Raw genomic sequence first — 144,179 nt, 5'->3', positions numbered from 1 at the left:
CTTCGTCAAGGTAAACACAGATGAATTTGAAAGAAATCTCTCAAGACCCGATTCGCCACTCATTTCCATATAGAATACACAGATGTAACATTAATGATTTCTCGGGCCATGTTGATGAACTTTTGAGCCTTTATATAGTTTTAAATAGCTAGCTTCTTAGAAATCTTTCCTGGATTTTTCCGAAAGCACGTAAAAGCTGGCGATAACGTAGACGGTCGAGTTCGGGCAAAAAAAAAAGTTCACACTTTCGATGGGAGTTTGTCCCGTGAACACATTGCACTGTTGTTCGCTCAAATTTTCAAAGTGACCCGTCGTCTTAATGATTTTGCAGTTTTGTTTTAGAAGGAACTGGCATTCAGCTAATATTAGGAGTAGAGGACGAGGGTATCCACCGGGGCTCCCCCGAAAGCTTATCCGAATCCGAACGTTCTATCCTTTATCGTCTTACAAGGTGACTTTTACACGGTCACTAGTGATGCGGACGACGTCTGGACCGGCCACAAATCCGAGCATTTTTCACATTTGCATTGATCAGTTCCAGGACGCCTCCACATCGTCCGTCGTCAGCCCGGTACTTCCAGTTCAGCAGCGTGTATTTTTTAGGATTGACATGATGTACTTGGCAAGCAGCTTAAGATAGCTCGTACTAATAGATCACAGATCATTTATACACGATCGTAAAATACATTTAGGCAGTTTCCATCGAACGAGTGAGTCTTCTCGATCCTTTACGCTCAAGGACGTGTCGGTCCAGTGGTGGTACGTTCGATAAAAGGCCGTAACTACAGATGCGACGTTGATAGCGGCAGATCGCGCACACTTCATCGCAATTTTCGAAATCTCTATTTAATGATATAGAACAAAGCCGTATAGGTACTATTGTTAGCTACCACATTTGGGTTTTTACTATATTACATTGAAAATATGTATCCACATAGCTACAAATTAAAGTTATAGACTCTACCAACCATTCAGGTGCAAAACAAGATAAGAGAGGATCCACTCAGAAGTCAGAGATAATGAGTAGACGTATTTTGATTTACTGAATAAGCTGATATTTCGAGAGGTGCAGGTAGAGAATTTCAAACAAGGGCTAGTTGAGAATGAAACTAGTTATTGTATGGGTAGATGTCACTCTAACGAGCAAACGAATATTGTCAGACTATGCGCGGGAGAATCACATATCTAATGCCTTAATCCCATTGTTCTAGAAGGTACCTAGAAGGCATAACCACATGGTGTATAATTTAGCGCAACTATACGACAGTATACATTCGATAGGGGTGGTCGAACAAGCAAGGATAATCTTTTTACAAGCAAGGATAGTTGTATTGGAATTTCAGAGCAATTACAGACCTTAAAGCTTTAAGGAATGATGATCAAAAGGTTTCCAATACAACGATCGTAAGCCATTTGGCTTCCGATTTAAGAAGTCATACGATCTTTGATAGGTTCCCTTCGCACGCGTTCGCTGCCCAGTTGCAACCGGCCCCCTTATAATCTATTTCTTCTCTGTGTTGATCTCTGTGTGAAGCTGTTTGGCAACGTACGTCAGAAACTTCTGTTCAAGAAACGTAAGTACGATGTAACGGGCTTCCTGCTATAGAACGGAGCACCTCCTGAAGTGACGCTGAAGTACAGTAAATGTTCGGGGTTCCTTCGAGCGTTCTGCTTTAAGCTATCTTTTTTTCATTATAGATAGAATTGCTGCAGATGATTAATATACTATAGAAGAACACCTTTTCCAAACGTAGCATATGTCGACAATGCGGCTTTTTGCCTTAAAATAAAAGTAGCCTCCCTTGGACCATTTATCTACTGAAACGTTAGAGATTTGAACGGCCGATCCGGTCGACATGGTACAATCCGAAAATCCGAAAAGGTTACAATGAGGCTCTGTCTGAAGAAATTATTTCTTCGGGACGAATCGCACACTTTTAGAATTTACTTCGTAGGACACAACATTTTTTTACCTTCACTTTTCGGAGTTCTGCTAAGCAGTGAAGCGTCTACAACCTTAATTCGGTTTTTTAATTTCGGCTAAATAAATTTTTTTTTTCATTAATTATTCGTATTATATACCTGGACAGAATACCGTCGGCGACTCCAAAAACTCTGTATTAGAACCCTGGCGTTGTACTCGTGTTCAGCTTCTCTCTACAACGCTACCTTCTCGGATGTATCCATCAACAATTATTGCTACTACAACTTTAAGCATGGCCTATTAGGGTTAAGTTCTTCCGTTTTCTTCGGATTTTAAGCAATTTTTCTCCATCTGGACAGACATTAGAGCAGACGTCGATATATAACTCTATGCCACATAGGACCTGGGATTCGAGCTCAGAGGGTAAAAAAAATACACCCTGTACCGCAGAATTTTTGCGCTGTTTCAGCTGGTTAGCAACCACATCTGTTCCCACAGACCGTTCATTTGAACTATCATCCTAATAACGTACTAGTAAGCTTTTTAATCCCTTTTCAGAAAGTATGTGCGATAGATGGCTGCTAAGATAGTTCGAGACAGGACTTCCCGACGCTCCGTTTCCTCTACCCGAGGGCTGTTATGCTCATGATCCTGTAACTTGTCCTATCTATTTTTTATATAAACGATATACAACACATGAATAGTAAATGTGAAATAGATAGCTGAATTTATTTGAAAGAAAAAAAGGTACAGCTGTAACGGGACCGTACACACGCTTTGGCGGAACGAGATCTATTATTTGAGACAAGAAATACCACTAGTAGATGAATGGTGGCTTAATTACGTTCGAGCAGTTGAATGACTTTCAATAAATGTTAGGAATCTTGTTTTTTTAAGCTGATTTATTTAGAAAAGCTAGAGAATTAAAACTGGTCTAGTCAGTTGAAAAGGCCGAATCCCATAAAAAGAGAAACAGATTCACGATGACTATAACTTCGTTGGATGATATTATAAAATTGACAATTGACTGGTAGAAAACTCGTAGGTGTCAATCAATACTGGAAAAGTAATTTTCATAAATCTTTGTCATCTACAGTTTAGCCTACTTAAAATTTGCATAGTTTGTGATTGAGGTTAAAATGGTAAACGCAGACTTCATCTTTGTAAGTTAAGTAGCAGTGGTGAACTTCAACGATGTGCCGAGTATACTAACTTTATGCTGTGAGGGGAGCTAGCGGTTGTGAATTTTAGACGCAGTCGTAACATTATGTACTCACACGCTTTGATCTCAAAATGAAGAAGCTTCTGTTAACAATTAAAACAAAAAAAACCTGTAGTTTCCTTTGAAGTACGAATTTCACTATCGACCTGGAAAATTATTATTTGGAAACACAGCACACTGTAAGAGTATGCAATACATGTCTAGTTTACAAGTACAGTCACCTTTAAAATAAGAACATAGAATACGAAGGCTTATGACAAGCTATTATATGGTTATTTAGTAAGACTTCATAAGCTAAATGCGCATGTCCTTCCCCCGATATGTCCGTATCTCGCGGACATGGTCCTTAAAATAAATTCGAAGTTTACAGAGAGCGTACGTCATTGTCATCGTTAATAGCTTTCAGTAAAAAGGCTTTAAGGTCTCTAACTGGAGGACGAAGTCATTACGCCTTGGAAGTAGAATTGACCTCTAGGGTATACCAGGTGTACTAAACTTCAAGGTACATCAAAACTGAAGTTAATTAATTTTCGATTTCTTGCATTCCCGAAGCAACTTCATTGCGAAACGGGGTAATTGCCATTGATTTCCCCGCTAGTGGCAAACTAGGTAATTTTATTCAGATCAAAAAGAAGCATCACATAACAACGAAGCTAGGAACAAACTTGTCTCCTGCTCGCAGGCTTATATCTTAGTCTAACATAGGATACAAGTTAGCTTATAAAAATAGCCAAATTTTCCATTTGCTTTCACTATCATTGAAAACGCGAATGTTCCTAGCGCTTGGTAATCGTTGGACGCTTCATGCTTTAATCTAGCTACCTATGAACTTTTTGCAATAGGAACAATTTTTTCTCGTCCCATAGATGGTTCACCTCCGATGATATGAAGACGATTTTCAAACAAGTTGATGTCATTGCGAATGGATCTAAAGTTGAACGAAACCTCTCGAAAGGGTCTTACTTAGCTCGGCTTTCGTTCAGGTATTATATTTTACAAATTCTTAATGAGACCGCAGATCTTCTGTCGCGGCAAAGATGCGTAACGCTTCTACGTCTCCGCACTCCAACCTAAATATTGAAAGAAGAAACATTCGGTAAGGATGCCCGTCCCTATTTGCCTTATCGAAAGGCCTTCCTCTCCAGTAAAATATAAGACATTGTTTCCTAGAATACTATGCGTATACATACGAATTGCCGTTCACATGTATAGTAAGAGCAGGATGCCATATAATCAATATTTGGTCGACATTTAATTGGTTTTCGTTTTGAATTAGGGGTATCGATATATAGGAATAGTTTTTCTACTTCAATTGGGCTTTGCACAACAAAGGAAATAGCAGCTTTTTACCGATGATATTCAGCTTTGACTTTGACGATACCGTGAACTATGGAACCTTAGATAACTGTCGTAGCTAGCTATAACATTAAAAACAGAAGCATTTACATTGCCTGGTCCTTGGATCTATCGTTGCCTAGAAATGATTCATTTTAATGATCAGATGTTAACAGGAAGAAGAGACTGTGCTAAAGTTTACCCTTTGTCGAAGTTGCGCCACCTCGAAAGAAATACCGAAGTTCACTGCAGGAACTAAAAACCGCACAAGGAAAAAAATGAAATTACATGTTTTTTGTATCGTCATTGACGAAGCATCCTTTTAGGGGTCGCAAAGCCCCCTGGTGGATCTTTTGACGTTGACATGCATCAACATTTACTTATAAACCAAACGATACAAAGATCTACAAATGCTCTAAATGTCTCGGTATGTTACCTGGCTATTCGTAGATCGTCTACTATGAGTGATGGAAATCGCACGTTAAACCAAAGCCGTCCAAAGAATTTTTTAGAGCCTTGCAAGGGGACTAACACCACAATTTTGTTAAGCTCATGACCGATATGATTACGTATTAAAACATATCTAAAATTAGCTATTATATATATACACATCTGCTAGTCGTAGTGAAACCAAGTAGTTAGTAATGCCGTAGGGAAGAGTCTGGAATAGAAGTGTCTGACTATGATTTCGCAGATCGCGTACAAATTGATCAAGCGTAAACGTGTTACTAATGCAGGCTCGCAGACACCTACCTAAGCCTTCTGTAAAATTTAGCTTAACAATAAAAGAACATGTCACAGAGGAACATGACAGCTTATAGGTCGTGTACGCCCAAATAACAAAAATTGGATATTAAAGGGGTCAACGCGAATCGTGATTTTGTGCTTTCTTCAAAAATAAAGAAAAAAAAAATAGACAACTGTCAAAAGAAAGAGCTATCAGTATAAGATCAAGGCGCGTACTTAATAACCCGAATCTAACAATTACGAAGAACTGCCAAGTTACTATGGCGCTAGCAAAAGTCTGTACGCAACATCCTTCAAATGGCTTTTAAACTGTACAGCTGACGGCTTCATGATTTAAGGTCATACAACCCAGACTGCAAAATGAATATGATTGCACATCGTCCCTAAAATAAAAATACTCATTGACATCAAGCATTCGTCCTATCCCGGTCATAATAGTAAAGAGTTTTTTTATTCAGGAAGGATAAAACGACAAAATGATAGAAGACCCAGACTCTTGAGTTGCTAAAAACTATTATATAAACTGCTAATTCATTGCGTACAAGCAATAGAGGAACGCGCACAAAATCTTCTTTTGTGAAAAAAAAAAAGTTTAAGCCAAGGGTGACAATAGATTTCAAATTCAAAAACAATTGAAGTGTTTTTAACATACGATCTTTTGTTAATTACTCACGTGGTTTAACACATAACTTGGCTAGATGTTTACGCAGTTATTACGAGCGCCCTCTCGTGTGATAAATGAATTTTTGTCTGCGTGCGTGTATGTAAGCGAAGATTGGAAGCGGACTATGCGCCCGTTTATTTAGAAGATATTGGTCGTCTTTTATCCTGCTGAAATTTCCAGGGTAACTTACTACCACAGAAAGCTTTATGTATTTCTTAGAGAAAGCCTGTTACTACTAAGCAGCTTAACCCATTTGAGTCAGTGGAAAAGTCGAGTAGTACTCGATCGCCTACAAACAGTTAAATCAGTCTTAAATAAGCGCTTCAATTTACCCCTGCCTGCTAAAGAGAGCGTTTTGGCATTAAGAGTACAGTGCATACGCTCAGTTCCTAGCCTGATCATAAAATTCTACTGATACTTGTATTCCTATCTCATAACATTCAGACGCATGTATTCTATGAATACACGCGATAAGAGTACTGCGTAGTCTTCAAAAAGTAAGTTTAGTTGATTATAAATAGGAGCCTCCGCGGCGACCGTTCCTGCTCTTTGTCTCCGTTTTTTTTTTATACACGGGCGACCCATACTAGCTGTTTTATGGAGGGGAACGTCCAATACAAGCTGCCGCAAACGTTAAACACAACAAACATACATGACGGCTAAGTTAGTGGTGTCCGTAACTTACTGCATTACACAGTATATTGCTGCTTTTCGGAGAGGAGATATGGCAGACTTTAGTCATATGCTCTAAGCCGCGACCTGAATAAGCTATTCGGTACATAACCCAGAGCTTATTGGCGCATTATAAGACATAAAAAACAACTTGTCCCTGTGCACCGACACCCTCAGCAGAATTTCGTTCACAACCCATTTCCTTGTGCCTCTAAACCATCCTAATTTGTCATACAGGAAAATTTTCAAAAAAATTGCTCCCGCTATTGTTGTGGTCACCAGCGGACTATCGTCACTGGTACGCGTCTGCTTGCTGAACTTGTATGTTCAAAAACTCTGTATAATATGTTATCAGCGCAGGTCACATCTTAGGAAATTTCCTAACGGCAAAAATAGAAAGATTACAGGAGTTAGGGATTTCTCTGTAATGAAAGCACTGCCCAGCTCCAGAGCGGAACAGCAGACTAGACGACAAAAGTACTTCGACTATTGCAGTTGGTACTTTTTATTATTTGTACTTAATTTTTAATTAATATTTACGCTTATTAGTGGCAAATAAGCGGAGCGTATGGTACTAATGCTGTTTGAAAGCTGACTATACTACATACTTAAGGCTTAATACATATACATAGAATGGAACTCGTGCTATTACAAAACAACAAACCCGTCACGGCGGACAACAGGCGTCCTTTTCCGAGTCTAGCAAAAATCAACTTCTATGCATTGGAGGAGTCTATATGAACTTTTTAAATTAACTCAAATCAACAGTGCACCGCGTTACAAGTAAATATACGGGCGCAGAACAAGCCAGATAGGTTCAGCAGAGACAAGTAACGGTGATGAGTTAATTGCTGCCGTCGAAAACCTCATTTTTCATGATTTTTTCTGTTTCGACTATAATGCTAGTAAGGAAATTTATAAGTGAGCGTATGAGTATTACGGATTGTTCAAAGACCTCAGGTACAGGTTATATGTGACAAAAACAAAAGCAAGTTCCATCTTTATAGTAGTCAAATACTGCATATACGGAATGCAATAGCTTGATCGGAGTGAATACAAAAAAGAAAAACATTAAAACGTTGTAAGGTTTATGAAACTTATTTGAGAGATTTACCGGGTGTTCTAAAAATAATGTGAGCTATCTAATTATCTATCAGTTTCCCCGTATATGGAAAACTTACGTCTCGTTCAGCTGGCGAAAACCCGGTTCCCTGCATGTACGGTACAGTAACGACATGTCTGCTTAGCTGGTTCGTCTATCTCCACTCGTGATTCCTCGTCGCACTCGAAGCAAAGAAATCTACGGCAAATTTTTATTTTTAGTCTCTAGTGTTGATCCTACGACGAAAACCCCGTTGCTCAAGTCGACGACATAGCCTTTCGGATAGTCATGGTGAGTCGACTGGGAGACGTGATTTAGTTGTTCGAAGTTTGCCACCGTAAGATCTTCCCAAAAGACGTGTATCCCATAGGTTGCGATCGGAGCAGTGGTCAAATAAGCTGAGAGCGGTTGCAACAGGTAAGCGATAAAGTAGTTTGATCGATCATGCGGCTGACAGTCCCTTCCTGCACTTTTCGCTTTCAAGCGCGGTGACGCTTTTGTCGCTCGTAGAGAAGAGCAGCCGCTGGTACTGAAACCAGCTAACATAGGCAAGAGGCGACCTGGAGAGGCATAAGATGTCAGTAGCCGCTGTTTTGCCTTCCCTTCTGAGCTTCATCGCCTCCATCCTGGTCAGGTTTAAGGTTAGTCCGACATCTGATTGCTGCATGAAGCCGGGCTAGAGATTGATGCATTTGCCACCTTTGCGACCCGAATATTACTAGTCCGTCTTCATGTAAGACGTTTCAGCTAACTCTCTCGGTCTTCCTATTTAACGAGGGGCACCCTTCATGATAGAGAGTAGGAGCGTGCTCGGGTTACCCCCTGAGCTAGGCCACTTACCTGCATGAAAGGCGGGGGTTTGGCCACTCCGTTGTCAACGGTTACTCTGCCCTCCCGCGGCGAGAAGATTGAGCACATTCACGGAAACATCCATATCGGCCAGCGTAAGTATAAACTGCCCCGGGGTGCCAGGTCGAAGGCCGTTTTAAAACTGACAAACACCGCACGCAGATACTCTCTCGATGTCGGCGATCAAAATCCTGCACGCCGTTTCCCTGAAGCGTTATTAGCCAGCAAACTAGAGAGCACCTTATAACAGACGCTCTTCTGCGCTATGACGACGGCGCGATTGGATCGCCGTACCCTTAAAAACCACTAACAGAATAGCATCTTTCCACTGAACTGGGAGCGTACCAGTATGTAGTTATTCATTAAATAGTGCCATTTATCACGCTGCCAGAACGACGCCGCATTTAAGGGGCATATTGCCGACCCTATTGGGACTGATAGCTTTGTTGCATAGGCTCTCAAGGTTTTCATTATTAGCTACTTATATGGTCGACGTTTTATATCGGCTAGCAAACGGGTTTTTAGACATTCAACGAACAGTTGCCTTTGTGAGACCTGCGTTTTTCAATAGATCGTGGTAGAAACGCAAACTAAGACGTAAGAATTGGGCCGTAAGCCAAGACCACCTAAACAGGCAACACTGAAGTATAGTTAATCTAGATACTTCGCGTAAGTTTTGCTATTTAATTCGTCAAGTACAGGGAAAACTTTGTGGGCGCGTTCTAGAAGCTTGTCGATATCTAATAGTATCGGCAAAGCTTGACGTTTGATAGTGCATGCAGGTGCAATTTGAATAGCGGGTCTATCGCCATTACGTTCGTGGGCACGAATGCTTGCGCCTTCTTACAAGGAATAGTTATTAACCTGGAACTTATTCCTTCCTATTTCTGGTTATGTTCGTTGCAAATATATCAATAACGGAATTTTTTGTATGTTCTAGGAAAGTCGCGTTCAAGGGAATTACCTACCCAGCAACCGTAGTCCGCGAGCGTGTCTTAAAAATCTGTAGTGTGGCCCGGGTTCGATTTATTGAGCCGGACGTTCAAGTCTCCGGCAACCTACAAGGGAGAAGCAAAAGCAAAATGAAAGGGCAGCGCTTAAAGCCTAGTGACAAATTCCTCTATCAGTACGTCCGTTGATCCCAAATCAGCCGGCCTAAGGTAGGCTGTTACGGAACTCAACCGTGAGCTACGTAACGTAATGACGTTATTCTCCACCGAGCATGGTGTAAGGTTGTCTACTTTATAGTTGTGGAAAACCAGAATGCCTCCATTGAAGCAGCCTGGTCCGTTGATCTTCAATGCAGGGCATTGCGTAGAATGGATAGGTAGTTGTCCGTGTCTCCGTTAGCACCAGGACACAGTTTAGGACTTCCGCGGGAAGGAGCGCTAGAGTTGCAGTCCTTTCACAGTTCCATTGTATAATTCTGAACGTCTATTCAAGCTCCAAACTCTGTGACTGTTTTTAGGGGCAGCTCCGATAATTCGAAATTTTGTGTACCAGGGCTCTTATCATCAATGCTAGTAGAACCTGCTATATGAAATCCATGATCGTTGGTGTAGGTGAGAGTCGTTAGCCGTAGTCCTCCTGTTTAGCGTGGTACTGCTTTACCCATTGGAGGTTTTCTCAACGGTAGCTTCGCTTAGCAGTGGTTTGTTCTTGAAGCTGACGTGGCCTTCGGAATGTTCGGTTCCTGAACTCCAGTTGAGCTGACCGAGATTGCTGTTTAGGTTCTCTTATGCTGTTCAATAATGGCTTCTGGGTGAACATCCTTTGATCCCTACTAATTTCGGTTCTCAAAATGTTCATGCCTAAAAAAAACTATAATCATGGCAATGTTGTAGGCGATCTTTTCGGCCACTGCACCTTTCTACCTTTGTACTGTCTACCCTCAGCGGCCGATCGCTATGGTATGGATTGCGGAAGAACTCTCGACTTCCGTGCTTTCTTGACCACCTTTCCTTGCAATAACGCAGTTTTCCTCTTTGTAATTTTGGCACTCGTGCTAACCAATGTAATTAGCGTCTCCGAAGAACCTTGCCTTGCTGATATATTTGTTCTTATTAAAGTCAATGCACTCACGGTAACCAGCCTATGAAATCATCGTAACTGGTCCATGTTTTCAATATGTGACATATCGATGCAGTTATTATTGTGCTTTTCTGCTTCAGCCATTTTTGAGTCTTGTCAATCATACCGGGTTAACTGCAATGAGGTCATGTAATTAAACCCAGTATGTCCAGCCGTTGTTGCAACCCTGTGACGTCCGCTTTACTTAATTCAGCCCGAATTTTATACATATATATGCTTTAGCTATGGGTGACAATAGAGACGTAGATGTTCTGTTACGTAGGTATTTAACAGTTGCTACCCGTCAGGCAGTACCAGCGGCATTTGCAACATGAAATAGTAACAATTCAGTTAGTTAGTGCAAAGGGTGAAATAACGCGATATCATAGAACTGCAATACAAACTGCCTGCTTGTGTGTCGTGCTTATTACTATACGATTCTTTTGTCTCAATAGTTCTAACCAGGTGCTTTAATTTACCCTCTAGAGAATATGTGTTTATCAGGTAGACGAAATCGGCTGTTCGTTTAACAGAGCGGTGTTCGTCTTTCAACTGAGCAAACCTTCAATGAAGTTAGTTAATATTTGCTATTACAATTATTAGAAAAATACAAAAAAAAAAAAAAAAAAAAAAAATGAGGAAGGTATCAGTAACTTTGTGTCGTATTTTGTCTCTCGTTCTTATATGATCACTTCCGTCTACGAGTCTCAGTTCAAGTGATTTATTTGGATAAGAGACTAGCCCAAGACATTGTCTGGCCCGTCCATAGGTCTGCAGCGATTCCGTTCAACCAACCAGCCAATAATGTAATATTCGCAAATAAAGGTAGTTGTCGTTAAGGTGGACCATGTTATAACGACTGGCTGTCCTGTTGGCTCACTCAATTTTTTTTTTTTTTTTTTTTTTTTTATAATTTACACTGTTTTCACATAATTTCATGTTGTTCAACACTGATATTAGTATATAAGGTCTGTGCGCCCACGGCGGCTAACTGAATCCTTGTCGTCGCACTGAACTAAAATGGGTCCATAAACCTTTTGGTTCTTCTTCTCTGAGATTTGAGTTTGTTAACGAAGAGTGCTATAGCTCTAAGCTTTCCATGCAAATGAAAACTACTTCCTGCATGATCGTGAACTAACTTTGACTGGCTTTTGTGGGCAGTGTTGGGTCACGCTTATTAACTTCATACTCGGCCACCGTTGAAGTTCGTAGCTGAGCTACATGCGCCTATAACCTACCCAGTATACAACGAAATCGCTACATTGGATTGTTGCAAAGACATTGACTATTTTCAAGTTAAAATACAGCAAACTTTTTTATATTCCGAAACATGCGCCATTTTTCTAGCAACATTATAACTCCATAACTGTAGAACTTCTGTGCTTTCCAAGCGAGGAACTGTGACAAGTGATCTTTGCATTCTTCTAGTGAAATGATATTAACATCATTAAAGGAGTTCCGCAGGAACCGAACCAGATGATAATCGGATGGTGCAAGATCCGGGCTATGCGTTAAATTTTTCCATCCAAATTTCCTCAATTTTCGCCAGGTTGAAGACATATATGTAGTGTGAGACGACGCCTCTTCTGTTCACTAGTTTAGGTCCCTTTCGACGATGGCTGGCTATGATCTTGTTCGTTGTTAACCGTAAAGGCCCCTATAGTAGAAAATTCCTTTTCAGTAGCACGAAATACATGAAACCACCTTGTAATCTGGCCTTTGCCACATATTGAGGAGCGGATATATTATTTTGATTTTGCGCCCACCTGTTATGACTAGTGATCGGCAGTTTTCGTTGTAGATCTTCGCAGATGGAAACACGATCGACAAGATTCGTTTTCGTTAATTCGCGAAGTACCCAAACACCGAACCTTTTGTAGCCTGCTCTTTTCAAATAGTTTAAAACTTTTGTTGGTGGTTCTTCGGCGAAAGTATTGCTTGATGTTTGTGTTAGTTTATCAGCTTTTTTTCATAGACGGTCGACTACCATAGAGAGTGTGGTTCATATTGAAATCTACAAAAAAAAAAAGGGTATCTTTAAGCTTCTTTCGTTCCGATAGCACAGATTGGCCGTTTCTTTTTCTTTAGGTCTGGGCAGCACTTTTACCGCGATGTGACTGAATTTATATTCTATGCAACAATTTTGTAAAAATAATACTTCTTCGTTTAATTGTTTTTTTGCGCTTAATAAAACGTAACAGCAATAGTTCATTTTTTATTTGTATATTTTGTAAACCATACATAGTGTTCTTCATATCTGGATTAAAGAAGATTTCAAAGCGAAATTTAATAATTATTTAAGTTTTTCAATTATCTATTTTTTGTGTTTTATATTTAACGAAGATATTGGTATATTTATTAAGACTTTCGATTTATAATGAGTCAAAGTTTTACAAGTTTTGAAAAATGAATTTAAATTAAAATGATAAGGTGTATGACTTTAAAGTCATCTAACTAAAAAACGGTAGATATTTTTTTTTGAAACTCTAGTAATAATTTAAGCACCGTCTCAACACAAACGGCTCCTACTAGAACTCGACCTACCTGACCACTAATTGTTACGGCTTCGTCGTTACAAGGTGTGAGCCTTGTTGCGTGGACTTACTATAAGCATTCTCTGTCGTCTACGTCAAAGGTGGTCCTGATAACACAAAGTTGGCACGAGGCGCTGTTTAAAATGCGACTAAGATGCTATTGCGCATAGCTAGATAGAAGCGAAACGGCAAAAGCTCCCAAGTTCCTGTTAGCTCATCTGATTGCAGTGCGGGTGTAAATGATCTACAAGGTTTCTTAAATCGGCGACTGATTCTCGGTCGTTGTGTTTTTTAGACCATATTCACATGGCTAGAATAAGGAAAATACACTACAAAATGTCATCTAGCCGTGAGAGGATATCGCAAAAAGCAAACAGACTGCTCTGGATTACTTTAGGACCATTATGTTCTATACTGCTCTGTTAACGAAATAACAATAACTATTGATATTGTCATAAGGAGCTTAATCGCATAGTGCTTTCCTTAGAACATAAGGGGAGTGCACTTCATCGTTAACTTCAATTTAAGGCTGTCTCATTTAGCTTATTTCGATATACGCACGATACGTCATCGTGGATTAGGTGAGCCTTAAGCATGTGGTGGATACGCAGATCGAATTCACAGTATTACTGGCAAGCCGATGAAGGCAGCGCAAAATCCTTCATAATGGCCGCTGCGGTCCCATTCTGTCATTATCATCTGGTAGTTTGTAGATGTAGCACTCACAGATCTCATTCAAACTCAAAAATTTACCGTAAATTAATAATGATAATTAGTAACTACTTATTTACAATTGTGCGTATTTCTAGTCGTCTACTTTATATATGGTACCTACCTGCCTGCCTGACAATGAGCAATGTCCTTCATTTTACCTCGGTTCATTCAGCTTCGGCCATCGATCGACTCGAACCTCCACGGAGAGACCAATCTACATTCTGCCATTACAGCACCGGCGAGAGGCAGTAGATTATCAGAGAATGCCTTGCAGTCAGCAGAACGCATTGAGTGGCCAAAGTTACTAATAACGATTACTAAAAAAACCGCCGTCATCGTTGCAAAACCTCAGAGCAGTTAGTCAGAATGATCATTGTCAGTACTATTGCGGTTATGGTAGTTGCTAACGTCGTTGCTATCGTTTATAGTACGTATAGTATGGTAACAGGCGACAGGACAGAAATTCGATGGCCCACTTTAGATAGGATAGAGTAGAAGTATTAAGCATCTTAATGCGTCTCCTTGATGCGCTGATTCGCTGTCATGTATCCTACTTGCCTACAACCACAATTACGGCCGCGAATTGCAGTTCTCGTCAGTAGGCGCTATGCGCTGTTGTCAGGACCGACAAAACGAGATAAGGACGTTTTTGACCGAGAGGAATGCAAAAGCAGCAGCGACGACAAAGGGAATGACAATGGTGGGTCGGACGGTTCCGGCTTCCGATCCAGATGATCATAATAATGATGACAAATACTTAGGGGTGCTTGCTAGTCATTCAAACCATCCCGTATGCTCTGCAATGCAATACATTCCATCACCGTGACGTCATGGTTTGCCTTTCGGCATAACAACACACGAATATGGACATACTTTATTGTATACAAGTTTCTCCGTGTGGTTAACCATCCTCCCGAATTTATTTCTATAATGGCTGACAGGACAGCAAAGCTAGTATCGTAAACCAGTTCGTAGTAGAGTTGCGTTCAGACAACGCGGGAAACGTTTTTTCAACTTTTTCTTTTTATATAAATCTCACAAAGTGAGTATCTCGACAGTAAGGAGAAAACGAAACAAAGCTGGAGGTACACAGATGGAGCCTACGTAGCTCACGCACCTTACGGCCCCTGTAATAGCGTTTAGAAGAACTTAAGAGGCTTGTCTGGCTCCCTCCAGACGCTCGAAGGTTGCCCCAAAGGATCGACTCACTCTAGAGCATTGGCTGAACAAGAGATAGCGGACGATCAATGCTGTGAGACAAAACAAATTTTTTTCAGGAAAAAACCAGCGAGAGGTAATTGATGGACCAGCGATAAATTCGAGTAGTCGGAAGCAAACAGCGACAACGGCCACGATATCGGCGAAGACTTTTCAGATAAGAACGTCAACTTTTCAAGACAGCAAAATCAAAAGGAAGGCTTCTTCGCGCCAATGAGGCGCTGGCCTCGTTCTTTAAAGCGAAGCATAGCCACGTAGACGTTAAACGCTCCGTCAGGGCAACTGTCGTGCTTGTAGCAGCATAACAGTCGTATAAGTTAGGCTTGCAGCTTCATTTCACTAAACAAGTTATGTGTATTGTCGTTTTTGTTTCATCAAAATTCGTCACACAAAAAGAAAGCATGTATGTTTAACTAAATAGAGTTTTGAGCTCAGGTACAATTCTTACCCACAGGAGACAGAAGTTTCAGCCAAACATAAATTTAGGCTTATCATATCGACCCATCGTAGTCAGCAACACTGGTCAACGAAAAGCCGAATCTGGCGTTCCTTGCGTAAAGGCAACCCATAGCCTGAGACATATAACATTGGATCACGTCCTTTGTCGCGTTGTACTGCCCTCACCAGGGTGGCGATCATCAAGTTATACTCTTCATCCACCCGCTACTACTTCTATATAATACCTGTACAGAGTCTATCATCTATTTGAAGGAAGTGCAGCTTCGATTTCGAAGAAAACGTTACCATCATCATGGTGCTCTCTTTAGCCAATGCCAGCGCCGCTATTCACCGAACTGCGGCAGAGCCGCCAGCCACCCATCTTGCCATTCGTCGGTGCCGCCTCTTCTGGTGGCAGTGGCAGCAGAAGCAGTAACAGCTAGTCCTTGCTGGCTGACTAACCCCTGACCATGCCCCGGCAGCCCGCCTTCTTTTACCAGTCTAGGCTCGACCCAACTAGGCCGTGGCTTCTTGCCGAGCTTCGTTTGCTGCAGACGGCCCACCGATGGTAATCGGTTGGCTGAGCTTCCTGTAAGCCTCCCGTTTCCGCCACTGCGCGACGATATCCTTCCTGGTCCTTCACAGCAGTCGATGCCGATTGCTGGCCGCGGCTACCCCTTGCTGGTTTCGGACGACGACAGTGTACACGCAACAGTGAAATCGGCAGCTCACTCTAAGTAAGGGGTTTCCTTATCGAGCCTTCTCGCCATTAAGTCTGATTGTGGCTTTCCCAGTGGAAGCTTGTGGTTGCTGCCATTCGATGGTAAGGGCTGCAACAGGAACGGATATAGCATCAAAGAAAAATACAACGATACAGGAGCACACTTTGCCTGCTTGACGAATCACTATATTATATGTATTGTCCATGCGGATCAAGTCAAATCCTGCGACTGACACCACTGTCACCGTCAACTACGAGTTGTACATTACAGATTATGTACGTAATTCGGTGCATTTAGGACTAAATATTAACATCAGATGAAGGCTAAAGGCGCTTCCAGATGCAGACTACGCTTATAAGGGCGCACAGTTAAGGGTAAGTATAGCTTTGGAAATGTTTGCACCCAGTTAGCCAACGTTTGCTCGGCCCTGTGGGCAAAGCCTTTCATAGCGATCGGAATATTTTGCGAAGTCTAATAATCGGCTTAATATGCCCTTGAATGATATAATGGCATTGAAATGTTATATTTAGCTCTAATCTAAAGCGCTTGCGGTTTGTTGTTATTACCGGTTCGTATTGAAAAGTTGATATTTTAGAAGAATAGCGTCCATTTTCCATCGAGATTATCATCAGGCAGAACAAAACGGTATCTATGCGTACAACCTCATTAACTGAACGTTGTGTTTGATACGGCAAACTTGAAGAAAAATCCCACACAGATTGATTACAAAGTCAACTTTAGCCACGTGTGGGGCCAAAAAAAGCCATTCCCACACAAGCACGTTTTGCACTATTCGTGTTTCCATCGAATCCATGTAAATGTATCGTTCTTTCAAGCCTCATTTCACTATCACTTTAGACCTGACTGAAAATAAAAGATATCGGGGTTTGACTTGAAGCACAAAGGCAATGTATCTAAATGGCAATTTTTTATTAGAAAAAATTAATTTTACACCATTTACTTCCTAGAAATTTTAGAAACGCTCAAGTCGTTTTTTTTTTTTCTAGAATAATAGGATAAGAAATCTAGACGAATGTGGTAAACACAGGTATATGCGCCTTGTCGATTAATTTCAACACATATCATAGTCAATTGTACGAATCAATAACGATCTATAACGTATATCTGAATTCACTGGACAACAGTGCTAATAAAGCACTAAGTTAATAAATTTAAGATAAGTTTAATAAATTTATACACTATCGTTTGAAAGCTGTGATAGTGAAGGGAAAGGTTTGAATTTATTTTTGCAAGCAATACTAAGCAAAAAGCCTATTCAATCAAGATTTAGCTGAAATAACCAACTAGTTGTTTGACGTTCAAGGCTATCGATTTATCCAGCCTCTAGAGAAAACCAAAAAAAAAATTATATATATATATATATATATAAAATCATTGAACGATTATCATTTTATTGTTCCACTGCTAATATATAGTTGGGGTTATTATAATTCCATTTAAGGTCAGCATCGTTACTACCGTAGTGTGAGTTCCTCTTCCGATGGCTTCTTATAGACACAGTCATTCCATATGCTTGCAATAACTACGCCACAGGTATTCAGAAATCATTCACGATTGTGAAGACGAGCTTGAAGAATACGTTTAGAAACAACCTTTATAAAGACCTATAAGGCCACCATGTATCAAGGGCACAAAAGTTATACACAAGACATACTCCTTCCCAATTGTAGCGATTACGAAGAGAATCTTAGAAGAGAATTGCCGCTTATCAGCGACTTGTGTTTCCCATATATTCCATATATATAGAAATACTAGTTATTCGAATATCATTTCATAGGTCTATGAGCTTAAGTTCGGTAAAAGGTCATAAGTCACTATATCGTTGTGGTCAGTAGTTGCGCGCTATTACAGTATGAAATTCTTTAACATCCCCTCATCGTGAAATCCCCAGTTGATCATCCGTTCCCCATACGGCAACAGCAGAACGTTAGCCCTGTAGACCGGCCTAATTATTTTTTGTACACGTTCGCTGTTGTAACAACTATAGAAATGGAGTATTCAAAACGTCGTGGATGAAATCACTAAGTGCTGCACAAAATATGCATTGCCGGTGTCCTAACTCTGTCCTAGTAGCCAGCTTCTCTAATTAGACCGACTGAACGCCTATTGCCTGGCTGAATAAGCTGAATAACAATTATGCAGATGCCGCATCGTTGACTAAATAAGATAAAACTTCATTTGAGAAAGGAAACACACTCCTTTTCCATGTCGCCTATCGCAATTATAGCTCGTACCTTTCAGTAGAGTTCAGTCACAGGTATCATACCGTCGAAGGAATCGATCTGGACATCAGCAATATGTATTTGCTTAAATGCCATTTACGATGACGTCCAGAAAAAATTTAAGCATCACAGGAGTTTAGGTTAGCTGATCATCAATCATCGTAGGTCGGATAGTGAAACTGAGGATTCTTGCTGGCTACCCTTCGAGTGGCTTCACAAACACGTATTCGTTAGATCTCTGAACGCAGTTTATATTAAATCACCAACGCACAACGTTTCGCATGTCGACACCCTTTGAGGCTTTAGGAATTTTGAACTAAGTTACCCGCGATGCTTAGTTAAGGCGGGTTAAGCGACATCAGACCGCAAAGTCCACTGCCCTCGGAATTCGCCACTCAACCATTCATTTCCAGGATGTTCGCGTCCGAATACGTAATGTCATATCTATACCGCATCGTTCGTCAATAAGCTTAGGATACATATAGGTACACTGAACAAGTCTGTATACAGCTTTATGGTGTGGTCATAGCTCGTCCTAAAGGAAATAGGTACCCTTCCCTTCAACTGGCTGTACCACGTCGCTAGTTCAACCAGAAGACCTACCTTAGCAATCCTTTGCTGCAAATCTCTTTAGAACTAATCATATGGCTATTAAGCAGCTTTGTATCATCTAATTTTATTAAATTGATCATTTATATAAATAGTCGAAGTTCATAATTATTAGATAGCACGCATCCGATCCTGCTATTATAGCAAAAGTTAATAGGAGTAATAGTCTTCTAATACATTAATAATATGGTCAATCGCAGTTTTCAAATTTAAAATAATAAGTTTATTAAAAAATTATAATAAATATAAATATTTGAATTATATATATATATATATATATATAATAAACTTATTATTTTAAATTATGTATTCTATTAATTTACAACACAAGCGTTATCTGTATAAATAAGGAGCTTCATTAAATACATCATATACGGATAGATATAATCACATAAAATCATGGTACGTACCTATTGACTTAGGATCAAGGTTCTGGGTGAACGCTTGATACTAGAGGCAGTAAATGCTCCAGGCTTGCCCTGCTCGTCTACAAGCAGCTCACGAAGGAAGCGGAACGAGCCGAAATAGGCCTTTGTCAGAGGATAAATGACCGGAAGGGAACCAGCGTACGCGGGAAAGGTAAGGTCGTGCTCTATACTGCATGCTTGATCTGAATACCGGTATCTATTTGCTTCATCAGGCCAAACGCGCATAAGTTAAGCTACTCATGTATTCGTTGAGTATTTCATCACGATCATTCAATTGCTTTCGTTGAGAGCGAGGCAAGATTAAGGTCATATCTCACCTAAGAAACCCTCGTCCACGTGTGGTGGTCAGCCGAATCCAGGCTTTGGCACTTACGGTAACCGACCATAAACTTTACAGTCCGCCTTAACACGTGATCCAATTTTTTTTCTAGTTGTACCACTGTGGAGTTGTAGCTATAATTTCTGAGCTATTTTTTTTTCGTTTGGTCGTCGGTCGATAATTACCTACAAGCCAGTGTAATCCAATTATGTCAGTTGTCAAAAACAGAATATGGCCGATCGTCTTAAGGAGCGAAAAGCCAATAATTAACGCGCCGATCGCGTGTAATGGTTCCATACGGCTGATTACTTTGAGTGGCATATCAGTTAAGCATAATCGTCAAAAAATCGACAAGTGAAATTTATTTACGAAACAAATTTATAGAAGTAGAAACTGTGACAAACGACAAAAACTAAACAGCTAGCTCGGGCAGTTCTCATGTAATTAACTGTGTTTTTAAATGAATAGGATTGTGTTAGTCCGAGAGCTACCTTGTTTTTTACCTCATTCGAAACAGAGCTAAATTTTCGACACTTATTAACTGAAATAATCTATTCCATTTCCTCCATAGGTTGGACAGTACAGGGATCACTTGGCTAAACGAGAAGGCACTCGTGAGCGTTGTTATGGACAATTCCTCTTTGTGCCTCCTGCTTGTCTTTTCCTTTTGTTCTCATTTTTATTGAATCGCTCTCGCCTGCTAGGCCACTCTGCATAGATCTAAAGAGCTGGACAATGAGCTAGTATCTGTCAGCTGTCTCCTTGTTCCCAAATCTTTGTGAAGTCAAATGTTGTAATACTGATCAAACCGAAACGCCAGTACCGTGAACGTCACAGATCAACAAAATTACTTTGCTCCGATTCTGTATTCAGGCCGAATGGTGTCATGTGCTAGTTAGATTAGATATTCTAAGATATCTACATATATATATCTCAAGGGACAGAGGCAGAAACTCGAGGAGCGCTTTCAGGCGGCGCTGGTCTACGATCTCAGCTGTTGCACGGGGCCTTCTCGTTTTGTTCGACTAGAAAAAAGGTCAGACGTTCCCTACATTGATTTCTATAAGTTTCGTAAAAGGACGCGAATGTGGAATACGTTCCTGGCCGATACGAACAGTTTTCGGGCCGCAGGTCAAACGGAACACGAGACCGAAGAAGTTGTATGGTGCCATCTAGTGCAGTTGCGCGCCTTAGCACAATAATTGTGTAGAATAATTTCGTCATGCCCGTTTATCGCGAATGTTTTTACTTGCAATATATTTTTGTCACTTCGAAAATCGGCCGCGGAGCCGAGGTCGATTCGTGCGTCGGATATAGATGAAGTAACATATAAGACTTCCAGGACCTTCCTAACAAAGCACGCGATCACTGTCTTTTAGCCCGTATGAGCCTTACGCTAGGGATGCGAATCGCGGACGTTCATATCATCGATTGATTAGATATCAGAAAGTGCTCTATACTGATAAGTGAACCAAATGGGATAATCCGTAACAACACTAGTTTAAATACTCTGTTAGGCGTTTGTTTTGCTTAGCCAAAAAAAAAAAAAAAAACAAGAAAGTTAGAGCTCACATTCGCATTTCAATGTCCTTACGAAAAATTAAAGCAATTAATTTTGATTTTTCCAAGAATGTTCAAGCGATATAACCAATTCTATTCATTACATGAAGCGAAAAAACTTCTATCTTACGTAGATCTGCACGAACTTTCTACATCCAGTCCATGCATCGATATTTTCTAACGACTGTTTCGTACTGGCTACAGGACGATCGGTTTCTCTCGTACATCTTTTTGATGAGTGGCCTAAAAGCCTATTTGTCCTTTGGCAAAGGAATTTGCTGTGAAAATATTTACTTTCAATATCACATCTCAGCTGGCAGGTCATTCATTCTAACGACAAAAATATATGCCAACTCTTTTTCTCATACGATCGGAGAAACAGTCGTTTAAATTGGCTCACATCTGAAGCATTCGAGTTCTGAAATTTTTATTTTCTTAACGTTCCTGTGATTGGAAATCGGATTTACCGCTGGGCCTGGAGGCTACGTGGCACTCTTCTGGGTTCTTTTTTTCGGCATAATCAATCCGATCTGCTATTTACATAAGCCTTAGCGGCCGAATTATCGAACCTACCTTCTGATCGTTCTCGTTCTCAACATCTACAAAATTAAAAACGAAATTCTAGTAATTCAAAATCTGGCCGATCTGACAAATCTTTGGACTAACTCTGACTGCCAAAATAATTAAAGCTGCTTATGTTATTTATGGTTATTATTGTTCAGCAACGAATATGTTTAGTAGCAATATAGTACTAAATAGGTGTATGAAGTATATATATATATATATATAGCGAAACAACATTCTAGGTAATCTGTCGGTTGAGGGTTGAATATATCTGTAATTTAAAAAGGACTGCTGATTATGATTAACTAAAAAAATAAATGCAGAGTAATCGTAGACTATTTTTAAGTAGACGGACCTTGTGGAGCTCATCATCAAGCGCATTGATCGGTAAACATGCTTAGCTTAAACCAATATGATTTTATACAACAAGCGAAACCTGATGACAAAGCTGATTACGCTAGCAGGTGGCTTCAGGAGTAAGGTCGCACCTAAATGACTTTCCACCTGAGTAGAACAGAAGTAGTGGTTTGCTGACTTTCAAAACGAGCTTTATAAGTTCTAGCGCCCAAACGGGATAAAAATTCTACTGAGCATTGTTAATACTTTATAGATTCGTCAGTGAAAAGTATGTCCGGAAAGCCCACTGATCGTAAAATCATTAAAAAGAGCGATTCATCTAACACTTAATTAATGTTTAAATGTAATAAATAATCTTTTAATTTGTGCTATTGCTGTTTATAGACTGAAAATGAGGCCGAATTCTGCGGCGCAGGCAGAGCAATAGAGCGGCCTATCGGTAGGTTAGGTATGGCCGCAATACTACGGAAACTGCCGTCATAGCAGTATAATGGATAAGTGAAGTCTTGGCGTACGCGTTGACTTCTGCCGTGCTTCATTTGGAACAGTTACTGCGTGACGACGCAACCTGATTACTTAGTGACCTATCATCGCTCAGATAAACAGACAGAGAAAATCATTCCCGTCAAGCGCGTTTCGTGGTCAATCTGCTCTTGGCGTCTGAAAGTTAGAAGCTCTGCTTTAGTAAAAGTTTGGCATCCCATAGTTGGCCGTAGATAGCAAATTCCCCCTGGGCCTGCCTGCCTACCTACCTCTCGGTCTTAAGAGAAGCAGCAGAAAGACACGAAAGCAACAAAATGTTTTTATTTGTGTGCAGTATCCTTTCTCTCCTGTGGATATGCTAATGCTAGGACAGATGTAATTTCTAATCACATGAGGATGGTATGCCCTCACTAAGAGTGCGATAATCGCAACGTTTTACTAAGGTTACGCAAGTGCCAACCTGATACCTAAGCGTAGACGGTGCCCTCTACATTATTATCTTAGAGGAAATAACTGGTCTATTCGTATATAAAAGACATTTACAAAACAGAGAATTTCGAAATTGGTCAAGAATATCTTTACATTGTTTGACCAAAGCGTACCGGCCATGAGGAGTGATGAATCTACATCAACAAATACCTCATTTTTGGAGACATTTCTGGTTAGTGGTTAAAGAAAGAGGTCGGGCGCGTTTCCGTTCGGAATGTTTATGTTATTCGACCTTATGGCATAAGATAAAGTGAAATGTATTTTTAAGTTAGTTACCCACAACAATACACTCAATGAGACATCAACGATAACTTCACTTCGATTTATGGCGGCAGATAGCACGAAAACGTATGTTTAAATAAGTGAAGTTAAAGTTCATTGTAACAGTAGTAGTAACAACATGATCGTGATTCACAGTGAAGCGTGCATGGTCAGTTGAAAGAAATTATTTAAAAAAATTAGCTACCTCGTAGTATCGAACGAATACGACACTTCATTCTAGATACAAGCTAGTGTGTATGAAAGGAATTATTAGTGCTGAACGACGTTTCCTTCAACAATTCCTTAGTCCGCGTAACAACTATAGGATAGTTGAGCAATGGCGTCTCTGAAAATTTCTGAGAACATATTCGCTTCAGACGGAGCACCATCTATCATAGAACACAACGAGCTGAAAATTTCGTATTCGTTCGATCGTATGAGGTATATTAGTGCATTTTTTGTTCCTGTTTATATTCTGTGATTGTTACTAGAGATTTACAATAATAAACCACACATGATTCCACATAAAGCTCGTATAAATCGCACATTTATTATTATTTTAAAGTTGAACCCGTACAGCGTGGATTGGTTAAAATCGTTTTACGACTGTCGGTGATCACGAACGACAGTTGCGAAGTTTGGATATAACCTCGCTCATAACGAGATTTTTACTCAGAGGTCCCGAACAAGGCTAAATGACTTTTTCCGCGACTTGACGTCTGCTACCCGAGTCGGTAAACGATCGCGCAGAGTTTCGAAAAAACGTACTACTATCACGTAAGCTTAAAACCTATGTCTAGTCTGTATGTCTAGTTCCGTACACGAGTTCCTCTGCGTACGAGGTAGCGTTCTGTTTTTTGTAAACAAAGCAACTCGCGAAACATCCAATGCAAACAGATAATCCTGGTAAAATTTACATCACTAAAAATAACACACAAATTAGGAATGCCCCATTGTCCTGTGCAGTCCACCCACATTTAGTACGAATACAGCGCTGTTTAGGTAAACGGATAGAGACCAAGCGTTGCTTTCGCCATGGGGCAAAACTCGGGCCTTCGGTAAATACCGGTTGTCAAGGAAACGCGAATTTTTATCGAAGCAATTGTACCGAAGAACTGTCGAAGCAATATCACACTTTGTAGCAGCTAGTACCATTGTTGTTGTAAACAGGAGGCCAAATTCTCGCCGCTAACCCTTGAAATTAATCCACTTTTGTTTCCATTTGTTGGCTAAACCGTGTTAGAGTTACATGTACTTCATCTACCGTTCTTTGGTCACAGTTCTTAGGATAAACTAAGTGGATTTGTCAACGACACCATCCTGAAGCTCTTGTCAACGTACTTACGTGCATAGAACACGGCTGCAAGCATGAATAGTAGTATATAGGTTACACGATTTCCGTATATGAAAGAGATATACCAACATGCTTACTTGTACAATTAATTTGTTTCATTCGCATTTAATGTTTCGAATCGAGGAACTCAAAGGAGATAGATGACGACGATGATTGGCTAGAAATAGAATAACTGGAAAAAAATAAAAGACGGCAAAATTGAAAGAAATTGCATTTGGTAATACGAACTTGATAAAATACGTTCGTGGATTTTTTGTTGCTTGATAAAGATACTGAAAGGGCGCAGTCGATTCGAAGTCCGTGGCCATATTTCTAACGACCTACAAGAGCTGCACGCCGTAGACAAATTGACTAACTACTATAGACAGAGCGTAAGCGCACCGATGAAACAATGACGAAATAAATATCCGTAATGGCTGAGTTGCTGTTAACTACTGATCCTAATTATTGTATATAGTTGACTTGTCGTCGGCTCTAGGTTGCCTGCAGAGTTTACAGTCTGAAGCTTTGGCATAATAACTTGAAGTGGCCGTATATTCTGAGTGAGATATAAGTATTCTGGACACCCTGACTTGTTGTGATCAAAAAGATATCGCTTCCTGAACAGCGTCAGACACGGCAGACGGCTGATCGCCAACACGAAACAAACGCTTTTACTCCTCGATTCTTATGTCGTTTCTAACTGGAGTGAGAACACACGTTAAGATCGCAGTTCTACGGAATTATAGCGCGTAAGTTGCAGCTATATTCCTTTACCGTTGCTGGCATATCGGTAAAGTTTCCCGCCTGTCCCGTCTGCAAGTTCATGTTGTCTCCTTGTACAGTTGATGCGATTGCACGTTAACAGATCTGTAACTTGCATGCAAATTCCTTTCTGGCTGTGGAAATATTCAGCTATACGCTGCTTCGTATCCTCATCCGTATCATTAATCGCGTCTGCACCTTTACCAGACTCAGACTAGTCGGCTGTTTGTGGCGTTTTTCGTCCCCCTGGCGTTCTCGAGGAGAATCGGCACGCCGCCAGACTTGTAACTTTTACCTGAATTCCTCGCAGAAAAATCTCTATGACAAATCCTTTAGGCATCTGTTCGGATTCGCGGACACGCGACACGGGTTTTATGCAAAACTGGCTTATGATGATACCAGTCTCGCTAGCGCCTCCGCCATCGTTTGGAACAAGTTAGATCCTTTAATCTAACGAAACACCTCAGAGTTAAATCGCACGATCAAAAAGCGTCACTCTCAACATACCTAAGTTTATATATTTGCCTCAGGCTAAAATTTAGTATATACATGCAGGTGTCGATGTTGCAAACGAGTTGCTTCACACAATTTGTTCTTTAGACATTGCTTCATGTTCAAGTTAGCCTACGAAGGTTACCCGATAAGGTGTGTAAATGACAATGTCAATAGATCTGCCTCACGATGTCTATAGAGTATTTTCAGAAAAAAAAACAGAACAATTACTAACTTTGTAATCACCAAAGTTACAATATGTTACGGGGCCAATCATCAATGTTAGCCACTAGTCCTAGTGATTAAAACACACTTTATGCGACGCTAGCACTGGTCGTAAAGTATCATTTCGTAACGAGACGCTTTCCGTTCGTAGGTTGGTCAGCTGACGTTCCCTAATTGTCCGTCGGTTAAAAGTATTGTCATAATAAAAACTTTTTGAAACTATCATAAATCAATATGAGACCCTTTTGTGCTCAGCGCGCTAGTCGTGGCTGGCTTCCATATGGCCATGTTAGACACATAAACATAGTAGCGAAGTAACAGTCGGCAGATATCACACATCGTAACTCACTCCACGAACGAGGAGCCTTCATGTTGGATTCGACTTGCTACTATATCTAGTATCCTCTCCTTTCGTTAATGGGGCGACGATCTTACGGGCTTCACGAGTACGGGCACACAAATCCACGAGTCACATTAATCCTCCGTTTCAAAGTCTAACCAGCCTCGAAGTACTCTATATTCATTGCCGCCGGAAACAGAAAGCCGTGTTACTGTATACAAAATCATCCAGACATGAATCGGTTTGGTGGTTTAAAGCAGCCTGACAACTCTATGGAATAACTAACTAGACACGATCAAGACGTTTTCCCCGTAACAACAACCAAGAGTTAAGAGAGTTTATTGGAAGGCTTTTGTAGGCCGTATTGCTTGCTTGGGATATGGAGAAGTGTTAATATTTTGTGAAGTGTGCATCAGTCGTAGTCTGTTTACGTCATTTAGTGGCAAGCAGGCTCTTGGTGATATTTTTTTTTCAATGAGAACTTTCGAAATTTGTCTGGGGTTCGGGAAAAAAAACCCAATCAAATCGAACAACATCTATCCCATAGATGAACAATATCATTGTACAGTACCTGAATTTCCAGTCAGTAACGAAACATACATTTCTAAGGTCATTCCTCTTATTTACGACATATACTAATGGATTCTTGTGCGGATGGGCAGCCAGTCTTATTAATGTTCCGTTATGATTTCTGTGCAGGTACATATGTGCATGAATCACATGACAAATGGTTTATTTCTTTGAAACGAAAAAAAAAAACCTGCTCAAAGATAAAGCAATAAAGCAAAGCCTAGATTTGTACCTGCTCTATCGAGACATTCGAAAGATGAATAGATGGACCGCAACGGTGTTCGCCGTGACAAATGATGAAAATTCCGCGTCGAGTAAACACTAAAAACCGCGGCCCATCTGTCTAGGCTTCTGGGAAAATAGTCGCGGTAGAGTTAAATGTACCGCGCACATTTAATATGGTAACGACAATGCCCACTTTGTAACTGGAACAATAAGAGGAACCGCCCCCTATTGGATCATTGTCACCCACTGCTGCTCTTGCTGTCTCTGTTCGAGGCAAGCTATGTCCAATAGAGATAACCTATTCACACATCTATCGTCTCTATAAGCTCGAAATAAAGATGATCTATCTGGATATAGTGATAGTTAATATGTATATAATCTAATTTCTGTCTAATAATAGCCACCAGATTTCAAGCGGTAGCGTCAAAGTCATTTGTTTAATCTACTACGCACTGAGGTGTCGGCGATAGTAATACCCTGACGCCGTAGTGAGTCTCAAATGTACTCTGACAATGGGCTGAAGCAAAACAAATTATCTACGTATACATTGATAGGTTCCCTGTTCGAAGTTACGTCAAGTAAAATTTCACCGTACAGTCATAATATCTTCAACTTTAAAGTTGTGTGCACGACTACATTAACTTGCAATAAAGATGGTTTTAATAGATATCTATAGAACAGCAACATATAGATTATATTAGAGGAATATTTCAAAGTTTTCGAATCTATTCAAGTTCGCAGTTATCACAAGTTATTACTAACAAGCTACTTTCCGTTGTTATAATGTTAACACGCACGAAGAGCGGATAGTATCCCATATGGAAGAATCATAGACTAGGATGCAAGCCTAAATCAGACTGCTTCGCTCGGGCTAGCCTTGAATAAGCCTTTCACCGACTGTAACTACAGAAAAAGTTACGAAGGCCTACAAAAAAACGAGCAAAATAATGACTACATAAATGCTAGGTATAAACTAAGCGGTAAAAAAGATATGAAAATGTTACTGCGCCCCATGGGCACACGCTGTTCCGCGTGTTAATTAAAGGACAATGCACTAGTTCAACGAAATTGACAGGTGAGGCCCTATTATTTCGAGCCTGAACAAAGCGGATTTTGACGAATATCTTGAGTGTGAACGGCCTGCGCAAATCTAGGAATTGTAAAAATTCCTTTACGTTTCTAATGTCTGATCTACTCGAAGTGCGGTTGATTTTTCTTAAAACATCAGTTTAGGCGGTCCCAATGCTACCTAATACTTTTCTGATCCGAACAAAATCAAAGGATATTATTTTTTGCCAACAAATGCTCTGCGAAAGCAGGTATGCTACAAGCATTGTATTCTCTTTCTCTTCTAATCCATTTTTGTGCACTATTAATTTTGGTACTGGTTCCTCGCAAGCTTTTTACTGAGGTGTCCTTAGTTAAGCAGGCGTCTGAACGTTCACCGATTGTTCTCGATCTTCATTGTGACCAACGTACGTTACGGTTTTTGTCGTAAGTTGTGAAAATACTGTCTCGCCTAACGTTGCCGGTGCCTCTTCCGATAGCCTCGGTAAAATTTTTACATATGCTGTTCGCTAAACTATAAATTATGGATAGTCGTATTTGATAAGGTACTCTCAAATGTTTTATACCTTTTCTTTGAAATAGAGTTTGCGTTATTAGGTGCTATCGATCTCGATGGTTTGTGCCTATAAACCAGTTCCAATAAATAATCCCTTTACATGTTGAAGACGCTAGAGCGTCTGGCTACCATTTGTCTGGATTACAGACAGACGCCACAAAACAGGGCTTGGATGTAGAAATATAGACACTGAATTAAGGTAGCAGACGAGTATGGCACCCGATCGAAGTACTCATCGAAAGATTCATCTTCTTTATGATGACCTTCTTGGCAATTCACGTTGAAAGTATTCGTCTTTTTTTTTTCTTTTTTTTTTTTACTTTCTCTAATAGTTATATACAGTTCAAAAACGTACAAAAAGATTATTTATACTATTATTATGTGTATAAATTACGATATTGTTTACAGTATAGCTAACGCAGTGACACTGCTCATATATTAATGTATAGAGCCCCAAAGACGTGTACAGCTTGATCAAAAGCTAAGCACGATCTGTGCTCGCAATAAAAAAAAGGCTTACGTCATAGGCAACAGGACTATTTTTATAAATCACGGTAGGAGCTGAACTGAAGTAGAATCCGATATGACACATAAAATTCTAGCCAGTTTAATATGCTTTGAATATCACCGACTGTATAGTACCTCATTAATATTTGATCTGACACAATGCTATTGAAGTTTAGACGTAATTTCATCTCTTATTCCAGCATCATTGTTACAACAGACACAAACGGATTTAGGGAACGCCTACCTGATGATAACTACCTGCCTGATATCCTAAAGGCTAGTCCACCAATAAGAGTAAATGAACGACGATTAGTACAATAAGGACTCGAAGGCCCTGCGATACCTGCGGGTTATCGATGACTGAAGTGGTGTGATCGTTTCGTTTTACCTTGGAAGCTTAGCGATGTACTCGTCTACCTACTACCAACAATATATCTTAAATAGATAGAAATTTACCCGGTCAATTTTCACTTTGCATACAGGCTGCATACTTCGATAGCAGTTCGTAGAAGGCCCCTGCTGTTTGCGATATTTTGTATCGAAATGTTGTTAACAGGCCAAGAAATAAATAGCCACCACTGCCGTGCGCGCTGAAATTACAAATGAACTATTTTTATTAGAGTAACGCTATCTCGTTGCTATAAAGTTTGGCGGCAAGACATATCGTCAGGTTACTGTTTGTAGACACCTAGTTTTTTGTTTCCTATGCTCGTAACAACTGTTGAACAGAGGTGCTGTTTTCGGGACAGAATACAACCTAGGTTTCGAATCCAACTTTGGGATTGATTGAACGACGCTATTGCCAGCGGCGTATCCAGGTGGTATGCCAAACTACCTAATGCAAATGAATGGTAATTAATTCGTTTAATTAATAGCGCTACTCGATCAAGGGCTTTGCGAAGAAATATGGTCACTGTCGACGCTTTTCTCCACAGAAAGGTCGTGGCAACAGCCGCGGGATTTAGAAAAAAAACACATCTAAAAATCTGTCATATGCATATATATATATATATATATGAATGTTTCCCTCGTTAAATATACCTGTGAATGTCAAAGGCATTAACTTACGAAACAAGTTTGTCAATGGCTAAATCACTTAATTTCTTGCTTTATCTTTATTAAAATTGAAGAAGGACAATTCAGGGCAGGGGAACGTGTTATACAGATAACCACAACAGGAAAACTTAACTAGAAGCAAAAACTAATTGGTAAAGTTAAATATGCGCCAGCTAGAGTACTCGCCGTATACGCACAAGCACGAGTATTAGCCGCGTGATCATCGCTAACAGTTGAAAATAATAGGTCCAACAAGGTCCACATATCTATAATAACTTGCGAGAACTTGATATAAATGAAATAACAATAATGCTATCATATACGACAGATTTGACATTTATTCATAGTGTTTTAGAAACAGTCAAATAATAAGTTTATTGAGAAGAAGCCATTTTAGGGTGAGGCTAAGCGACGAGAGAGAGCTGATTGTACGGGCGTTGAAGAATACGCGAGCGACTCGAACTAGATACATTCTTGAAAAGCTCGTCAATGGCCTTGTAAATAAAAAGTACACTATCTGTTAGTTGAATGTGAAGAACGAAGTAAAGATTACATTATTTGAAGTAAATACTGATGCTAGCTCAACTTAGTAAAAACACGGTTGAAAAATGTATCTTCTTAGAACAACGTTTTTGATAGCGGTGCTATAGCAGTATTCCCCGGTCAGCATCAATGTTTCGATCGACTGTGAGCATTCTGAAGTTGCAGTGTCCTGCAGTGACTGGTTTTCTTCGTGTATAAAAACGTGTTTATGTTTTTAAGCATAGTCTAAGGAGCGTCTAGGGTCAGGCTATGTCAGTATGATCTAATCGAGATCTACATTCGAATCTATAGGACAACCTATAACTATATATACACGATGCAGGCCTAAGGGACCACCCAAATTCACAAATACCCATGATACCTCCGGTATGTCTTGCCGTAAGCCTACAATGTGTGGCTCATTATTCAACCTATTATCAATGATTACGTCCAGGAAACGAGCCCTGGCCGATTCATAATAATCGTGGGTTCATCACAAGTATAGAAAGCGTCAGTTCTAATAGAAGCAGAATTGGTAATGAAGAGAAGAGGCAGATAAGTTGACTTTGATTTATAAATTGGAGGACAATTAAGGTAAAGCCAGTCAGAAATTAAGATAAGGTTCGCGTGCTTCTTATTGGATAACCCACCGAAGATTGGCGTGGCTTACATAGCGATAGGCGTCGCCGGCGTAAATAATTTTTTAGTGGTAACAAACGTCAATGATATCACTATAAACACAGAAAACAGGCTTGGTCCCAGCAAGCCATAGGTCACAGACGGTTTACAAAAAAAAACAATAGACGTTACGTTTCTGTGGGGTGTACGTAGACGGCATAAACTAATTAAACTTTATTGGAAGGTCTAGTGAAGTTTCAAAAGGGCATTAATCAACGTCAGTAGGGATGCGTGGAGCATCAGACGATTGCTTAATAGATAACGTTGTTATAAAGTACGTTGATTTCTAATTAAGATATGAAATTTGGCGAACTTTTTTAACAACTCTACCAACTTGGGAAAATGATCATTATAGAACGCCAGCTACCACAAGCTTGATTGCTATTTTTCCTCAGAATAATTATTACTTTGAGGGTGTCAGGAAACACTGTGTGCTTAATACAATGGTTAATTAGGGCAGACCTTGAGATAGAAAGAAGGTGAACGACAGTGCGCACCGCAGAGGCCTCTATCTAATCGTTAGAAAGGGTAGCTGATTTTCTCTATCTAGATATTATAAAGTCTGTCTTTTTGAAGATACAAGACAAGAACGAAGAGTTCAGTGATGGTAGAATAAGCCTTATAGTAAAGTTATGTCATGTGGATTGCTGCCGACAAACATGTTTGTCAAGGAAGACGCACTATATACATATATACTAGAGATCTATTAGATTGGATCGAACCTTCTATTCATCCAAACTTGTACAGATAGTGTTTGCGAATCGTTGGATAAACGTTTTGTAATGCCAGCAATAACCTTAAACTCAAGCTAAGATACACTTTAGGTTATAAAGTGATGCGATCACTCTATCTTGGCCCAAATCAGCGCAGAGTTTTTATAGACTGTTGCATTTAAGCGAGTGACTAAGCCGCTTTTCGCTTTGAATTTCCTTAGCTACAACGAGTATGCAAGATAGAAGGTCATGACAATCAGGCCGACTGAATTGTGGCATTTTCGTATATTTCGTAGGACAATAAGCGCAGACTCACATAATTTGTACGCGTAACTCGTCATTAAGTTGCGTCCGGTAAATTTTGATTCGGCACTACGAAAAGTCAACTGTATACCACCAGTGAGAGAAAAGGCAAACGAGGAAGTCGAAAGGGTGTGAGCACCATTCCTCCATAGAGTTTACTACAGATCGACTTGTCTGCCCATTGTTTTGCATGCGTTTACCCTCGCCCCGGAACGAGGCCAGTCCCGCAACGGGAAATGTCCGACAAGAAAGACTCAAATAACAATACACTCCTAAAGACTTATATTTGTTTTTCGTTCTGTCATCGTCTATTACCGTGCCCAGTTAAGGGCGGAGCACGTCAGCTTTAAAGAGATACACAGCGTGTTGGAAAAACCATGGAACTCTGTGCGATCATTATCTTGGCAGCAACGTCTCGGTCCAATACAGACGATGCGAAACATGAAATGTATTAGTAACAAAGATGTATGGATCTACATGCTTCATGGAAGGGTTAGATACTATAGAACGTTTCTATATATATAGGGTTCTTTGGGTCTTTGCTCTCCAGCATATGTATGCGTCCGCACTATTTGAATACGATGTGTTTAATAAATACATTGTCTTGGTAGAAATGTTCCGCATGTCTCCTGGAGTGCTTAAGATTTTCTCGCTAGTGCTTTTCTTCAGGATGCTATTCCTTTGTGCATGCTTACGGCACTGTGAACTAGTGAAAGCCCGTGTTTATGTTTTTTTTTTTTGCTGTCCATAAACTTCACAGATATGGAATAAGATACATAAGATGGATTTAAGAAGATGCCTTTTCACTTGTCTTCGACGTTGTACCTTGATTTGATGACCACCCGAAGTTATACCTGTTTTGTGGTTTATATCGTAAGCGGGACTTCAAGTAGCGATCCTCGGCTTTTTTAATCATACGTCCACGCGAATTGCTCGCTAGTCGCTATTAAAATGTCCGCAACAATTTGTACTAGGTCGCAATGGGGATTGTTTTACTGGTGTTCCAGCGTGGCTGAAGCTACTCGACTTTAACGCGTTAACTTGAGCCAGGCGTTAACTTAGATATGTGCAACATATTAGCTCAGGATTAGTTATCGAATTTTAACTGTTTTGTAAGGATTTTTTGACCTAATTAGTTAGAAAACGGTCAAGTTTTTATAATCTTAAAATATGTGGTCTAGATGGTTTATTAATTAGACATGCGTAGAGTTCATTTCAAATAATTTATTTGTATAATTTCCACTATTCCGAGATTGAATTTGGATATATTGCCACCGACACTTAAATGAACACAAGAAATATGCTACAGGAACTTACTTTGTCGAAACGTTGCAAGCCTAAAACCGGTCCAGGTTATTAAGATTTGAATAATTAATAAGATATTCAATGTTATTTATATTATCAACCTCTTTCTACGAATTCAAAGTGAACAAATATCAAGATGCATTTGCTAATTCTACTGATAGCCCTACTACTTTTGCCCCCCAGCCTGTACGTACTACGTTGATGTACATAGTAGCTGCTAGTTCAAAATACTGCATTGGTACCCGTACTAAAAATCTATCAGTAGCTGGCGCACTTTGTCTATCGGCTGTAATAATGCAAGCAACGTACTATAAACCTGCATTGCCTATTATTAATAGAATCACCCGATACATTTTAAAACCGAAATATTTTAAGAACATACATTGTGCCTGTCCACTTCGAAAGATAATGGCTAATGTATTTTACAGACCCAACGTTCTAGACTTTGTCTAGAACTACTATAGGGCTATCACTCACTAAGTGCCGGATCTCGGACTTTTAATTCGTGCTCCCGAACATCACTTCGACCAAACAGCCATCTTTACTAGAGGATGAAAGTAGTCCGCTTAGAAAAGGCATACTGTGGTAGATCCGTCTTATTAGATAGTTTGATATAGGATTTTTTAAGAAAACTAAAGTAAAATATACCAAAACGACAAGCAAATATGGTTTTTATAGACAATTCTAAATGCAGCGTCACCTGAAACACTTTCCCTGTTTGTCTGCTTGTACCGAAATCTCTTGTGTGCGCGAATCAAGTTAACTAGGCAGTCAACTTGAGAAAAAGACATTCACTTCGATCAAGTTAGCTGATTTTTTTTTGTATAATTCGTTAGGTACTGTATATGTTAGTATTGACGACGATTTAAAAACGATATAGATATCAGCTACAGATAACAAACGTATGTTCTAGCTTCTCAGTTTCATAGAGACATAAACAACGCTTTGCCTCTCTCTTTACAACCGATCTTCACAGCAAAAATTTTAGCGTTCTTCCGCACAGAAACCAACATTTATCTTCTCGATAAGATAGGCTTCATGCCGATACGTCTGCACATGGTTTAGTAAACAATCAAGAGTTCCATTAGTGCAAAGTATTCCTTTCTTACCCGATGGCAATTTCCCCGCAGCACATCAATGACAGTAAGAACAGTCGAAGTTAGTCTAGAAACCAGCTATTGTAATTATGGTCAGGGCATAACCGATGCTATATCTCCACCTTGAGAACTTTCTGCTAGTTTGTACATTATATTTAAAGAGAACCTTTAGAAAAACCTACATTAGGTCCTTATACTCATCGGCCTCAAGTAGTCTAGCTATGATTTGTTATAATAAAACCGTCATGAGAAAGTACGAACCATTTCAGAAGGAGCAGCTGATGCACTTAAATAGTCGAACAATGTTAACTGGCATACTTTATGATATCGACACCTGCAGCCATCCACCGGAAGTCCAAACCCTCAAAACACCTCATGAAATTTTCAGAATGCAGATAATTTACTCAAAAAAAGGTAAAGCATATATTCTGTGTCAAAAAGGGTAGTTTCATTGACTCAGATTCGTCTGAACACAGCACTTGACGAGCTTTACCCATTAGCTGCTGCCCAGTTACATAATAGTAAGAATAATGACCCCGTGCAATCCTAATACATGGGTTCCCTCCAGCCCAGTTAAACGACCCTCCCTAGAGAGCAAGCGCTAGTTTCACTCCCATTTCTTTCATAATAAACAACAACGATTTACAATTTTTTTATAAAGCAACCCACGAGATGTTTCAATTTCGGATTGTAGATGACTACAGATAGTTGTATAAGGTCAGCTTATCATGCAACAATCATGCGCTGTACAGTATCAATTCGACGTTTTCGATAAAACTCAGTAATACATAATAAACAAATCGTTGGGTGCATTACGGGCAGAAATACAAATAGGTACGGTAACTTGTTATAGAGGAAGGCTTTTTCAAACCGACGAACCGGTAAGTATTATATCATTTTATTCCAATTATCTCTGATTATCTAGAGTGAGACAGAATTAGCAGCTGCTCATCATCTGTGTTGGCAGTGACAGTCTTGTATAGCAACGGGAGCATGAAACGAATTTTGAGATGACGTCACCGAGGTCCTCTTTCAGCCCTCGACATGTCTCGATGGTAGATAGACAAGTGTAATTTCTCGATGGTTAACTAGTCACAATAAGTCCTACGGTATTTTTGTTCAATCGAACTATTTGCCATAGCAATAGCTATTGCTTGACCCATATAAGCCCATTCTTGTTGAACAACTTTTCTAGGTAACATATAAGCTGTTTGACGTGTTCAACGACGTCCACCTGAAGTATTAACGGTGGCCATTTTAACCTTTCAGGAAGGTCAAGTACAGCCAAGCAGCAGACAGAGGGCCTATCACAGCTTTTTATAGGTCTAGTCAGCGATAGAAGTCAAAAAAAATGGTTACCACATCAGCTTTCAGATTGACACTGTATTGAATGAACACGATCGACCTTTTTTTGGCCGTTTAAGGACGTACTTCCTCTTTCCAAAGGCGACAATCAGATCGAGTCTGGTGCTACTGCTGCCACTGCTGACAAATCGACTTAGTAGCGGCCACTCATTATCATACGTCGCAAGAGGGCGAATCGATTTTAATTTACTCTCTTAGGGTATCAACTATGAATACTGAAATAGTAAGATTTCGCGTCATTCCAAGTGTGCGTATCACTGTTGCCATTAACGTATAATGGGTACGTCTAATTACGTGGATTAGCAGATGTGCACGTATTTAAAGCGCAATTGGAGTGCGTACACCCTAATGATAACAAGTTACCCAACTTACTTCGTTCTGTTATAATCCCACCGCAGTCTTATTTTTTTTTTTGCTATACATCCTATGTATACAAACCGATAATTTATTGAAGAGATGGCGTAACGATGATGTGATGAAGTCTGTGTCATATAATGTGCAGTCCCGGTAGGTGGTGAAGGGCGTGCGTCCATGTGACTTTATCTGCTCGCTGATCATTGGCCAAGTTCACGATACTGGTATATGTATATTTTCAAATATGTCGATTCAGTCTGGCTGAACGGGTATCGGTGAACACTGAACTGCTATGGCTACTACGGGAATAATATGATCTAAGTTCTACTTTCAAAACTTCCCTCCAGACACTGTATAGTCTTAAAGTTTTTGAGCAGTTCTAACTACCACGAACTCGTATCGAGCCACCTAAAGGGTCCTTACGATTGCTCGGCCGAGCGCATGAAGACGCTCACGCTAACATCATCATGTGTTCGAAAAGTCAAACAGAAGCATAGCTTTACCAATGCTACTTGACATTTTGCAGGCATTGAAGCAAAGCCTTGTCAACTCACCCAGCCATTTCTCCGTGCACTAACTCGCTGGCGTATTTATTTACTTTGAGAGGCTGTTGCGTTTAAGTGACCAAGCGGCTTGGCAACAGGTTTATGCCTTTACTATAACTGGCCCAAGGACAGCACAGGTAACGACGTTATGATCCGCGTCTCAACTAGCATAATATTCCTATACTCGTAGGTCGGCAGGCAAATCGTACGAAGAAAGCAACTGATGCATGTTTCATGATTCAGAGATTCGAGTATTCGAGAGCGTCCTTGATGATACGTAGGTATCTAAGCGACGATGTCCTAAACGACCAGCGACCTATAGCACAAGTGTTCATTGTGCCATGTTAGGTCGCCTAAAAATTATCGGCCGTCTGTCCAAGTAGATGGTTTTTCACGGTGCATTTGGATCGCGTTGGTGTCGTCTGATATCTGATAATAGTATAAGGGTTAAAAATCATTCTGTACAAATTTGTTATGTCTCTAAAGGCACAAGTGGAGTTTAGGCCCATTAAAAAAATGGTAATGGTTATGATCGCAAAACAGGTTGACGTCTGGTTGCGACGCGAACGCAAAATCACTTACACGATCCCATTTCCACCTACGAAACTCCGCAGGAACGCAACGAAATCGTGTTAATTTTAAAGCGTTCGCTTAATGGTAATGCAAACCAAATTATCATGCGAGAATAACGGGCAAATCAAGAAAATTCCCTGTAATCCATAGCAAAACCCAGACCGACATCAAGGAACGGGTTTGCTAAGATTGGCAAGGGATCGTACTGCTTGGTAAAATGACTGACCCGGATCTCTACTATCAACAGTCATGAAGATTCCGAGAAATTCTTGAAACAAATCGACCAGAACTACTCAATGAAAAACCGCCGTCCTTCGGCATGACAATGCCAGGCCATATGCGACTTTGGCTAACTGACAAATAGTCAGAGAATTCGTATAGGAGATCCTAGTGTATTGACCGTATAACCTTGGATCTTGCACCATCCGTCTATTTCAGTCCCCACATAGCTTCATTGTGTTAATTAGGTTTTACAACGACGGGATTATGGCTCTACCAGAAAGACGGCGGAAGGTCATCGACCAAGATGGCGTGTGTTTAGTTTAGATGTCCTATGATATAATATAAAAGACTTTTGTTTCAATTTTAGCTTTCAAACGGTCGACACTTTTTCTTGACATTCCGACCTATGACCACGCTATAAACAGTATTCAAAAGCTATCTCGGATAGCCTACTCGGAGCTGATAGGCTTTCTATCAATGGGCGACATTGTGTGTCAAATATTTCTTCAGAATAATAACAATGAAATCCCCGCCAAAGTCAATTTAAAGCGTTTTCTTTTTAGAGACCATAGCCTAACATATATGGTCCAGCAGGTAAGTTGGTCTTCACTGAGATCATTTTAGCGTCCAAGATGTACGTATTTGATCTTGTTATCTCACTATGGAAATACTGCTGGCTTATTCATGTAAAGGCGTAATTTCTTCGGCAATGGATTTTCGTAAGCAACAAAGAAATGTGTGAGCTGGTAAGCAATACGATTCAAATAAGGAAATATATAAAAATTGAGTTTGACATCTTTCAGAGCTGACTTTAGCAACGGAGCCATATAGCGCCATTCTATTACTAAATAGGTAAACTTAGACGATACATACTGCTAGAGCATTTGCCGATAATTGAGGTAATTATTCAGGTCAAGATTTTAAACTGATACGGAGGTTCATTTATGGCGCGTATAGAAATAGCACTTTCGAAGAACGTCGATGAGGTTTGTAGTCGTTCTGTTGAAGGCAAATTACCCTAGGTTTATTGAATATTGACACGGTCACTGTTTGTTTTTTTTTTCGCTACCGTTGCCGTTGTGTTTCAGCGAAAGCAATTTAGTAGGCTAAGCAAAGCTTCGCAGATATCCGACCAATATATATAAGCTTGCATAAATGTTATGCGCGCACCTCCTCCTTGACCTTCGAGACTTTGGCTAGAACCCGGCTAAAACCCCAAAGTGTGCACGTAGTGCCTAAGTAAGCCTGTCAAACCGAAAGAGGCTCAGTGACCTTTTTACGCTACGAGCTAAGACGTTTGGCATAGAAACATTCGCTAGCCTAACGCAATACTGTATGCACGTACATAAGACAACAATTGTTAATATACGCAGCACAAAAGGCACGTCGATGTATGCAGACCATTAAGCTGGTACGTATTCGGAATTTGTCTAACTCGACACTTAACTACAGCGCAACGGAATCGCAAAACAGTAAATGCAAATATAGAACTTGCCCAGCAGAAGCAACAAAGTAGGATTTTTTTTCATAAAAATTCTTACTAACGATATTATTTTCTCTATCAAAAAGACTAGTTCCAACCGAATATCGTACTTTTCAAAAAAATCTTTTTTCGGAAGATAAGGTTTATTATAGTTCTAAAGTTTTTGGGTCTGTTCGTCCGTTTATGTCTATAAATGTTAACTAAATAGATTTAACTTAGTATCGAAATCGAAAGTTCGGTCGATCGTGAAACTTCTTTAGTGTCTCTCGTATGGCCAAAAATATTTCACGTATATATACATATATGACGACAACGCGTGCGTTCTTTCCGCGTTTGAGATTTATCTATCTATACCTGCCCTCACGGGTTTAGATATAAGCTCCCAGCTTCTCTTTAGTGTTTTGTCTGCTTGATGGTAGGCCGCAAGAGGGCGAATTGTGTAATTTACTATTATTATATGTCTAACAGTCATTGTCGTTTGTTTAGTTAAATTTACCATCGAATTATCGAGTGAATGCGGAATTAGCAAGCAGCATGCGAACTAGTCGAATCTACGTAGCAGGTGACAGAACGGGTGGTGATCTGACAGCAGTTGATTATAAACTGTTTCCTTAACAGCAGCAGTTGAAATAAGCAATCCCAGCTAGAGCAATCTAAGCGCAGCCGTAGAGAGTAAGCAATCCTATATAAAAAAAAAAAAAAAAAAAAAAAAGAAAAAAAAGACTACGCCAAAGGTAGTAACATGTTGTCCGCTTTACTCTTCCGCTCCGTTGACTTGTTACAGCTGGCACAGGGCTAAGTTCAGCGGAAGTAACAGGGCCTCTTCCGGTAAAGTCCCTACTGACACAGCTTTTCTATCTGTGGCGCATCTTCGTGCTGCCGAGAGCTTGAAATAACGTGCTACCTAGGCACGTTGTTGAAATCTATGTGATCTATCTGTTTCCTATCTCTTCTGTCTGTCAATCCGTATGTTTGCCCTCTGCTCGTCCATGCCTCATCGTCGTTATCGGCAACAGCAACATTGCGGGCAATAACGCCGTCAGCAGTGGCACCATCATTATCAGCATCCAGTATCACCGCGACTATCGACACGATCATGATCATCACTGGCATCCTGTTTATACGTATCTGTGGCAAGAAAGCCGACGGGCTGCCGCCTGTGATCGTATAGCAGTGATACGAAGGCCAAGCTTGAAACAGGCGTATTTTCCGTCTGATGGTCACGGTCATCGTTTGGGACGACGGTCGGTCGCCGGCATTGCTGTGCATGCTTCTCATGATAACACACTGTTAAGGCCTGCAGCACGCGGGCCCACAGAACACAGCGAGGGATTACGGACGCATCCTCTGTCCATAGCAGCTGTCACTAGTAGTGCTAGCAGACGGTAGAAGAGGGCGTGACCTTGCAGCCAGAGAGAACCTAACAGGAGAATGAGTGGGAGGTCGGAGTAGAGAAATAACGGTTAAACGAGCCCGGCGGTCTCCAGCACTACCACACGACACTTGGTGGCGATTTCTTGAACTAGACCTCAAGGGCTCGTACTGCATTTAAATATACGAAGCACGATCATAACGCAAGGATCTATGCAGGAAGTTCTCCTCCTGGAAGCTTGTGTGCCCGTATATGTAGGGTATCCGAAAACCAACAGCTCCACACTATGTAAAGGGATGAAGAGGTTATACGGACTGCTGAAGGTTAAGACTGGGTTACGATCGGCTGTAATGTTCGGCTAGCCAATTTTTCGTGTCGAGGAGACGGCAAGAATATTTACTACACATATATAGATGATTCAATTCATCAGCGAGAGAAAACAAGTGAATTTGGGCTCGAGCAAGGAGATGTAACCAAACTGTATCTTATAGAAAGTGGAGGAAGATCCAGTGACAAATAGGACAGCACACAAGTCGGTATATATTCGCTTCTTGCATCGCCAAGCAAACCCATAGAAGGCCCTTTCTGGTGTGGAGGAGGAGGGAGCTGGGGCCGAAAGTAGGAGCAGGGTCGGAGCGAAAAAGTAATGAACAACAATGTTTTCTGGTGGGTTTTGCTCTTCTTCTTCTACTTCGCTCTCGTCTCATACGGATCCTTCGGGAAAGCTAGATGGAATGTCTTCTCAGAGTCCAAACCCTATGTTCGTCACAACCTCGAAGACGTAAACAACGAGACGAGCACTTCCCTATGCTGACGATTCCAGCTAGACGCAAAAAGCACACAGACGGAGGCCGCCCCATCATCTTCTTGCTTCTTTTGTCTCCCACGAACTTCTCTCCGCTTATGTGCGCTTGTGACAAGGGTTCTGGCCTAGGGTACTTGTTCGTTAAGCCAATGGACGTAAGCTACTGCGGAGAACTATCTCGTCTTCTGTCACTTTTCTACGTCGACTCAAGAACTCTTTCTGCTTTATCATCGATGAGATATTTATGCTTGAATGGCTGTTTCGATATCTGGCCGCTGCATCGCGTTCTGTAGCATCCTGTTGCGTTGTGCCGCTTTTACTAGTTTGTGCTGTTTGATATTCGCTGCTGGTAGCTATTTCGACAGCGTCCGGATCTGCATCTGTATATACCTGCGTCTGCTCGGTTCCTAGCTATCTGTAGGCAAGGCAGAATAAAAAAATTAACTGAAGGGCAGGCAGAAAGGCTTAAACCTAGATCTCTCTGCCTGTCGTCATTGTTTTACACATTTTTATGCGCATCGTATGAGATTTGCTGTTGCGCAACGCGCTGCGAGAAAAAGCACAAAGCCGCCGGTAAATGTCGGCGGTGACAGAATCGTCTGCCCATCGATGTTGACGCATATTACAAAAGTCAGTGACGACTGCTATAGAGCAACACTTGCCGTCACTTGTCATGAAACGACGATAAGAACTGCTTCCGCTGCGATAAGAAAACGTTTCTATTATCTTTGCAGCATAATAGTTGGTAGAATAAGCGTGTGTGATTGATAAAACAGAGCTGGTCCGGCATACAGGCAGGATGCTGTACAACTATTCAAGACCTAGTCCCTGAAAACTCTTAGGTGTGGCGACAAACGCGCTTCGTTTTTACAACAAGTAATAATCACAGTATCATCTTATTATTAATTACGTAACTAGTATTATTATTAATAACTCGTTTACGCACAGATATTACATTGTATATGTCGTAGCGAAGTACTTTGCAGTACGTCCAATTCGGATGAAATCGCGTTTAGCATGCCCACTTTGCATATGCAGATTCAAAGCAGATTAGACTAGAACGTTGCCAGCGTCCCGCTGGTACTGTTACCCAACGCTCTCGTACGCGAACGCATGCTTTCAGTAGCTGTAAACCATTGCGGGATCATCTGGATGAATGCTAGACATTTTGGGCCTGCCAAATCGAAGTCACTCGTCGAAAGGACTTAATAGCTACATTCTATGTAGACTTTTTTATGAGCATACAGCCGACACGCCAGGACGTATTAAGTGAAAGCTCAGCTAGGAAAAACCACCCGTCTACCATATTTTTATTATCCATATTCTTATTTTTAGCGCAACTGCAATGCTCTCTCCCCATCGTTCGTGCATGCTTTTAATAGTTATTTGCCCTCCGCCCCTATGCCCCCTCCTCTTCCTGATATGCACAAGAAGATTCGCGATTCAGGTTCTACAAAGTTGAGCATTTTCCTCAGCTAACCAGTCGGGCGTCATACGGCAATATTCTATTTTTCAATGCTGTGGGTAGCTTGAATGAATCGTTTATGATCCAAACAAGTGCCACACCCTCTGTTGTTTGATACTATCAGTAGGCGCGTCGTGTTCCAGTAAAGTAAGTGTTGCCACGTAAATAGAGCGGGCTCCAAACTGTTGCAACGGACGCCTCCCGAGGTACGAGACAATAGGCAAATTACCTTTCTGAAGAAAGATCTCAATGAAAGTTGGACTCCCGCCCTGCCACGGACGCCAGCGTTACGGTCGAGACCTAAGCCAAAATAGAATGTTCTGTTTACTTTCGTACTTCGATTTTGGGTCGCATTACAGAGTCATGTAGAAGCTCCACGCGGCAACCGGCCTTCCCAGATATTTTGTTTATTGGGCTAACTTCCTGTCTTTTAGGTATAGGGATTTCGTATATCTCGTTAGATCTGTGTACATAATAGACATTTAGACCATAGATTTAAAAAACTAATGATTCCCTTAAAGTCCTTAGCTGTTAAGATGCCAATGTTTCAGGAACCAGGTCTCAAATCCTGCCTAGTTAGCAACCTTCGTTGTGGTGATTAAATATTTTGAGTTTGAACAAAGGTCATTTCAAATGCTGCTCAGCGAAATTCGCATGTTACCTGCCTCATTAACCAAAAATACGTAACGGCATAATGCCAGCGACCCACTAAGCTAAAGTGCTCGTGCGTCGTGGTCCTTAAACACTACTTGACAATGGCGATTTGGAAACACGCCGAAAAGTTCAACGCCAGTCATTTGGCAGGAAGGTCCTGCGGGCCAACTTGTCCTTAGAAAAAGAAACTACTGTAGTAATAGTTCAGTGACACTTGGGTATTTCAAGTGTTTTTAAGACGTTCAAAATTCTATGGAGGAAATCAAGATCCGGAATTTTGGACATTCTAATGAGCAAGATGTATTTACGTCCACTTCCAACAGGACGTTCGCGTGCGCCGCAACAACACAGACGCGTTCAGGCGAGCAAGCTAATTTAGACAATTCACTAAAATTTTGGATTCGTTTTTAAGTCAAACTTGTATTGCTAGAACCTAGGTTTTTACAGCCAAAACTAAATGCGATAGTGACTGGCTACCTGAAAAAAGGGCAGACAGTTCAGTGTCAACAACGAATTCACGCAAACTATTTTCGGCCCCAACGTTGGTATCGAGCGTAGTTGGAAGACGTTACGGCCAATTAGGTCCATGCCTTTTACGCCACGAGTCCTTTATTCGCAAGAGCCTGTACATGCGTCGTAAATATACGAAAAATAAGATCTGGCTTTCATTCGTTCATTCATTCGATCGAAGGCGAGCACGACGGAATATCTTCACCGTTCAGAAAAAAGAAAACTCTTTGTTTGGACAAGCCTGTTTTCCCTAATGTGGTAAACATAATGGTAAATGTTTTCATAAGGAACAATTGTTCGAGGTAACGCGTCCGAGTCAATAACTCCATATATTAAAAGCAAAAAATTCGGCTACCTTACTGTCCAGTAGTAGATCTCAGGATTGTTTACTCCTAATATATTACACATCGAACACCAAGTTACGAATGGTGTACTTATCATCTTGGTGGGAAAAAAAGTGTTCCTTTTCCCGCTGTGAATGAAGTCCAGTTGGAGACAGGCAGTAGCAAGCTTCCACTTGTAAAAGGCTGAGAACGCGTGCGACAGTCAATAATTTTGGGCTGAGATTTAGTGACTTCGCATATAATCCGTAATGCGCATTCCGTGATGATAGGGTGCGTCATCGTGCCTCGGACAGCACAGAGCCATCGTCACTAACTGCAAGCATTTTTGGATGTTGCGAGTACGTTACTTTGATAAGAGCGAAACTCGTGGTTGTTTTATGCTGGGCAGGTTTGAAAGGACCTGCTGAAACAATCGAGATGTTTCTCCCCTTTGAAAAACTTTTCGTAGTTTAAGGTTCTTCAAGTCATTGGGTCGATTAGATGAGGGCCGCTCCGTGTCCGCTCGATAACTGGAAAGGGAGAGGGATTTCTAGACTGGTCTGCCCGCATGGGTTTTATTAGAGGAGTAATGTTCTTTACTTTGCTTGAAGACTCGAGCGCGTCACCATTTTTCCAGAATTACAGTGCTTTATTGCCCATCACGGCATCATTAAGGAAACAAGCTCAGATAATATTCGCTGAATCGCAAAACCGTCGGGTAGCTTTTTCTAAAAACAAAAGCAAACGGTGCAGGATACGTTCAGTTAAGGTAGCATCAAGTGACAGCTTAATGTTCCAAGAGTACCTTGGGGGGATTTTTTATAAGCTGTATTATCTGTATAATGTATTGAACACTTTGAAGTTGCCTTTTCATAAGCTTCTTATTGCCATTAATTCCAGACCGCTAGCATTTCTGGCTGTCACACCTTACGTGCCTCCAACGTCGATTTCTGCTCATTTTGTCAGCTGGTCGTCACCCGATAGCTCATTCACTGAATGAGACTTTCGAAGACGTCGAACGGGACTAGGCATTAATACAATTGCGATGAACGCGAGTGGGCTCTGTCTGATTTTTGAAGATAGATGCAAGAGCACTTGTTTCGCTAAAGTGGGTAATTCTCGGAAAAAGAAATCTTCGAGATTTCCTTCTCTCGTTGTTAAAAACATTGTCGTTGTTTAGGAGGACGGCGTAGATTGACAATCCCAAAAGTCGTTCTGTATGACTAAAGCCGTCAATGGACCAGACGGTGTTGCTTGAGTCCGAGCTGCGCCGAAACCCGCCGACAAACCTCTTGCTAAGATACTGATAGTGTGTATTGTTTATGTGCCTATTATATTTGCCTACATTTTTTATGGTTCATATACATGAACCACAAAAACATGAAACGCAACGTGGGTTCGTGGAGAACGTATTCGCGAAACCGTCTAAATAGAAGATTTCATTGTTTAAGTAATGACGATAGCAGCAGCATCTCGCCGTGCTGCTGTGCTAAGTAACGTATCTAATTGTTGTATTCTGGCTTATTTCTTCTTCTTATAACTGGCTTAATTCTTAAACCTAATTCGTAACAGTTCAAGCGCCCCCCTACAGGAAAATATTCGACTCAGGCAGACATGTTGCACCGTGTTATTCATGTTAATATGTGTATAAATGTGTGTTTGTGTTGCGTGATAAAAATTATATCTGCCACGTCAGACAAGTAGGTACACAAAGCAAATGTTCAGGATAAATTTAAACATACCTTGGCGGACTATTTGCCTTGGCAAACATGTGCGTATGCGCTGAACTTTTTACTGGAGCAAAACCGATTCAAAGTCATGATTGCAGAAGCAGAAGTTTCGTCGTTGACATATGAGCGGAGATCAGCTATTTTCCAATGTTTCCGAAGCTGACGACCTCCCCCCCCACCCCCACCTTGTCTATAAGTTCTCCTGATCACCTAAATTTGACGATCTATTCCGACTTGGTACGCGGTTACTGACGAACGAAAAATAGGCGCTATATACCATAACGTGTAAACGATAGGGAACCTGCTTCTAGGACTAATGAATAGTAGAGGAAATATAAAATACACTGTTGATTATCTTGGCGTTTCGGAGCGTGCCTTTCTATTCAGGTTCCAAGGAATGAATATGTACATACAAAGCAATATACGGCGCTTATTATGAGAATTTATTTGGGCAGAACAGTGGATTCGTCTGATTTACAAGTGTGCGTTTCGTGTGCGTATGAGCTACGATTGTAGAACAAATTATTCAGGTGTCAATTTATGACTACTATCCACTCTATTGCTATCGGTATTAGTAGTTCGATCTTTTTTCTCAAAAAAAAAAAAAAAAAAAAATCATAACGATTGCACAACCTCATAGAAAAATCATAGAATTACACTAAAAGATACCTAGTTATACATAAAACAGGCCAAAATGTTTTTGTCAAGGGGAAAAAAGGGTTTTTCCCTAAAAGGAGGGCAAAATTGTTCTGAGCTCAGGGCAGACTTTTCGATCGTTCTTGATTCACTTACGTATAATAGGCTCTTATCAGTATGATTCCGCGCTGTTCTATTGCATATTTCGGTAGAATCATTGCTTCAACCCAAGATAAACATTTTCTATTTAACTTTCTAAACCACCATCATTGGTTGGTTGGACTGTTTACAACAGTTTTTTTTACAAGTTATATATCTTCTGCTATATTCTTCTAAAATATCTACTACCGAATATCTAAACCTAATTATACAAGTTTAAGTGGAAATCGTATCGGTAGGCGGCGAAAAGTGGACGAAGTTACGATCATGGTTCAAGTTGGTCTCAAATCTTTCACAAATGTAGTAGCATTCGTTACTTCATCGTGCTTGAACACTAATATATACTATGTATTTTTGTATTCAGAGTGCATATGCAATGGTCATTTTTTTTTAAATTTCTGTTTTGCGCCTCTTCTCAAACTTATCGATCCTTGTCAATTAGGGTTGCGCCGTGTAATAAGAACGAAAAGATACCTGTGTTCTTTACCGTGATCTAACAGTCATATCTCAAATCTCTAATAAGGGTTCTCCATACCGTAACGATATAGCTTTAGTTTATACTTCTCGACACTTGGGATTATTCGCCGGTCGTCGTCATATTGGACATGACTGCCTTTTCCGATTTCAGGCATGCTAGTAGGCCGAGCCATGCGAAACAAACATGTGGCAAGATAGGTCACTACAGGACCTTCTTAGACACTACAGGGTCCTATGCAAATTCCCGGATCGCAATTTCCGGTTGTTCGTTCTAACTCTAGAACTGTAAATGGGCCATTTATTATCATGGATTATCGTTAACTATTTCCCTGTGCTATATTAATTAAATTAAGCGTTCGTTCAGGATCCGGCTAGTAAAAGCAGTCGCTTCATTCCATATATCATAGAAGCACCATCTAGACAACGTTACTGCCTTGCCACTATCTCTGTTACATACATACATAGGAACCGTCCCATATGTCTAAATAGACCAGGTTTCTAAGCTAAGTGTACCTTACAAATGCTTTGTATTCGAAGTTCTGTTCTGTGTCACTAGTAAGGTAAAGCAGTCGCGCGCCGTAATGATTTGCGAATATATTCTCATTTGCACTCGTACAGAGTCTTCCCATTAATTTACAACTTCAGCGACAACAGATCACAAAGAACGAGCGATTCGACAGTTTACCATGACATTTCCGCCATTTTTGCGAACGTCCAAGCAAACGTTTCTGAGATGTATCATGTAATGATACGTGCCGCTGGCGTACAGGAATCAATCGCATGTTTCACATTTACTTTAGCTATAAACAATAGTCATCCATGACAATTAAAAGGGTGGTATGATTTCGAACGAGTTTCACTATTTTTTCATGTACCTACGTGAGCGTGACGAGCGTAACGCAGGACGTCAACTTACCAGTGATATTTTTAGGCTAATTATATTTAGACCGCTACCGAAGGGCAGGCAGCAAAACAGCTATGCACCTTTTTGTGGCATTGCCCCTGTAGAATGGCACAATCAGTAGAGAAGAGAAGAAAACGATGACGCGTATTCGCGTCGCGTATATGTCAGATACGGGAACAAGAGCTTTCTTCTTTCTTATGCAGATTCGAAAAGCGGTCCATAAATCACTCTAAGGGCTATGGATGAGGTGCAGCGTTAGAACGACGGCCAGCTGAAGACGTTTTGATGGCTTGCTGCTTTCCTCATACCTCGTACAAATTCTCCTATGAGAACTTGTCCGGCTAGCTAACGTGTAGCCTAGAAAAACAATTAGCAGCAATCAATAGTAGCTTCCGGAGTCCCAGCAAATGAGGAAAGGGCGGTATTGTCCTGTTTGCATAAAAAGGCCATTATAAATCAGACACGCTATCAAGTTCTAGAGTCTAAACTAGGCCAGGTGCACAGTTCAGCGTCCGTGTAGATTGCAGCTAGCAAATTGGCGGTGAAAGCTCTGGCCGATCAACAGCTGACTTCAGCAAGAGGATTCTGCTCGATAGAAACAAGGCCGGCATCGAAAAAAGAATTATCGTACAAGAACTATGAGGTTCCACCTGCACCCCTCTAGTGCGTATCCTATTTTATTGCTTAGGCTCATCATCCCATAGGAATTAAGGACGCCAACTAAAAACGCTAGGAAACGGGTACATAGCTACAATTCAAACGTAAATCGATACGGTTATATGTATAGGAAAAAAAACATTCCGAAAACAACATTCGTCCAAAAAATTATCTTAGACCAATTTTTTCCTGTATTCCAGTCTATCTGCATGCACTGTCGTTCCTGAACATTTTTAACCACTAAATTCAAACCATTTGAATTTCGTCCACCTTGCTTGCTTGCTTGATGTTTCCTTGCGTATAGATTTGGCAGGAAATGACATAGTTGTCTGAACTGTAGCTCAGGATGCTTTACGAATCTTGTATAATAACAAGGTATATAGTCAAACGGAAACTTGTATTGTTCAAGGTTGATTTATACATTGACAGGAGTGTTTTGCTTCAGCAGTGTCTACTTTGGGACGCGGCAGTTTTTACAAAAGCGGTATTGCCCATACTATTTCGATTAGTCACAGATAGTCAGTACGTTGGAAAATACGATAGTACAATAATCATTGCCATTTGTGACATACGAGGGAGCCTCGTGTACGGACTGGGTACTATAGTAAACAAATGTAATACTTGTCGTAAAATCGCATGACATTTACTTGAAATGTTTAAGCTTCATTCTCCTAAAGGCTCAAAAGTCCGAGTCAGATCGAGAACTTCGCGGATTTTCCATTCTGAACGGAGGTCGATCGTTTTTTTTTGCCAGTGTACATGCCTTGACATCCCTAGTGTGCTTTGCAGCAGCTTATAGCGTCATCGATAGTACTGGCATAGCCTATCGGTTTTTTTACTATTAAACAAGATCATTGTTTAGTTTGATTGTCCTATAGATTTTTTTTGCTGAATGCATTAGTCTAGCTCAGAGCGATAGCCGAGCAGTGAAGTGTCCATGAGGGAAAAGAATCAATAGATAGGCTATGGCTAGCCGTCATAGCGACCGTGGCGTTATTGTTACCAGTAGTTGTAAGAATCTCCTAACTTGATGGACGAGACAGCTGCCACGTCAAAAGATAGATGAACGAACGCGATGCACAACCTAAAGCAACAGCGACTGCCTCTGCTCCCGCAGAAACCGAGCGGTAGGACGTAAAGCAACAAGTCACGAATGACGCGCACAAACTACAGCGGTGGATAGTAAAGGGTAGCAGGAAAAAGAACGGGACAAGAAGACGAGCGAGCGGGACTTGATTAGCTGCGGCTACGCTGCTCCAGGTTTGCTATTGTGATATTTTATAGACGTCTATGGCCTCGCTCGAGGCAGAGCACTAAAACTCATCAAAAAAAGCGGAAAATGGACAGTAATGGTTCAGCCACGACCCTCTAAACCCTTCTGTGCGCTTGAATAAAGAAAGGGTAACAGGACTCGGGCGGAACTCTAGCGACGTCGATACCAGCGCGCCTTCTCCAATGCTTCGGGCAGTCTGATCGTTTTCTTTTAGCTTTCGCGATACTTTCTTTTCGTGCGTAGTCTTTATATCTGATAATTCAAATCTGGAACTTTCCCCCATACTTGTCCTTACATCATTCGTCGAGTCTCCCATTCTGGGTTTTTTCTTGGCCATTAAGAGCTAGATGTACGGATTTTGGATGATGGAAGAGCCCAGAAAAGGCAGAAAAAGGCGGTCATGGGACGGCAGAGCTGGAGGATATGTCGGAAGCGGCGACGTTGAAGAAAACTTAGTGGCACGACCACGAGGACGTTTAGAGAGGTTGATTGGAACTCTCCAAACTCCAAATAGGGCAATGACGATAGAATATATATTTGGCTGTTCGTCCGCTCGGTGGGTGAGTGTTTGGTTAGGGAGTGGAATCGAAAAGGCAGAGGGGTACTGCGCGATATCGAGCGGCAGGAAAGGCAGATAGGCCGACCTTAAGAAGGGCAAGACTAAAGGCTTAAAGCAAACACTAGCCATTGTTATTCACTTCGAATTGTAAACTTTTGAGAGATTTCACGTGAGAGAGTGCAGTAGTAAAAGCGGTACTGGGAGTGCGGTTGCCGGAACGACGGGACCACCCGGTCGTTCAAAAGCCAACCGACTTCAGTCATCATCTCGACAAACCAAGAAGGTGAAGAAGAAGATGAAAAAGGAATGCAAGGATATCCAGTGCCGAAGATCGAGCTCTTTGGTCCCGGATGCCATCACCTGAAGAATTCAGAATGGTTTGGTTTTTCCGCCGCCCACGCCCTGCTGCTTTTGCATTTTAACTAAAAAGGCAGCCAGCCAGCTATCTCGCATTGATCCATACCCCAATTTGCCCCATCTATCCCATTTCTAAGCAATAGGTTGTGTGTCAATACGATCGAACCTCCAGTCAATACGCGCTTCGCCTTGTCTATTCCTGCTTGGCACCTCCGACCTTTCGTCAAATAACCGCTTACAATGCTTTGCGCGCTCAGACGAATGGGTTGGCCGCCAGCTACCGCCAGGCAGGTAGCCCGTAAGGCAAACGAACGAATTATGAGCCATACTGACACTTCTGTTTACAGGAAGACGCACTGACCCACTGGGGTAGGGCCACTGCTGACTCTGACTGTATATTGCTGGAAGCGGCGCTGGCGACCGTTCACTTTAAAAACGGCGTACTAGTAGTAGTAGCGGTAATTTGATAGAGATGTCGGCAGCAGATTTGGTCACATTTTTGACATTAAAGGGTAGGCTAGTAGGTAAGTAACTAAATGAACCTGATCAGCAGGTACCAATAAACATGTATAGGAACTGGGTATACCTCCTTTGACGGAACTTTCTGGGCAGCTCGGATGGAACCGGTTTGTGTGTACGAGGGCGGAAAAAGGTTCTTTTGATGGATAACGAAAACTCCATGTAATCAACAACTCCCTGTGATCAACCAGCATCTGCAAAGGTATCAGCAGCATTAGTAGCAGCAGTAGGTCGCGTCGATATAGTTAGGCTTGATTAGGGGCAAAAAGCGCTATGATTGTTCGGGCACATATACGTGGACAACGTTCATTATTGAACAACGAGGGTTTGACTACAGAGTGATTTATTTCTTCAAAGAGTGGGCTGCCGCACATGATTTAATTGTTACCAGGGGTGACCATGTTTTGACAAAATAATGGAAATTTTGCCAAGGACAACCGTTTTTATTTTTTCTAGAGGTCTATGAATGAACTGAACAGAAAGGGCAGGAACGATAAAATAGAGAGTATCAAAGAAAGATACAAACTGGCAATTTACACACAAATATTTTTCAATTTTTTTTCTGGATTTCATTCATTGAAAGCTGCGTTCTGTGATATGTGATATGCCATATCCGCAATGGGCTCAAATTAATAAATAAAGCGCGACTATATGTACGTACTCGCATAGTTCGATTAAGTGAATTGGCTATTTTAGGTCTATACGGACTGTTCAATGACTGCAAACAATGCATTGTGCCTAGTTTTAGCTCAGATTGTTTTGTCTGGTCATAAGTGGGAGCATCGTAACGGTTTGCGAGCTCAGGCCAATGAGCAACTTGGTCGATGGAAACTCTTGATCTCATGATCCGACCCGATCTGATTGATTACAGGGAGCCGCCATTGCAACAACGATCATTCAGGATAAATGTAGCGGACAAAAGACGCCAATCATACCATCAAATCAATAGCTATTGCAATACTTTTTTAGCAAACTAGACGAAAGGCAAAATAGTGCATCATTATTCGATGTTGTTCAACTATGAACTGCTATCTTGTTTATTATATTTAATGTTGTTATATATTCTGTTATAGCTTCCCATCATAGTTCACGTAAGCTTTCACCTATCGTTTACAACCCACTTTTTTAGATTGATATAGACCTGGAATAACTTATCTTGAGCCTGTGTCAGATGTAATAGGTCCTCTATATCTTAGCTTGGGCACAAAAAGTCTACTGAGGGCAATTCCATTTCCAAGACTTTTATGGTACACGATTGCAGGTCTACTTCCTGTTTGCGCTATCATCACAGATGGCTACAAAAACTAGCCGTTGCAACGACATAGATGTGAGGCTATAATCTAAATCATCTAAGCTAAAGAGGTAGATCTTAGTGCCATCGACACAAGGAATCGTGGCTATTTCACAGGGTTCTAGGCCATAAAAAGGTTATCGGTAAGATTCATTAGTACAAGATGATTTAGATAATGCCATGCAGCTGATTGTAACTGGCCGATGGCATCCTAGCTTCGATTGGCTCTCGTGTACTAATCATCTACATATGTAGATGTCGTTAGGTATCCGAACACACGTTCCTTCTCTTTGTCTCATTCCAATATTAATATCGTCATGCATACTAATGATAAATTGCAATTCCGTACTAAACTATAGACAATACATACTGATGTCGAAAAGAAGCTTTTCAGAAGAAATGTAAAGTTCGGTAACGATCCTTTTCCCAAAAAGTAGTTCTCATGTGTACAGAAATATTTACTGCCCCCCGCTTTGATAGGGTTGTTGTTTTCCTGATTTGTTTTGGCCAGGCCCTACTCCATTTTTTATGTGTGGGCGTCTTATCTCTACAAAATGGGCGTTAAAAGGTTGGCATATTGAAGGTAATAGCTGGACGCGAGTTTCCTTTCTTCCGCTCTCGTTCATAAGCCCATAAAGGATGCATCGACGTATTTTCCTCACATTATTGATTGACTGAACCCTAACTCCTTCAGCAGCAGTTAGGAACCTATCCTGGCCATCTTCCGCGCGCCAACCATACACCGGTCCGCGTGCAAACATGTCGTCCTGATCCTACTCCTTGCAGATTTCCCACCCTTCTCTTTCTCCCTTTCCCCTCTACTCTACTATTTCCTTTCCCGCGTAAGGCGCAGACTCAGATCCTTTGGACCTAGTCCCGGGCCTAGGAGATCGTTTCCTTCAGCAAAAGCAGAAGCAGCAGCAGCTGAAGCAAGAGCAGCAAGCTCAGCCGGGCAATCGTCATAGGGTGAGGGAAGAGCGCACAAGAGACATCCTTTTCGCGCTCCGTCAACTACTACTGCGGGCCATAGGCATCAGCCTTTAGAGCGATCCTCCGTACGGACACTTCTTCTTAACGACTAGAGACTATCGCAGGACTAACTAGAATGCCAGAGTTTATATATTGGCAAGCTCGTTTCGAAAAGACCGCGAAGAAACCTTCTAGTCCCCTAGCTCCTCTTTACCACCGCAAAGGCCCCGAAGGAGCACTCTTCGCTATCTCGCGTGCAACGAAGACTAACTAATATATCATTTCCCGGAAGGGCCTTCAGTTAAAATGCTATATTTGCAATGGGGAACTTACGTGTTAGCTGGCCCTGTCTACTGAAATTTTCTGCCCTGCAGAAGGACGCGTCTTCAACCAGACTTTGCATATCATCACCAAAACAGAAAACAGTTCATTCACAACGACAAGTCTACGACAAAAATCTCTAGTGGTAGAGACTGCGTACGATCTAAACGTTGTGACGTTGCCCTATTGAACAGGACTGCCTGAAATAAATGTAAGCTAAATAATGCTACATGGCCAATACCACGTTTTATACGTCATTGACCTAAAGAGACGTACACCTTGGCTGGTTGGGTTTTTGTAACTTGTCTATTTTAGAGCCAAATTCGACTGCCTTGGTTAGCAGTCTTATTGCTTGTTAGAGTACTATGATATATTTGAGGCCGTTTTTGAGGACAAAGATTCTGATGTCTTTAAGGAGACAACTGTTGCCCCATATATGTAAATGACAATTTTCTTTTAAGGGTTGATATATGACGTATCTATATAATAAGAACGACACAGCGTGACTACTAGTTGACACGAAACGTGCAACGTCCATATGGTGGCGATAATGCCAATGATGTACCCTACAAAAAAAAATAATAAGGTCAATGTACCAACACGACAACTTACAACAACGAAATACCTAGTTATATTTCATTGAAACAGTATATAATTATACATAATAAAAGGAATACGGCCATAAAGGAACACGGTTCGCCGTTGAAACGTTTATGGAGATACGAGAACAGTTACTAAAGAAATAATTTGTTTCGAATTGCCTAAAAGTAAGTTCGTGAAAGCGTAACTGTGAATAGAAATAGTTTGGGCATCAATATATTACACTGGAGGGTGTTAGGCCGAACCTTATTATATAGTGAGTTGTTAGCTTGAACGATATTGCTGGCTTAGATGCTTGATGAAGCTTAGACGATTGCCGTGCCTGTGGGACAGCTGCTGGCCAATTAAGCCGTCCTTCGCATACAAGAACACATTCGACTCGGGTTGCACTGTGGGCCGACAATGACCATAGACATTACATAGCCGCGTTAACGCGGCCCACTACCGGCGATACAAACAGCTCCGGTTTAGCGCCATTTCAGTTGGCCGGCATACGGTGCCTTCGCTTCTAGCCGACTTCTAAATACTATCACTAGTGAAACGAGCGACGACCCTCAATACAAAAGCTGACTGACTCATAGCTATTCTTCATTTCAGGAGGACATTTGAATGTTCTAAGCTACAATTGTACAAAAAACTTCGTGTTTTCATTGTCCGCCTGTCTCAGCGCCTAACGTAGCGCCCCTTTGGGCCTCAAAGAGCGGTCATCCACCGTACACCCTTGCTCCGTCTGATACATTAAACGACCTTCTTATAGGCTCCTTAAAAAATTATCAGGTCCTTCCTGTTGAATGGTGTGCAACACTACTGCTGATTAGTTCATTAATCCCTTTTTGCCCGATAATCAATGCGCGGTATCCTCAGCGTGATACGCTGCCAGGTTACCAATTCTGACTGCAGGTAAATCAATATACATATACAAAAACATTTTCTGCTTAACGACAAGCAACTCTTATAAATCATTAAGGACCCTTGAAATTGTTCGTTCTAGCCTTGCTTTGCACTTGGAAACATAGACACGTCAAATGGCTGAGAAAACAGCATTTTTCTTTAATGTGAACTGCGGAAATTGCCCGCTACATTTGCCCTGCGTACGCTAGAGACTTGATAGCTAGAAGGTGTAAGCCTATCTGACAATCGCTCTCCTTTTAAAAAAACGTTAAAGAGATCCTTGACGAATTTTAAAAAATCATGGGAAACACATAGTGTAGATCGAAATGCCATTTCTAAATTTAGTAGCACTTTTAAGTTTTACTTTCAATCATAGAGTTCTAGTCCTGCAAGCCACACCTGTCCCGCAATGTCTTGGCAGCTTGCTAACAAATGTTGACAATGCACGATGTTTCTTTGGTTGGATCAACTAGACGATCATTCTTGTTTACCTTTAGGCACATAGAATAAACATAAACAGATCACAATATGTTGTGGCCGTATCAGTTATGCAGAGATATGTATTACGCGTCAAACTGTACAACAAGCCAACAAAATGAAGCAGGCCGGCTTAGTGTTATCGTTGGCTGCCGGAAACGAGCGCCTTCTATATGTATATATTTGCTCTACGCCCATACAGCCGTATATGTGTATTTATCTATTAATATTATTATGTTTGAACTGTTTTTTTTTATGTATATAGAAGAAAGGATGGTGCAAGAGCTAGTTTTAAAAGCTTACATCCGTTCTATAGAGTCTACTAGAATTCTATTGTTCTTTATTTTCTAAGTGTTTTTGCAAAGTGTACTTCAAACAACATATTAAGGTATTGATGTGCTTGTACGTTATCACCACACTGATCAATATCATTTCACAAATCACAGATAAATGATTATGAAAGTCTGTAAACATCCTCGAACGAAAAACAATGCCTATAACAAACCCCGAACAAAGGCAACCATAGTAATAAGCTTTTCTCTTGTAATTCATCAATCAATCAATCAATCAATCAATCAACTCGTATGGAAGAAGTAGTCGCCAACGAATTCAGCGGGGTTTGCATTCGTACCCCTAAACGCCTTGAAGAGGTCCCGCGAACATTTTGTTACTTGAAAGAAGTCGTTCGCCCCCTATCAGAGATTCCACGTAAGGCGAGTATAAAAAACAGCCGCATCAAAAGGATTCATGTTATCAGCTGGTGTTGATAATGAACAAATGGCAGAACGGAAACGAGTGAAAGAAGCGGTAGATGCAATAAGCGATTCTGCTTCGTGCGTAGTACAAGTTGGTTAAGGCCAACAAGCCTCATGTAAACGCTGCAACAACTGTGGGTATGTAGACCGCCTTTATTTCGACAAATGCCACATGGGACAGATATACTTGTCTATCTATATGCAGGAAGTTGCCCAATATTTGTCATTACTGTGCATACGCTTTAATCAAGACCGGAGCAGATGCACGTTATGCCATAGTAAATATTAAACACAAAGTTCTAACCGGGTTTTACATAGTTTTTGAAGTTCTTATGCTCACCATATAATTTGCGATGCAGTCGGAGATAAAGTTTATCCTGTTTTTTGTACTATGGGCATAAAACTAAGTTTAGTTAAACACGCTTCCATCTAGTGCTGTCAACCCTTCACGTTCATTCAAACAACGGTAGACCGATTTCAAGCCTACCTATAATCACGTATACTTTCTGTTCGCAGAGCTATCCAGCTAGAGGCCTGCCTGTTAATCCGTCGGTTTGGAGCTTCCGCGAAAACGGCAATATGTCAGACCAAATACGGCGACAGCGGCCCGACTTGGTCCCTTCTCGCATCTTGAACGAACACATTTGTACCTCGCGACCGCTGTTTTACTTACGGAACGTCGCAATCGGCGTCTCTGGCCGCAATGGACACTCGCGCCAGTGTGTGTACGTATACACAAAATTATCGTCAACAAACAGAAGATTCTTGTTTGGACGGTTACGAGCAATAGGACAGCAGGCGCGGCAGAATCATCACGATTTTTCGAAATCGGCAGAAATGAACGCAATTCATAATTGCTACTTATGCAAACACAGAGCGCGCTATTGACCCTCTTTTAATTTCGTACATTTAAACCCGTCCGTTCAGTGATTTTATGTCATGGTCGAATCCACAATCGAAGCCAATATTATAAGTCCAGTGAGTTTTACAATTACAAGGCGTTGCGTTATGCCAGTTTTTTTTTTCTATTTTTTAATCTAGTAAAATGCTTAGGTTAGAAATAACGTATGTTTATTATAATAAACTAATCTAGAGGGAAACATAATAACAGCTTTCGGATAAAAACTAAATTAGTCCTGTTGATCTCTCACTTTAATCATCATCAACGTTCATAAGGCCTGCTACACCTGCCCGTTTTTACATATGGTAAATAGTAATGTTCTTATATATGTTAGTAAGTTGCCCTGCAATTCACTAAGGCCTTAAGATGTGTCAATAGGGAACTGGCTGTCACCGAACCAAAATAAGCAAAGCATTATTATTAATTTCTATTCACAAAAAGGAATGGGTGTAAGATATTATCATGTAATCAATTCTGATTTCCTGTCCTCCACATTCACAACAACGAAAGTTAAAAACTTCATCGGCATTTATTGAACCCTCTGTTTACCCACAACGGATACAGAAAATGGTCGTTCATCTTTGTTTTGTTTGACAAGTTTACTGCTAAGCCCCATCTAGTCCGTTTGGGAGCATCTTTTTGTCATGTTTCATACGCTTCAGTGCGCAGCGAAAAGAAATTGAAAATATGGCTTAGGTTTGAAAATGGAGAATGGTAAAAGACTCGCATAGTACCGCTCGATGTTGTAAAATTGTCCTGATAAGGACTCTCTCGCACACAAAAGTTTTCATCAAGACGCTTGCTAAAGCATCACTCTGACAAACTACGATCGCACGAAGTCAAGCCTAACTGCCCGAACTTAAATGGACTGCTCAGCGTCCGGGAACTCCACCTATCTAGAAGCCACTTGTAGCGTGAACGAGCCAGCGGCGCCTCTGTTTGCTACAAGCAAAGGGAGTTGACGAGGGAAGCGGCACAGATCAAGTATGGATAGGAAAGGAACCACCATGAGAAGAGAGCACCGCTGTTGGACAATGATCTATCGTGCATCACTCTACTGCTGCGGTTCTTTTGGAATATGCAGTCTCAGAGTATCCCTGGCGAAGTCATAGGCCAACAAAAGGAGCTCCTGACTTTAGTCTTCCTCAGAAATAAAGAGACGACGGCCATCAAGCAGGACTTCCACAATGAATGAGGTCGTTTCCTCACCGACCGCCCAACTAGCAGCCTCTACGCTTAGACGACGTCCGCAAAGACCCGCTGTCGTGTACTGCGGCGGCAAAACTACCGTCGATCAGCAAGTAGCTCTATCCCTTTCAATGCACACTCGTTCGGATCGGTTAACCATTAAGCGATGGGCAAATTGAGGACATTGAGATAAAGCGCATTGCACGGTTTAAAAAATATAAATGTAATGGTCTGTGGGCCATCAGTCGAGTGGTGTCCCACCCTAAATGAGTACCTTAATCAACCAACAAAAGGCAAAATTTTTTAGAGGAATATCAAGTAATATACACACAAATAAGGCAAATGAAGATAAGAAAAATAACCTGTTGAAATCAACGTTAAAGGCGTCATCTAAATGTTACATTCAGCATTACGTCTCTCGAATACAACAATGGAGTAAAAGCACATCATTTAGGGTATATGATGTTGGCGCACATATGCTATGGCTTTTTGAGCTTTCATCAGAGGCTTAAGCAATCGGTGGATGTTTTTTCAAAATGAATGTGTATTCATCCGTTTATGCCTTACGAAATAATCGAAGATTATTAGGTATCATTTCAGTTGAAACCTTGTATAATTTCTAAGTTATTCCTGTTCCTCAGTTGATTCACACGATAATTACATAGTATAGGGTTCGGCAATCTGTAATACAGCCATGGAATTCAACGAAAACCGTTGTTTACCTATATAGCCACTGTGTCATTCTTTTTAAAGCTTTAAACGCGCCCTTTATACGCAGTTCATTAACGTTTTGTGAGTTATTTTGCCTTTCTATAGACATGCAAACATATTTGTTTTGTCAAGCTCACACTTTACTTTCGACTGCAAAGGCAATGGATCCGTATTGAAGGCGGAGGGAAGAGGCGCTTGATCTGACGTGCTCAATAAGTCCTACTTGATGCCTTGCGCAGCATGATAATTATAGCAGGCTACGAAATGCTTTCTTCGTTAGATCAGGTCGTGCATTCTGATGACGAGCACGCAAGAAGAGAAGTCCTAGCCCACTAAGTTAGCATTTTTATTTCTTCTAGGGGTTCTCTATGATATTGCTAATCGAGGCGACTCAGGACGACAGAATGTGTCGGCCTGGGTGTGTCACCTAGATATATCGCTTAGTTAGCCTGTACTAGCAAATTCTAGAGCATTGTGACTTGAATTTAGATAACGGGATGACTGACTTGATCGCAGGGCTAGACCAATTGATGCTTCTTTATGGGCTTAATGACCCATATCAAGAAAGACGTACGTCCAATATTCTGTATGTATCTTTAGAGATTTTTCTCAGTGATTTGGCCTTGCTGATTGAGGCTCGAGGTTTAAAATATGGCCAAAGGCAACAGAAGATGGAACTGACATAACTTGACCCGGACAGTACGAAAAATACATATCCCGATCATTATGTTGCCTTAATTGTTATACTATCTAATAAAATCCGGCGGTACAATTTGGGCCATATTCGAAGGTGCCTTGAAGTGGGTCGTGACATTCACAACTATTAAAAATATCGACTCTGCGAGAAAAAGTGTTCGGCATACAATAGTAGAGTACAAACCTAGCGTCGACTGATATATTTATCCGATTCCATGCAACTGAAAAAAGGACGATATTTAGTCATATAGGCTTACCCACAACTGGCACTTTAGAAGAGTTTACATAAATAGAATTCAAAACCCGATCGTTCCTTGGAGGATGGGGAATCAATGTGTGTAGATAATTTTTTCGGCTTATTCACACATTTTTATTACAGTATTACCCTGAGTTAAAGCAGTGAATTCTGACCTTCTTCCACCGACACCTTATCTGTTTAAGTTACTACATCAATTAGTAGATAGATAATTACTTAGAGCTATTTGCAGATTTTACCTTCTCATAAAAAAGATTAACTACGAACATCAACAACAGAATTTGTCGTTCGATTTTTTTATTCATTTCTTATTTATTCCCTCTTCTTTCGTCTTATAGTACCAAACCAGCTAGTTGATTTACTGTGATATATATGTATATATTAGGGTTCCTTCATATTTTACGGACCCTTCAAATATGGCGTAGTCGAACCACATAGGGAATAGTAAGTGAATTTTTATACTTACAAACACGAAAGGTAACTCATTTTATAGCAGAAATCGAATAAAAACAACACAAGATTAGCGCAGAATCAATGACCCGTTGATTACCTCGTTCCTGGCCTGTCTAGCGATGATTATTTAACCGGGTATTCTGAAGATGAGTCTACTAGATATTAGTCTGTGAAATAATGGAAGAAGATTGACACGAATTCAGGCTCAACTAAACGAATGAGAGGTTAATCTTGAAGAAACTGGTATGATATAACTATGGCGAAGAAGCTGTTCGTGATCCCTTGAAGTATCTACAAAGCAGTCTTTTACATTTCTACGAACCTCATCATGTACATAACTAACGATAATAGCGTTGATAATGATGATGATGATATATACTAAAAGTATTTTCCTGTTTTGGATCTTGAAATGTTCTCATGTTGAAAATTAAAAAAAAAAAAAAAAAATTCAACATGAGAAATCCTTTTTATGAAAGACGAAAAATATTTTTTGCAGAGGTGATTTTTTTTGCGTCTTTTTCTTTATCTCTCAACGTCCCTATAGAATAGAATAGGATAGTTGTTGGGAGCTCGTCACTTGGGTGGTATGCCACAACAATCATTGTTATTATTATACATTCATTACCAATCGCCTAAGAATAGCAGTTCCCTTGCGCATTATGATTTCCGGACATGTCACTAATCGTGCAACCAATGAAACTTTCCAAGCTGTTGTGTACTACAGGTCCATTGGATGATTCATACCGGCCGGACCCAGACGGGCGTATTTATCACAGTGCCGCCCTTTTTTATGTGCTCATGCTCTGGTCTTTTCGAGTCCCGATCTGCCTATACCATGTCCCGTGCAAACGAGACAGCCGAAAGTCCTCCAAGTTTCTATTGCACGTAGAAATTCCATTGTTGTCACCAAATGTCAACGTTGTCGCGTGCTCTTTATGGTTGTCCTTCCGTTCTCAGCTAAACTCCCTCGAAAAACTTCAGCTATTTGGGCGCTGTTCCTTCTACGAGCCGGTTTGCTCCTTCGCTGTTTTTCAATGTGTCCTTAATAACCACCCCAGTTTTGCCACTTTCCTTTTACATGTGTTCATCCCTGCTCTTCATTTATCCCATGTGTCAACTATCGTCCTGGGAAGTCCCTATTGTTCATTTCTTTATCTTATTTATAAAGGCGCATCAGCGGTAGGTATATACGAAGCCATATTGCTGCTTTGTTATTTTAGAAGTCTCTCAAAAACAGCAACAAAATTTCCCATCCCCTGCGTTCCCATCCCTCGACGATGGATGCTTGCAATTCGCTATGCTGTGTTTTCAATTAGTTCACATGATACGTTAGGGAATCGACAATTATTGAAAGACCAAACCTCAACTATATTTACAGGATACGGCACATAAGTTAGGGTAAACTTTGGTAAATTGTTTGGTATCACGGACACCCGTTTATTGGAACTACATGAAAGCACGTTATTTCCACGATAAAACAACAAATTTGTCATGGTGGAAAGAAACACGTTGTTTTTGCAATGCTATTTATTGTCTAATTTCTTGGCGCTCGACGAAAATCCGCAAAACTCAAGACTCTATGCCTCTATATGCGTGAACACGAAAGTTTAGCTTATCTTCAACTTCTATATGGTGTTTTGTGGTGTAGCTTCGTACGGTGTAAAACAAAACGAAGAATTTTTCCCTAGGCTTCGCACTTATAGACGTCAAAAATTTATCAAAATCGATCAAAAAGCTATGTTTGATACATTTTCATTTCTGGTAGGGGGGATTCCGATAGCAAAACATCGATTGTTAGTTGGATCGTTTAGACAGGCGTTACAATTGATCTTTTTTGAGACTTTTTCCGTCTTTTCAATTTTTTAGCCGTTTAGAACCTTTATCTTTGTGGGACTTTTTATGTACGATCAACTCAGCATTTGGTTACGCTAGAATATTCTATGTATGACATATTTGAGAGATTCTTTAGCGTGTCTACAACCACTATCATCGTTTACACAAGGCTACCACTGAGAAGTTATTCACGGATCAAAGGACGGATCATACTTGAAAACGGTTAGTGAGTAGCTGAAGTTCCGAATTGAGGCTGCAACCACCGTGAATGACACTCCCGGCATATGTTTAACGTTTCGTTAAAATGACTATTTTCATCTAGCCATACATAATACATGAAAATTCTAGTCGGCCTTCCCGTTTGAACAACTCAATGTCTTGGTCTGTATGAGAAATAAGGATCTGGTAAACTCTAGTAAAAGTTCACTTACAATTGGAATAGAATAATAGAGGTTTGCAGAATAGAGATGCTTCAACGAATATTGAAAACGCGGTGTCCGCTGCATTGTCGCAAAGGTTGAGTCATGGCCTTCTCAACGAAATCGAGACATGATGAGCGGAAGATGTCTTGAGTTTTCTATTAAATCAAAAAAAAAACCATGGTTTTTTTGCTTATGGCTAACGAAGGGAGAACAGAGATTTTGTGCGCGTTCCCCTCGTTAGCTGCGCAGCGTGCCAGGTTACCCACTGAGAAACGGTACTCCCAATTGAAAGACACGCGCCATCTATTGCTGATTATTAATACGGATCTACCGTTACGGTCCGATCAGGTTGTTGTACTCTAAAAACATAACTAACATAGCGGGCCGGATGGGCGCTGACACGTGCGTCGCTGAGCCTGAGCGGACTGCATGTAGTTCGTCTGAGTAGTTCTTTACAGGGAAAGAAAACCCTTTCGACGGAGTGTTTCCTCGTCCGATACACTATCTGAAAATAATAGCGCCATGCTAGAGGCTACGTATGTTGCACTAGCAGAAGTATAACTCAACCAGGTTATACTGACATCGATGCAGTGGCGATCTGCTTGTTAGTCAGTCAGTAATTGCTCTTGTCAATGTTTGTTTTGTTGCTGTTGCTGAGGCTAGTGGCGAAGCAGCTTCTCTAGAATTGTGCTGTTTGAAGGCCACATTGGATTTTACGGTATATTTGTTCATAAATACCATAGCATCCCGCCGATCTAGATACTTAGAGTAGGGCGCGTGAATACGAACAGAGGAACATCTTGATTAAAGATAGCAACAACATTAAATAGATACAATGTAACCGATTTAAAATTATAGAGAATACCACTACGAGATATTAACTCACGCAGGCGCATGAATTATGAAAATATTAAATTATAGCGTTTCAAATTTTTGACACGTCCTTATGGGCTAGAAAAATGAAAGCTATCCGTATAGTATGGTGCTAGATATCTCTACATAACAGTGCTTTCCTGCATGGTGACCATGCCGTACGAGATCAGACCTAACGAAAGGGCAATTAGCTCAGCGGATGTTTCGGACAACAGAGCCCTAAATACGTAACATTATTTTGATTTCTCAAACGGAGTCTACTCTATTTTAAGCCGGACCACTTGGATCGTGTTCCCTATGCTCCACACGTTCTATTGCCTCTGAATTTGTTTTACATTTGCCGTTACAGGTACTGCTTCGTGGAACTTCGTTGACTCGCTTTGTTCAGATACTTATCATTCGATGGTTATCTGATTCGGGTGCAGCTGCACACTGACTGCGACGCTGAACCCATGTCCTTGCGCATTTGTATAGCTTGTTCCATTTAGTGCTTCTTTTTTACTACGTGAATTCGCCTCTAGGGGCTTCCATGATTAAATCAACACGTCTTTAGGCGAACGGTAAGATGAGATCACGTTGATTCTGCAAAAGAGTTCAGTCTTGTTCTTACTCTTCTATTTGTCGAAAGTGCTCCATTACAATTCACCGTTCGGATTTTAGATGCAAGCGTAAATTTGTACATTTCCAGGACCGGAACTTCTAGATACTTCGACTTATATCCTGATCATTATCATCGATAACGCTGTTCACACCGTTCCGTATCCCTACGGCCTTCCGGTAGGCTCTAGACGGCTATTTCAAATGCGCTAGACGTCCACAGGACCTGGCTCTGCGTTGTAGTCGTCGAAGAGCCTTAACAGATTTATTGACGCATGACTCGTGCCTGTTTTGGGGGGTGCCTGTTTTGATTTTGGTCTAGCGTGTTCCTTGTGCGTAGGCGATTAAGTTCCATTTCATTCAGGCATACGCGTCGTCATCTACGGCGCGAGGCGTGTTTTCTACATGTGGCACATAGCAACGTCTGCAGAACAAATCGTATTTTCTTACTATTAGTGTTCAGTTTCATGCTTTCAAAGCAAATTCACTCCCAAAAGCCAGTAACGATATGATTGCGCAGCGACCTACGAGGAGCTAATGAGCCAGGTGTGAAACAATGGTACATTCGGAAAAAAATAGAATTAAATTCAGTTTCTTTTATCGTCTGATTCTATAACTAGTGGTATTTTTTTGTTGTATGTAAGCAATGTAGCAATAAACAGCGTTGCAAAAAAAAAAAAACATTCGTAGTTATGCTGTTAGCTTTACGATGTCTGCAGTATGTTAATTATGTAAGTAATTAGAATGTCACGTATGAGCTATGAATATGACTTTATATAAAAACGATGTTTTGGCTTCGACGTAACAAGACGAACTTTCAAATATTTTCTATAAATTACTGGGTGACAGTTCTACTGTCGAACGTAATAGACACAATTTAAAGACAACAGAAATCTGTGACGTTTAATATGTCGCTGTCTCTTTGGCTCAATAATAGAATAGGATCAGTAATTGAACACATCAAAGACAAAATCTCTAATGTTATATAGCCATCGTTATCGCGTATATATTTGAATAGTCAGCATGGAATCATCAGCAGCAAATGCTGGAAGCATTACAAATAGCAGACGACCATTTCGCTGGTCAAAGGCAACTTTTTTTTTTTCTATGTAATATAGCCTTAAATATAACCTTCAGGATCTTTCTCATTACGCCATTACCTAAGTGTGACAATATGGAACAACGCTCATTAATCAAACAATTCATTACTGGCACTCTCACTTCATATATTGCATTGTGAATGACCCCGATGGGCGGTACAGTTGTAATAGATACAAAACCGGACAATCATGTCCTGCATTTACAGCCACTGCGCATACTCCGTAACAGAATCACCCACTTTTTACCTTATCGGCCATTATTGAGGCTCTATGGGTCACTTAGTCGATTAGCCGTCCATAAATTCTCGGCCTCTTTCAAAAGGACTAACTAGACATAGGCTTTCTCCTCGGTAAAAATAGACAGACTTTTTTGAGGCTCTGAACCTATTCAAGGATGCGGGGGCAACCTGAAAGTTAGGTGTCCTGCTTCTTAGGAACGCTTATTAGGCTCGGCATTACCTTTACTGGCAACGTCGATCCGGTCAATAGCCGTCAGCCCCGTACGACGAAACGGAGCTGTTGATTTCCCGTTCAACAGTAATAACATTGGCAACAATAACAACGAAAAATAACTGTCGTTGTGATGTAGTAACAGATGTGACCCGGTAAAAAAGCTCTTGCTGCAAGCCGTTTCTTTCTCCGCTACGGACACTGTTCTAGCCGTGTTTCGGCTTAATTCTCGCTTATCTACATAGTATTTTGTACTATAGTCTAGATAGGGCCAGGCATAGCACGCTGAATCAGCCTTCACTAAGGTGATAGCCCCCTTCTAGAAATATAGTATTTTCATTTAGATGTACTACTACTACATCTAGACTGACCTTTCGATGGAGACTAATGAAATTAGCTTAATATTCTTCTTCGGTGAGGCCAGCGAATGACTCCTTGTACAAAATGTGAGTTGCCCGTGTGCATGATCCCGTACTCCAGATGGGCCTAGAATTGTTTTATTGTCGACCAATAGGCAAATAGAATTCTTTATTGCGTTCAACTAAAATGAAAAAATTCGATCAGCTTAGAGCGAGTATCCCTAGATATCCACAAATACGTTTCTACTGTACGCGAGCAAACTATTTTTTTCTGCTTCCTTCAAAAGCCCATAAATATTAGAACGATTATCAGTGAATCAATACAATTTTAGCAGAAGACCTCTTGAAGTATAATATACAGGATTTCTCCAACGAGCTACGAGTAGCGGGACAGGGTCTGTTCTGATGGAAAGACGGGCGACGATTGACGCTCGTTACGAAGGTGGCCTAGGAGCTCCTGGAAATAAAAAGCATCTGTTTCTTGAACCATAAACTTTACAAGCGCAAATCTGCGAGTGTAAGCTTTAAAGTGACTTGTTTTCGACGTATGACAAAACCATCCACAAAGGGCAAAAAGTATTGGTTTTATTTAAAAAATTTCCAACGCAGTCAGACATGTCAGGGCTACGACATGTACACTTAGCAAGCAAGACTCTAATGATAGCTTGAGATCATTTTAAAAACTTTGCGGCTAAGAGCCTGTGGCTCCATAGCTGAAAAGAAAGTGGAATCAGCTATTCCAGGGGCAGAAAGGTATAAATATTGTCCTACGCATGTGATACATCTGATATACCCAATGGTGTTCCGGGTGTCAGTTACTGCGCAAAGGCAGTCCTTTGCACACACATAAGTGTGTGTATAGTAACACTAATTAATCTATGCAAGTATCTAGCTGTCAGAACGCAGAGTTGCTATCTGATCAATTTATTATTGCACAGACGAATCTACCGATTTCTGCCAGTGTTGTGTATGATATGCCCTCCAATCAGACTAATTGTAAAGGAAGCTTGCCGAGAGAGGGCTTATAATTTAAAATAATAAACACTGACTAGTTTAATTCTGAAGCAGAATAAAGCTAGTATATAGCTTTATATAATTGAAGCAAGTATTTATAGATATCGGGCTCGCCCAAAATATATATACCTGTCACATAGAAAATTCGCCACTGAGATCAATTTCAGATACCCTTCTGTAAATCTTAGATGAAAATCCTTTTCTAAACCGTAGCGCAGTCTCCCTTAAATTATCTCACTATTATATTATATAGGTCAATCAGTAAGCAATATCTCTACATGGCATTGTGAATCCTGCACCATTGAAAATATGTTGGACCAGAATAGAGACTTAGCACATTTTTCGGGGAAAATCCTATTTCTTCTTTTGTGCTTCTTTTTAGTGTTACGCGGCGTAACTTAATAGGATTTTTCGGATCCTTTTAGCGACCGCCAGCTTCAAAAATGAATCTCCGCTAGTTAGCTCTTCGCTACGTTTTCAACACCCCCGCTTCACTTCACCTTTTCCTACAGAACCTCTACGGGTCACGTCCGATCTAGCCAGCTAACCGGTTATTCATCTGAAGCTTTCATCAAAACATCGTTAGGACAAAATCTACAATCAGATTAAGCAGTTACCATCTAAATGAAGTTCTTCCAGCTTTCGTACCTGAAGCAATTTTAGTTGGGTACGATGATACAATGTTCCACTTGGACGCTTAACAAAAGAGATAAGCGCCACATTGAATAACAGAACAACAGATCTGAAGATATCTGTCGACGTTTAGCTCTGGAGGCGCTTGTGTACTGGAGTCATTGTGGTGAACCTTCTGAGCACTGTCATTCGTCACAGAGGGCCTACTCTATAGAGTAGACAAAAAAAAAGCACTCAGCACAATAGCAAACGGACATGCCCAGATTGTATAAACCTTCTATTCTAACACATTTACGTGTCTTATCTAATCTTATCATACATAGTGTTTGTTACAGGTCAAGTAAATCAGCCATGTACCGACTTCAGCTTCAGATAAACCGACTCATGTGCATAGTAATCGTACTCTAGGGCGTGTATATATATATATATATAGGGCAGGTACGTAAAACCTTAATTAACCTCAGTAATTTAACTACCTATAGGGTTATCGCTACCTGATATATAGGTAAATTAATATATACAATTAAAACTTATGCGGAAGCAGCAATTTTCTTAAGGAACCAGTAATAACATGAGTTCCTCCATTCAAGTAGTTCTTATGTAACTCATTCTTTTAAATGGTTGCTTGAGTTTAGCATTATCTTAGCCTTTAGAGGCGTCCCATAAGCCTTTTCTGCTCTTAGGCAGGTTCCAGCAGAGAGCTGCCTCTAGGTTTATATTAGACTTTTAATTTATCAATTAAAAATAAATCGATAGCAAAACAAAGATAGATTCCGTCATTTATTGATTTTGGATTCTATTTTACTGTTGCTGTTATGACTATGAAGGTTCTTCCCAATAATAGTTACTCTGCAAGTTTTGGGTGTCAAAAAGATTATCCGGGCATTTTGCCGACCTAATATGGATGAATGCCCAGGATGAAGTTAGCGCGATGCTTTGCACCCGCCGGATAAGTCGTGCTTCAGCAGAAGAACTCGTAGGCGTCTTATTACGTCGTTTTCGAATTAAGTGTTACTATCTCTGCCTTCGGATTAAAAAATTGCTTCATAGAGGAAACAGCGACAAACTCTTTAAAGCTTTAGTAACTGATTTATTATATACAGTGCAGAACGTCCAATTTGAGCGCAAAGACACACTGACTCCGATACAATCTATTTGCTATCCCGCAAAATACTCTACAGTCAAATGTTTGAGGACAGGATACAATTTCCAGGTCCCACAATGAATTGCTATCGGAAACTAGTTCCTGATCGACTTATACCCCGATCATGTACAGCTGTCCAGGAGTAGATCAACATAGTTAATTTTAATGCTTCCTGAGGGCTAGCTAACTACTCGAGAAAGCTAACTATGGGTGCAATATATTGTATAATCAAATATCACTGAAATGTAGACCGTAATAATTCCATTCTATGTTTCTATTCAGATGCTCGTCCAACCGAAAAAGGTAAAACGAGCATATCGAGCGTGTATTGGCTGTCGTCTGCTTGGCTGCCTCATAGCGTCCCTTAGTTGTTTTTGTGATAGCAAGCGACACTAGGCAGTCTAGGGGCGCAGCACCGCGGCGCCGGGGGATCGGCAGATGCTAACTGCTGATTCCATTGCTTCAGCAGCTGCACTAACTACGGTCCTAGAACTGCGGCGGCAGCGGGAGCTACTGCTGCTGGGGGACGGCACGATAAGGCGGGACCGCGCAGCTGGTAGCAGTTGCAGGAGCGACGGCGGCAGTAAACTTCTTTATTGACAATTTGACATGACCTATATCTTGTGCGCCCATAATATAATATGCGCCCATGTAAGTTATGCAATTACCGTACGTATTATTGTTTCTCTCCGAATTCTACCTGCTGTTGCACCATCTTAATTTGTTTGCTGTGACACAGCGCGGGAGGGTTATATGAGGCGCTGAGTGTTTACTTCCATATTTAGTCCCTCGATTCAAAACGCAAGTCCATCGTAAATCGAGGGCGCGCTTCTAGGAAGACACATATACACAAACGGAAAGGCTGGCGGTAAAGGAAACGAAACCCCACAGCATTTCCCCTGTAGTTATACGGCTATAATGATTTGAATTTCGGCTGACTGTACAACTTTTACTACTTAGAGATCATTACTCTTGCGTAGAATTTCTTAATACAAGAACCGAATAATTCGATCGAAATAGCGTGTGGGAACAATACAGGTTACTATAGGAGTATAAATAGTTTTTTTTTTTTTTATTGAGAGGGTTCTTTATTTTCATGCATAAATATGATCTCTATTATTATCGTTCTTTGATAGCATTTCAGAATCCTGCCCATTTCATGCGGAGGTGTATTTAACGCGTTTCTGAAAAAACGGAATGGGATTTTATACGGCCTAACTGCATTACGTCATATCGTCTAAACAACGTTAGCCATACCCGTGAACTATCACACAACTTTTAATTTTAACAGAAGACAAAGGCATGATAACTAGTTCACCTTCCCGCAAACGAGCTTCGTAATAGAAACATATACATAAAAAAATAAGTGACATATATACCTTGCGTTTCCCAGACAGGAACAGAGATCGGAGCGATTTGTATTACCTGGCGGTAGGGAGTCTTCTGCACGTTCGTGCTCCGTTTGGATCAACTGAATTTGCCCTTTTCGCGCGGATGGCGGAGCCAAACGCCGCACAGAGTTCGCCGAGTAACTCTCATCTTGAACGTCGTATTGGCATCTCGACGAGCTTTTTGTGAGGCTATACGACGAAATAGGTCTTTTGCTTCAAAAGGTTGTAAAAACAGTTTCGGCAGGGCAAAAGCGGAGGCTCGAAACGAGGTCGTAAGGCGCGAAAAAAGTCTTCTCACGTGTGTGCGCCGCCTTTCATCACAGCAAAAATGATTAAACAGGTCGAACTCTGACATATAGCGGAGACCCTTTCTCTGCTGGCGCAAGAGTTTCGGATAGCGGACCGTTAGACCAGATTTAAATACATTACATATTATATACGTATATATACACTTAGATTATGTTTAGGGGGTAATATTCGCTTGTAACCCCTAAGAGGTATTGAATGAAATTCAATTGCTAAGTGAGATTATCTGAATTATTTGCCTCCTCAGACAAAGCTAATCGTAATCCCTTGTGCTATTCCTACCATATGAAACTTTTTCAAAACAAACGTGATTGAAATAGCTGGCTTCAAAATGTTCCCTGTACAACCATGGACTGTAGAAGAGAGAAATGTAACGGTACACAAACGGGCGTCACTGTTTTCCGGACACGAGTTACCGTTTGAGGATATCAGCAAACTCGACTTCGTATCCTCAGTATAAAGTGATCATAGGAAGTCGATGTTTTGGATCCATCAGTATCCGGCAATGGAGCGGCTGGAAGCATTAGGACAGCATAGCGATGTTTAAGTGCGTCCATAAGTTTTGAATATTGCAATTAAAATGATCTATCTGCCTATCAATGATCTGTTCTAACAAAATGAACTGCTGCGTAACCTTGTTAAATTAACTTAGCAGAATAGATGGTTCGTACATTTCAAATAATAACCCATACAATTATGAGGAATTAGCAAAGGCTCTTTGGTTAGCCCATCTAACTTATATACGACGGAAGTTCAATTTTGCTGTGGAAATAGAAATCACACATAGTGACAGAACGAGCGATTATCTACGATGGGCAAAGCTAGCGTGAGCAACCTTTAAATATTCCATGCCATCTAACGACGCATTACAAGCGAGATGTTGATTTTATATGAAATGGCATGCGTTTCTCTGCTAATATCGTAGCAAAAATGGAAAGTAGCCGTTATGAAATTACCTGTGTAAAAATTTGTTACGAAAACTTACTACCTTGAAGATTTTCGTCTAAAAATGCTTAAAGCAGAGTACCATCCCCTACAATAAGTTCGTTACAGGACCTATATATTATGGCTTTAATAAACATAGAGAGTGATGGGTTTCATGAACAAGTCAAGATAGTCGGGCTTGTCACCAGCCAAATTTGGCCGGCTATTGCAGCCCGTTTTTTCGCTTGCATAATTCCGGAATTCCTGCACATGCCGGTAATTAATGCTGAGTGGAGTGCAGTGCAATGCGGTTACATACCGACTGGCCTTCAGGCCATCTGCACCGTAAGCGTTTTTCAGGTCGAGTCGCTTCATAGGCCAAATGGTCTGGAAGCCGTTTCCAGACGACCACAATTCTGCATTATGTTTCGTAGCCGACGACGAAGTTTGTTGGTGAAACCATTGCTTACAATGGCCACACCGGTCGTCGACGATTCTTCGGGTATATATGCGAGCGGCTGCGTTCCAACCGGTAGTCACGCCTTTTGTCCTGTGAGCCCATCCACAAGTGTCGTTGATAATGGGCAATAGACTCTACATTGAACCTACCGTCTGCTACGCTCTCGTCGTTCGCTATTGAAAAATGACGAAGTCCAAACGGTGTTTTCAGACAAATGTCCTAGAGAAGCCTGTTTGTTCCTAACCACTAACCGTAATTGACGCGACCGGGCACTGAAATTGTGTCCAGCCTATCAGGTAAAGTAAGCATATCGTCTTGCTTCACACTCCAGCACGACATTTCTCTTCTCTTCTCTTCTCTGCTTACTAACTGCAATTCACTTATTAGGGGAAATCGTCTATAAAGGAACGAGAACGCACCGTTACGTCATCAGCAACGATAAAGGCGAACCTCTTCCATTCCTCGGTGGAGACCAATGAAGTAGAATTGGCATTGCATAAAGTACAAGACCCTTCTGTGGCCTGACAGAACTCGATGGTTTAAAATTATGAATTTAAACTACTCCAACGGGCTCCAACAGTTACATACAACATTGTTCTACTTCGTATTTTAGTCTTCCATACTTTTTCTATTTAGAGAAATGTCATTCTCTTTCCATTAGTCGGGTCAACCCCCCAGTTTCGCTAGTGGGCAAAAACAATGAGAGATTTCGAGCCCATTTAATAGAAAACGAACATCGGTCACGAGCAAACTGTCGGTGTTAAGTAGTCCTTGCTCAACTCTCTCATAGCAGTATAACTAAATCCCTAGTGGTTTTACCCTTGCCAACCGCTTAACTGGCTTGTCAGGCAAGCAGAATGTTACTCGATTTCAGCATTTTGACATCCAGTATACGCAATTACATGCATAAAACTTTCAAGGGAAGTTTAAACGAATACGTATACAAGACAACCTGGTCTCTGGGTAAAAATGTGCAATTTACCGCCGCGATGCAGAACATATTTTTAGACATAACATTAAGAAGTCAACATGGGAGCAACGCGACTACTGTTAATCGTCTCTATAAGCACTGATATGTACCTGTTACTTTTCTCGGCCCTACGGAACCGTAATCGCCACAAAGAAGCTCGCTACGGTCCTTAAGTGCTTGATAAGATTCTTAACAAGTTTACCGAATGGGTAACGCGACCGAATTTAAATCCGGATATAGTCTTACCATTTGTGTGTTTTGGGAAGCGCAACGTCCAGAAAAAGCTATATCATTATAGACCAAGCCTTTCAGAGTTCAATAGGGCTTTTAGAAACATTCAAACGATCGCGTTTTCGATCTGAACATACGTTTAGGACCCAAAAGCGGACCGGTGTCCTGTAATGATAGTACGCCTGCGCAATAATATATTGCAGATATAATTGCTGTCATTTACGAACTACAGCAGTGAAAAACGTAGTAAAACAAATTAGCAAGCCCAGAGATAATGGTCAATTTACGAAATGGCTATCCCAATTATCGAGCTAGAAGCGTCTTCCCAGCGAGAAGTTAGTGAAGTTTCTATCGGTGTCGGCGAGAAGCGCTACTATTTTTCCCTTCCGCATTGAGTAATTGCTCCTACGTCCATGAGACGGAATATGACCATACATATTTATAAGCGTGCAAGGCTAAAAAAAGATAAATGAACGGATCCTGTCGTGGCAAAAGACGATCTTATTTAGGTTGCTCTATAACTTCAACGGAAAAATTGCAAGTTAATTTCATGTACTAAAACTTGTATCACAAACAGAAAATGTCCTAAAAAACAGTGGACATTAAAAATGCTCTGTGAACTGCTAGAAATAGGTGGATTTTTTGGAAACTGTTACATTCAGACTAAGGCAGTGTTATTTCGTTAGATTCTATATGTCAAAGATCGTAGCATCTATTCTAGCTGTATATTGAATTTTTCAATTAATAATAAAACCTGGGTTTCTGCAAGTCACTTTCATCACTTTTTTTTTTTGTACCCGTTGTATATTATAGTCCCAAGGCTTGTCTATAATATGTATATAAAGTAAGCCTTCAATAGTAAAACATTCAAGTGTCATGCTCGTATTGTTCCCTGATATGAAAAAAAGTAGCAAGCTGTTCCCCAGAGCCCTGAATCACAAGGGCAAGTTGCTAGGAACATTTAGGATCGTACTAGTTCCATAGACTGAATATGGCCATTATCATATAACACAACAGATAAGGGAGCTTGGGTGAGAGCGCATGCAAACACTTCAGATACGCATCTAACAGTTTATATCGAACAGAAAATCCAAAAGGGAAGTTGTTTTGGGATACTTACACGACCGCTAGAACCCACCATACTAATCCACTTTGAAGCAGATCACCTTTAATTATAAAACACTGCTGAGCGCAAAGAAGAAGCGCGTATGGCGTATGGAATGTGTACAACTACAGAGAAGGAAACAAGCCTTTCAGGCCGTCAGCTGAAACTTCCTTTCGTTCATGAGACATGTATAATAGGTACGTGTTGGTGAAGTCGCCTGAAAAAAGGCCTTTTGGCTCTCTCCGTCCAAACCCAATCAGTATTTCACCATAGACAAAACATTGCACCGATACTACCTAGCAATGACAAATAACTGATGAACCTTGCAAGCCTTTTTTCCACACACCTTGCTCGGTCTGTTTGAAACACAACTAGAAAATCGTTTCCAACTTGATTTCCCTTAAGCTCTGATAAATCTATTGAGACTTTTGTGTATTTATTCGAACCAAACCCGATCGAAATGACCGAATCTTAAAACAACAGGTTATTGTTAAAGGTACCATTAAACGTTGATCTTTAATAGCGCCAAGTTTGATGGCAATTTAATGACATTTAAATATGTGAACTTCTAAAAAAAAATTCGCAAACCTACCGCCAGTGGTAGGCTTGACGTTAAAATATGAGCGTAGCACATAAGGATTCACTCCAAAGTACAGTGGACCAAAAGCCTATGTGTCGTAATGCGTCGAAGTCTTCCTGAAAAATAGCTGCTTTATTGCTCGAAATATATATATAAATACCCGATTCCTCAGTCTATTATCTCAGCATCATTATAACCAGCAAACGAATGTACTTGCTTCATACAAAACACGCAAATTTTGATATATTAAAAAAGAAAAAACGTCATGTAGCATATACGTTATTTAATTTCATTGTTATCATAGGACCAAAAAGATCTATAGTTGTTTTGCGTAAGCTCTGAAACCACGTTTTGGTTATTGTTACCCTGATTTTTATAAGAAAACAAGTTTTCTGGGGATTGGCCGAAGTCAGGCAAGCGTGTTCAGCTTCTTGGACGCCACGTCAAAAGTTTGATTGCCAGAATAAACCTCAAGATGGTCAAACCCATAGATAGATGGCTTTTGCATCGATGTTAATGACGGCATCGCACAGTGTCATGTTCAGATTGACTGAAGAAACAAGTGCCCTTGACGCGTAAGTGTATCGAGAGTATCTTCATAGTTTTCGGAGCGTTTTCGGGCATCCTCTAGAAGGCTCGTCACGGATCCCATGCCTGAGCTATTGAATTCGTTCAAGATCTACGACGGCGCAGAACGGCAGAGGCCATTGTGGAAAATTTGACGAGCGACTGACCATAAATAGAGAGACGTATGTTATCACCTGGGGAACAGCAAAATATAGTGCAATAAATGAAGGATACAATGCAAGCACTGTCTTTCTAGGTGAGGATCATTAAGGCGCTAGTTCAGTAGCACATCGTACGTTTAACAAGGAAAAGCTATTACAACACTGAGCTGAATCAACCTGTTGCGTAATGAGCCTACGAAGAAACACAGATTCGAAACTAGCACAGAGGCATTATGTTGAACCTTGACAAATTCAAAACAAAGACTTGTAGAACAATGTAATGTCGTTACATAGGGCAAGCCAGATATCAACGCCTACATACAACAGGTGCTGCATACAAAGCCTAAAATTCACTTGCACCGAATTTGCGCAGAGCTTTCCTTTGGCAGCATTAATTTTTATGTCGAAACCGTATTACAGAAGGTGACTCAGTTTCTCCATGGGAGACGGCTCGAATCAACTGTACCCACACTGCTAAAGGCAATAGTGTTTAGAAGATACACGCGGCCGAGACAGGTCGTCTACCTGCGCGGTGATTGCCTCTCAACGCTTATTCCACACCAATCATGACCCAATTACTTCGTAATTGACTGCTCGCTATTAATTTAGAACTTTGTACCCGTTCGTTCAGTTGCCAGTCTTTGTGTTGGATCACATTGTTAAGCTATATACAGCACCCACTCGGTGAGGCTACCTAATTCGTGTGCACGAACCCATTGATTACATTTGTAACCCATTTTTTCGATGTAAAATGGTCAGTGATCGAGGATTTAGTCAAGCTTGATCCTAGAGTGTATCGAAAGGGCACATTATGCGATTACACGTTCCATATCGTAATGTTACAGGTGAACTACGCCCGTTTTGCGACAAAAGTAAGCCGTAATTTTTTTCAAAGGCTGAATGTTGATCTCGTCTAGCTTAGTTTAGATATCCTTCATCATCATCTAACTGTTCCTTAGAACAGTTAAGAAAGGATACGCATTAACGATAGGCAGCTTTCGTTCTAACGGTTTCCTGAATAGGCAATCTCTACATTCACGTTCGCGCATTTTTCAGTCAAAGTTTGTTGTCTCCAACAATCGACCGCTGCTAAAGCTATCAATATCCTTCGATGGTGATTACCGAAGGCCTTTCTTAATTTATGTTGCTCTTATAATTTGATTTAACCAGCGCCAGTATTAGATGGCATAGCACGACCTTTATGCGCAATTTTTTTTCAAAAAATGATTATCGGCCATTGAAAGCTGGCTATTTTGATTAACTTAATAAGGTCACGGCATAATTTCAAATTCGAAGGATAGTTCAAGTTGTTCGCGTGGAGGTAACTGTTCACAATTGTTAAACTTACAACGGTATGAGCTTCAGAATTACGGGTAGGCGTTTCATGAATTTGAGCCGGAACAACCAGACATACTATAAATAAAATTACGCATAAATTAACTTCTTACCATACATTTGCAAAGAAGCGAATGTTTTTTATACCGTCATTCGTTCAGGTGTTCCTGCAGCCGTTTGACTGTACCTTTTTTTAATGGGAATATTTATTTATTTATTATCACAGTAACCAGTACTACATAAATATGAATCGAATTATGCTCTGGCGTCATTTCGGATGTGGAGTGGAAGAAGCGTGGCTAGATCGAAAAACAAGCTTTTTGATCTAGCCACGCTCAGCGATCAAACGCAGATAATCACCTATTGCCACGCGAAAAACGCGTATACATACGTTTTCACCAAACATCAATAGACCGGACATGATTCATGATGTACTTGTTTATACCGTGTTGATTACCGTGTGTGTGGATAACTAATGACGTTGCATTGTACTACTGAAGACAGACCCATGAACATGCGCAACCAGCATTGTCAGGACGTCGGCTCAGGTTTGTGATACTGCACCGTTTGCTGACTTCTATACTTATCCTACACCGTCGTTGCTCGAGTACAATGCTTGAGTCTATTGCAGTAGTGTTCTATGCTTTTTTACGTTTGAACTTTGAAAACACCTTCGATCAACGTAACTAACTTGCGCTGCTTTGTTTTGAAAACAATCGTCTGTGCCCGCATCTTGAACGGTCCTACACTAAAATAATCAAACCATTGATTCAATTCACTATATCAACTACATAGAAATTAGTCTATACTCAATTACAAAGTCTTTAATGTTAAAAACAATGGTCTCACTTTGGTCCGACTGTTCCCATAGGGGACTCCTCGTTTTAATTTATCGGTCCATCCTACAGGTCGTTTTAGACCCTCTTCCTATTGAATTGGGTCTCAATTTACTCTGGTCTGGCCGTTCGTCTGGGAGCATTAAGAAGTCTCTCTTAGTTCATAAGTCCTTAGTTCAGCTCGATTGTCTGCATAGACACGTTTACGATGGATACCATTTGTGGACATTAACGCCTCAAACAGTATGTATACCATTCGGTTTTTTCTTATCTAGAACTAAATACTTTACGAGTTGATCTATTGAACTGCTTTTGTTAGTGTCGTTATTTTTGAAATGGGTCATGTTTACACACACCGCTATAATCGCGTACGTGATTTCTCCAGCTCGGCTAAACACAGACGCGCAAACGTCTTGCAGCCGATTCGTTATCATCGCACGTGAAATGCATCCATGCATTATTCGAAATAATTCTTGTCCTGCTAATGCTAAATTGAACAACTTCTTAATTCGAATCGTAAGCTCCTGTCGACCCAATGAATGGACCCTGCCACGTATTATTGACTCCATAGTGAGCGATTTAAGACTTGGTTTACGGTAACTACCAACAGCCAGCCGACCGACTTTTGCAAGAGACACTTCCTGTTTTATTGCGGCAGGCGACACCCGCATCGGATCGTCACGTTAAAGACGTGTATTGTCCTGCTCATTGCGGCGTAAATAGATAAAGCAAGATTTACTAGCTAAAAAAATAAAATATCAATATGCAACAAATCAGAGGAAGAATATACACGATGTACTGACTGTCTGGTTTTATGCGCGTCGCAGACGTCACGAGCTCAAGTAGATCGCAGATCAGTATCGCTGCAAAAACCAGAGCGCTGACGTAAGGATAAAAAATCTACGATAATAACAATAGTTCACCATCAGATACAACTGATAGAATAAAAGCAGCGGCGGGGGCGGCAACAATATAGTTGACAGGCGTAAAATTGACAGTAGGCTAGATGATGTTGCATACACAACGTATTCAATCAGGAGGAATCGGTTCCAGTCCGGGGCGATCAATGCTGTATGTTTTTGCCTGCATGGCCCAGTACAATAAACTATTTGCAGTGTATATATTATACTGTGAATTGAAATAGGCATGTTTATGTATTGTTCCAGGACAATTATTTATCGTCCTAAGTAGACAGAAGCAGATAAAGGGGCGTTGCCCCGTTGTTGTCATTTTCACCTTTGATTCAATGTAGGCCTTTTGTAATTTTATCTTTCCAGCTAAGCACGGACCTTGTTTTGTTCGTATTCAGTGCCGACCGGAATAACGGGATGTTAATTTATACCACATAGTCTGATACAGAGGACATCCTGATGTTCCGATCTTTCTATACAACGTACCCGGACAGTTTAACCGTAATCATCATTCTCGATGACGCCGTTCTCGATGGTCGATATCGTTATGATTTACATCACTATAACTGAGTAACAGGCACACGTAGACCTGATCCGAATAAAAATATATATCAGTCTGTCGCATTATTCGGTATGGCAATAACGACAAACATTTCGTCACATATCTAACAAGGTCTTCTAGACTAGACGATGCTATACCGCTGTCAGCCTTCTTCAATACGTATACGTTTATTTATTATGTATGTTCGATTTAGTAAGTAGTCGCGAGATCGTTGATGCGATGTATAGGCAGCGGTGAATACCACTCATGTGTATCCGTGAGTTTCGCCTGTGCTGTTTATTGAGCTGACAGACTTCGTGGGTGTTTGTTTCGATAACGGGCTTGTTGAATCCATACGACGTTTACACCGCAGTATTTGTGTTCCTTCGTAAAGGAACAGGCCCATTTCGATTAAGGAGGAATTGGTTTCTGGGGCCTAGGTCGTGTAAAAATCTACACACAAATCCCATACGTCGTCCCTAAATGACTTTTTTCTTCTGGAAAACGATATCTTATGTATTCGAAGAGGAAATACATTGCAGAGATATTGGGCAGGTTGCCTATAGAATTCAAATTAAATATAATGCTCTGTAGACCTCCTTCGAAAGGTTTCGCTTCTGTAACATTATTAATCTTGCACACGTACATGGATAAACAAATACTCCTACATTTTAAAGTTAATGGCCATATACAAAATATTATGGTATCATACAAACAAGATTCGGACGCAGCAAGTGGTCACAAGCATTTGATTTGTCAAATCAAGCAAAATAAAGATAAATTTCGTGTGTTTCGACAGTTGACTTCGAAGAACTTCCGTGCGGGCCGACCAATCGGATTTACACCCTTGCTGTGCGTAGTCCGGTAGTTTTTGACTCACAAAAACTGGGTTGAGTCGTTCGTACAGCAAGTGTATTTTGTCCCACAAAAAAGCTACAAAGCACCAGCTATCATACCCGTTGATGGAAGCAAATGTCTGAGTTTATGGACCTACAAGCACCGTCACCAGGATTCAATATATAGAGCTTGCTTTTTAAGCATTTAATCGATTTTGCTATGAGGTTATCTGCTGTGCGCATTGGATGAGATCAGAACAGCTTCGTTCTTCTATCCACAGCACGGATCTGTCAGCTACCAATAGCAACTAAGAGAGAACAAATAGTATAAGAGAATGAGAACTTTACACTTGAGCTTCAGAGCTAATATTTTTTTCCGTCAGTATGTCGAGGCCATTCGTTGTTACCTACTGCAAGCCCGATCACTGAAGTCGGTGCAGTCCGTACGCTTTCTGAAGATAATCGTTAAATTTGTTGTTTTTCTACACCATTGTAACTTCCGGCTGTTTTTTCTTTTTTATATCAATATTATCTGAAAAGGGCCATATTTTAGTTTGACTCCTCCCTGACAAAATCATGCCAAAAGTACCAAAATGTATCAAACACAGTATACCTTCTGTCTAGAATACTCAGATGTAGACGCAATTACTTACAACAATGTATCCGTTCCCATCGAACTTGAACCTGTCCTTGAAGTCGGCCTAATAAGTATCTCTTCTTTCTTCTATCGTTTATTGTATGATCATTTAGGACCCTTTCAGATTACATTAGCCAGCATACAAGCATACATAATATCAGTAATATAATAATAATAACACAATTACCAAGGGGGATCAAAGGGACTGTGGGAGCGGAAAGTGGAGAGCTCAAATTCGGTGGACAAAGCTGCCCATTAAACATTATAGTTTGCATATATTTGTTTAGATAGTTGCGTGTCACAGCCAGTAGATTTACTATATATATTAGATATATTATATAACACTAATTATTACTGAGTCTTGTAGACCCCATAATATTTATGTTCTTCGTAGTAATGAAATTAGCAAAAAGAGGAAGGAGACGACTACGGAGAGACGAAGTTTTGCATAGAGATGCGCCCAAACGTGAGGTCGTCAGGGCAAAGTATATGGGGGTGCGTGCTACTGAACAAACGATCACTTATCATGGGTTGTTTTAGTGAACAATAATAAATTATTTCATTGGTTTATATATTTATTTATTATCAATGGGTACTTTTTGTTTTCACTACTGTTTAGACAATATTACAAATCAAAAACAATATCATTCATCGAAGACTCTGCAAGTAACTGGCTGTTGTTGGATATCTTTGTTATAAACGCCACCCAAAAAAATTTAAAAGTCGAGGTAAATTTCCCCGGTTACTTACATGGTTAAATTAAATATCGCGGGCTGTAGTACAATGTTATCGGAATATTAAACTGGGCAGTGTCGCTCCCGGAACCAGCAACTATTATTGTAGCATAACGGGTTGTCACATTGACGAACTGGGATTATATTCCCTTTGATAGATTTGCCCCAATGGTTAGATTGGCAAAATTAACCCGTACACGTTAAAGGGATTTTCGGGTTGGCAGTTTAAAGAATGCGTATAAGGGAAAGGACATTGTTTTTTGTTTGTGTCACTTCGGGTAAAAGTAGTGGAAAAGCCCAGTTTGATTTTTTTGGCTTATTGTACTAATAATTCTTTTGTTGTACCTTCACTCGTTTTAGAGGATGACCTACCATTTGCACCAACGGGGCACACGTTCAAATTTGTATCAAACTGGGAATATCGATGATTCAGATACAACGAATTTGGGTCTGAAACTGGAGTAGCACACGGACATCGCAATGAGCCACCCAGTAACCTCTAAGGTTAGGCATAACTGACATAATTTTTGTTTAGCTAAAAGGAGTAAACGGGCATTCCGCAATTAGATACAAATCCAGTAAATGATTGCTTTGATTCATACGATCTGACAATCTGGCAATCAGTGTTGCTGTTACGCCTAGGGTCCCTAGTCTGGCCCAATAGGAATCCTTATGTGCTACTGAAGGACACTTCAAATGCGACTTATAAATATATGGGCACCCTAATGTACAGAATGTGGAACAACTATCAACTTATTTGAGAAAATGAATCCGAACATAGTATATATATTTACTCTGTATTTAGATGCATGTACGTTATACAGAATTATTAGAAAGTTATTACACAGTTAAAAGACAATATCGATTTAAAGAAATTAATTAATTAACAGCGGTTTACCTTCTCAACTGCACAGCAGCTTTCAAATTACGCACGTAAACACATCGTTGAGAAGTATTTACTGTTGAATGGTAGCCAACGAAAACGCCTAGTATCTTAAGAAAGCATAATTCTAGCATTGATGATGAGCTTACTACGACCACCGAATCTGTACCATTGTTTGATGTCCGTCTAATTGTGACTAATGTTAACTGTGACAAACTTCGAATTTTACATCCAGTACCTCCGTTGATAGACGGCTGGCTTCCAGCATGGCGCGGAGCGCGTCTACGGATAGATTCGTATACAAATCACCACGGGTTTCTCAGTTGCGACAAGCAAACACGGCAAGCAAATCCACTACGCCATTACTTAAAAAAAAACCTAGATTCGAAATTTGCGCCGAGCTATGCAAGATCAAACGTTTTTTTTCTATGGACATTTTATTTTCCTATTATGAGCTAATGCATAAACCAGCTGAATATGCAATTTTTATCAGTTATTTATTGACGGCTACTGGTCCAGGCTGTTTGCGGCAGCGTTGTATGGTTGCGTCTTCATGAATGGAACGATACTACGTGGGCACAGGCATTACCCCTACATAACACAGACACACTCATATATGTGCCTAAGATTTCGTTGCTTAACGTTGTCTGACTGAATTGCTGGACGTGATTGGTCACGCTAGAACGACGCTGTGTAATATATATATATATATATATATATATATATATATATATAGAACACTCCGCGACCAGGATCAAGCTTTTATGAAAGGTTCATGAAGACCCACCTTGAGTTGCGTGCAATGAATATAATGGCGACTAGGTCGATGCTTAGAATTGTAAACAATCCCCTATCAATGTTGTTTCTTTTACGAGTATCGTAACGCCTATTTCTTCAAGGGAATGAATTATACCACATATTTTTCTTCAAAATGTTGCTGGGTCTGAACTTCGGTTATAAAATGGCGCCTTACATGAACGGCGGCGTAGTAGTAGCACGTAAGCACGTGATACCCCTGCGGGATAAGTGAGAAACGTGCTCAGCCGTCACAGCAGAAGCTAACATTCCCTGCCGTGGCCGCCGCTGCACGAATGAACTTGGAGCACACAAACGCGTTAGACAGATGCATAAATGTAGTTGGCTAGCAGGGAGCACAGAAATTAGCGCAGTCACAAAGCACAATTTTAACTTTCTACCACCCCTAGCACAAAAGCGTCCCTATTTATCCAACTGAATGGTATCACCTTCAATAAGAAATACGTTTATCACGTAACGTATAATAGATCACGTAGCTGACAGCGGTCAGCTTCGATGGCTCACCTTGTCTTGTCTTGCGTGTTAGTTCTTTATCCTTTGCTAAAAACGAGAATAATCACGAACTTTTCTAAATTGTGGTTGAAGCTAAACGAAGCTACGTTGTACACACTGCAACTCTACTCTGATAGCCATTTTCCTTTGTCAGTGTCGATTCGGAATTATCTCTATGTGTTCATCGCTGTTTAATCCATATTCAGTCCACACTCTCATATCCAAATATGTCGATTTATTCTGGCCGATAAACATTAGTCGACGTTCCTGCTATGAGCCAGCAGCGTAACACTGCCATCGTAAATAGCATTTTATCATTCATGCATTTCGCTAGCGTGCTTTACCTCGTTTTTCTCCTTATGCAGATGTGGGATTTTCAGAGAATCGATTTAGGTCTCTATAGTCGACTTCGTTGTGTGATATCAGTTCGCTAGATACCGTTGTTGCACACGTGGTTCTTGAAATACTCGTGAGCAGGCTATGGCCGTAAGGAAACTAAGGCGTTGGCCAACTTGCAGGACAACTCTAGTTATTACCTTTAAACATGATATCTCAGCGCTCACGCCCATCCCGGTATGGATGAATATTTCAGCACATCGTTTCAACGATAACGACTATATGAACCGTAACAGAGCTAGCTATCTTACCGGCTCCTAAAATAGCTGCCGTTACATAATCGCCTTTGCGTTTTTTTTTATACATTTACCAATTAGGGTTTTTGTTCGGTTGACTTCCTGCTAGTCAGTAATCGGGCGCCGCTCGAATCAGTCAAACGGATAACGTTTTCCAGTTGTTGACCCCTTTCATTAACATGATTTTTCGAACATAATAATATTCATTGATATTGCCCGAACGGTGCTAAATTACTGCTCGTCGATACTTGTACTTGTTTGTTACGATGAAGGTTATGCCCGAGCTCCGGTTCCATATTCTCGTTGTATTTCTAATAGCGGTCCTTTCCTTTCACCCTTACACACGACTCATTATATTCACTCGTCAACTACGTAAGACTATCGACATGTGCCGGCAGACAGAATTCGGTGCAAACGAAATTTTTCTTAATTCATGAGAAGAAATGCGTCCGATCCAGTGGCCCTCAACAGGTCGACGCTAAACTTGTAACTTTTTTCGAGTAACTTCAATATTTATAAAAAGAATTTATAAAAAGGTGACTAGGCGAAATTAGCACATGCGATGACCACATGGTGCATATGGCTCCGATAAAACGACAGAGCCAGCTAAGTAATGTTGCTAAAGTACAATGATCTTTCGAGGGACCAGACGGAGAGTTACAGTTGACTGTGATCTATCTCGCTCAAAGCTAGACACCAACGAGCTCATTTTCGGTAACATCAAACATATCCTGTGATAATGCATTCGGATCACCGTATGATTGCTGTGTCACCCCAGTTGTACACGATATATTAGGTAATCTCGCGAATACGACAGGCATTATTGATATGTGATCATTCGGATATGCCAATTTGTTCAATTAGCCATTGATGACAATGCATTGGGCATCCCATCCCCCTCGAACCCGCGGTGGGATACCTCCGACATGCAACCACAGCATAACACCAAACAAAGCGATGACGATAGAAGACGTGCCCACGTATCGTGCCCTGTATCAGACGCGATAAGAATCGATAGTGGCTATTTTTTGGTTAACGTTATCATATTTGATAGCAAATGCACAGTCATCACTTTCTCAGATACTTCTGCTCTAAGTTTCGGCGGTCTGATCTCGACTGGCGGCTAGACGTCTCAGGTATCTTCACACTGCGGCAGAAGCAACTTTTAAACAAGCGGACGAGAAGCAATTTCTCACTATAACTTGTTTCTTTTAGACACTCCGTCTGTGTTTTTTTCCGTTTGTATCTCCTCGAGAATCTTTGCTGCCAAGGGTGAGACAGTCCGGTTTCCCGTTAAAAGCGAACGCTATGTAGCTCTATGCCGACGTCAACATCTGCCTAGTAGTCGTAACGTAATCGTTACGTTCAACGAACGCTTGTGTTGTCAATCGAAACATATGATTCCGCTCTTGACAGACCATTCCAATCCGCTAAAGCACAATAAATTATACTTTTAATGAAGTGTAGATCATTATCTATCGTTTTCGTATGTGGGTGATTCAGTGCGTATCCTAGCTCGCATTGTCGGCTTGCTCCGAGACTTCTTCGTTCGCCACAATTTCAGCAAGTACTCGTCACAAAATGCGTTGTACTACAATTAACAGTTAGCAGCTATTCGTATGCTGTGAACTTAAGCTCTCTATTCTAGCTACCTTCCCGCTACCGCTTCTGCTGCTTCCGCTGTTGCTTTTTTTTTTTTTTTCACACAACAGCGGCTTCGTGGGAGGCGTGTTTTTTACAGTTGGTGTTACTTGCTACAAAGATTATCATCACCAGCGCCACAACAACTCTGAGCACGTACACACATACACAGACAGAGAGATAAGGTGTTGTCCATTTGTGTCCGTTACGGATCTCCCAACGCCATAGTCACCAGCGCTGTAAGCTTAGGGAGCACTCCCGCTTCTAGTTTGTCTCTTTCTGTCGAACTGCTTCAGCACTTGCTGCTGCTGCTTATGCAGCTTCAGCAGCCGTTTCTGCTGTAAGGCTCAGCCCTATTGTTAAGCTCCCTTGTTGCTGCTGTTGTAAATCCTCCGCGCGTGTTATGCCGCCGCCGCCACCACCGCCACCGCCGCCGCCGTCGCCGCCGCCGCTAGTCAGCCAGCCACCGGCTCTTTTCTACTCAGCTTTCTACTTCTTTGAAAACTGGTGTAGCTGTGTCTTTTCTCCTCTTCGTAGCTGCTGCGGTGCTCTGTATGCGAAGAGAGCTGCTCGTGCTCCCATTGCCAGTCAGCCCCTCAGAAGAAAAGCAACGGCCAAGCCAAGCACCAAGAATGACCGCCACGGAAACGCGCCCACGCGGCCACCAGACACGAAGCAGAAACACGCTGTGTTGCCTTCTGACAGACAGACATACGCAGAAAGAGGCACAGACCGGGCCAGGCCACGCAGGCCACGTCTCTTTCTCTCGCTCTTACTTAGGCTCTTCTCGTTCTTGAGCAGAGTGCACGCCTGCAATTTCGCAGCACAACACTTCGACACCGAATAGGACTTGTGCAGCAGCAGCAGCAGCAGTGGGAAGCTTCCAGCCAGTGGAAGGACCAACAGACGGAGCGGCTGACGACGTTCTGCAAATGCTTATCAGAACCACCAGACGGCGCCACGTGGGAGACACGTTTTCAAAAACAGGAGAGGGTTGGGTGCGAGGGATCTTTTGCGAGGGTCTCTATCTTCCAACTAACGGAAGGATCCCTTTTTCTCTTTCCGTCTCCGTACGTGCAAAGCTGGGCACGTTCGGTCGTCATCCAAGACCGAACATGCTGTTGCTGCTGCGCCTTGATTCAAGTTCTAAGGATAAGCGGGGGAACTTGAAAACAGATGAAAGAAAGGGCAAGGGGGGATATCGGAGGAAGGAAGATAAACTAGACAAGGCTAAAAAGATTCGGAGAGCGGCGAGTGGAGGAAAACGGGGAACAATCTTGACGAAGGAGAGGGCAAGAGCGCGGACGCGGGCAGAGGCAGCTGCGGCGGCGGCAACATTGGACCTGCAACGTTGATTAAAGACGCCGAATAAACAGATACCATAAGTATGAATCGAGCTACTGACAGCTCGAACGCCGGCGCCATCGTTCAAAGAGGAAACGATGCGAGGCTAAAGAGCAAGTGCGTTGTGTGAACAACACAAAGCAACAGATAGAACAGTCAACGGGGAAAAGCTTAACATACGATGACAGACCTCCTGGAGACGGGGAGCAGCGAGAGATTCGATTCCTTTGCTGCTACTGCCGCTGCCACTACCGTTGTTTACAGTTGTCTGGAAAGCAATAAAGGCGGATGAATATATATTGTCTGATAGAGCCAATGGCATTGATCTATGAGTGCTGATAGTAGTGGTGTTTTCCTGTTTTTCTTTTCGTTTCCATTTGCTTCTTTTTGCCTTTGTCCTTCTTTCTTTCATTTTTAGCGTACTTCGGGCTCCTTTCCCTTTGGCAAAGTTAAGTCAGAATTGCGCAATGTTTTGATCGCTTGCCATCGCAATTTGAATAAGCTTGCGTAATAAGCCTTTTGAATAGGGCTTACGACGTAAACAGACTCACGCAATTGGTATGAACAAAGAAAGTTATTATACACGTTTATGCATTAGATCGGACCCGGCTAGGTCTTTGTGCTATAGTTGTCACAAAAACTTCTCCAGGTTAGCTATATACAAATATCTAATGAGAATCCCCCTCCCGTACCTCAGGACCTCACACATGAGTGTATTGCTGCTACGTAGATACAAAGTTTTTTGTCAAGATAAGCACGCTGTTTTAACCAGGCACGCAGCACTTGTGCGTTTCGATACTTGTTTAGGAAATTCAGAACGGCGGTAAAAGCTTCAGTGATCGCGGTAGCAACAGGTAACAGACAAGTAGGCTGCATAGATGACAAAAAGCTGTGTATGTTTTTTACACAGTTACTGGTCATCTTAGCATTAGCAAGGACATACCCGTGTGCATAGTGGTCGTTCGAGAAAAACAGTCTTTCGGGTAGAAGAGAAGTAAACTGCACTAGGTAAAGATCACAGGATCTCTTAAATGGTACACCGAAAGTAGCACTAGCCGCTTAAAAAGACGAATAAGGATAGAAAAAACACCCAAGCGACCCAGAATACACAAAGCTATGATGTTATCAGTAAAAATGACTCCGGCGAAGCTATATCGATATATTTACCCCAATCTAACGAATCAAAGCCAGCTCGGTCAAGGAATGGCGATCGATGCCTACGTATGTGCTTGACTACGAGACTTTTTCAATAGATATCAGGCGATAAATAGTATGTAATTATTCGCAAAATGATATATCTAGGAAACTACTCAAACGTCGGTACGGTTCTGTAGGATACCGTTGCGGGGCAATTCGTCTACACAAACCGTGCTATTACATTTCAATAGACCAAAAAATATTCGATTTGCATAAAACGATTTTTTTTTTTGACGAGATAACGTTTTTCAAGATTTACACGTTGTTGTACGCTGAACGGATACACTCGTACGCACAACAACAAACAGTATGGTCTTGCAATAGAGGACAAAAGTGAAGTCGTTAGATGGAACCGTCTATTGCAGACAAGCGTCATTGTCAATTTGAGCGGAGGTTCATTTTTCATCCCTCAGCATGCGAAAGCTACTGCGTACTTTTAGATTACGATGCTCACATTCTCAATAAGCTAAAGCACGCAACAACTAAATATATCAGATTCATAAAAGATTTCTGTCCGTAGAACTTAACTCGTGGTAACTTAACTACGTAAGGAATTAGCACAAACTTTTAGAAAAAGGCTGTTGTGGTATAAATGAAACATGCATTGTACGTATTCGTATGCCGTTCACTGAATATTCGCCTCTACGTTGATAAAAACAAACTGTAATTCGAAAAATGTGTATGCTCACTTTTTTTTTTTTATTATTATAATGGTCACAGTAGCAGCTATACGTGTTTTGGGTAAGTTCCACAGTTGTTTTCGAAGATACGAAACGGATTAAACTTTGGCTGTAACACTTCCTTTCGTAACTTGATTTTGCCCGACTACTAAGCTTTTGTATGCTTGGCGAAGTACTGGATCGCATGAAGTTACTGTTGAACCTTACTTCATGAAGCACTGTTGTGTGTGTTTGTTATGGGTCGGTAGACGAATTGTTATATACTGTAAGGCACAGAACCCTTCTCATGTGCACATTACGCTGTCCTAGAATTTCTGTTTTTTAAATCTTAATATCCCTTTTATGGCGAATTTTACGATACTTACGGGAGGCATAGCGATAGCGCCAAACGGCTTTTAGACTCAGAATGTTTCCGCTTTAAGGGCTGATACTTGAAGTCAACGCCAACATGAAGCTTTCGCTTATGACTACTATGTATCTCGGGTGTTAGGGAATCGCACCTTAAACAAGCCGCTAAACTGTCGGCAAACTTTTGGGAGCATGTCCTACTGTATTTCGGAACTTGGAGTATTTGACACTCAAGTTGAACGGCACGAACGCAGTTTTCCTCTCGACCAGGAATGACGTCAACTCGATCTTGCTGTAGTCGTAGCCGACTGGTAGTAACATAAGTATGCTTTTATATTTCGAGCAGTAATCCCTACTATACTATAACTAAAAAACGTCTTAACTGAACGGTGTCTTAAGATGTTATAGGCTCAAGTAGGGTCTCTCAGCTAGCGGCCATTTAACCTATAACTGTCGATTTAGCCAAACTACCCTATTGAGAATGAGTGAAGCTTTCTGGGCATTATACCAGACGAATAGGCTATATTGAATCCAATTTTGACAGTCAGTGTTGGATGTCCCTTATTGTAGACACGTCTACTGTGTCATCGCGTCTATATTCATACGATCTTCGCACTGCTCACGGTACTGAAATAGATTCATCTCCAATATACATTATTATTCAATAACTCTTTCTCTATATTCGCAGCCTAACCTGAGACGGCTTATCTATGAGTCCTTGTTGCGGCCTCAAAAGATCTCTGTACGGCATCTAGTTTTTCTCTACATGCGTACAGGCCTTCGTTTAGCCTTAATATAGGCTGGCTTCCTCTGCTTTGTCTGATTTGATTTGGTGGGGCCGTGCAACATTTACCAGCGTTCTTTAGCCTTTGTTCTGAATTCAACTTCGATACAGTCCTTTCTTCTATCCACATTGAGCACCTTATCCTCGTACGCCTTCGTAGCCCTTTCGTTTTTGGTGAGGATGCTGATGTAGGTGTGGCTTCGCCCGTTTCATACCTGCATCCTTTTTGTGGAACATATAATCGTCGCCAGAATTATCTTCCCTCAATCTTGTTGATTTTCTAAAAAAACGGCATCACTCTTTGTTTCGCATCGATCAACTGTTGCATGAGTTCTGCTTCATAGTTATATTATGGCAACAAATTTTTATGAAGAATATATAAAATAAACTGCCATTCGAGCTCTATATTGGGCGAGTTTCCCTGCTATAATAAGGTAAAATAATTGTTTTGTGTTCGATTGTGAATTAGCCGTACTATAAATGTATGTTCAACATGAACACTGACGTGTTAGAAATACAATTTGTAGTTGAAATATTGTAGAACTATTGGTCACCCAGATTCGGTATGCGTGAACAGCAAGGCTATTGTGATATGTCCTCTTCCCACAAGCTACAGGTCACCTTTATCTTGAAGAAATCTCAATTAAAAATATTCAAATATTGTAAACACGACAGCTATTTTCGGTTAGAACGTATGTCCGTTGGCTTATTCGTATCCGTAGTACATTGTAAGACTCGAGTGCCCACAATAAACAGTGTTGACATTGGGTCCCGTTTACAAAACGTTGGGTTTCATGTTATCGCATCGCACGATATCATTGTCTGTGAACACGTATAGAATTCGGTCAAGGATATTAAACACTCTTAATTTAGAACTGTTTATCGTATGTTGATCTTCTTCTGTCACTTACATTTTGCCGATACTGATGTATCAATGACTAAAAACATTGCCATAGCGGCAGTATCAGTATCGCTCCTTCATTAGTTTAATATATCCTCATATACTACTGATATATTTATTGCACTAAACTTATTTTTCTCTCTTTATTTATTATTAGTTTGAAGGCTCAGCGTTTATCTCACTAGTCATTGTATACTACGAGTACCTATAGGAACCTATCCCAAAAAAATATCCTACGTCATTGGATCAAATTAAACCCTATGAAACCAACGTGGCTTCTAGCCGCTAATGCTACGCGGCAGGAAACCTAAAAACGGGTATTCATGGATTTTCAATAGGGGTTACAACAAACCTTAGCGTATCTTAGGTTTGCATTATCCCAATATCACTATTCAATGATAATTCACTAGTGTTTTTCTATTGACTTGGCTATTCTGATTATCCTCGACTCGACCACATTTTTTATCCAGACCGTCGACGAACCCTCGTATTGTATCATCCACAAACTGATTTACGGTCTATACCCTTTACTTCAAGTCATAATTAACATTAAACTTACGGATCAATGTAACTGTTTTCGGTGCGCTAGGAAAAGTGCTGGTAGGACTTAATACTTTCAAATTACAGATATAATTGTAGTTAACTTATACTGCTAGTTAATTTACTCTATCATTAAATATCTTTGTGATTTAGGTAACTGAGGTGTGTCTCCTCAAATTGAATGATCACATCATTTCTGAAAACTAACTGATGCCATAATTTACATATGGTTCAACTCTTCGAAAACATTTTTTGTTCTGAACCTATTTATATTCACTACCATATTATTGGCAGAAGCGTAGCACTCTACAAGAGCCGAATAGCTAGGACTTGTCTCTTGAGTCCTTTCTACTGGATAGCCTCATCTACCTGATGCATCTGGATCATATAGGGTTCCTTGTTGATAGCGTTGTTTTTCTAGAGCGTTTCCCACCGTGTAGTTTTACCGGATACAAATTACGGTACTTTAAGGATGGAGATCTGGGTTAACTCTGGGCTGAGGCATATCTATTGGGGCTACCCATTCTTTTCTCTGTTCCATGCGATTTTCCATCGGTCACAGTAATTCTTTGCAGTTCGTCTTCGTATTGCTCGGTGCCGGGCAAAATGTTAAGAAGTAACGAAAGCTTGTATTTTCTAGTGCGTTTCGATCGGGTTGAGAAGCGTTCAGACTTCCAACTTTTGGAGCAAATCCTATACATTTTTAAGCTTGTTGATAATAATTCCATGACTGTCGTTCATTTTCTCTGCTAATTTACATGTTCTTGACCGGCCATCCTGCTTTCGAAGTGCCTTGATGCGGTCCTTATCGACCTCGGAGGGCCTATTGAGGCGGATGCAACTTTTAGTTTCAAGACGCCACTACTGAATTTCACTGACCACTTATTAGGGATAAGGTCTAAGCAATACACGGCGCAAATATCCCGAGTCGTTTCGGCAAGAGCCGAAATAGGTTACGCGTCAAAATTTTACTGTTTTTCATGTACCAGAAGTACTTTAGAGTCCAGACTCGAGATAAAGTTCTGCTCACTGTACAATCAAAAAAATGGGTTGATATGAAGTGAGGGAGTACTTTCAAATGGTGCAGAGAAGAAAACAAAAAGTAGAGAGGTAAATTAGAACGGGAGCATTTAAAAGAACAAGAACGTGTGTTCCGACCTGAGAGTGAACCTTGATTAATGAATAACTGCAACTCACACGAAGGGTATGCAGCGAAAAAGGCAGTTTTGACCCCCCCGCCCTCCGCCCGCAGAACCTAATTAGGTAACTGCCGAGATGCAAAAACAGGGTCATAGAAGGAGGGAACTGCTTGCCTTAATGATAACTTCGGTGAACTCCATAGTTTTCTACACGATCACTGTATGGACAGAGTTTATAGAATCAAAGACAAATGGGTGTTTCTTAAAAAACTGCCAAGACATATTTACTTTCAAGATAAAAAGAGCATTAGAAACTAACTGGATTCTTGCTCCCATGGCCCTGAGTAGGCCAACGACATGGAGCGTCATAATCAAGAAGCGAAATATGTGTATATAAATACACTTGTTTGGAGAAAGACTACAGGAGAATACACTTGAAATGCAAGTACAACAAAAGTAGGCAAGCACAATAAGGATTACTGCGTGGTATCTCAGAACGGTGATTTGGAGGATGGTGCGGGCATTGGCCGGCAACGACTGTTTTTGACGCTACACTGGCAGAATGGTAAAAGTGTCAAGTGAATCTTGCGTTACATAGGACGCTAAAGCGTGCGACGATATGGGTCTGGTATACTGCGCACTCTTCGCAAAGAGGAAGAAAGCAGTTGAAAGAAAGTGTGGGCGGCTTTTTAGGCCTTTTCACATTTTGAACCGAATGCTACATGATGCAGAAAGCCGGTAATGTCGTACAGGCAGCGGTCTCCACGTATGTCAAGGCGCTGATAAACCTAGCAAAAAAAAAAAAAGACGAAGAGAGGCAGACAAAAAGCAGAGTCTCTCCAACCATACGTTGCCCTTGAAGTCGACGCAGTATTAAATCAACGACGACGTGAAGCTAGTAGATGCTACTAGGAGTCGGACGAAAATCCTACAGCGCCATAAAAAATGTTCAGCATGAAATGTTCACTTAATCTATGGTGTGAAATAACGGCTGAGGGCGTGAGCTTGTCAATAGCAGTGCCCGCCGAGGCATCAAATGGTTAGAACCGATGCTCAAGCGAGCATCTAAATTGACAAATGACAATGACTAGAAACGACGTTCAATTGAGAAGCGTTCATCTCAAACATTACACACGATTATTTACCATATAACCGACTTGCTTCGCTTATATGTATTTCGAAATATTTGAAGTAATGCTGTCTACTAATTTGTTTAGTTTCTCAGCAAACTATACAACAATTTCAGCTTTTCAGTGCCTGACCGGCTTATTATAAGCTTGGTAATCCTCTAAGGGGAAAAGCTGACAAAGTGTTTGTCACCCTGAGTATCTCAAATACTCATAAATATATTTTGTGTTTCATGATTGTTTTAATCCATTAAGAAGAGCCATACTATCTTCAGAATAGAATAGACTTTTATTAGCTATCAAAAAAGTATGCTATGTACATCTGTAATGAGACAGAGGAGAGGGGAGGTCATATGAAAAGGTCCTGTATTGAAAGACTGAACTGGCTTATGAAACCATAAATAGCTTGTCCAGAATAAGGGTCGTCGAGCGAACGAACGAAAAGCCAGAAACCGCTTATTAAAGTCTATACATCCGCAGGCAACCATATGCCACCGTCACACCGGTCGTACATGGTTGCCTGCGGATTAGAAGCGTTCCGTATGAATTGAACCGGGCCCTCCTACGCTTAGATGAGACACAAACCGAAATGGATGCGGCAATCGGCACCCCGAATCCGTCGTACCCTAATTTAAAGTCCACGAAAAAATTGATACTAGTAGATTATTTATTTATTTAACACACATGTTCACATAAATGGAACGCAATTACAATACACAGGAAACATTCATTAATCATGTAGACTGAACGAACCCACTTCAGGGTCGACTCAGCTGATATTATAATCCGGTATAAATAAAATAATCCATGAATCAACACAGCTTAAAAGCAATGGATAGGGAACTGAGAGGGTATACAGCGGAAAACCTCACGGAGCGCATCATCTTACTTTGAGGCCATCATAAAGCCAGACGCGCAGCTTCTAATCAACTTTCGCATGGAAATAAAACATCGAAAATATTGATCTATGCTATCGCTTTTAGAACTGCTGAAGCTTATGACAACAGCTATATGTCGATTAGAAGATACATCGTTACAGACCAAATATTCAAAATAATATCCAAAACTTCACCATCTTTCAAAGTTTTCATCACTTTCTCTACGAGATTCACTACAGAGGTCGAAGTCTACGAAAGAGTACGAATACTCTATTCTAGGAATGAAGACTAAAAAAAACGATTGGAGAAACCTCCCGGTAAACGGGTCAAAGCGTCTTTTTGTCGCCATTGCACCCAGTAAAAGCTAGATAGCTAAATGTTCGACCGGATCACGTTGTTTCTCTTTACTTTCGTGACGTTCGAGTGGAAAAACGTATGTCCAAAGGTATACTCAGCTGCGCACCGTAGTATTTAGTAATCGCTTGCTGGATGGCTATTATGTCAGTTGAAAATATGGACAGGATATTCTATGCAGTGAATTTTTTTTTATCGATAGCGTCATATGACTGGAAACATACGAAACAATTTTATGCAGTGAGGTTATTCAAAGCGGTTCTTCGACGGCTATTTCCTGTGTGTCAACCATCTGCCTGCCTGGCCGCAGCTGAGTAATTTCGCTATGCTTTTCTCATGTTGACCAAAATAAAAAGCCTTTCGCTACGTTCCGCTGTATTTGTGTTCTACTTGAATATTCTAGGGAATCGGACGCTGTGGCTCTGCGTGATGATCATAGCATACATGGTATACAAGACTGTACCACTGGCATTTTACGGGCGTAGCGAGAGTTCTTCGCTCGACCGGCTTCAGATAGTTGTTTGCCTTTTAGCCAACTACTAAATGTTGCAGCTGGTTCTTTGCTGGTATAGAAGGCGCGGTCCCATTTTGCCGGATTGGCTGCCGATGTCTGTGCTGAGCCCGCTCAAGGCCATACTAGATCTCAGCTTGTTTTTGGGGGACGTCGCCGTTGTTGCATATAGAATCTTGTTATCGTTCAGAAATACTTCAAAAGGTTTCAATTGCCGCAAGTTATACTGCAGTCGCATTCAAAGTTAACTCGATTTCACCAGATCATCGTTTCGCCTCAGCGTTGGCCTTCCCTCCTCTGCTTGAACGGGAAGAATCCTTTTTTCAGAGTAAAAGTCACCATTTCATTAGTCCGGGGTCCCGCTTAATCAGTTTCCTTATTGTGATTACATCTATTGAATGTCATTTTTTTTCTATTTTTTCCCTCTTTTTCTCCATGTCTTATGGAAGATGAAGATGCAACAGTCGTTTTCATGTGTCAAAGCTATTGGCCAATCTGTTCTCGCGCTTTGAAATTGTTGAGAGTCGCAGGTACCTTTTACATTAGGCCAATAGGTGAAGGAAAGCCGACCGAAATATCGACCTTGGCTGTACCCGTTGCCATTGTGTCTGGGACCTACTAAAAATTTGGTCGCTCGGCATACCGTAGGCCATCACAGACCTAGCGCAGTTTACAAGTTATACTAGAAACAGTATGGTGGTAAGTTCAGTGTCCTAAACAAGCTTCAATAAATACATATGCATATTAAGGAAATGACATCTGGTTTGTGGTCTGGTTTAATCTACCCATAACTTTTACAGAGTAATCGAGATCAGTAGCTGTTTCAAAACCTTCCAGCATTAATACCCCAGCTTGACAACCCCGTGATTTACCCTGTACCTAGTCACCTGAGACTAAGTCATCGTTTTTAGTTATGTACTACAAAAAATTCGTAAGCCGACGACTTTCTCAATCATTGTGTCACTGTCAAATGTACTTACATGTACACAATATGGAAAAATTACACTGGACCTTGTTTTATACTAATTCGCAGATGCAAGCATCAGCATTGCATCCGATTAGAGATCATAACTGCAGTCGATATCGTGCAATTACAGTTCGAAATCGGCCTTATCATAATCTATTAAAAATAACTTTAAAAGATTACTACTAACGCTTATTTGCTCGCTGGTTAGTTAGATTTCTGAGGTTGCTCAAAAAATCTCCACCCCCCTTTAAGTACACCCGTTCCGATAATTTTTTTTTAGTATACCGATAGCGTTTTTAGCAAAATTTTCTTTACCCTTTATTTATCTTCGACATAATTTACATCGGCGCTTGTTTTTACAGCCTACAACCTGTTGAACCGCTTCATCTCTTCTAACGTCACCATACATTATTTGGTATATAAAATAGCTTAGTTCTATACGCGTATACTTTCATCCGTATCGATAGTCGTATTTTGCATCTCTAATTAGAAACTGTGAATTTGCTCGCTCTCGAGTAATAATTCGTTGATTGCTGAAGTGATTTCCGCCAAGTTTATTATCGGTACCGATGAGTGGACTAGACTTCGAAGTCAAACTTCCGGAAGCTTCCAGTTCGATATTTCGTTGGGGTTTTTTAAAGGTTTATCAGAGTGCCCCTGTATCTTCCAAGCTCTCCGTTGTTCTTCTTAATACCTAAATATTTCATATGTAGTCAAAACCAGATTCCACAATGACAATAGCCATATTGGCGTCGCCATGAAGAAACTATATAACGAATTGGTCTCACGTACCAAAGGACCCCTATCGTAGGTACGTGTTTGCAAATTAAGTTAGAAGTGGTCTTCCCAAAGTTAGTTCGGTAACAATATTAACTTCACCACTGGAAATATGTACATAAGAAAATCGTCGGAAAGGACAATAAAGAGACTGCTAATTAACTTTTCGAATAGGCATCTTGGTTTAGTGGCTAGAAAGGTCATACAGTAACGATAGACATTTTGAGTTTCCACATTTGCCATTAAGATTTGGAACGTTATGTCCACATTGAGGATATTTATCCGTTCTGTAGTAATTTTATTATGTATTTAATAACGGCTTGCCTCAGGCGCCTCGTAAATGTGTGCCTTATCGAATAATGCCAGCCAGCACACCAATCATCTGTTCCTTTTTTTAAACTTTTGAAATATGAAGTAGCGCTTAAAGCGAATGCAGTTAACAGTATTAAACAAGACAGGTGCTTATGTTATTTATTTATTCGGCACTATACAAAACTAAAGTAGTTCTCGGTCTCATTATAACTGGCTTTTTTCTCATACGCAATAGTTTTCTTTTCTTACAAAACTCGCCAATAACTAGAGTAGGCGTCCCGAAATTGCTAATAGTTATTTTCAGAATATTCCCTGTAAAACGTTTTCATTCTTCATGAAAAAATGCTGTCCAGGTAACTGACCGATTCAATTGAAAAAGTGTAAAAAATAGACACAAACAATAGCTAGTTAGTAATGGTGTTAATTTTTCCTTTTAGGTACCGGCTGAGTCCACTAAACACATATTGTTATTATGCCAGGCTAGACTACTAGAAATGTAGAGCTTTCATGCTTATTATATCGTATGTTGTTTCGTCAACGTTAGTGATCTTTTTTTTTTTTTTTTGGAATATTGTTGTAATTGTGACTACTATTGTACAGTGTGTCATACATAAAATACAAACACTGTGGATCGACATTAACCATCAATGAATAGTTATGACCAGGTCAAACATAACCGCACAATAGTTGCACAAAATACTTTACAATTAAGCTGGCCTTGGTGTCCATTGACACAGTTCCCCCTCATTGCACACACAAAGCGGAACCCTCTCATACTTCAGCAGTCTGATAGATAAACGAGACTTTGGTCTCAGTAGCTTGACATTATGAGCCTTCTTTAGCCATGATCACAGTCCTCTCTCCGAAAATAAACCTTTCCCTTTCTTGTTTTTACATGACTGACCTGTGTCACAAAATCTTCAGTGGTTTATATAGCCTCACCCACGCCCGTAGCCACTTGTTAGGTTATATGGATTTACGACACTTACCGTATCTGGAAAATTAGTGAATCAATATACTTTACTCATTTAGCCATTTATATAGGCATATAGGGACACGCATAATTGTAACACAATTTCCAAAATCTGACGCTGAATATGCATGCTTTAGCTTAGTTGGATCATCTATAAAACGCTTTAATTCGTGGCCTGCCGTTCACCACGTGGACCTTCTGACATTCTGCTGAGAGTTTACTCAGAGATCTTCACAAAATCAAAGCGAATGATTAGCTGGTCACATTAGTACAGACGCGGGAAGTCTAATCTGAAAAATAGGCCATAGACTTGACAATACGTCTCAGGACCGTGTTCAGATCGAAAATAGCCCAGTTCTTCTTACGATTGACATCTAAACTTGCGAATGTACCCTTTCTAATGAATAAGTAACTCTCCAACAGATGGCTTTCGAACATCTCGTCGGTAGATGTACGGTATTCAGGTTGCGAGTATACTCAAAGGTGCCGACTGACTGACTGACTGGCTGAGACACACACACACACACACACACACACACACACACACACACGCGCAACTTGAAACAGAAAGTATTTCGCCATAGTGAATGAGAAAATATGGAACAAGCTTCGCAACCATTTTACCGCCCTTAAAACATGGTATGGAAAAATGACAGGACTACCTGCTGCACAAAATGCACCTCGTCCTTAAACAGTAGGAGCGACTTGTTCAGCGGTTACTGGATCAGCACAGAAAGCCGTTCATCGTAAAAAGAGGAGCCTTCATATAGGTAGATTGGCAGCTTATTTTTTTTTTTTAGAGAACGTCGGACTTCCGAGTGCACAAGACTGCAGCTGTGTTTGTATTACAAAGCAAAGTCGTCTGCAAAATCTGAGCTGAGCTGAGCTGAGCGGAACTTCGAAACCAGTCAGTGAGAATTCGTGGCTAGCATCAAGGCTAATAACGAAAGACAGCAGTTGCACGGACGTCAACTATCAGAACACAAGCCATGTACATAATTGTAACAGCCCAGAGACTGCCTCACGCCCAGCTCTGTCTGTCCGGAATTGAATGTGTGTTATGCATGGCTAAAGTCAGTAGCCGGAGAGAGTGACGGATTTCTGTTTGCCGTGAAAGTTTGGTCTACCTAATTTTCGGCTGGCATATTCACCCGGCAGGCTAAATCGAGCCAAATAACGGCAGAGGCTAAAACGCAATACGATAGCCACAGAACAGCAGCGGTAACGTATAGAGCAACAAATAACGAAACTCAACAATGGCGATACAAAGGCGCTATTCGGCGATGCAAAACAAACATGATAAATTATTATAAAATTATGTTTTTATTTGAAAACAGGTTACCTAAGTCATTTTCTGACAATTTCCAGGTAGCCCAATTATGAAGTGGAGGTACTTTGACCCATGTCGTGGTCCTTGATGATTTAAAATTGTCTATACTAAATACCTGTAGCACAATAGTGGCGTTTAGAGCATAAAATCCATTAAAAAATACTAAAGAACAATTAGCCCGTATACATTTTAGTTTAATACTAACGCGTTTAATCTGTTAACGCTTATTTAGGTGCTGCATAGGACATGATAATACATGTCATTTATGTACGTCCGTAACGTAATTTTCCTACTTTCTATAGGACATCACTAGATCGAGCCTTCCTGCAACGAGTTCTAAGTAATTCCTAGTTTGTTTCAGTTTACCTAAGTCATAAACTATCAAATTTGCTTACTTTCTGCTAGAAGACCGCTGTATATTGACCTCCACGCGAACACAAACCAATATGAGTAGAATTTGCTTGAAGCCGCGATTGGGTGGTTCGGTCAAATTTTTCAAACGATTCTGGGGTTCATTAAAATAATGCCAAACTCGAAGGTGAACGGTTTGTCTCGTTGATCAAGTGGCTCTTTTATGGAATTAGGATCTAAGGCGTGTTTTAATACTACCATCACTATGTTGGATCATTGTTAAAAGGAAGTAGTTAGTTCTGTTATGACATAGTAGGGCCGATGCAACTGCTAGCATTTTTAGATTACATGCTTCGGATCGTTCACATAGCAGTGCTCTTAATTAGAAATTAGCCAGACTTTTCTAATTAATATGCTAACAGTGCCCTACATTATACCAAACGGCAAGATGTCTCTTGCGCACTATTGCAGAATAACTTTCCTCCCGCAAGTGGTATGATCTATCTATGTTTTCTTTTTAGTACATCGGATTTCCCATTTTTAGGTTACAGACACACACACAAAGCGAACATGCGTGCTCGCATTTATATTCCAATATTGTATATCATTTAAGTAATCCTTCTTATTCGAAATTATTCTTATGCATATTATAAATTCTGATACGACTGTATTCGTGCTTTTTGGATCAGAACTTTTTTGGATTTATTTTTTAATTGCAATCGTACTTATTACGTGATTATACGTATTGTAATGGTGTAATATCTTTAGATGTTCATTTAGAAAATGACCGCTAGCAACAAAGACGTGCGTGAAGCATATATATATATATATATATATATATATATATATCAATTACATTTTTGTTACACCATGCCGCATAGATCATTTGCTTATTCCACAACTTTGCAGATGCAGGACATACGATTCATTCTGTGTGCTTAACAAGCGTCTTGGAATATCTCTATGCGTGAGAATACAAGCCTTGCGGGGATAAAGTTCATCATCAGGATGCACCGCTGCTATGATCACATGCAGATCTGAACATTAAAGTGAACCTTAAAATTCGTGGTATCTCAGCAACGATCCAAAGTCTGAAAACATACCGTAGATTTATGCAAATACCTTCTCACCAATAAGTCGTATAACCGTACCGCGGATATTGTCCACTGCATGCCCCTGCATGTCACAGCCGCGACTACTACTCGCTGCCCACTTCACTTCTAGTATAATGCGTATACGTACCGCCCCTCTACATATTGTACTGTCGGATGCTACTGCCAGTTCAGCATTGTTGTCGACTAGAATTTGTCAAAACCGATTCCGGTCCCATGGAACGTTACAATGGATCGGTGATACTGAGCCTTTACTCTGCTATCGGCTTACGTGATGTGGTAAAATTTCGATTACCGGGCGCAAATTCGCTGTCGATCTATCCTAAGCCGATCGGCCGTTCCTGTCAAAAAACACGCTGGCAGATTCTTTAATGTTTACCCTTTAACTCATCATATCGTTCGTATTTCGTGTTACCACTGTACTAAGTGGATACTTTAATCTTGATAGCTTTTGTGGATAGTCTTTCAGCGCGTCGCTAGAAGTGCAGAGAGTCGGTCGGCCACGAGGCCTAAGATTGCCCGTGAAACTTGGCAATAAAAACAGCAATATCCCCTATTTCCAACCTATTTGTGATTCGTCCCGCGTCTTGTTACGTCAGCCTGTCCCGGCCGATCGTTGCCAATCCGCTCCTAATCTGATACGCACTGAAGGTGGAACGCCGCGAGGAAGAGCAGCAAACAACAGTGACAAGGACTCGAGAAGGATGTAGTTTGTGTGTGACTGACTGTTTGTCAAACTACCGGCCGGTCATATTCTTAGTGAAACTATGGGCTGAACAGGTTAAGAGATGAAGCTGCATCGAGAACCTGTAAGGTTTCTCCCTCTGCATGGCTGAAGTGGAGGCAACCGCTTAAACAAGTGCCTATACCGTAGTATATATGACAGCGGATATACCGGTCTCGCCCGAATGGACATAGCGCCACTGCTACTTTGAACGTTGCTTGCAAGCAGAAGTAGCACTATCAGCAGCACTCGTATATGCTGCCCAACAGCGAGTGAATCAACCAAGAGCAGTGGCAAGATGCCTTTGCCATCTGCTGCTAAAACCACTTGCTATTACCAAACGAACCTCCTTGCGGTCAGCATAGCCTGCGCCTTCCCGTAGTTCATTCTACTCTTCCGTGCTTCTATCCGCTACTGTTACAGTGGTGTGCCGCCAGCTGCTGGCTGACTACGATGAGAGAGGAACCTAAAAACATAGAACTAGGAGGAAAAAAGAAGACTAAGGTGTTAAAATGAATCGAATTTCCTTCTCTCAGTTGCTGCCCGAAAGCAGCAGCGCCAGACGTAAGCGGCGAGTACGAATAGGGGCAACTCTTTCGCCCTCACATCGCGATGTTCTTCTACCCCTTATTGCCGCCTCTTCTCTAACTATCCACTTCATTCCAATTCAAATTTCCCTTGCTTCCTGTATGTTCCCTCAGCGTCACTTTTCTATTCCACGACTGCTGAGGGAGCCGCTTTGCAGATTGCACTTGATTCTGTTCTGTTCCCTCACAAACGCGTGCTTCCAGCAGCTTCAACGAACAGCACAGCGCAGCACATCTCTTGTTTTCTCCATATGCCAAAGCGCGCGGTGACGTTGTGTCACGGCCTCGGCGGCAGCTACGGCCACCGCCAGTCTGGTAACACCTATAATGTAATCACAATCGACCTTCAAGGCGCTGGCGGCGCTCAAGCCCGTCCCAAAGGACCCCGGCCTTACCTAGCAAACATAGAGGTGGCAGGTAAGAACACTTACAGGGTTAGCGTTCTATAAATGGTGCCAGTTGGGAGACGTGTACTACCATCAATGAGGTGAACAGATGGTAAACCAAGACTAACGATATTCTTTCGCGCGGGCATCGCTGTTACTCTTACCGTAAAGACTAATACTTCCAAAGGTTTTTAAGCTTCTTTCATAGTCTAACGCGCAGAAGATTGTAAACTGGTAACAACGACAACATTTAGAGAAAACATAGCATAAACACGTATTGATTGATATGCAAGTTAAAAGCGGCACTTATTCAAAAAAGTAACACCGCTCTGAACGAGCCAGCTAGTTTTACTTTCCCACATTGACCTAGTGATATTATTTTGCTTGTTTTTTTTTCCTTTAAAAAAAAAAGCAGCAAAACAAGGACTTCGTGCCTAAAATGAACAGAAGATACAGGTTCATAAACGGATTTAAGAAATCCCTACAGAAGCTGACTATTGCTTCAATGACTTCCAGTCGTCTTCCAAACCGTATTCCTGAAGAAAACAACTTTACATTGACGTCGTTTGGCCCAATGTGTGACATTGGTCTCTAGAAGCTCTCGTAAATAGGATCGGATGACCCAACACGTGATCGTGTCGAATGCTTCTGCCAGTTTTGCCGAGTGCTTCTTTCTCTTGATCGTTCTTATCTCATTTCTTCCGACCATCTTTTAAATAGTAAATGTGACATCCCTCAGACCCAGGCTAACGGCTTCTGTAAGCTGAAATTCTATTATCATCAACAATGTCGGGCTCCGCGCCTCCGCGGCTACTCCAGTTTCTGCCACAGAACATCCCTTTATCCTGAATAAATGAATGGGCTGTTTGCGAACGTTGCATTAAAAGCTATAATCATGAAAACCGTTGAAATCAGGGAGCACCGGTGACTTCTGGGTGGATTTGTGAGCGATCCACAAACTTCGATAGGACCTCTCAGTAGACTAAGGCCGTACAAGAACACAAATCGAATATCGAGATATGCATGTTATTAGGTTGTATTCAAATTTGATTAGTGAAGAGTGATTCTATGTAGGTGATAAGTGGCGTCCACTGACTAGGTCCTGTAGACAAATGTTTAGGTTTCCAAACGACACAGAGGTATTTAGCGATGTGTCAATAGAGCCATACTTGGATGAATAGTTGTATCTAATGCAAGAACTTTCTAAAACTTCGGTTACGAAAAGCCGGCGTACGTACAACGTTCAATGTACGCAACCTGGTTAGATCTAGCTAGGCAATACATTTTGTTTCTCCCACAAAAAAGTTCTAAGATGAAGATAGGACGAGCATTATACCGGTTAGTGCTGCTTTCGGTGCTCGCATATTGGCTCCCTGGATGTCGTCGTTCTTCTACTTTGAGCCTCTAATGGATATATAGATAAGAAGGGGTCGGTGCATCCTACGAACTCATTTCCATACCTAACTTGAACTGAATACGTAATGAAAAATAATAAAGAAGTCCATGCCGTAATGTAGTGTTTCCATATAGTATAACGTTTTATTCTGGCTTTATTCTGACGTTTTAGCCGTCCTACTCTTTCATGTACGAAAAGTAAGTATGACCAAAAGTGTGTGACACACAGTGGTATGAACATTGACAACGAAACAACTTCCCCATTGACACTCGTACACAAAAGTAAAAACTGAGACACCGATCTAGTGATCAAATGCAACGTTTTTGGCAATAAGATTAATCTTTCAGTTCACTAATATATTATTTTCAGTTATACTCAACCCCCCCCCCCCCCCCCCCGTTAAATTTAAAGCGGCGCCTAACGCTGGTACTGCACTCGAAGCTCGCAACTATTTCTATCAAGGTTCACAGGGTTTTTTTTCTCTTTCTGTTCTAAAAATTTGAAGCGAAGATGCATACAAACAAGCAGTTTAAGTGAAAACACCAATTATCCTATCATGTTTTTCATTCTGCTACATGACAATACGACGATGACCTGTACAAACTTCTTTTCGGCACTATTATTTATCGTTGTGAATATTGAATTGCAATTTTGTTGGAATGGTCATCAGCTCGAAGTGGGTGTCGCCGTTTCAGTGTTGCTGACCAAGGCATATGGTGACTTTTTCTGAGGAATAATATCCATGTGGCTAAGGCTCTATATAATAAGCCCGGCTAGTTTTACGGTATGGTTGATCGTACGCTACCGATTAGGGGTATTGCTTTGCCTCTGTTCCGTTCGAATGAGCTTACCAAAACGCCTTCTTCACTGATCTGATCATTTCGAAGTCAACTAAAAACAGTCCCAGTCTGCTGTTAAGTAGCCTGAGTGGTATTAAGTTATTGGCAGAGAACTATTATGGAAGCTAACGGAGGTCTTTTTAACGGAAGCTGTATAGTCATTTAGCACCAATGGACCGATAAAATTGCCTATATACCTCACCGTAACGCGCTCTCAATGGGGGTATTTTCAAAAACAATTACTCAGCAGGGCCTGCAAAGAAATCATTGCCCATCATCTATAATACGTTATATACAGCTGTTTCAATAATGACCGTAACAGCATTAAACACCAACAACAATATGATCGCTCAGGAAGATGAGAGGAAAAAATTTCCTATAATACCTATGTGAATATATTCAAGAGAGCTAGAGAAACATGTTAATGGATCAAATGAACGCTTATCATGCCCAGACACAAAACATTACGAAAGCTTTTGCCTTACCGTTTCCTTTTTGTTGCTGGCGCCGATAATCGTTACGCGAAAGCTGCTTCCATTGGTCGCTTGATATAAATGTATACTGTTTGCCGTTGACAACTTAAAGTTTCGAAGTTCCCATTTGTTGACGATTCCGTTCCGATAGAGTGAATAGAAAATAGCTAGTAGTCTATCGGCGAACATCAAAATATATCGATAAATCTAGTTTAGGTTTCTTTTGAACGTGCCATCAATGACTCGGTGAATGCGTGCGTCTGTGGTTGGAGTGCACGCCTATCTATTAGATGGACTTAGGCTTTCGAATGGTTCTGAGTATTAGGCTCCTGTGGCAGACGCTCGTCTTTTCACCGCAGCCTTTCCGGTGTAGTTTCTGTCCAGGTTCGGTAATATTCGTACTCGATTATTTCAGTCGGTGTATGAAACGGTCGCACCCATATATCTACTAACTTTTTTCCTAAATAATTTCATGTGAAAACGAGTGACTCTTTCAAATTTTGTTTGCCGATAATGCTGAGTATAGAACGTTTTCTGGGTCGGCAGAAAAACAAATTCGATCGAACGAGAACTTGTGTTTATTTAATTCACATAGGAAAAAACATCATGACTTCCTAACATGATTTCTAACACCACTTGATAAGATTCATACAGGGTTTCGCAACGACATTTGAAGTATTCTGCCATTTACGAACTTTGTTCAGATTCAAGCTAAAATACTAAAAAAAAAAACATACAACGAATATGTTGTAGCTCGTTGTTAATGAGCTATTTCCGTTACAGCATACTTCACTCCATAAATATCGCCCATCAGCTGTCACATGTCCTTTAGGTCGATATGATGCAGAGACAAGGTTTTATCTCACAAAGCGGATCAGAAGCAGGCCCGTTCCTTTCGTATATATAACGTCACATTCAAGATTTTCTCTGTTCAAAATATGACAAAATGTATTCGATTATATTATGAAGCATATATATATATATATATATATATATATATATAGAGAGAGAGAGAGAGAGAGAGAGGGGGAGAGAAGGGCATGTGGTATATAGACGCACCGGCTTCATCACAGTACAAAATTTGCAGAAAAAGTGTCGCTTCTTATTGCTAAAGCATTTCTGCTAACATTGTTGAGTACCGGCTCAAGCCTGCTATCTGAGGTTCAAGACAGCGAACGTTCCGGCTGTAACAACGTTAGATTAAAAATATTCTGAAAAGCGTATACTCAATAGGATTTGATCATATATGTAGCGAACCTCATTTGGCATAACGATAGCAGTTCAGTCTATGCTGCCTGTTTTAAGTAAATCAACGTAACTAGCTTCGCTTTAAAAGTGCAATATTTTTTAACAAAAAAAAAAAAAAAAAAAAAAAAAAAACGTAGTATAATACAGACCATGAGTCACAACATAAATCCATCTCAACTGCTATCTATGACCAACAATCTAGCTTTTCTTAGAGTTATACTTTGCGGTAAACCCCATTATCTATGAAGCTATACGATGTTAACCAATGACCCCTCCGGCGGTATTCACCATTTTTAAATGACTCCATACAAGCGAGGCCTTGGAAATTCAGTTTGAAGTTAATTTACATATTTTCATCATATACACAATGTCCAGTTAGTACAGGGCGTCGAGCGATGTTTTAAGTAGAAAAAAAATCATCGAATGGCGTAAATATTAGCCATCTTGTCATAGTTGAAATAACGACAGTCTTAAGTAATCAGTATAACTGTTCTAGTTTTGTTTAGAGACAAGGCCGCTTAAAGTAACGCTAACATTGCGCGAATCTAAGTCTATAAATTTCAAGGGCTCCGATAATTACCGGAGAATGGAATTATTCTGTTATCAGTAAGTTGTTGTTTATTGCTTTCAATTAAGTGTACGGGGATGAGAACCGTTTCACGAAGCCTTGAATGCGAGATGGATTTTTTTTTTAATATCTTGCTTTTTTTTTTTTCAGTTGCCGAATCGTGTACCTAGTTCAGTTTATACGTCCATCAGCCTAGCAAAACGATGCTTAATGTGTTTTTTTTTTTTTTAAAAATCACCTAGGATTTCAACGTGCCTTGTTAAGCGAACACTTTACGTTGTGATTCGGGCATACGTAGCTCATTAGGATGGAACCAATCAAAAGTTAGCTGCTTATGCCTCGTTGCACTACGTAAACAGAGCTCCCGTAAACAGAGGTTTTGCACAAAAAGATGCATTAGATCATCGCATAATTTCTATACTCGCTTAAAATTAGTATGTGCTGATCGACACTGGTTGGTCATGAAGGGGCATTTTAACTTCAACAGAACATGTGGGTATTTCATGCTGGGGAAGAATAGCTCATCTACGCATATAACAACACTTACAGGCCTTAGGGAGGCCGATGATAATTGTTCGTGCAACTTACTACACTACTATAGTGTCTAGCGTCCTTGCTCTACAAACACAGCGAAGATCTGTCGCTGAAACGTAGCTTCGAAGATTGATTCATAGCTCTAATAAACTACATTAAGGTTTCATGGATTCTTCAAGAGGGCCACGGGTCGCGTTGCTCGCCCAATTATTTAAATTACCGAAGTATGGTTGTATACCGCCGTCGCGTGTGCCTCTCCTCAACTCGTTAGCTGTCGAAGGGTTTCCTATTGGCGAAACGTGAAGTGGTGATTTCCGTCCCCGTGTCTCTACGATGCTGTGTCATCGGCAGAAATTAAGTGGAGGTCAGTTGCCAGACGGAATGTGCTTAGAGGCGTTCTTGTTATAATTGAACTGCCTAACATCGTCATGCAATTTAGAGAAATTACGCCCGCTATTTCTATAACTACTAATTCTTTTCCATACGGTTAGTACGTACATACACTTTCCCGTTTTCTGCCCAGTGAAGATCTAAATTGACCACAAAGTGATATCAAGCGGAACTTGAACAAACATGGAAATGCATTAGGGAAACCGGCGCAAACGAGTGTGAGTCATTCACAATGAATTGAACGAATTTTTTAGTGGTTTGCGTCGTACAAATCGCGCGCTCAACCCATATATGTCGTGTTGAAGTTTACAGACAAACCTTTACGATGCACTGCCTTGTCTATCGAACAGGACTGACCCATCTTTGTCGTTGGAGACTGTAAAAATTACATTACCATATAGATCGCTACTCAACAAAATGCTCTACGCTTATATTAGAGTCCGCTTTCGTTCGCTAGAGCAAACATAGCAGGTCGCTCTGTGGGCTTCGGGATTACCACCGCCGCACAACCACGCTGAATCATCAGGACTTAGTCCTTAGTCAATCATCAACGCTGCTTCAGGCTTTTGGTGCGCTCGGCAAAGCACGCAGTGCCCTCTAATCTCAACAAACGAGAGACTTCTTCGGGCCTTGAGCTCATGCTGTAGAAACGATGAAGAAGCCAGTACGCTGGTGTCGGATGTAATGAATGTTCCTCACCCGACTTCCTGCGTTAGCAAACGTCGCATCGTTTATGTGCGCAAGCCTAAATACTCCACATGTTCCAGGCTTTTCGTTGGCCAATAATCTACGATGCGCTCGCAAAGCGCTGACACGGACACGCTGACGGAACCACCAGTCGAGTCCAAGCGGCCTCCGGAGCTCCGAACATTTCTTCTTCCCCCCAGAATGCCGGAGTGTGCCCTCTGCCCTTTGGACTAAGCCACTCTACTTCCCAGCCTTTCATCGGCGCACTCTTTCGAAGGGCAAATCGAAAACTGGAAACTTCGTGCGCTGTGAACTATAGGAGATAGGGGCTTCGTTCACACCGTGAGTCGCGACCTTCGCCCGTGACGCCGTTTACAAGTCGACTTCCGTAAAAACAAGACAAGCCTACCTGATACTATTCCGGTAGTTCGTGCCCGATAGATTTCGGGCCCACTTTGTGGAATCAGTTAACTGGCGACCCGCTGTCGATGCCACGGCAACCAAAATTGGCATGCATAGCTTCTTGCTTTTAACATTTCACCTATGCCCCTGACGTAGCCCCTCCTCGTTAATGGGGAACGACCAGTGCTTACTTTCCCCTTAGCACGTATTTGTTGTCAAAACGATATTATAATTTTTTTCATTACCCTCTTCAGTACCATACTGGAACTCCTTTACTCTCAGTGAACAAAGGCCATTGAGCATTTTATACACACGAGAAATACTTGAAGATAGCGTTATGACATTGCGCAGCCCTCGCAATCGCATCATATCGCCTATGTCCACCCTGCGAGGTTAGAATCGACATAGATGCTAACAAAGAAGCTATGTGCCTAGAGGCACTGTTGTTTACCACACTTTTTTTTAATCGTAGCTGGACTACCTCAACGCTGTCCGAAATTAACCGGACTCAAATCGCACATTAGTGCTCCGAGATACGCTCGAAGATTATAGCTGCTAAATAATGAACCTTAATTTGATATCGGCGTTTAAAGGACACGTGCGAACATCGACTATTCACAGTTTGCAGCGGACGTTACCCGAGACGAAGTCGTGTCCTTCGAAGGCATAGCTTGTAAAAAAAAGGGTGGACGTCTACAGTGACTCGTCCCGATTGCTATGGATTTGATTATACCAAAAAGACTGCCCTACACTTCCAGAAACCGACCCTCAGATGAGGAAAGCCTTCTGTAGCGCATACACTAAACCATCAAGACGCCAGATCGCCGGCACTCATTAAAAATGAGTGCCGGCGTGCTGGCAATCTGCTGGCCCAATGAATGAACGCTCCGCTATTGTTGATTTTCAGAGAGGAAAATGGCCGAACCTTGGCGCGAAAAGTTAAGCTACAAATCGTTCATCGGTTCGCTGACTACAACATTACCCGCCTTCTTAGAGTGTAGGGAGATACCAAAGGAACAATATAGACTTCGGAGAGAACGCTTGACAGGGACAGCATGCGATGTTCCGATCGTCGACATTAAAGAAGCACTCAACAATCCCGCGAGCAATGCTTGTTGATTTCAAGTCCGCATTCGACTTTATACTCCGTACATAAGCGTACCATTGAATATGCTTCTTCTGCTGGTTGAAATCCCGTAAGGAAACGACGGTGTGCGGAAGCTGGACCCGCTTCTACTAAACGACTGGACTGGTCCAGGGTGAAAATCTGAACTCCTTTCTGTTTTCTGTCTTGTTTAAAGATAGTCCAGACAGAATAAAGCAGACGAATAACGCAATTGAGAAACTATCATGTAAATAATGTTGAGGTCGTAAAATTCAGGAAGGAAGCTGGATTACAACTGTGCTCGCCGGATCTACGGTTTGGTACGTTAAATGATTCCCGTTTCTTGGGTTACTTATCTCCTTGTGTGGTCTCATATTCATCTCACACTTCACAAGAAGCACGTTGACAGTGTCCTGTACGATCAATCAGCGTTTCTTTTCATGGCAGCGCTTCGCGCGTCCGATCTTAAAGCGGCGCCGTAGTGATTTACACGATGAAAATGGTTTGAAAACGCCTCTCAATAAATATCGACCTACTCGATCGAATAAACGCTGTCTTCTTGTAGCATCCTGTAAAGCTTCATCGTACAGCAGGACTCCGAATTATTTACCTCTTTGCTTACACCTCGCTGCCAAGCGAAAATGAGAGATTTCGTTTTAATCTTTCGATAACGAAAGTCTCCTCTAAATGTCTCAGTGAGTGTACTTCGCCGAAAAATACGGGAAATTTTCAAGCGCGGGAATGAAAGATAAGGGTTGCAAGGAAGTGCACTGGACACGCCGTCGCGTCGTCACCCGTTTCGGAACCCACGGCTTTTACCACAAATTATGCAGGAGGAGGTGCTTTCATGAATCTAGCGAAAGGTGTATTTGAAATAAATATCTGCGCCATCATGCAGATAGCTTTTGTTGTTTTTATAAAAACGTTTCATCAGAAATGAATACACATAATGTTGTATACATGAGAAGCATGAAAAGCATATATTAACGTAATATTAACGTTAATAATAATCTACGAGGGTACGCAGTCTTTCGTCTCAGTGGCTGCATCGGCCTTTAATCAAACGTTCTGATAACGCCTTCGGTGCGTGCGGCTTCAATGGTGACATCTAAATTGCTCTAGTGTTCCGCGTCGAAGCTATTATTTCGAAGAACTAATAGTAATATAATGTATTAGGTTCGATCAATTACATCCATACAGCAGTTCATTAGCAGACGCCAGCAGACTCGACCTTCCGGAAGAACCGCACCGTCTTGCGTAAAGATTTCTCTTCATACTATCGAGAGCATGGATCCTTTTTAAGCATAGACACTATAATTACATAGCTTCCAATGGACATCAGTCCTGCCTTAAAATGTTACTTTACAAAACGATTCCATATCCAAGATAGGAATGTGCCCGTGATTCGAAGATCAAGTAACCTAGAACCAAGTAAAGGATGAAAAATTTCCTTCGCTTTTTCTATTGTTGAAATGCCAGTGCTTGTGTTGTAGGAACCAGGTTTGTAGGAGAGATTGCCGTTCATGTAACCATGCTAGCCATGATCTAATGGCGCTTATTAAAAAAGCTGATGTATAAAACAACAACATTATCAAGGATTATACACACAATAGGTTTTTAGGCCACGGACTTGTCGTTGAAAATGTCCGATTTGGAATCGATTAAGAGCCCTGGCGCCGGAGCTTTCCTCATAGAGTGATGTGACAGGCGAATGAAGAGAACATAAAAGTACTATCTTATGTTCACAAATGCGGCACGATCCGGAAGGGCATCACCAGTTTTCATATTCACGAGCTTTTTGTAATAAGCGAGGTGCGCATTATTAGTAGGCTGTATTTAAAACTCCAAATTTTGGTTCTAGCTTGTTTGTGGTGAAAACTAGACGAAGAAATGCTTAAAGATATCGCATTTCAGGGATTATCTGTTGTAATTAACTTCCTTAAAAACTAATTAACTTAAAAATTCCTGTATTCTTTTCTTTATATATCTCAAAAGTTACTTGGACTTACAAAGCGAAAGCATAGATTTTTCAAGAGCTTTCCCTTCAGGTGTAAATTGCGTAGAGTTACAAGACGCATGTCCAAAGGAGGTAGAAACCAACGGAAGTTAGTGATTGCCATTGGCTTAGAGGTTGCATCGGGGTCCAAACAGACCTTTATGAAGGTATGAAACCATAAGGTCGCGCAATTGGTCGAGGTCAATATAAATTTGTGTGTAACGTCTGGAAGTAGTAAACACCGATTTCAATAAAGCTCACGATTTAGCTCCGGGAAGTAACTTGTAACCTTCCAGAAGTGGTTAATAGAAAAAGATTCTGGAAACCTTTGCGCTCTCCGCTTGTTCACTGTAACTCAACTTTCAAGAGCCTTCTTAAAACAAGAGATTTCATTATGCTGGAGGTGATCCCCTTTGACTTTGAAACATGTTGATATATATATATACGACTATGAAAACTTATTTCCTCATTTCATAATACTAAGTAAAGGAAAGATAAATGGGACACTTTGGAGGTTGTAATCCTTAATGGGTTTCACAGGGATAATGACATTTGTCAACGGTTGCGTCCTGGCTTATTAAGATTAGGCAATATTAAAGAAAATAAAAATTGCCGCAGTTAGTGATATAAGCCAGAAGATTTACGAAACATCTCTGTGGATTGCTAAACATGCTACGTTGAGTTAAAAAGATCAAAAACAGTAAACATGTAATGGGGGAGCTGACTCTTTATTAAAACCAAGCGTGGCCTTGTTGCCACGATAACATTCAATTCGACCCAGCCTACAGCGCAGAGTTGCGGTGACACTGTTATCTGTTCCTAGTGAAGATATTCGGACGCTTATATTGATCGACGGTTACAAGCATTAATAGATTTCAGTCTTTAAATTTATGGCGGGAAATTTGAAATAGAGGTACGGTTATCAGAAAATTTGCCAGCTCTTAGAGACGGCAGAATTTTTCGATATGTCGTATTAGTTACAGAACGCTGAGATATATGTATCGCTCGCGAATAGATTTTAAGGAAAACCGTTATTTAAGTTTGATAGAAGATCCAGAATTTTGAGTGTGTATGTTGCACGAGACAGATCTCTTACGATAGATCTGCCATGTCATGAACATTGTAAATATATAATGGTATAGTATGTATAGAAATGATATTAACAGCAGCACTTAAATTCGTTATCTGACTCTACTGTTTAATCTATTTGTAGAAGTATTATAAAATGCCATACATCTGACAAGCGTTTTGCTCCATATGCTAAAGATGCTAGAAACGATTGCAAAATGATGTCCGTAGGGATTTGATGTAGGGAAAGGAGTATTTTAAATATCCTGTGGATGACGTATACTTACCAGGAGGAAGTATATACAAATATAAGAATCTCGTATCTGCTCCAGATTTATGCAGTATCTTGTATCGCCCATTGACGAAATAAGCCAACTCGAATCTGACTCCACATTTAACAGAGCAATCGTATGGATTGTGGAGACCTGATGACGTATTTCTTAACAGTTTTTTTTTTTTTTTTTTTTATCGAAAAACACTGTCCGGTCATAAACCGCACAAGCAGTTCATATACACACAGTTCTATCACAATGATTAAAAATGGCAGTTAGCATAACAGCAAGGCATATTGTACGTCGTTCCCTCATACGTGCGTAAAAATAGATGTTCTGTATAAATAAATTTGCTTATTTTTTTGCGTCTGCAGTCATTCTCAGAGAGGCATTTAACTAATTCCATCTAACAAATTTGTAACTGCTGTAGTGATTTGTGTGGCTTCTATGAAACCCAAATAGAGCCATCCATGATTCCATGTACTAAACTGACACCAAACAATGAATTAAGGTCTACGAGGTGCGTAACAAGGTTTGTTAAAGAACTTGAGAGAATGTAGAGAGGTTTTCTCTAAGCTCTTCGGATATATATATGCGATGTTCGAATTTCGTACACTATTTACTTATCGGTAAAGCCTTTTTGGATAATATTTTGCGTTAGCCACGACTAGTCGTTGTTTTTGGCCCTACTAGTGCAACTACTCAGCCTACATGCAGGCTTGTCTAGGTCCACAAGAGGCCGTTTGCTTTTCGTCTATTGGGGCTATTTGGAAGATGATTGAGCTCGTCAGCACTTCGCTCCGCCTTTGGGCTTCCGCCAGTTTGTACTTCCGGCGTGCAAATAAAGCTTTGAACGAAGCGTTGCTTGAGCGCCGCTCCCTGTGATCAGTACCTGCCCTATTGGTTGCGTAAGCATAACAAACTGCGTAAAACATTAGACCATTACAGCTGTTGTATAAAAAGATGTTTTTATGTACGTTATCATTAGATGTTATTCGTTCAAGTTCTTTCCACCTATTGATGATTTGCTCCCTTCTGTTTGAGTGAAATTACATGTTCCTCGTTTAGTTTTTTTTTTGTAATCGGCATACAAAACGTAATATTCAAACATAATACAAATAAAAACGATATCTCTTGCGCCTGCCGAAAAAAAAAAACCAAGGACAAGGAAACGATTAGTCAAACACAGTATTTAACAGCCAAATGCTGATTCACTAAGGAGTTATCGTTTCACAATCGTTTTCCATTATTTTTTTAAGTTCTGTTAGAAATATATAATATAGATGACAAACAAAAAGAAAACAATTTTTAATCCATACTTCTATATTGTCTAAAATCAGTTATTTCACGTCCATCATACACCAGAGCGGCTTAGCACCATAGATGGACCTGTTTACCTGACGATGACTCTGGTCATTTTCTCTCCACCTTACACCCATTGTACATAGTACAATATTGAAGTGTAACAAATTTCATCAAAAAAAGCTTTGATTGAAGCAAACATAAATTCATTTAATTTGTTTGTAGGTAAGCTGCTTTTTATTGTAAAGTATTTATGTTGTATGTATTAGAATAGGGCCTGATAGGCCCCAGAACAAAGACTTATCTTTTTTAATATTTTAGTAAACCACTTCGTTTAGATGAACAATTTTCTAGCCAGCCATAAAGCAACTCCTAATCAAGAACCTGCTGACATCTTCTATATAAAAGCAGCGTAGACAAAATAATCTGGCTATGATTAAGGCTCATATCTAATATGACCAAGTTAACTTTACACGAACAAATCTGAACATTATTACAATATATTTTTACGTGAATCTCTTCCTCTGAAAAAGCATCGCCATTGATTGTAAAGGGTGAGTATGCACACATATCAAGGTTGTACGACTAGTAGCCGCACGGCGGAAGCTGTGTGGACTGAAAGACGGGCTAAAGAAAAATACCTCTTTACAGAAGTAGATACAAAATCATTTTTCCCTGAGAGCAGCTAACAAAGACAATTAACGGCACAGCGTAAGTTTCAAACTTTACGCTCCAACTAACTTAAATCACATTAAGGTAACATCTACTGGTCCAGATCAACCTATCTAGATTGTAGCTCGAAATAATCGTAAATATTATAGTGATGAAATGTGGCACGCTCTCACGTTTCTAGAACGTTTTCATCCGCGTGCCGTCAATTTTGAAAAACCTCTACAAACAGCAGTTGCGGTTTACTGCTATATTCAACCTGTTTCGTAGAATTTCCAAACAAATTATCCTTGGCCAAATTGAAGCCTCTGCCTATCTATGAGATGTATTACATATCCGATAAAGCGATCAACTTAGGAAAAGGCGCAAGGCCTTTTCATCCAGAACAGAATTATCCAGGAAAACTTGAACAGACAATGGATCGTGGAGATGGGTCCTTAGCAATGCTATTTGTAGGTAGGGCATGTAGTTTCATAAGTTCATTTGTCTCTTGGAGAAAGCCGGTAGCTTACAGCTTGTGTGATCCTGCCTGTAATCTGTTATATAGTTTAATATCAGAATGCACCCACATCTGTGGTCATACATCTAGAATAGTAAGTCTGCATGTTGAGATTCCAAACAATCATTTTCAGTATTTAGTCCTCATCCAGTCTCCAGTTCAACGCTATCACCCTTCTTTCATACACGTCCGTTTAACATAAAAAAATAGCCTAACGCCAAATGTACATCGATAAATATCTCTGAGTCTGCATTTATCCCCGTTCGTTTGCCGAAGGCACACTCCGTCATCGATGGTAATATCTAGGTATTGTATGCTCATCGACCAGCGGAACACAATTTTCCCCTATATTCCTAAAGGTATTATCGTAGTCAGTCTATATAGACTATCGTAGATATCTTGGTTCATATAGAATTCGTAAAATTAGTAATATTTTTAAAGAAATTATACTACTAAGAGTGTGTCAGATACTATCATTTGGAGAATTGACGTTTCGACATAATTATTGCGTATATTGAATATAAGGGCGCGTTTTAATAGTTTGTTATTCTAACAGTAAAAGTGGCATCGCTCCCGATTGCCTTTGATATTAAATATGATCATCAGCAGATATATAAATCATAGCGTATATAAATCACAATCCCCTACAGCCCTTCCGAACCTTCAATCCTTCGCCGTTGCGCTGAGGCTTCATCGATTCACCTATTTGACCCTATTAAATGTTATCGTTATACTAAACAAATAATAACTAAAGTAATTAAAGAAATGTATCGTCCTACAAACTAATAAATTGACTGGATCAACACGTACAAAATTACATTACCAGAAAAACAAACGTATTAAGCTATCTCTTTGATGCTCAGGATTTGTGAGCGCAAATAAATTTCAGCTTTTGTAAAAAAATATGGAAATCATATTTTACTATAAGACAATTTTATTAATGCTAGCTAAAGAAACAATATATACACGATATAAACGTCTTGGCAATGTACGTGTACCACTGTATGATCAAACTATGTATATTAAGTTATGTTAATAATAACGGATGCTCAAGAGCTACATATCCACTCCAAATAAGCTCACCAAACTTTTTCAGTCTAACAAGAGGAAAGTGACCATAATCGGATATCTTCAGCCGATTATATTTTCTCTCAACGAATACCCATTTCAATGTTTCTATCTTTTAGCGCTTGGTGTCACATTAGTTGTGGCACGTCAATTCAGTATATTATAGAACGAATGGATGAAGAAGTATCCTTGTTTTCGCAGCCACTCGGTCTGATCAGAGTCTAAATGTTTCTGCTGTAAATATTTTATTGCTCGTAGTGGGTTGTATTCGGCCATACTCATGAAAAAGTGCATTCTCACTATGGGATCCATCTTACAGCTTGTGTCTTCTCGCATAGATTGGAGCTGTCGTCTTGCATCCCTAGCTTAACTTGAGTCCCGCGACAAATTCCGGCAGCCGTTCGAATCCATCGACGGCGCAGGTTCAGTGATGCGGGCTTCTGATTGATAATATACGCGCCCAAAATAAGAACGTTGGCGCAACCGTGATACCGCTCCAGACAGGTAACAGGTAGGCTTTGTTTTATCGAAGCAGCGGGTCGGTAGATTCACGGGCCTTTCATGCTAGCAGAGTTCGTTGCTGGGTATCGTTTGATGGCAAACATCACGCACGTGGCCTACACATCCCCGAACTCCGAGCTCAAGGGCCTCTATCTGAAAAATACCATTAAATCGGTTTACGTGAGGTGTTCTCCATGCCCCTATGGTCTTGATGACAAGCTAAATTCCAACCTTCCATACTTACCGCGGAAATACGGGGTGCGGACCGTTCTAACCACTTATACAAGGTAGCATTTTTCGATGTTTGAGAAGAACGCCGCATCAGCGCCGATATATTGCCAGTGTGAATATCGTGAACAAGCGTGCTTAACGTGTATACCATGAATTAATGCGTCCCCAAACGTGTCAGAGAAAGAATGATCAGCTTTTCTGTCCATCGAAATTATAGCCTACTGAGTACCCGTAGCATGGCTAAACGATCATGGCCAAAAGCAGCAGTTCAGAAAGATCGAGATGCGACACGAGTGGGGAGAGCCGGCGAGATAGCGAGAGAAACGAATAATCGAGGTGATGTTGAATGAGACAGATATCGAACTTTCAGGTAGAATCAAAACGACAGATTATCTAAAGTAGGCAGCATAGAACAAAACAACAAAAATGTGGCAAAACGGACACAGTTTGCCGTTACCGTGAAGCATACCTTCTCGAAGGTAAAAACGAGTGAATAATTTTTGTGAATGAATCAATGATTAAATACAAAACTGTCGCAAGGACTGAACGCACAATACAACATACACAAACGATACACTACCGGCAAGGGTCCTTCGAAAAAAATATAAGGCTATAGAATTGTTTATTTCAGATGACTTAATCTGCTTCACAAGGGAGTATTATCCTTACGAAGGAACCCGCAATATTTCATCAATCTGACGAGGTACTATTTATTATAAAATTGGATCACTGCACCAATGATCCTGATTTTTTCAAACTTACATTTTATAGATCTGCCTACTAATTCTGCATTAGCTATAATTTTGTATCATTGCACTACTTTTTGAGGCACAATCCTTACATTCAGCACCTAACAGCAGTTGAAGAATATACCGAAGATTTGCGGGAGGCGCGTGTCATTACCGATCCCGATCGGCGACCACTAGGCGGCACGACAAAACGTACAGTGGTCAGACGGCGCGCGAACTAGAATTGGCTGCGATCTACGCCCAATACCCCATAGTGCCCCCAGTGCCCCATATCACGCATCATGAATCGTGAAGATTAGGTTGCGGGCAAGCCGTCTCCTTCAACAATACTTGCTCAATCAAACTAGTATATTAGCAGATATAAACCGTCTCCCTCAATAATACTTGATAAATCAAATCAGTATATTAGCAGATATATATTTGTGGAAAATAACAAAGCTGGTTTTTTTTTGAAAAAATTGATTAATACCGTAACGGTTAACACACAAACCGGTGTCCAGCGATTGGGAACCTTCCCAATCTATGAACGATTCTCGCCTGCCAAACGGCTTCATCCACACCTATTACAGACAATTTTTCCAGACGGGCGCATCCACACAGCAAACTGGGACGACGAAAGACGGACAAGCTTACGGTATTCATGGTTCTTTGCAATCACGATGAGTTGGAGAAGACTTTGCCCCCATACTAAACATCAAAATTCTACACCTGGGTTCAAAATTCTACACACCAAAAACAAGCAAAATAATAGACAAGATGGCCTAATAGTTTGAAATTTTCCTACTTACTTTCACAAAATATGCTCTTGCGTCTCTCCATTATTTGTGCACATACATCGTTTGGGCCTCTGGAAACAAATATAAGCTTCCTGATTGCAACATTTGCCCACTTGAGAGGCTACTCGCTGTCGACGCCCATTGGCAGGAGATTATCGAGGATGCCGAACAATCTCAGACGCTTGAAGTAATTCGCAATTTTTTTGTGATTATGTCAATAGCGGGAGAACTCGCCAACCCATTAAACATTTGGAACGTTTTCAAGAATGCAATCGCTCATATAGACCGAGTATGGAAGAACGACAGAAATATGCCCAACGCTGACATAAATCACAAAAGAACGTTAGATATCCGCAAGTAAAATCTAGAGAATTTAGTAAAAATCTAGAAGAAGAGAATTAATTTGCTAATTGCCCAATGCGAACATCAAGAAAACGAGAAGCCGGACATTCTGCAGAAACTACAATACGACAATACTGATTAAAATTACGTAGTTAAGAATTACGAGCCAATTTTCAATCTGCAGCAGAGAAAACTACGAAGACGCTCAACGACCTTCATCGAAACAGGTAAAACCTTCGATACTAATTTATTCCTGCCCAAAATAAACGGAGACAGAAAACTGACCATTGCATTGTAGCATCGTCAGAAGTTGCGACAACTTCAACCCTCTATTCGAAATTCCCCTTCACAAAGTCAAATAGTATCCAATGGGTGATACAGAACAAATTCGAAGAATGCAGATCTACTTCGTAGCATGATGCTTCCTGCTTGGGACGAATATACAATGATTAAATGAGAAGCCTTCAAAGGCGTTGATCGGACAAAGATGAATATTTTGAAGGACTTTATGTTCAGGCGATTTCTGTCAAGCACTGCAAGCAGTAAAAGGTAGTGACGCCGATATCAAAGACGCCTGTATTGAAAAGTCGTACCGAAGAGGCACCTCGGAGTATAGGACACTCGCAGTTCTGTGATACTTTGACGGAAGAAAGCTCCGGAAAATGCCGACAATGGAATTAAACTGGCCAGAAACGTGTGTTAAAATGTATGGTACTACGTGTCGTGATCATCCGTCCGACAATATCATCGCAAAACCCTATGGACACTTTCGCTAAATGCATATTAGGTAGCTGTTTTCTTCACTGAAATATTAACAATACGACAACATTGAACGATTCTCTGGAAATCTCAAGTAATATCGTTCTAAATCCAGGTCTACGGTTCGTCCACGAAATTTCTTAACGGTCTTCAGTTACTTGGACTCATAACATACAGCTGCAGAAGACGTTCATAGACCTTTCTGGCCTCAAAAAAGATTCATTCTTCATCCGCACAGCCATTTTATGGTAACGAAAATTACAAGCGAAGCATCCGAAGATCACATCGACACGCTTTCAAGGATTAGTGATCTTCAAGTGAAAAATTTCTCTAAAGCGATGTCACGTTCCAATGCAGTCACGTTTCGCTATGACAATTCACAAAGAGCGACGGCAAGCAATGGAAAACGCGCTCGAAGGAGTGGTATCTAATTATTGTAATTTGTACGATACTTTCAGCCGTGTACAAAATTCCCATCACGTCAAAGTCTTCTTTAAAAAAACAACAAAACTAAGGGTATTATTAGTAGAGTTCTGCGATCAAACAGTGGGACGATAAGGACTTGTCATTCATAAATTTACATTAATTCATGCGTGCACGGCCTGGAGCTGGACGATGACGTTGGTTGTACATTAACAATAAAAAGCTTCTTGACAAAAAACATCATGAGAGAAACTCAAACCAAAGGTTTCCGAAACCGAAAGACCTAGCAATTTTCGAGCATACGACGCCCAGAGAAGCATTAAAATCAAAATGGCGTTATTGAACATTATCTTCGGTGTAAATATCTTGTTTTACTTCTATACAGGTAATGTGTCACAAGTTTAATGGCAAACTAAACGCTGGAAGCAGCGGAACCGTTTAATATATTTAAACTATTACTCTGTCTCACCCGAGACGATTCCTTGAAATGGTCGGATTAAGCTGATTTTATGGGCCATTAAAGTTTCATCCTGAGAAGATTTACGCAGAAGATGAAACTGATTAGGCAAATACTTATCCTCCTTTTGTTTGCTTTTTCTTCATTTTTCCCATTTGAAAGGACACCGAAGTAGCGCCTATAAGTACTAGAATGACTATCAGCGCCTGATCACGAAATGTATAGGTTCATCTTTGTTTACTTATTCGGCACATATGTTTTCTCCAAGAGGAAAAAATTGTTTCCTCAAGGTTACGTTCATCTGCTGCAATCATTCGATGCGACACCTGTCGGCCGGTAACAAGCATCATGTACACTTCACAAGATACGCAGCCTCCTGACGCACTTGACTGCTGACTACAATTTTACCGCAATGATACGACTATGGTTTTAGAAATACAGCACATCGGTTATCTCATTGAGGTGCGGAACTAACCTCTACCAAGGCACAAATCGATCAAGACTTTTATGACGCTCTCCCAGTTACTACTCAACGGCTCGCCCAATGAAGCAAGACTTAAAACAATTGTCTGTCGGTAAGTGTCGACCCTATGAACAATGTGTGTCGTCACGGTAAAATTCAACTGTTCAAATGTAAGATGGCTTATTCTTGCTGCTTGGAAAATGGAATGATATTTATTTGCCTGCGGAGGTTGGGAAGCTATACAGAGCCGGCGCAGTTTTGCCAAGGCATTTGGTGCGGCTTACAGACAATATAGTAGTACGCTTGAGTGGAGAATGGCATCCTTTTCAAAGGACTTACGATCCTTCCTTAATTATATAACGGGCCCTCTTTTACCAAATAGGCCCACGAATACTAAACAAGGGGGCCACCGCATGTTCGGATCCAATACAAAACCTAAAACTTGACATGTTATTACTGAAGCATATGATTTACAGCCCGTTCTACGCAATTCATACGAGACAATCTGTGCTCGAAAAGGTTTCCCAAATCCTACACGAAGCGTAAATTTTACGCCGACAAGGCTTATTCAACATTTAAACGTTCCTTCTTGAAGTAGGCGGCTTCATCAGCTACAAAGGGAGCCAGTAGCGTACTAATCGTACCATACCACCAAAATATGTAGTCGATATCGTTCAAATTTTTTCTTTTTTGTTGGTAATAGTCAAAGACTTCAGAAGAAAACTTCATAAATACAGATCAACAACACACTGTCTCAATATTAGAAACGATCTATAAAAACACTTACACATGGGTTATATGAGTTATACGAGTCTTGTCGAGTTTGTAAAACGAAATTGAAAGTTCTGTCAGATATCCTAGAGGTGATACTAGGGGCAATGAGCGGTATGATGTTTATCAGAATTGTCCTGCATCTAGGACATCTACATGTATTGTTAGACTCATGAAAACTTGGTTACTTGCAGAATCTATAGTGTTATAGCTTCCAGCGTTAGGGTTCAAATCCAGACATAGACAGACCTCGTTTCGTGATGGAATGCTTAACGGTAAGATCGGATGAAACAGGAAGTCTATAGCGGAACCTATACATCGCAAAACAAGTGACGACATGTCTGTTTAAAACAGTTCGCTCTTTTTATTTGTCTTTTTCTATCGCACTCGAAGAAAAGTTCCCATCGATCTCTACGAACTTTCACTTCGAGTTGCCATGTTTCGTCTTGAAAGCTTATGTTGCTTAGAGCTCAAACCGACGACGCAGGTCTTCGGCGTGGCAGTCTTCGCAGCTGTGGCGAGTTTACTAGGAGATAGATACACGAGGCGACTTCAGATCACTATATGCAGCCTCAGTGTTTTTTTTTGAGGAAAGTTTGAACGCGATTTCTTGCCTCAGGAAAAAGTTTCTCACATAACACTTATTCCATACGTTGCAATTGAAGCTTTTCTTTCACTTCAAGTTAAGGGCGGTTGTACGGGACAAGCCATGAGGCGATGTGATTTTCCGTACGGTTAATACTGCATTTCAGCATTTTTCGGTGACGTGCGCAGTGAAACCTTTGCCGTTCATAAAGTAAGGCAACTTCAACTACAGAAACTGGTTTATATAGGCAAGAGGCAACTTGGCAAAATACAAGGTGTCAGTGGCTGCTGTTCTGCCTGCCCTTCTTCGTCTCCGTGTTTGTCAGATTTACGCTCAGTCTCGAATTTGTGACTGCGCGTGAAGCCGGGCTGAGCTAAAGCTTACTATACTTGGAACTTATTTGACCCGTATATCAAAGTCATCTGCGTACAAAATGACTTCGAGCGAGTTCTTCGGCTTTCTTATTTGATGAGAGAGGCCCTTCAGCAAGATGGACAACACGAGTGGGCTTAGGTTGTCACTCTGAGCGAGGCCAGTTGTCTGTGTGAAGGGCGGGAGTTCGGCCACCTCGTAGTCGATAATTATTCTATTCTCCTGTAGAATTGCGGCGAAATGATTGAGTACAGTCACAGAAAGACTGATCTCAGCCAGCGTGAGCATAGCTTGTCCTCGGACGCTTAGTTGAAGGTTGCTTTGAAACTGACGAATATCGTGTACTGTGCGACGTTTGTCGTCAGGATTCTGTACGCCGCTTGTGTAGAACGCTCTGTGCGGAACCCATATTGCTCTGTTAAGACGGCATGTATGCTTTCTAAGTAGCAGCTCAGTCTCGTAGTCAGCAAGCCAAAGAACGGCTTATAACAAACACTGTTTCGCTATTCCTTACCGTCGTGTTTTCGTTTAAGGATCACTACAGAGTAGCATCTCTCCACTGGGTTGGGGGTGTACCAATACATACACATTTTAAAATAGTGCCGTCCAGCACGATGCTAAAACAGCGGCGCATTTAAGATCTTCGTTGCAGGCCCTACCTGGACCGACGTCTGTCTGCATACTGAAGTCTTACTGAAGGGTACCGCGTTCTATTGAAATTCCCTCCTTTCACACGAAAAAGAACACCACGTATGGTATCGTATCCCTTGATGCAGACAGCTTCAAAAAGTGATTTATAACAAACAAGCAGCTAATCGGGCAAATCACCGAGCTGCCGTGCTGCCTTAGCCACTTGAAGTTTTGCATCATCGATCAAACACGTCTCCAGCCACTCAAAGTATTATTGCCGTTATGATGCATATATTTTTCAATAGATCTTTTTTAAAATTAGGCTGAAAGGTTAATTCAAACTGTGCCGTGACCATAAATCTGAAGGCCACCTGGACCCTCCGCGCTAGGCTGCCAGTATAGTTGAAGCACGGCCTATGAATCCGAAAGGGACGAAAAGGCTGTATTGTAAACTGGAGAATTTCAACCAGATGCTAGGCACATGTTTCGGCGTTTACCAGGTCATGTACATGGATAATTTTGTGGGAGTGTTTGGAAAAACCGTAATGCGGCTAGAGTTCGGCTGATCGAGGCGAGCGTTGAAGTTGCCAGCAATCACCAAAGAAAGGCAGACTGACAAAACGACGCTTTTACTACATCAAGTTTGAGTACTTTTACTACGACAAGTTTGATTACCACAACGTACGTGGATTCCAAATCAAAGCCACTTAGTTGCGGTCGTGTATACTTGTATAATTGTAAAAAACGGAAGTGATTCCGCTAGGGTGGCTCGGTCTTCACTGTAGGGCAGTATACAGTATCTAAACGCCGTAAAATAAAGGGTATATTTTCCCAAATTTCCGTTATTACGAGGATAATGTCTATGCTGTCCAGAGCTTCCGAGTTGCGGAAAGTTGCAGCCCCTCACAGTTCCACTGTATAATTCCTACCGTTTTCACGAGGTTCGGATTTGCTTCAAGCTTCGTGGTTGACCTGACGAGCGGCTGCGATGATTCACAGTGCCGCACGGTACAGGAGCTGGCTCTCCAGTTGTTAATGCTGCCAGACCGCCGGGGCGGAGAAGGTTCATTGAAGTGGATAGAACCCGTTAGCCGTAGTCCAACTATTCGGCCTAATGCTGCCTTTCCCAATGATGGTTTTTCGATTCGGCCTTTTGAAGCTGACCAGGTTGCTGGAATGTTCGGTTCTGCATGTCGGTTGAGTTGGCTAGGTTTACTGTTCGTGCCCCTTCGTATTGTTGTCACCGATAGCCCTTGGGTGACCATTTTTTGGCTCCTACCTCTCTCGGTTGTCAGGATTCTAACGCGTAAAAAATGATTTATTCTCCTGGCAATGTTGTGGGCAATTTTGCCAGCCACCTCGTCTTTATGGGCTGCAGTGTCCACTCTCAAAGACCGAGCGGTGTTAAACGTAGAGCGGATTCGCTGCTTTGCGGTCCTCGATGAAGAGGAAGATGATTTGGATAACAGAAAGTACATGCACTTCGATTCAGGACGCAAGGTGATTAATGTCCCCAAAAAACTTCCCACCTTGCTAATATATCTGTTCTTTTCTAATTCGGTGGATTTACGATAACCAGCTTAGTAATTAGACCCCGCGATAGTTTAATAGGTAACTGATTTGCCTGCTAATCTTTGGGACACGTTGTGGTCTAGATTCGAACCCGGGCAGAGGCACTTAGTTTTGTACTAGAACTCAGTCGTCTGATGGAATGCGACGATACTCGACGTAAAACTTAAAACAGAACATGCAAACCACCATAACTCGCCTATCGGTGCAGCTAACATACTTATCTGCTGCATTCAACCCTGTCCATTTCCAGCGTCACACAAATAGTTACCGACGTTTCCCTGAGAAGAATATCCTTCAGTGTGGAGCTGTGGGGCTGTACAATGCTGTAACTCACCGCTAACGCTGCGGTTCGTAGCGAAAGAGGCGTCCCGCCATCTTTCGCTACGAACCGCATGTCTCTTATCTCTATCGTCACAGAGCCACATGTCTGTTTCGCTTTCGAGTTTGACACTTGCCCTTCCAGCTCCATCACTCTATGAAAAATAAACGTGACGAGACCTGTTCGTTCATTCTCCAGGATGCTAGGTCGATTCTGGGATGAACCTCATCGCTGGTCTTACTGACGACATGTATCGCTCTGTTACACTTTAAACAATACACAAACGTCGTCTTGCGTACACTTGTGTAAACGTTCACGCTGCCACGATTCTTTCAGATGCGATGATTGCGATGGAAAACGCGGCTGTTTTCGAAAATTGGTAGATGTCCAACTAACGTAGGTTTTGCATTGTCTTTGAATTTAATGGAACACGTGCATACCTAGCTTGCGTTTGTCGATTGTTAGTTCTCTTGATGATCTGCCTGGCGGGCGTGATTACCGCCGTCCGGTCGTACAGGGTGTAACCTGAATGGCCCAAGTGCGTGCCTGTGAGTTAACTACGCTAAATTGAGAGGACGCAAATCATAACATTGCCATTTACATTTCTAGCCCGAAGAAGAAATGCTCTCGCAGGATCGATCAGCACATTTTCGAAAGGAGGGGCCGTTCGCTCATAATACCTTGCAAACAGTGGGTGTTTTCTCTATCTTGGGACGCACGAAAAGATGTCAGCTCGATTAGTACGTGGCGCGCTTAGGTAGACTTAGTGAGACTTCCTGCAGATGTACATAAACCGGATAGCACACGCGCACATTACCACGCCGGCCAGCAGTCGTTGATTAATGGACGCTTTTATATAACGTCGACTTTTTCAAAGCCTCGATCACCATTCATGTAAAGTTGTACTCGTCGTTTAAATAGATTACCAAGTATATGCTCAAGGGTAGCCACAGGGCTATATTTAAGATTAGTGAGATATAACCGTACCGTGACGGCCGATAGATTGCGCCCTGTTAACTGTCTCACAAGTAGTGAGTTCTCACTTCAGGAACAGAGCCCTCCTATTCAGCAATTTCACCTGCCTTAGGTGCAGCATTCGTCTATGAAAACGCAGCACCCTAGAGCACTGAGAACTGCGCGAAAGCCACAAAGGTCACTAGTTTCACGGCACTCTGCGAGCGAAACGCATTCGCTAAAAAATGTCGAGGTACGCCGATTCTGCTTACACAACTGGACTAAACGGACGCGCAGTTTCCACGCTACCCGCTTCCCGACATATTATTAGGCCAATGTAATTCTATAAGGCGAGATCTTTTACCGGCGTTCCCTACTCCATCACGTCCGTGGAGCTACATCCATCGACGCATCAGATGCAATCAGCGTGAGTCATTTGGAATATTCAAACAGACTTGTACAGAGAATAAGTTTTCCCTCGAGCTCGAGCACTGGGACGAGACGATGACAGATGCCAGGGGCAATTTACGATCTGTCTGACCTTGGTGATGAACGAATTGGTTAATCCCCTTCACCTGTGGACCATGCATTAGAGTGCAATGGTCAAATATTTCTTACATGATGTACGAGTGTTGAGGCGCAGCGTGAATTACCAACGCTTAGCGTCATTAGGCGCTGCGCAGCCTCACTCCTAGCTAACGAGGTATTACAAAATTTCCCTTCCGCCATAATAGCACCCAAAGGTCAATGTGAATTCCGAGATTATCCAATGTGACCTCGCAAGGAGGCACCAAATTGTACTCATACACGAACGATTTTTAAATAATGTCCAGAGAATAGTCTGCGGTGGTGTCTGCATTTACCTAGAGACAAGTTTAAACTAAATTATCTTAATAAAAAAAAATATGCACGTGCTTGGAGGCACGGCCAATACGTTTCTCACTATTGTAGTTTTCGCAAAAGTGCGCGCTGGTGGAGAAGTGGCGTTCACGATTTTTAGACAGCGCTGCGATCCGATGCCTAGCAGCCGCATACTCTCGCTTCAAGATCACTATCTAGCTTATTAGAAATACTACGCAGTATTGATAAGAACTCGAAAACGACCGACCTTCTTTGCTAACGGCACTTATTGAATGAAACAAATGGTCCTTAAATATAATTGAAAACTAAAGTATAATTGATACTTCCATGAAATACGCTGCATCAACGAGCTATTCGACGGAACTTCCGCAGTGTGCTGCGGCGAACTCTATCGGCTGTTGACTATAATCAGGTGCCGAACCAATACCGGCATAAAAAATACGCGCATCAAGCCAATGCGTCTGTGAAGGCACCTTATGGGCGCAAGCCGGTAACAAAAGTCATCAATCACTTAACAGACTATTATTACCTCTACTATGCCACATCGCTGCCATAGACACGATATGTATATCGTACCACGTTGGGGACTGATTCGTTCCGCACCTGGACCGACCTTCTCGGTTTGCTGGGCAACGAATAATAGACTGCAAATGCTACGAAGAGAGCCAACAGTATCAAAATCATTAAATTGATTTATAGCGGGTTATTCCGTACATTATTGAACTTCTAAAAATTTTTAGGATTACTGCTGAGAAAGCTATCTTCAAAGGTGTCGAAATCGAACAATATCGGAATGGTAGTTACATATGACCATGGTAACCCGTTGCCAGTATGGTATACTTCCCGATCCATGAGCGGTACCTAACCATGCAACGACAAAGGATATACCTGCTAGGAAATAGCAAATGATCTTCTAGAAAAAGTACTTCTCCAATTCTCATTGGAAACAAGCAAAAATGAACTAAGCTAAAGGAACTTACGACTCTTTTCAATCGCGACGAATCCTCTCTCCATGTACACCAATTCCACATTTAGGTCAATAACTAGCAATTTAGAAGTAAGCGGGCCTAAGAACTCGAAATTTAACGTATAAAAGTGTTCTTCTAACAACGTTCAAAAAATTCTACCTAACAGACCACTTTAACAATGGCCATTGGCAAAAGAAACGAATTCGAATGCCTTAGACGACCCCCATAACAGAAGAAGCCGCTAATTCATGAAGCTTCTCCTCCAGGCTGTCACTGTAAAGATCTATATTAATATTCTTGGGTGTTTTTAGATCAATTAAAGGACTTCGACAAAACAGTTGAGTCTGCCAACTTCCCTATATTGCTACCAGGAAAACGAAAGCTGACATTCGACAGGAACTCCAATACGACATTACCATACAGGACAAAACTGTAAACATTCAAAAACCATTGCACGAACCGAATTCACCAGAAGACAAATTTATTTCGACCTCGGCAATTGTCTAAAATGGTGGAACGGTTTAATAATCTTCGTCGTTGCTCCAGGGGAAATTTCGTAATAACTTCAATGCCGATCAAAGTCAGCAAAGATTGAGAAGTGGCCATTGTAGAAGCGCCATCGGGAACGCCCAGAGACTGAACTGATTATTCCCAATTCAAAATGCTCATTCAGGTCTAGGAAGGCACAGTGCGCAACACAGAGAAAAATCCAAAAATTGTAGATCTATTATATACGGTGGCACTTGCTGTTCGAGACGAATACCCTATGGTTATAGGAAAAACTTTCGGAGCCGTCGATCGACCGCTTCACGAGGTACGCGATAGAGATAAACATTTTGAAGAAATTTTGGCTGTGTATGCCGGTGACTTCCGTCAACTACTACGAGTAGTCAGATAGATAACGATATCGATATTTAATACATCTCAATGTCGTGTCCAACTTCAGATTCTTCACTGCACGACTGAAGCCAAACACACTACAACAATATGATCTTTCTTAGAATTATATTGTGGTTAGTAGTATTTAAAACCTCTTTGTGAGTCTTATAGGTGTCCCACCGACCGACAGACAGGCAGACAGAGCTTAGCACGCAGTGCTCACCTTTTTTAATACAAAGCTGGTAAAGATATGCCATTGGTCATAATCATTCTATGAGTTGAAACTACTAAGAATAAGAAGAGAGCTTGAAATAATTGGAGAATGTAGATTGAATTTTTATGATAAATATAAATAATTTTTCCGCTACGCTAACAAATGTCAAGAAAAGCCTATCAGGTCTTTAAAAAATACCAACAAAATTACAATCAATTACCTGGAAAATGTTTCTTAACAAACATTTTCTAATCCATTCATGTACGTGATATAGAATTGCTACCCGCTTCTTTCTCGTGTTCTGGTTCATCTGGTCTTAGCTTAGAAGAATATATAAAAAAAAAAATTAAATTTTAGACTTTATGTCAACTATGTATAATGATAACACAGCGTGTTTTATGTCGATTTTTATGTTTTTTACGATCGTACAATAGTGGTATAAAAACGATTTCAACGAGAAATTACCTAAAATATAAGGACGTAAAGTCGGATGTTGTGCTCTGACAGTAAATAACTCGGCAGCTATATCTTTTATCGTTCGCAGGCTTGCTAGTACGATGCGTAAATCAAACTACTGCAGATCTGTCTCCGAGACTGACTGATAGAACTCCTTCTCCAGATTATGTAACTGTTTCAAATATAAAACGGATCACTCTATACTGAGTCTAATATTAGTTATAATTAACGCGATGCATGCCCATCTAACTATCCGAGGCTCTTTTTTCGGACTAATATTATTGTTCAGTAGCAATTTTTGTCCTTAACAGTTTGCTAACACGCATTTTATGCCGATGATTACAAACTGAAGAGCGAATTACTACAACTTCACAAATAATCCACGATAACATATGTTAATTGAGCTCTAACATCAACGTTACAAAAGGAGTTCAGTTTCCTGCTCTCGTTTGCCTTAGTATTCGATGTAAATACCGATTACCAATTATTACTATAATTTCTCCTATTGACTCCTCATTAAAAACGCTAAGCTTCACCGAAGTATATTGCTGTGAAATCTGGTGGCTTAACTTAAAGCAACAGAGTTTTTAAACGTGTATAGTTCACTGATTCATAATACGAAACATGTTTTTTCTTCTCATTTCACGTGTAATCCGCACCAAATGATGTTAGGCACAGGCACTGACGATAACATCTGTTAGGAAAGCAGAGACCAAAAGAATATTTTATGTTTCCTTGGAGGACATGCAGAGCCTTGAAGCATTTCTTATACGAAGCACAAATAATCTGTATTTGTGCACAATCATAGTCTCTCTTTGAGAAAAAGATATTGCCTAACGTGAACGACTTCAAGCTTCAATATCTGGCTGGTTTTTGATTTGACTAAGATCAGGCCACGTAAAATGAAATTTAACCTACTTCAGAGCCTAGTTATTTGATCAGGTGCTATCCTTGGCGAGGACATCCTATCTACGCACGCCGACATGGGCCGCTTACCTACTGCTCCATTACCACTACTATTAACTGGAAATATCCGTAAAATCTCTGAATATCTTAGCCGAGGATCGTAGATATACTGCGCGATAAATATACTAAATCATAGCATGATAAAGTTACGTTGTAGAGGTACATAGCAAATTGATTTGAACTATTTATAGATACGATTCAGTCACTACGATCATTGGCTGGGTTTCACAAACAGGTTTATTTTTTTTTATTATCGTCGAAGTGTGCAAAGAAAAAGGGCACCGCAAAGCACCAACAACGATTAAAGTGCTAAACTCAATACTGCAGAAGCGGCAGTTACGTTTTGCGTAGTTGATAATTTGGCGACATAGCATATAAAAAAATAAACCAGCTGAATCGCAGATCTTCTGCACATACACATTTACCACTTGCTAGATACTTACGAGACGACCGGCTCATATCTATTACTAACTAAAACGAATTGCCGCTGATCTGGCGAAATACTTTCTAAATCTTGACCTCTCCTTCTCTCCCTCCCCGTAAGGTAGAGAGCTCTGCCTCTCTTGTATCTGTATTGAATATGTATGTTTTGGTATCATTTTCTATTCGGTATACGTATTTATATAAAGTGACTAACCGAAAAAACGACACGAAGTAACATGGGTTATAAAAGTTTTAAAGCTCAGGGGAATATAACGTCGCTCAGATGATAACCATGATATTGTTTGCTGATAGAAGTAACCGGGCGTACAAATCAAGCTCAATAGTTGGGTAAAAAATATAGATAGAGAATAACTGATTTAAAAAAGCTCATTAGTGCCTACGTAATTACGCTATGGGTGTCGTCACCCAGTGTTTCGTCACCATAAAATCATTTCAAGACCGGAAAGTCAGTTTTCAGGCTGGCGTGGCAACTTCTAGTTGGTTTTTTGTATATAGTTGACATTTCCATTAGTTTCTATATATATATATATATATATCAGATTTATTCGGAAATCTTTAGATGTAAAATGCTAAATTCGTAAAGCTTGTACCACAGAGAAATTTTAGTTATCTTTTTAACTATATTTGTAAGTGAATTTACTCAAATATAATGATTTTTCTAAAATGTCTATTATATTAAAATCAGGATAAATAAAATCTTTGCAAATCATAAACCAGATTTTTGCTAAAACCTGTGTGGGCTCAACCTAAAGAATGAATTATTACTTAGTATTTTACAATTTAAGATTATGTAACCGACCCTTTTGGACAACTCTACATTAAAAATTAAGCAAGGTAGCAACCAACGACCGAAAAAGCGTAGATAAGCGTGGCTCGTTTAAATATATTTCTGATTGATTGCCACGTAATTTTGCCACAGGTGGACATGGACGCATTGCTGAAGAAAAACTAGATATAAAATTAGTTCTGATTTAGTTTTATGATTATAATAGCGTCTAAAGAACTGCGGATTTATAACAATGATACCGGTAATTTGGTATCACCGATGATGTAAGTGGCCTGTTAGATGGGTAAATTAGCGTTAACCAGGTCTCCTAGAAAATGGGTCATATCCAAACGCAGTATTTTTATCAAATGTGTTTCGACTCTGTCATAATGAAGATGGCATCTCTTTCATGAGGAACAGTGTTTAGGGATAGTTATTTATTAACTCCAATTGAAACTATTCAGCTCAATTTATCTTCATATGCTCAACCATACAGGAACCTCTAGGTTTTTGTTAGCAAGTAAATAGCTGTTTCTCCTTTCTATATATTATTGCGCAACTTGTTTAAATACCACACAACGTATGAATACAGGGAAAGTTAATTGATCAACTACAATTTTCTAAGCGAATGTTCTGAATATTGTGTGAAAGTTATGCTGATTATAAATTAAGCCACTTCAGCAATGATTTGTTCGTAAAGCGGTACTAATACGAGCCATAATCAAAAGGTGCTTTCTGAAGGGTACCAGTTCATAAACTTAGAACTTTTTTTTTCAAGTAAATTTCTACTATACGTACATATCGCAATAGTGGTTCCCATACAGTTCCGTGAAAAATAATTTAGCTGCAGTCATAGGTGCCTCGCACTACCTGCTCGTTGTCGGGACATAAGTCTAACACCACCAGCAAGAAATTAAACAGACTACTTTGTTGTGTTGTTCTCAACTGAGAGTGCGACACTCTTATAGAACGAGCTGTATCTGAACTAACTAAGGCGCCAAAATTAAAAGGTCGCACCTATAAATAAGATCACAGGGGGTGCATCGCTCATTTTAACAAGACACGTGACTGCTTGTTGTGCAAAAGTAGGTCACAGAAGCATTCAGGCTCATGTCAATGCAAACGAAAATTAAAATGATAAGAACTAAAAAATTGTGTACGATTATACAGTCATGTGTAGGATTTATCAAACTAATGAGTTTTAGAGTGATCCATTATATTACAGTGCTTCTTATCGACATCCGTAGACTAAGCTGACAATATGCCGCCACTGCAGGCGCAATAATAGAATAGCCGCGAAGCACTTTGTCTGACCTAGTCCTAAAACGCGCACCAGGGTGATGATATAATTTCCGCACTGTTATTGCCTAGTTACCCTCATTACATTGTAAAACAAACATGTGTTTTATGAGAAAAACGTAAATATAGATCACCTTGTAATAAATACAACATGGTTGACTTTGTTTGCATTCTACAGCGGTACATATATATATATATATATATATATATCGTTATTTTATTATTTTGCTAATTAGGGTATATGTGTGTGGAATGATATTTTCTAGTGAGATTTTGACGATGCTAGCGACATAAACGGAGATGATGGCTACCAGAAAAAAGAGGCGGACAAAATTGATTAAAATTCATCTATGCTACTTTTTTTGATCGTATCCTTTGATCTTATACGCCTGCGTCTTCTTAATTTCCATTTTCTTTGCTTAACATTTCGTCAGTGGAAGATTTTCCGTCGGACAATCGTCCTTTGCTCTTTCTATTTTCGCATAATTGATGAAGTCGATGCGAGTGCCATCGAAACGAATTCAGGCCAAACCTATGGTCGCGGTTAGGTTTTCGCGGCAAGGCGAAAGTTGGGCGTTCGAAATATTCTGGAGACGTCGATTAGAGCGAGTTGTAACGAAAACAGACGCTAGGGCTAAACGCGAACGTGCGAAATATATGCTGGTTGTTTCGATGGATAACCTCGGACGGTACGCAGGGAAAAGCGAAATTTTTACAGCGCCTATAGGTCAGCCAAGTTCGCGTATGTCCATATACAAGATGCATTCGAACAAGATATATCAATTAAATTTCATAAGAGAGAATTGGCTTTTTGTATACCTCGCAAAATATAAATAGTACTCTCTGCTGTCTCAGTCTTGCTGGGCAGTCTCTACAGTCCTTTCTTTTTTTGACTGTTATATGTGTTTTTTTTTAGCAATATTATAAGTATCTACAAGGCAACCTCGGTAACTAAGGTTAAAGAAAACATTCTCTCGAATATGGCTTCCTACACTGCTGAAATATAAATGTACAACATACTTCTAGAGTACCTGCTCCTGACGAGTCTAGTGGTATATACGGGTTGATCATTCACCAGTTCTGCTTGCTTATTCTCGTTTCCATCATTTTTCTCATTTTTTCGGTCAATAAGAGCCATAAGAACCAAATTTAAAATTGTACGCTACAGATCATGATTTAGGCAACAGTAAGGCTAAATGATGAAACTGTCTTATTTATATGAAAAATTGGAGTATTGGACATCACATCAGTCAACGGCGTTCCGTTTATGAGTTATTTGCGTATTATTTTGCTTCTACCCTATCAGCGTATCATAAACTAGATTATAGTTTAGGCAAAGTCTTAAAAACTGCGTGGTTGCCATACCATTCATAATCATTATTATTATAATCGAGTATATAACTGATATTCTATATATAGGGGCATAGTACATTTCTAATGATTTTTAGAGAGATATCCAGAATATATATTTTCTGTTTTAATCATTTAGTATCAATTTGCACGACTACTAATGTTCAGCAAAAGCCATCTTTCTTTCGTATCCTCAGGCTAGCGCTTAATCAGTACATAAGCTATCTAGATCTCCTTAGAATAAAAAGCGTATCGCATGAAAATAAGGTACCGTATACTAGACACCAAGCATGTAATTCGAGTGTGTTATTTGCGCTGGATTAGACGTTATAACAGCGCAGCGACGCAACGAGACCTACCCGGGCACGTGAAACCGGCCGAAAGCTAAGAGATACGGGCAAGCAATATGTAATAATACGCTTTGAGCGACAGCAACGACCGGAAGCGCAGATAGCGATTTAGAAACAGCTTGCAAGAACACCATTATTGACGCCATCAGCGTCGTCATCGACGTCGTTGCCGCGTCGACCCATCGCTTCCCACGTAAGAGACAAAACACGACAAAAAACACTGAAGACTGAAGTCTATTGAATATAGAGCACAAACAACCACTATTAATTACGGATACAACAAGTATATATTAAAAGATCAAAAAAGCATCGAAAATTTAGCTCTATGTAAACTGTATACAGTCGTCTAAATCCCAGTCGTGGGCTTCAAAGTAATTTTAGGAGTATTCAATGCACGTGTGCTGCGCCTTTTTCAGTTTGGAAAAGGTCTTCAAACTCGATGGTAGCCATGAACCCCAGCCGCTCTTCTTGTAGAAAAATAAATTGCTTTACGCGTTACGTGGACTTTACAGCGAAGATACTTATTCGCTAAAGCAAAATTTCCCTTTTCAGAGAAAAAGCGGGAAAAAAGAAACCCGAGACGGTTATTTAGAACTACCTTAGAGAAACCTTAACTTCGATTTCATTTTTTATATAGATTTTTCCATCGTTTCAAACTTTTCTTTTTTCAGGTGTTTTTTGAGTTATGGAAAGAAAGAATGTCGCGCGGGATTAGATCAAACATCAACTTCCTTTACAAAGACCGCGATATAAGTAGCGACCTATGAATCGATGCATTATCGCGGTGAAAAACCAACGATCCTGTTCTCCCAGGATTCAGGCCTGCGTTGGCCAAAAATATCACGCGAGCTTCCTTCTCGGAAATACTCCCTAGTATCAGAACGACCATCTAGTATGAATTGATTAATTTTTAAAGCTAGAAAAGATATTATATGTGCCTCAGTAGTTGAAAAATACGGTGACAAGGAGGAGGAGATCGGTGCTTGGGGTGGATTTCGCAGTTTTTTCTACTTTAAGTTCACTCTCAAAACAATGCCTAGACAGTTGTGCTACTGTTTTCATATTATTCACTTACACTCGCGCCTCGTCAACTGTAGTGACGCGTTAACCCAAATAAGCGCGTTAAGGTTCTTTTAGGACAGTTGCTGAAAGATATGCATTTGCTAAAAATTCAGGCCCTTCGGCACAATCCATGCTATAGGCCTTCTCGGCACCAATGTGTTCGATCGAGAGACTTGTGTGAGATTTCTGATACGTTTGGGAGCTGTTTGAGGGCGGTTGGGCGATCTTCTAGCATGAATCATTTTGATTTTTCTACATTCTCACCCTTACTCGCCGTATGAGGTCACTCAGAACAGGTAATGAAGCCGCTGGTGCCACTTATGCATAAGGTTTCATCCATACCAATAAACATCGATGTGACCCTTTATTACTGTCTTTATTTTTCAACAAACGAAGCAGGACGGAGATTCGATATTTGGTGCTACTTACTGATTTATTCTTTGATAGGCATATCTACTTTCGACTGACATTGTAGTTGTGATCCAGGTCGTCCCTTGCAGGTATACCCTAGTTTCTTCTGTTCAGGACAAGATTACCTTCGTATCCTGTAAGACGCCTCAAGGGTATTCGCTACCAACGTACGAGTATACAGCTACGGTTTAGGAGCATCGCTACAAATGGCGAATCCGTGAGTAATTTAGTTATGCCTAGATCAGTTGAACAACATTCAGCCATTTGTTTTGATGCTATTACTTGATGCTATAGTAAGATTATACTGTGCCGTTTTAAGAGCGGATCGAGAAATAGGGAGCAGGCTGTCGATTCTGTATTGTCGAAATCGTCAAAAACTCTTGTGAAACAAAACCGGTCGAGCACATTCAGGACCGAATAGTTTTAAATGTTAAGATGTTATAGTCAAGTATAGAATTGTCATCAGAAAACGTTTCTAATTCGGTCGATACACAGCAGCTGCTAGTCTATCTCCACTAAGCTTCTAATTGAAATGTTTTTTCTTCCGCATCGATTTTCTCGGAGATATTACATAACGCAGCGAGTCAGCGATGGTAGGTATAGCAACTCCGATTTCAAGAATTCGAAACTAATGGCGTGTACGGAAGACTTCTCTCATTAGATTGGTAGATTACGAATCAACTAAAGGGAAAGGTAGGACGACTCAAGACATATCCCGAGCCTCATGCTCTAATTGTAACTATGTAATTGAACAGGACGCATGCAGTACGTGACAGGCGGGCGAAGGTAGGTTTTTCCGTTTTAATTTTCAATTATTTTAACGGGATTTCCTCAATTTTTCAACTATCGCAAATTTTAATTGTAGATATATATATATATATATATATATGTGAGTTGTATATTTGCTACAGAAACCAGCACCAAATCGTGGACAGGACGATAATCAATATTTGAAACGATCTACTGATATCAAGTTATCGAACTAATCATTAAGTATTCTATGATACATATTATGGTAGAAATTTCTGCGAAAAACTTATTCGGATCTGCGTTACTCTATAAGGCCCCCATTTGTGTATTGCGATACTAGTAATGGAAAAGAAAATTGGCTTTCATTATATATTTTTCTTTTTCCTAAATTAATATAAAAAAAATAAATAAAACCCTTGCCATAGCGTTGCAAGATTTGGCATTGCAACAAACTAATAAAGCAAGGGTTGTATGACCCTTCGTAGGTTTGTTGGAAACGACAAAGACTACCTATTTAAATTGAGCCCTACTATTCCGTTTCAAATATAACCACTCAAATCTAGTGATTTGAATCTGTATTTAGAGATTTTTTCCGCTACAGATAATAGATAATATCACTATAATATAATAATAGATAATAAAATTATAATCGACAACCTGGGTCGCATGGTTTTATTAGTTCTGTATCTATCGGAATTTATTAGCGGCATGCGTTCATTCGTATGGCGTTACTTCAGATTCGTTATCTGTCGTCAAGTTGTTACGTTATTTGATTTATATTATTGTCAAACATGGCTCGGTTGAAAATCTTTAGATAAAAGAGGAAAGGTAAGAAAATCTTTGCGCTTCTCCATATGTACTAAGAATATTGCTGATGTCTGACCTTTTCCGGAGTGTTTTTGGATTAAAATGTATTTCCCCGATTCGGGCTGCGAAGATCCTACATGACCAAGAGGCTGTATATTACCAATAGATTCGACTTTTCGCTTCCCTAAATATTCTGAAAGCATTTAATAGACACCTCTCAAGATATTCAGACTTTTATGCAGAAACGTTTTTCTTTCATTTAGGCATCTAAGAGCAATTTGGTGTTTTACATGTTATTCGGGTGTAACTAGACCACTCGTATGTATAATACCTTCCATCAGTCACTTTTAATCTTTTAAATGTACTAAAAACGATACATTTTACATGTATACTCGTCAAACTGAACTAGAGAAAGACTAGAAGAACTACTAGGAAGAACTAAAGCTGGACCCCGTTCAGCTTTCGGGAAATAACATGAGTCGGGTAGTGGGTTTCTATCTGCGAAGTCCTCAGTTCTTCTATTTGCAGGAAATAAGGGTACAATGTTGTCGTTCACTGGATCTTGTGACAATCTTATTATTATTATTATTATGGAAGGACTAAATCCTATGATGTTTGGTGCTGTCACGTTTTTTGGGGCAATACTTTTGTACAGTCTGCATTCATTGTTTTGCAAAATTCAGGTCATTCAGGCCATTGGTTCATACGTAATCTTTGTCGATAGTTGCGCGTCAGAGTAATAGATACGTAAATAACTCGAATAATGACTAATATAGCTTAGTCTTGAACAATGCCCAATGGCAATACCCGATATGAGACTCCAACCATTTAATCGTACTCATTGATTTGATACACCTATACCTCGCCTTAGTACCGTTCTTGCGCTCCCCTAGCCTTGTCTTGCTTTTATAATATCAATCTTATCTACGGCACTTCTCTGCCACTCGTTTACCACATGGAACCATAAGGATCAAACAAAATGTGGCAGGATTAATAGCAACAAATCCATTGCGCGAACAAAATACACTCAAAACAACATATACGAAGTAAGCACCGCTGAAATAAAGATACTAATCTACAAAATGATGATTCTTTTAAAAAAAAAAAATTTATTTTCTCACAATCCTATTACTTCATATTTGACTTCATCTGAAGGCAACAATTCTTCGCGTATGCAGATTTGCGTATTTACAGATTGCACCTATGCATTACTACAACTTCTTTAAATATTATTGCACCTAACGTGTACATAGCACACTGCTGTTCAAAGATGCATGCGTCGACCCATTACAATCACTTGTAAGCCCAACAGAATAAAGGCATCTTTCTGTAGGCCCAACGTCTGATACCAACGCAAAATAAACTATTTTTCCCATATAGTATTAGGTACCTAATGCCTCCGTGCATGTACATTCATATCAATCTTTGGCTATTTTATCAAGCGATAAACTGGCGGACCACATCGCTCTACCTTTTTTTTTTTCTCACAATATTGTGTCTATTACAATTTTCAAAAGAGGGAACCGTATAATTATTATTCATGATGGGACAACCAACGCCAAATTCAAGCAATGAATGTAAACACCAACAAGAACTGCTCAACACATCTGATAAATGTATTGATAGGGCTCAACCTGCATAGCTCCGATTTAATCGCTAATGGTTTTTTGCTTGCCGCCAGCGATAAAACGCCAACTTGAATATGATATTTCAAATGGAAATTGCAATGATATTTACGCTTCAACGGTGAAAAGCAATAAATTGATAGTATGAAATGTATGTAATGAATATTATCACAATTATGAATTATTAATTAAAATCTAATGCGATTATGTTGCCCCTATGTGTCGAACTCCTGCAACATCGCGTTTTATCAGCGGTTCTCGATAAAAACCCACCTTCGCATATGTGTCCTTCAAGGAAAATCCTTGCGGCAATATGTGCGATATTCTTCATTCCTGCCCGATCATCTACAAAGTCAATTTTAGTTATACAAGGGACTAACAAATTTCAACAAATTAAAACATCAAATGATTCCGTATAGTTGCTCCAAATGGTCTTAAATAAAGCGCATATCAATAGGAAGCTAGGTTGATTACCGAACCTAACTCAAAATTCTACTTTTGTTAGTTAAAGCCAAAAGCTACGCTATTCAACTTCGAATTTTAGGCACACATCAGACCTGCTCAGATGAGCACAATGAAATCGGCACAGCTTTAACAAATAAGTTCTAGCGTTTTTTCACGTGTATATATAACTTCCAATAAAGCTGAAATACTAATCTCAACGTACAATATTTATGCAGTGTAAGTGGCAGGCTCGGGGTCTTGCAATAGCTTCAGTGGTGTCATAGAAAAGTCCCCACGTACAGAACTAATCGCTTATCATGTGTTTTACGATACTGCAAACGCAAACGGGGTATCTCATATTGCTTCTACACCATCCGGTAGGTTGGAACATAATATCAATTTGGCTGTAAGGTAGCTATTATGGCTTAGGTTCGCTCCGAAACCGTGTATGTTTCCTATTGAATTGATTCGCTGTTATCTTCATTTTATATTTATTTTTTAAGTTCGTTTTCCTTACAGAAAGCCCAACCACTTTTCTCCACAAAAGAGATCCACTCCGTTACGCAACCATTCCGCTATTTCAAAGAGACACTGAGATTAGCTTTAAATATTCTACGTAAATATTAGATCGTTCGAAAAACCAAGAATCTAAGCAATGAGAAAACGTAGATATTTTTAGAAATTCTCGGTAATTTCTTTTTCTTCTTCTTTGGTAAGGTCCTCGCGGGAAAGGTTACATGAATAAAACTTTTTTAAGTCCAATTATTACCTATTCTTTAGGCATTATTAGTTTTTGGGATGGTCGGCCCGTACAGACAAACTCTTATTTGATTAACAGAACCAGATGCAATTCTACCTATTCGTGAGGTTTATGCAAATGTCCTTCATTATGAAATAATTTGATTTTCTAGACCTTTGAAATGTGAAAAGCAAATTCTATACCAGTTCAAAGTTAGATAATAAACTCGGTAGGCACAATCTGGTCTATACTCGCCAGACTAACCTGGGGAGTGGAGCCCACACAGTTTTTTGTCAGCAGTTCGGTGAAGGTAGGCTTGCACCGGTGAGAAGGTCACCGGAAAGGCCACTATAACTACTAGTACCAACTTCTAAATGGCAAAGTAAACACTGGCAAAGTAAAGGTAAATAGAATCGCCTTGATTCGATTAGTGACTTTGCGTTTTTCTATGCTGTAAATAGTTCATCATGACTGGTGACAGTTCGCTATTCTCAACCCCGCTGCTTTGCGTATTGTGCTCAATCGTCCTTTTGCAACTGTAAACTTTGTAAAAACGTCTGACAGGAAACAGTCCCGTGTTTCTTTGTTTATCGAGTATAGTTTAAACAGTCACATCGTTACTTGCTGGGCTTAGCGCCGAATAGTGTCGTTTCAGCTACTTACACTAAGAATTGGCCCATGCTATTGAGTGACCTTACTTTGTTATGTCATTCTATGCTGTAAGGCTTGAAAAGTGTTCTATGCAGTAGGGCTCTAATCAATGTTCACAGTACACGTGCAGGCTAAATCTATCAATGCTGTTTGGTGGTCAATGCCTCCATATATAATCGGTCATGGCTCTCAGACCGCTGCTATCCCTATATAAGGTTTGGCGCTTTCAGTTCATTTAATCTAGGTTGAT

The 144,179-nt window shown here is 40.7% G+C and overlaps 1 protein-coding gene and 2 long non-coding RNA genes across 7 annotated transcripts in view; all 3 read right to left on the bottom strand.

Annotated features, from left to right (window-relative positions):
* Positions 1 to 30,758: 30,758 nt before the first annotated feature.
* Positions 30,759 to 88,016, bottom strand: LOC111268483 (uncharacterized). Its single transcript, XR_002685255.2, has 3 exons — positions 84,537 to 88,016; positions 52,289 to 52,415; positions 30,759 to 31,155 (listed from the first exon to the last, which is right to left on the bottom strand). It is a non-coding gene; the product is annotated as an uncharacterized LOC111268483 (long non-coding RNA).
* A 30,812-nt stretch (positions 88,017 to 118,828) lies between these two features.
* LOC111268475 (uncharacterized) lies at positions 118,829 to 135,409 on the bottom strand. The gene is made up of 2 exons (XR_002685254.1): positions 135,240 to 135,409; positions 118,829 to 119,636 (listed from the first exon to the last, which is right to left on the bottom strand). It is a non-coding gene; the product is annotated as an uncharacterized LOC111268475 (long non-coding RNA).
* A 6,137-nt stretch (positions 135,410 to 141,546) lies between these two features.
* The window catches only part of LOC111268479 (mitochondrial inner membrane protease subunit 2), an 11,814-nt gene continuing 9,181 nt past the window's right edge, over positions 141,547 to 144,179 (bottom strand). For all 5 annotated transcript variants that reach the window (XM_022847495.2, XM_022847497.2, XM_022847496.1 and 2 more), the window contains exon 6: positions 141,547 to 144,179. This exon is cut by the window's right edge and continues 231 nt beyond it. The gene's annotated coding sequence lies outside the window, so the exon portion shown is untranslated.

Source organism: Varroa jacobsoni, unplaced genomic scaffold (genome assembly GCF_002532875.2).
Source record: "Varroa jacobsoni isolate VJ856 unplaced genomic scaffold, vjacob_1.0 scaffold_1291, whole genome shotgun sequence".
NCBI lineage: Eukaryota > Metazoa > Arthropoda > Arachnida > Mesostigmata > Varroidae > Varroa > Varroa jacobsoni.
Note: the sequence above shows the minus strand (reverse complement) of the source record. Positions and strands in the feature narration are given on the sequence as shown.